Source organism: Rhinoderma darwinii, chromosome 2 (assembly GCF_050947455.1).
Source record: "Rhinoderma darwinii isolate aRhiDar2 chromosome 2, aRhiDar2.hap1, whole genome shotgun sequence".
NCBI classification, from domain to species: domain Eukaryota; kingdom Metazoa; phylum Chordata; class Amphibia; order Anura; family Rhinodermatidae; genus Rhinoderma; species Rhinoderma darwinii.
In genome coordinates, this window is record NC_134688.1 from 406,228,281 (window position 1) to 406,350,176 (window position 121,896).

The 121,896-nt window shown below is 44.0% G+C and overlaps 4 protein-coding genes across 6 annotated transcripts; 2 read left to right on the forward strand and 2 right to left on the reverse strand.

Moving 5' to 3' along the window:
• The first annotated feature begins 2,570 nt into the window (after positions 1–2,570).
• On the forward strand, positions 2,571–19,983 carry NSUN5 (NOP2/Sun RNA methyltransferase 5). The gene is made up of 10 exons (XM_075850801.1): positions 2,571–2,902; positions 5,673–5,795; positions 8,875–9,046; positions 9,131–9,239; positions 9,852–9,999; positions 10,088–10,203; positions 10,395–10,573; positions 18,526–18,736; positions 18,822–18,968; positions 19,737–19,983. Exons 1-10 carry the CDS (start codon positions 2,807–2,809, stop codon positions 19,915–19,917), a joined length of 1,482 nt encoding a protein of 493 aa, XP_075706916.1. The 5' UTR covers positions 2,571–2,806; the 3' UTR covers positions 19,918–19,983.
• Positions 19,984–23,182: 3,199 nt separating this feature from the next.
• POM121 (POM121 transmembrane nucleoporin) lies at positions 23,183–49,360 on the reverse strand. Its single transcript, XM_075854138.1, has 13 exons — positions 48,654–49,360; positions 47,397–47,609; positions 41,858–42,022; positions 41,663–41,734; positions 38,756–38,927; positions 38,575–38,666; positions 37,962–38,029; positions 32,774–32,889; positions 32,586–32,688; positions 32,107–32,271; positions 29,276–30,604; positions 26,727–26,825; positions 23,183–25,500 (listed from the first exon to the last, which is right to left on the reverse strand). The coding sequence occupies exons 1-13, from the start codon at positions 49,112–49,114 to the stop codon at positions 25,403–25,405; spliced, it is 3,153 nt and encodes a 1,050-aa protein (XP_075710253.1). The 5' UTR covers positions 49,115–49,360; the 3' UTR covers positions 23,183–25,402.
• Positions 49,361–51,547: 2,187 nt separating this feature from the next.
• LOC142743398 (tricarboxylate transport protein, mitochondrial-like) lies at positions 51,548–109,425 on the forward strand. Of its 2 annotated transcripts, none has more exons than XM_075854143.1 (9): positions 51,548–52,164; positions 93,159–93,266; positions 96,770–96,869; positions 97,073–97,211; positions 99,268–99,352; positions 100,425–100,529; positions 102,354–102,469; positions 103,636–103,709; positions 109,182–109,425. In XM_075854143.1, exons 1-9 carry the CDS (start codon positions 52,116–52,118, stop codon positions 109,294–109,296), a joined length of 891 nt encoding a protein of 296 aa, XP_075710258.1. In that variant the 5' UTR covers positions 51,548–52,115; the 3' UTR covers positions 109,297–109,425. The 2 variants fall into 2 exon arrangements, with proteins under 2 accessions (XP_075710258.1, XP_075710257.1); XM_075854142.1 differs by lacking the exon at positions 51,548–52,164 and adding an exon at positions 80,806–81,098.
• Positions 54,178–78,269, reverse strand: TEKT1 (tektin 1). 2 transcript variants are annotated; one of them, XM_075854139.1, is made up of 8 exons: positions 78,116–78,269; positions 75,111–75,326; positions 68,669–68,834; positions 67,982–68,110; positions 61,580–61,723; positions 56,642–56,864; positions 56,182–56,378; positions 54,178–54,399 (listed from the first exon to the last, which is right to left on the reverse strand). In XM_075854139.1, the coding sequence occupies exons 2-8, from the start codon at positions 75,298–75,300 to the stop codon at positions 54,240–54,242; spliced, it is 1,209 nt and encodes a 402-aa protein (XP_075710254.1). In that variant the 5' UTR covers positions 75,301–75,326; positions 78,116–78,269; the 3' UTR covers positions 54,178–54,239. The 2 variants fall into 2 exon arrangements, with proteins under 2 accessions (XP_075710254.1, XP_075710255.1); XM_075854140.1 differs by lacking the exon at positions 78,116–78,269 and adding an exon at positions 77,942–78,108.
• Positions 109,426–121,896: the final 12,471 nt, after the last annotated feature.

Genomic DNA, 121,896 nt, shown 5'->3' on the forward strand with positions numbered 1-121,896 from the left:
GTGACACTATCTGCAGGGGCTATGTGACACTATCTACAGGGTGTCTGTGTGTGGCGCTATCTACAGGGGCTGTGTGTGACACTATTTACAGGGGGCTGTGTGTGTCACTATCTACAGGGGCTGTGTGTGACACTATCTACAGGGGCAGTGTGTGGCACTATCTACAGGGGGGCTGTGTCTACAAGGGGCAGTGTGTGACACTATCTACAGGGGGCTGTGTGTGACACTATCTACAGGGGCTGTGTGTGACACTATCTACAGGGGCTGTGTGTGACACTATCTACAGGGGCTGTGTGTGACACTATCTAAAGAGGGCTGTGTGTGGCGCTATCTACAGGGGCTGTGTGTGACACTATCTACAGGGGCTGTGTGTGACACTGTCTAAAGAGGGCAGTGTGTGGCGCTATCTACAGGGGGCTGTGTCTACAAGGGGCAGTGTGTGACACTATCTACAGGGGGCTGTCTGTGACACTATCTACAGGGACTGTGTGTGACACTATCTAAAGGGGGGCTGTGTGTGACACTATCTACAGGGAGGCTGTGTGTGACACTATCTACAGGGAGGCTGTGTGTGACACTATCTACAGGGAGGCTGTGTGTGACACTATCTACCGGGAGGCTGTGTGTGACACTATCTACAGGGGAGCTGTGTGTGGAGCGATCTACAGGGGAGCTGTGTGTGACACTATCTACAGGGGCTGTGTGTGACGCTATCTACAGGGGCTGTGTGTGGCGCTATCTACAGGGGCTGTGTGTGACGCTATCTACAGGGGCTGTGTATGACACTATCTAAAGAGGGCTGTGTGTGGTGCTATCTACAGGGGCTGTGGGTGACACTATCTACAGGGGCAGTGTGTGGCGCTATCTACAGGGGGGCTGTGTCTACAAGGGGCAGTGTGTGACACTATCTACAGGGGGCTGTGTGTGACACTATCTACAGGGGGCTGTGTGTGACACTATCTAAAGGGGGGCTGTGTGTGACACTATATACAGGAGAGCTGTGTGTGGAGCGATCTACAGGGGGCTGTGTGTGACACTATTTACAGGGGCTGTGTGTGACTATCTACAGGGGCTGTGTGTGACTATCTACAGGGGCTGTGTGTGACTATCTACAGGGGCTGTGTGTGGCGCTATCTACAGGGGCTGTGTGTGGCGCTATCTACAGGGGCTGTGTGACACTATCTACAGGGTGGCTGTGTGTGGCGCTGTCTACAGGGTGGCTGTGTGTGGCGCTATCTACAGGGTGGCTGTGTGTGACTATCTACAGGGGGGCTGTGTGTGACACTATCTACAGGGGGGCTGGGTGTGACACAGTCTACAGGGGGGCTGGGTGTGACACAGTCTACAGGGGGGCTGTGTGTGACACTATCTACAGGGGCTGTGTGTTGCGCTATCTACAGGGGCTGTGTGTGACACTATCTACAGGGGGCTGTGTGTGGCGCTATCTACAGGGGCTGTGTGTGACACTATCTACAGGGGGGCTGTGTGTAACACTATCTACAGGGGGGCTGTGTATGACACTATCTACAGGGGCTGTGTGTGGAGCGATCTACAAGGGGGCTGTGTGTGGAGCGCTCTACAGGGGGCTATGTGCGGCGCTATCCACAGGGGGCTGCGTCTGGCGCTATCTACAGGGGGGCTGCTCTGGCGCTAACTACAGGGGGGCTGTGTCTACAGGGGGCAGTGTTTGACACTATCTACAGGGGGGGCTGTGTGTAGAGAGATCTACAGGGGGGCTATGTGTGGAGCGATCTACAGGGGGGCTGTGTGTGGAGCGATCTACAGGGGGGCTATGTTTGGCGCTATCTACAGTGGGCTGCGTCTGGCGCTATCTACAGGGGGCTGTGTCTGGTGATATCTACAGGGGGGCTGTTTCTACAGGGGGCAGTGTTTGACACTATCTACAGGGGGGGCTGTGTGTGTAGCGATCTACAGGGGGGCTGTGTGTGGAGCGATCTACAAGGGGGCTGTGTGTGGCGCTATCTACAAGGGGGCTGTGTCTGGCGCTATCTACAGGGGGGCTGTGTCTGGCGCTATCTACACACAGCCCCCATGTAAATATTGATAACTTTTTTGTTTTGCAGGTTCCGCTGGACTGTTTGGACTACGTCGTAGATTCGTTCGACTACTGCGATGATCTACGTTTTTTTCAAATAAAATGGTTATGGATTGTGTGGGGGAGTTATTTTAATAAAAAATTATTGAACTCCCCCACACAAAGAAGGATCTGGTCGTGATTTAATGTGTTTATGCGGGATATTGGGCGTGGTTAGGGGCGTGGCTTAAACATGTCCCTCTTTTCCCAATTCAAAAGTTGGGAGGTATGTTATCACTGCTTTCCCGCCTATTATTGGGTCACTGACTGTACCTGGCATTTGTAGAGGCATTGTGTGGGAACTATAAATGGCATTTGTGAGGTCAGTGCAGAAACATAAGAGGGCTCAGGCAGCCACTTATGAGAACTCCAGGTGAAGTACTGCGGCGCCATGATGGGGGGGGGGGGGTCAATATTTTAGATTGCACTACATTGTAGAAATACTCCCCATTATATTTTTTACCGCTTATGTTCCAGGATTATTTAAGATTGTTACATAACCACTGGAATAAATTAGATCCCTCCCTAATAAGAGCCGATCACATGTCCTATAACCGCAGCAGATGACAAGTCCGGCTCACTGTACAGCACGTCGATTACCAGCACCACCACTACTGCTGTAGCCGAAAAGCGAGCAGGCGCCGTAAAAGTGTACACAGTATATGGCAGCAGGAAGAGGAGACACGTGTGTGCCAGCGATCACCGGGGCGAATGATGACTCTTTACCAAGCTGCAGCCGGGATCCTCGATAAACTGCAGCGAAAGGAGGGGGCTGTGAAGACCCTGGTATATGACAGTGGTTTTAAGGTACACACTATATGACGGGAGGGCACATAAATACATATATACACTGCCTTGGCTTACTGGGAATTATATATGTGATACGAGACTTCTATGTATGTGAAATGTAAAATGAATGTTTGTCCCTGTATGGACATTAATCCAGGTTGGTGAGGTTCCTTGTCCTGTTAACCTAAGTGAAGTGGGTCTCAGGGCTGTGCTCAGGGCCCCATCTGTACCGTGCCCGGGGCCCCATCTGTACCGTGTCTATATGAGAGGGGCAGAGTGATCGTCTATAGAATAATAGTAACAAATCAGTACAGGTTCTCCAGGACTATAACATTGATAGTGGGACCCCCGTGTATTCGCACAATGAGGGACTACAGCACTCTCTCTTGAAAGGAATGAGTGGATTAAACATTGATGGCCTATCCTGAGATTACGCCATCAGTCTAAGGCCTTATTCACATGAACGTGTCCATTTTGCGGATGTAAAAAACAGCGTGTTTTTCTTGCGTTGCAGTTCCGTGTGACATCCGTGTAGGGTGCGCGCCTGCGTTTTTTTTTCACGGAGTGAATCACGGACACCACGCAGATGACGTCCGTGTGCTGTCTGGTTTTCACGCACCCGTTGACTTCAATGGGTGCGTGATGCGCAAAAAACGCACAAGAATAGAACATGCAGTCATTTTCACGCAGCGGCCACACACTGCATGAAAAACACTGAATGTTCCCATTGAATTACATAGGTCCGTGTGACGTCCGTTGTTTTAACGCGCGTGACACAGACCTGAAATATGCTCGTGTGAATAAGGCCTTTGTCTCAGAGAATCCTATTGGAGCATGCACCCGCCGCTCCATTCACTGTCTATAAGGGTATGTTCACACGTTGAGCCAAAAACGTCTGAAAATACGGATATGTTTTCAAGGGAAAACAGCACCTGATTTTCAGATGTTTTTTGCGCCGTTTTTTCGGCCGTTTTTGGAGCTGTTTTCGATAGAGTCTATAAGAAAACGGCTCCAAAAACGTCCCAAGAAGTGTCCTGCACTTCTTTTGACGTGGCTGTAATTTTACGCGTCGTCTTTTGACAGCTGTCAAACGACGACGCGTAAACTACAGGTCGTCGGCAAACCCATTCAAGTGAATGGGCAGATGTTTGCCGACGTATTGGAGCCGTATTTTCAGGCGTAAATCGAGGCATAATACGCCTCGTTTACGCCTGAAAATAGGTCGTGTGAACCCAGCCTAAGAGTGAAGGAAACAGACGTGCGCTGCGCTGCTTTTGTCATTCCCATTGGCTTTGAATGGAGCGGCAGCGCACATGCTTGACCGGCACTCCGTTCAATGTCCTCCTTACTGTGGTTGAGCAGTGAGGAGGATCTGGGGGTTCAGGACCCCCGTTCTCACGATCGGTTGGGCCCCCAACAATCAGAAAATGACCACCTATCCTGTGGATAGGTTATAATTTATGATATTGGGAATACTCCTTAAAGTGTGGTGTCCACATACTTTTTCCCATATAGTGTATATTCTGAGAAGATCTTAAAAGGGGTATTCCCATCTTTGACATTTATGGCATATCCATAGGATATGCCATAAATGTCTGATAAATGTGGGTCCCAGCTCTGGGACCCACACCTATACAAAGAAAAAGGGTAATCCAACCTACTTCTTGCCAGGTGCGGTGCCGCTGGCTGCAGATTCTCTGCAGGGACTTTTGGAGAGACTGCTGCGAATGCGCACGGCTTTCTCCATTCTACTCTAGGGGAGTTACAGAAACAGCTGAGCAGCGCTTGCTTGACTGTTTCCGTAATTATCGTTAAACAGAATGAAGAGAGCCGTGCGCTCGCACAGCAATCTCTCCACTAGAACCTGCCTAAAATCTGTGGCCGATGGCGCCGCGCCTGATCAAACGGAGGTTGGCTGACCTACCTTCTCGGTGTAGGTGTGGATCCCAGAGCTGGGACCCGCATCTATCGGACATTTATGGCATATCCTACGGATATGCCAAAAATGTCTTAGATGAGAATATCCCTTTAAAGTAAACCTCTCGTTTTCACAAACTTCTGACATATCCTATAGAATTCATTATATCGATGGGAGACTTGGACTTTGAACCCGCACTATTTGCTAAATTACAGTGGGCCCAGGGATACATATCATTCAAGTAGGTTGCCTGGCCATCAACGTTAGCTCAGAGATCTTTGAGCAAAAAGGGAACATTTGGTATGGACCCCCTTTGATGACAAGTCACAAATTTGTTAAAACAGGTGGACCACTTTAGCTCTAACAAGACACAAGTGATGTTATATCGCTACATGTAATATACGTGCAGGCCAAGTGTTATTGCATGGCCTCATTCACATCAGCCTCCGGTTCCGTTTTGGGTTTCTGTTCATCCATTCTGTTAGAGGAACAGATGAACGGAAACCATAGCTTCCGTTTGCATTACCAATGATTTCAGTGGGAATGCTTCCATTTAAATTGGTTTCCATTCCGTAAGGTCTCCGTTTTTTTGGCGGAAACAATAGAATAGTAGACTACGCTTTTGTTTCCGTTAAAAAAAATGGAAACTTTGCGGAAAGAATACAATCGAAACCAACTACAACAGAAGCATTACCATTGAAATCAATGGTAATGCAAACGAAAGCTATGGTTTCCGTTTGGCTTTCCGTTCCTCTGACGGAAAGGTCAAACGGAACCAATGAAAGGAACCCGACGCTGATGTGAATGAGGCCTATCCGTTATATTCTGTGATCTCTTTCTCCGCCATAATGTTTTCCCTTTTCACTTTAGAATGTGCGCCAGTTGTATGCCCTTCTCTGTGAGACGCTGCGCTACTCTTCAGTCATTGAGGATGTCATCAGTAGTTCAGAACTGCTTCGTGGACCAAAGAAATTGCCTATGAGCTTAGCTAAAGTGAGTCAAATACAATGTAAAACAAGTTCAGGCTGTGGCTGCAGGGCAAGTGAAAGAGGCCCCTATTCTTCACTGGTCGTAGTTATTTAAATGAAACAAGCAAAGTTTCATCTGAATAAATATAGGTTTGATCTAACATTCAGACAATAGTCGAGAGGCTGACGCGTTGTTACACCCGGGGGTCAGCCTCTCGACTATTGTCTTCCTTACCTGTCTGCACTACATGGCACTGATCTCATGTCTACTCGGACATGATCGTATTTAGGCAGACATGGCTAATGTCCATCATAATTACTTATGCGCCTCCATCGCTCCCCTCAAGTTCCCGTAATAAAAGCAATAATTAGCTCTGCGCGTAAGGCTGCAGCTCGACCTAGACTTTCTTGTAGTGAGTGATAAATCGCAGTCCATTGGAACGCATTAGGCTAGAGCTATTTATCCCATTACAAAAAAAATCACTGTGGTATCGCTATGATAAATCCCTGCCCATACAAATGCATTGAGCAGCTGGAAAAGCTCTTCAAAATCGCTCCAGACAAAAAAAAAACGCTAGCAAATCGTTTGACTGGAGCGATTTTGACAATTAATTTTTTTAACCCCTTCACACACCATGACGTAAGTGTGTGAGGGGAGAACTATGGAGTAGGCTCACGTGCTGAGCCCGCACCATACGCTGCGGGTGTCCGCTGTGTATTACAGCGGACACCTGGCACTAACGGCTAGGAACAGCGATCGGGCTGTTCCTGGCCGTTTAACCCCTCAAATGCAGTCAATCGCAACCACAACATCTGAGGCGTTATAAAGGGGGCGGCCCCCCTCCGACAGTGTCACCCCCCCCCACGACGCAATCGTGGGGTGCTGATGGTTGTCATATACCAGCCCAGAGGCCTAATGAAGGCCCCCAAGGCCTTGACTCTGCCTCTATAAAGCCCTGCCTGTGGCAGGGTTTAACAGAAGCCTGTAAAAATTACTATATCAGCGTCATACACTTCTCTCCATTCATGTCCATGTGATCTCGCTGTGCTGTCACATACACCCACATTAACGTCAGTAAAGTTAAAGGAACAGTGTCATCACAAATTATTTTTTTATATGTTAAAGATGTTAGTGCTTTATTAAAAACGTTTATATTCATTTGTGTGTTTGTGTTTTACTTTTTCTTATTTTTACACTTTTTCTTCCCTATGGGGGCTGCCATTTTTTTTCCATTTCTGTCTGTGTCGATTAACGACACATACAGACATGGAATACGGCAGCCACAGTCCCATAGGGACTGCGAACGGCTCCCGTCCCATTGACTTCCGTGTACGGCGTCTGTGTGGGAACTGCGCATGCGCCGCTCCCACACAGTCCAATTCGAAATTGGCGCCGTCCGGCGCCATTTTCCTGTGGACCGGAAGTCGCGGCCGGACAGTAATATTACTACTTCCGGTCGCGGCTTCCGGATTTGTGCACTTGGACCAGCGGCAGCAAACGGAGCGGACGGGCCGGAGGGAGCCGCGGCGGCAGGAGCAGGTAAGAGATTTCAATGTATGTTCGTGTTTGTGTGTGTTTACTACTGTATGTAAACCTACTACACTGTGTGTTCGCTCAAAAAATGGCGACACACAGTGTAGGAGGTTACACCGTTCAAACCCCTCGTTTATCCCGGCACTAGCCAGGATAAAGGAGGGGGGATGCTGAGAGCTCACTAGAGCGAGGGCTTTTAACCCTATGTTGCACTGCTGCAATTTTGGGAATCGCTCCATCTAGTGACCAAAAATGGGTAGTATTATAAATTTAGAATTAATTTATAATATTTCCTGACTCGTGAAAAAAATAAAAAAAATTTGAACAATGTTTAATCACCCACACACTAAATGTTTAATTTTTTAAAAAAAAAACATGTTTTTCTGGCAACACATTCCCTTTAATGTGGGTGTATGTGACAGTACAGCATGATCTCGCGAGATCACGCTGTGCTGAGTACAAATGGACATGAATGGAGAAAAGTGTATGACGCTGATTGGTCAAAAGGTAAAAAAACGCCCAGGTGTCTATTAAGAAATTAATTACCGTATCATGAATCTAAAATTGTTCATAGCTTTCTCAAAAATGATCGTTTTTCAAAATAAAAACCACTGTTATCTACATTACCGCACCGATCAGATTATATAGGAGATAGGGCACTTCTAATCTGGTGACAGAGCCTCTTTATACAAAGTTTTTAGTAAGTGGGGAAAAAAATAAATAAAAAAACATTTAAAAGTTGCGTCCGTAAAAGTCAGAACTATTACATTATTTAATGTGCACGGTGAATGTGGTAAAAATTATATATATATATATATATACTGCCAGAATCAATGTTGTTTGGTCAAATTAGCAGTGAAATTTTTTTTAATAAGTGATCAAAAAGATATATGTAGCAATAAAAACCACATCTCGTCCCGCAGAAAATAAGCCCTGACACCACTCTTTTGTAAAGGGAGTAAAATATTTTAAAAAAACTATATAAATTTGATATCGCCATAAATTGACCAGCAGAATAAAGTTAATTTGTCGTTTTTACTGCGCAGGGAAAGATGTAAAAACAAAACCCAAAGGAAAATGGAGGAATTGCATTTTTTCCATTTTCACCCCATATAGAATTTTTTTTTTTTTCTGTTTCCCAGCATTATATGGTACTTTAAATGGTGCCAATACAAACTAGAACCCCTTCCCTGCAAAAAAAACAAGCCTTCACACTAGTCTATTGACGGAAAACGAAAAAGTTATGGCTCATAGAAAGCGGGGAGTGTAAAACGAAAATGAAAAATAAAAAAATGGCTTGGACTTTGAGGGGTTAAGCTACTCAATGCATTTCTTTGGACAGCGATTTATCGTTCACTACAAAAAGAAAGCCTAGGTTTAGCCCCAACCTAAAGAAAACCGGTCACCTCTCTTGACAAGTCTATTTTAGTAAATTATTGTATTCCCAATAAAATAACAATTCTATATATTTAATATATTTTTTTAAGTCCATCTAGTTTTTAGATCTAAAGGTATCTACACTTATTTGTCCAAGCAGATGTAGTCATAGCAGTTTGTCTTTGCATCTCAGGTGCTGGTTTATGATTTGCTTTTTGGAAAAGGACTTCAGTGTGGGGGTCGTTGGAAGTCAACCATCCTAGCACAACGAGCAAGGCTGCATGCGGAGCTAGCCAAATTAAAAGTCAAGAAAAAGGTCAGCAGCAACCAGGACTTGGTGACATCAATGGGTGGCTCATCTGTTGGTATGTAGGAATAGATTAAACTAGTAAGTAGAGAAGCTTTTAATATGTCTATGGTGTCCTAGCTAAACGTTTCTCTCCTGTTAGGCCCTGCTTTGCCACGCTATGTACGTGTCAACACACTGAAGACCTCCATGGATGATGTCATCACTTGCTTCAAGCGCCAAGGTTATACGTACCTGGGCAAAGCTCGCAGGTAACACCAGCAGGGATTAGGAAATGTTTTATTTTTTTGTTGTAATGGATTTGTCTAGCTCTGGAGGACAGATTATTAAGGCCATTTTGCATGGGCACATGAACGGCCAAACGAGTGTTCATAAGAACGCTTGTTCCTGATCATTGCCCTGTGTGAACAGGGCAACGATAAACGAGCAAACGTATGTTTGTCGACTGATCTTCTCGTTTATGCAGCCAAAAAATGTTCGCTAGTCGGTAGCACATATATCCCTGTGTACAGGAAGATGTGCTGCCGACATGATGGAAATGCATGGTGATAAACGATCGTAGTAACGATCGCTCGTCCCCATACATAACCAATCATTGCTCCTTGAGAGAGTTTTCACAGACAATATTGGCTCATCTGTAAGAGACAGGTCTCTAACTCCTGGCAAAAGCTGAAAATTCAACTTCTGATTATGACATAACTTTAGTTATGGAGATTTATTTGTCTGCAAAGTAATAATGACCTGAGAGGCAATAGTCAGAAAAACTTCTGATATGCTCGACTTGGCCACAACTGATGAAATGCTGTGCTGTAACTCACAAAACAAGTATGATTAAGTGGATCTTTAAATATAATTTTCTGTAGTATGGAGGAGCTGGTTGATTTTGGCAAGAAGTCTGGGAAGAAGTTCCTTCAGGATCTTCACATCCCCAACCTGTTGGTTTTTCCACCCAGTACAGACTTTCACAAGGACTCCTTATACATAGCTGGGCATCTCATATTGCAGGATAAGGTGAGCATAACCCTTGTAGATATCCATATAAGAAACTCTTATCATCCACTCTAGACATGTTAGTAATAATAATACTATTCTTCCCTAGGCAAGTTGTCTCCCAGCATTCCTCCTGAACCCTCCTGTGGGGGCTTGTGTAATTGATGCTTGTGCTGCCCCTGGAAACAAAACAAGTCAACTGGCTGCTATAGTAAAGAATAAGGGGTAAGTTATGTCTTTAAAATTGACATTGGTATTAAATGTACAATTCTATACGGTGTAATTTAATGACTGTTCAGGTGGTTAGACCTCCAAAACTTGTACAGAAGACCGATGAGTAGTATATCAGACAACCTTGTTACCAAAAATAACATTGATACTCTTAAAAAAACAAAAACAACTTTTGATCATTCCAGAAAAGTTTTTGCCTTTGACCTGGACACCAAGCGTTTGGCAACTATGAGTACGCTGCTGTTGCGTGCTGGAGTCACATGCCAAGAATTGGCCAACCAGGACTTCCTTACAGTCAATCCATGTGAACCAAAATATCAGAAAGTCAGTCACATCTTGGTGGATCCATCATGTAGCGGATCAGGTAAGAACTGACTTTTCTACTAAAGGCTACAAAATCTGGGATCACCAGAAAGTTAAAGGGGTTGTCCCACCATTAAATATCATATTTAGTGTATAAATCATAAAAATAAAAAATGTTTGCCATTGACATGCTACTGCAAGAATGATCCAGTACAGAGTTATAACGTTTACTTAGTATGGCGTCACCTGGTGTATAGCAATGTACATGACAACCCAAGGTGCGGAGTGCTGGTGGTCACTCAGTCACTCTCCCTATCGCTAGGTCTCTGCATCGTGATCCTCTGTTCACTGCAAAGCAACCAGAAGAAATGGCTTTCTTCCCTGCTTGTCAGGGAAGGAGCAGTAGCATGGCAGTATATCTGAGGAGACTCCTCAGCTTGTTTGTTAGGACTGTAAAGCACTACATACTGACTGCACATATGAACCCAGCACATGACCACTCTGTTTTATTTTATTATATTTTCATTGGTTTCTACAGTAGTTCATTCTGTGGATGTTGCACCGTAAATCTCCTACTTTGAATCTTACATTACCTATCTGCAGGGAAAGTAAGAAGGGACCATATTGTCAGATGCCACAGTGAGGAGACCGATTCTTCTCAGGCCTCTTCCCCAGCAGCACAGATTAGCAGCAGTACCAAGGGGGACACAGAGCATCAAAAAAAAAAAAAAGGATGAGGACTGTATTTTTATATGCTAGAAACACTGCAAATTACTTTAAAACTGCTTTTAACATTTCTGGACTTTAGGTTTGAAAATGATTCACGGGAGTACCCCTTTAAAGCGAAGTCTCATACATTTAATTTAAGAAAATTAAAGATTTACACCTTTAATACAGAACTAAATGCTCTGTCTTTTTCAAAACGGAGCAGATTTATTGTTGGGGTATGTTCACACACTAAACAAAAACCGGCTGTAAAATACGGAGCGGTTTTCAAGGGAAAACAGCCTCTGATTTTCAGCTGTTTTGTAAGCATAAAGCGTTTTTTGCGGCCATTTTTGGAGCTGTTTTCCTATTGACCCAATGAAAATCTGCTCCAGAAACGGCTCAAGAAGCGACATACACTTCTTTTTACGTGACTCTGTTTCTCCCAATGAAATCAATGGGCGGATGTTTGGAGTCGTTCAGCTTCTGTATTTTCAGCCATTTTTCGGGTCGTTTACAGCTAGAAAAACTGCTGAAAATAAACCGTGTGAACATACCCTGAGGGTATGTTCACACGCTTAACCAAAAAGTCTGAAAATACGGAGTGGTTTTCAAGGAAAAACAGCTAATGATTTTCAGCCGTTTTTTAAACACACTAAGCGTTTTTGGAGCTGCTCTTCTATAGAGGCAATGAAAAATGGCTCAATAAAGTAACATGCACTTTTTCGCGGGCATTTTTTACGTGTCCGTTTTGAAAAAAAAAAAAAAGCCCCAACAGAATGCTGCAGTTCCCATTGAAATCAATAGGCAGATGTTTGGGGGCGTTCTGCCTCCTATTTTGTTGGCCCAAAATAAGCAGTGTGAACATACCCTTATTTAGCAGCTCTCGATTCATCGCTGCTCCTAGTAACATACATATGGAAAGGGGTTGTATTAGAAAGAGAACCCTTTAAAAAAAAAAAAAAAAAACAGGTTCAACTAGGGATTTTCCCCCCCCCAAAAAATAGATAATATTATTACATACCATGTCAGGCTGTGGTCACATCTGCATTATATGGTTTATTTGGAGCCTCTGGCGCTTTTGCTGGACAAAATAGCACAGCATGGATCACTGGGTTTTCTTGCAATATGACAAAACCTGTTGGTGTCCATAGGGCTGTGCAATTAATCGTAAAATAACTGAAACCAAAATTAAGCACAATTAACCGACGTCCTCCTGAGCATTTTGGTTTCTTTGAGTATTTATTTATTTTTTCCCCTAGTTTCAACTGTATCTCCATTCTCAGGATGCAAATACAGTGGAATCCAATGGTAGAGCAGGGAGCCGTAAGGTCTCTGCTCTAACATTCACTATGTATCGCCGTATGCTCATGGCAGACAGGCGCGAGGCAGTGATGTAATCGCGCCTGTCTGCGCCGAGCCATACAGACTGGGGGAACCGAGGGATCTCCTCCACTCGTCATGGGGTTAGGTATGTATTTTGTTGGGACTGTGTGGGGGCTTTATACAGGGTGGGAGCGGCTATGGGGTATTATACTGTGTGGAGGGTAGTTATGGGGGCACTATACTGTGTGGGGGGGGGGGAATATACCGCGTGAAGGGCAGCTATAGGGGCATTATACTGTGTGGGGGGGAGAGAGAATATACCGTGTGAAGGGCAGCTATAGGGGCATTATACTGTGTGGGGTCAGTGTCCAAGGGGTGTATTATACACAAGGTTATACAGCAGGCTCAGGGGATAAATATTAATTAAATGGTGAAGCATGCTAATAGGGGGTGTGGTATGCACAAAGGGGTATTGCCTAAATAGTTGTTCGTTAATCGTAATCAAAGTTACATGTTCAATTAATTGTGATTTAGGCCATAATCACCCAGCCCTAGGTGTCGTTATGTGACATCTGGCATATATTCATTCTACTCCTATGATAGTGAGACAACTAATGCAGATGTGAACAAAGCCTAACACCTTTTTAAGACATTTTTGTTCTCTGGAAGGCCGCTTTGATAGCATTCTTATGATTATTAAATACACTAAATTCTCTCTTTGAAGATGTGCGGCAACTGTTTTAACAGGTTCCCGACCGCTGGCCGTATTTATACGGCCAGCGGTCAGGGTCTCTAAAGTCCGGCGTATAGTATATATACGGCCGCACTTCAGAGACTGTGCACGCGGGATCGCGTGCACACAGCTCTATGCCCTGGCTGTTGCTAACAGCCATGGGCACTGGGCAGAATGTCAGGGGTCAATCTTTTGGCCCCTGAACATGTGATCGCTGTGACAACCAATCACAGCGATCACATGCATTTCTGCATAGAAAACAGTGTGCACGCGATCGCGTGCACACAGCCCTGTGCCCTCGCTGTTACCAACAGCTCTGGGCACTGGGCAGAGTATCAGGGACCAATCTGATGGTCCCTGAACATGTGGTCGCTGTGACAACCTATCACAGCGACCACATTTGTTTTATTTTGACTTTTCTGGCAGTAAATCTCCTGCCTCTTTTCTTCTCCTCAAACATTGTTTCAGTTTGAGGAGAAGAAGAGACTCGGGAGAATTGCTGCCAGAAGATTACAGTTACAGAAAAATACAGTTACACTCTAAAACATTCTATGTATAGATAGATTGTATAGATAGATAGAAATCTATCTATCCATCTATCTTTTTTTCTATCTATCTACCTTTCTTTCTTTTATTCTATTAGAATAGGCAGGTAGGGAGTATATAATTATATATATATCCACATATATACAATATATATAGCAATAGCGGTTTATTTTTTTGTTAGCGGTAGTGTAGATATATATATAGCAGTTAGTTTGTGTGTTTTATAAAAAAAAAAAAAAAAAATTTGTTGTGTTAGTTACGTTATGGCGAGGAAGTTGTTTAGCGCCGAGGAGGCATACGCCATGCTGTGGTCTGAGTCGGAGACCGCATCAGAGATGGCGTCCGAGATGGAACCTGTTTTAGGTAGTGACGATGACAGCGTCACTTCAGGTTCATTTTCAGGGGACGTTGTCCCTGATGCAGTCGAAACTGCAGAACATGAAAGCGCAGGGCCAAGTAGCGCTGTAGCACGGGACAGCCTGGTCCCTCCAGTCCAGGCTCTTGTATGGGCACCTGCCCCATCTTTTGGGCCTAGAATCCACGGATTTACGGCCACTCCTGGCATAACCGTGGACAATACAAATTTTGTCCAAATGGATTACTTCCATTTATTTATAACGGACGACATCCTAAATCAGATTGTCCACGAAACAAATTTATATGCCACGCAATATATAAGGCAGAAACCTTCATCCACCCATGCCAGAGATTGGACGCCCACCAATTTGCAGGAATTAAAAAAAATTTTGGGGCTCACCCTAAATATGGGTATTGTCAAAAAGCCCTCCATTAGGTCTTACTGGTCAACAAAACCACAGAAAAGGCCATACTCACAGATTAGGTGGTGGGTAAAATACCCGTTCCAAACAGGACGCAACCAGGTCAGAGAATGCTGTTGATGGGAAGTGCCCAGGTGTGTTTAAATAATGATAGCCACTCCCACTTACCTTGAGGGGAGTGGTGTGTTGGGCATGGAAGTAAATGTGTAATAATAATAAATAAATAATAAAGTACTGTGTATAGTGCACATGTGAGGTATAGGGGACATGACTAAGTGTAGTGTGTAGAAATCAGGGCTGTGAGTGAAACAAAAACGTGAGTGTAGTGTGTAAAACATGGAGGCATAGTGTTTGGATAGTGAGGCACAGCATATATCGCCGACCTGGTTGCGTCCTGTTTGGAACGGGTATTTTACCCACCACCTAATCTGTGAGTATGGCCTTTTCTGTGGTTTTAATTACATTCTATGTCCCATTTTTTTTTGTATATCTTAGATTTTGGAACGAAAAGTTCTAGGTAGGGACTCGCAAGTGTGGGGATCCGTGACGTGGATTGCGAGCTTGCGTTTTTTGGCCAAAACAACTAATACCCCATGTTTTCTCATGGTTACTTACATTGTACATACTTTTTTTCAGGACGCGCCCGGGTCTTATGATGCTGGGATAGCCTGGTGTGTGGATGTTTGGCACTGCATGCAGGGCAGCCCGCTCTCTTACAATATGGGCGTTATAAATAGGCTGCTATTCGGCGATATATGCTGTGCCTCACTATCCAAACACTATGCCTCCATGTTTTACACACTACACTCACGTTTTTGTTTCACTCACAGCCCTGATTTCTACACACTACACTTAGTCATGTCCCCTATACATCACATGTGCACTATACACAGTACTTTATTATTTATTTATTATTATTACACATTTACTTCCATGCCCAACACACCACACCCCTCAAGGTTAGTGGGAGTGGCTATCATTATTTAAACACACCTGGGCACTTCCCATCAACAGCATTCTCTGACCTGGTTGCGTCCTGTTTGGAACGGGTATTTTACCCACCACCTAATCTGTGAGTATGGCCTTTTCTGTGGTTTTAATTACATTCTATGTCCCATTTTTTTTGTATACTGGTCAACAAGACCCGCCCAAGCCACCCCAGTATATTCTGCAGTAATGCCCAGGTCTCGTTATGAGACAATAATGAGGTTCCTCCACTTCAATGACAACGCACAGGCCCCCCCAAGTACCGATGCAAACCGGGATCGGTTGTTCAAAATAAGACCGCTAATAAATTCCCTGAATAATTTATTTCTGCAACTCTACACCCCTGAGCAGAATGTAAGTGTGGACGAATCCCTCCTCAACTTCCATGGCAGACTTAGCTTTCGCCAATATCTACCTTCAAAAAGGGGCAAGATATGGCGTTAAGCTCTACAAATTGTGTGAAAGCGGGTCAGGATATACCACCGCCTTCAGGATTTATGAAGGGCGGGACCGCACAATAAATGTTCCTGGATGCCCCCCTGATCTTTCCACCAGCAGTAAGATCGTGTGGGAGATAATGCAGCCTCTACTTCACAAGGGGTACCACCTGTACTGTGATAATTTTTATTCGAGTGTGCCCCTGTTTAGGCATTTGCATGCTGCAAGGACTGGGGCATGTGGTACCATGCGCAAAAACAGAATTGGTTTTCCACAGCAATTAGTGGGGAAGCGCATGGTAAAGGGGGACTCCTGTGCTTATGCATCTGAAGAATTGCTGGCGGTCAAGTTCAGGGATCGCAAAGACGTGTATGTGCTAAGCACGATTCATACCGCAGGAACAGTGGCAGTGAGGGAAAGGGGGGCAACATCGGACAAGCACAAACCAGTGAGCGTGTCCGAATATAACAAGTACATGGGGGGGGTGGATTTAAGCGATCAGGTTTTACAGCCCTATTTAGTAAAACGTAAAACTAAAACCTGGTACAAAAAGGTGGCCATTTATTTGTTACAGGTGGCCATCCACAACTCATTTGTGCTCTACAAAAAAAAACAGAGGCAGAGACACATACCTGGATTTCCAGGAAAAAATTATTGAAGGCCTCTTTTGATGTTCAGGACACCCGAGAATGCCCCCAGTCTGAGGATGTCACGCGACTGACTGAAAGACACTTCATCAGTCGGATTCCCCCAACAGCAACCAGAAGCAACCCCCAGAAAAAGTGCCGCGTCTGCAGAAAAGACGGGCACCGCAAAGATTCCCGATATTTCTGTCCCTCACAACCAGGCCTGTGCATTGAGCCATGTTTTAAAAAATACCACACTGTTCTGAATTATTAGATTTTAGTTAATTTGTTGAAAATATATTTGCCCTACATTACGTTTTTATTTTTCCCATGATTTTACTCCAAGGGTGAGGGAGGGAATGGGTGGGGGGTGGATGTCATGTTTGATGTTTTCTAAAGTTCATCTGCTGGAGAGCTCCATTTGCATTAACCTGCAATTTCTTATTTTAGAAAACCCCAAAAAATAAATTCCCATTATACCCCTAGATGAATATTTTGGGATTTCTGCTTCAAGAGCAGATATTTTGGAAGTGTTAGGGTATGTTCACACGGCCTATTTACGGACGTAATTCAGGCGTTTTTGCCCCGAATTACGCCCGAAAATAGCGCCTCAATAGCGCTGACAAACATCTGCCCATTGAAAGCAATGGGCAGACGTTTGTCTGTTCACACGAGGCGTATATTTACGCGCCGCTGTCAAATGACGGCGCGTAAATAGACGCCCGCGTAGAAGAAGTGACCTGTCACTTCTTTGGCCGTAATTGGAGCTGCTATTCATTGACTCCAATGAATAGCAGCGCTAATTACGGCCGTAATTGACGCGGCGTTCAAGCACATGCCGGTACGGCTGAAATTACGGGGATGTTTTCAGGCTGAAACATCCCCGTAATTTCAGCCGTTACGGACCCCCGCCGTGTGAACATACCCTTATAGCAACTCTGTTGAGTTTTGTAAAACCAGCTTTGAAAAAAAGCGATATGTGAAATAATCTTCTTCTATCCTCCGCCCTCCTACATCTCTATGTGATAAATAAGGCCACATATTTGGTATCCCCGTGCACGGGAGAAGTGGCAGAATGTGAACGGAGATTAATTTTGACCATGGTCTATACCGTGTGTGAAAAATGCTGGTATAAACTGACGCATTTGCTAAAAAAGTGCTGATTTTATTTTGTTCCATCTTATTCAAGAAACTTTCAGAAGAAAACTGGACTGTCTAAAAATATGATAAACCCCTTGAAGAAAACCTTGTGGGGTCTACTTGTGTGAATGAAGTCATTTATGGGGTGTTTCTAATGTTTCAGCAGCATTACACCCCCCAGAAAACAGTATGCTGCTATAAAATCAAATGCAAAATTCCTGGACCGAAAAGGCCAAAAAGCCTCCTTTTATGCCAAGCCCTGGCACATGCCCGCACAGTGAATAAGGCACACATATTTGGTATCCCCATGCACGGGAGAAGTGGAAGAATGTGAAAGATTAATTTTGTCCGTGGTCCATACCGTGTGTGAAAAATACTAGCCTAAACTGACGCATTTGCTAAATTCTTGCATTTTTTTCCAATTTTGCCCACTCTAGAGAAAAAAATAAAAATGATATATACTAACAAATGCCACTAAAACAAAGCCCTATCTGTCCTTTAAAAAGAGTGTAAAATTCAAAGATGAACTTTATTCACCTACAGAGTTATAGTCATCTAAAGAAGCGCATAGCAAAATTGTGAAATTTGCTCTGGTCATTTAGCTGTAAAACAGCCTAGTCCTTAACCGGTTAATTTAGTCTTTCACTATGAAAAGTCTCATTTCTTGTTAACACTCAGGCAGTTTTTTTCAAATGGGGATTCTCAATGAGGTAAATTTATTTACATTTTTCAGGCATGCCAGATCGGATGAGAGTCCTCCAAGATGAGGTAGGGGCTGAGCAGCGAGGCAGGCTGCAGGCCTTGTCAGCTTTCCAAAGGCGGGCTCTGGCCCATGCTGTCAAATTCCCTTCAGTGCAGTACATAGTCTACTCCACCTGCTCTGTGCACCAGCAGGAAAATGAGGATGTGGTGAAGGACACTCTGGAGCAACACCCAGAATTCAGGTATATGAATACAGTGTTCGCTTGTAGTATACCGTGCTTATTGTACAGCAGAAAACCTATGATCTCACTTTCTTGTCTCTTACAGTTTGGTTAACGTTCTGCCTTCATGGCCAGTGCGGGGGCTGAGCACGTTCCCTGGATCAGAGTGTTGTCTACGGGCCTCTTGGTCAGAAACTGTAACAAATGGCTTTTTTGTAGCATTATTTCAGCGCAGGAGCCCAGAGAATAAAAGGTAGAAGAAAATGTTAACATTCCTGAATAGTAATGCATTTTATATTTGTAAGTATTTTACAACATATCCTGTTCTGTAAAATGAGTTTGCATAAGAGATGCAAGAACCTGAATGGCTGGCACATCGAGTGGTGCCTTTTGCTATGCCACCGGTCGGTCCATTAGTGATCCTACTTTTAGGAGCCATCATGTATTTTAGCCTAGAAAACATTTTCAATCACTTCCTGATTAAAGCAATCAATTATTCTCCAGTTTCTAAGGATTATAAATTTTCTTACTGACTTATAGAGCGGCACTTCGTACCGAGGTTTGTCTGGAATTGCAATTATAGGCAAACAGGATTAGCTCCATTTCAGAATGTAGAATGTTTCCTTGCAGAATTGCAAACTTCTATAGCAGAGGGTTGATCTTATGTGAATAGGTGCAAGCATGGATTAGTACCAGGGTGGTAAAAAAAAAGACCCCTCCGTACACCTGACCGTGGCACAGTAGTTTAGACAGTGGCCAAAGCTCCCCTCCCCCTTTTGCCAGTTACAATTGTAGGAAGATTGGTAGCCCCGTTCTCTTTGCAGCAATCTGATTGGTAATATAGAGGGAACTCTGTGGTGGTTGCTAACAGCACAGGAGGAAGGGGCTGGCCTGTAAGGTTTTAGGTTATACTGTTGTGAACACATGCTTCATTTTTGTAACTTATACTTATTACATGGTGATCATGGATATGTTTTAATAGCTTTATAAAGTAACTTGTGTGTTTCTATTGCACTCACAGCACATCTGAAGAATCAAAGCCAGCAGATCTACACCAAGGACATGCCTCAAAAGGAGAGACTATGGAGAAGTCTGATTCACTGGTCCAGTCCAAAAGGAAGTCTGAATGTATCAGCCAAGACTCAGCGAGCAGCAAAAAGAAAAAGCGGAAAAGGAAGAAATGTAAAACAGATCAGTCCTGATAGATTATGTATGCCTTGTGAATAAGTTGCAACTATTCTAAAAAAAAATAAATTTAAATCCCACAAGTTTAATTCTTATTATAAAAATAAATCAAGGGTTAATGCGTCTATGCCTCGGCTTTCAAAGTTACGACAGACTAGATGTATTGTTTGCACAAAGAACTTGACCAATTACTAGCCCACAACTGGAACCATACTTGTAAGGCCTTATTCACATCCGTGCTACGTGTGTCGCATGGACCTGTGTTAATGAATGGGGCCGTTCAGACAGTCTGATTTTTGCAGCGTGTTTGCTGCGTAAAACTCACGACATGTCCTATACATGGCCGTTTTTCACGCATCACACACCCATTTAAGTCAATGGGTGCGTGATAATTGTGCACAGCACACGGAAGCACTTCCATGTGTTGCACAACAGTAGATAAATAAAAGCATGTGCCATTTTTCACTGTCAATACAAAAATCAGCTCCAAAAACAAATCGAGCATGGGATCTTTTACATAGAGCAGCACAAGGTGGTCTTTTGGGTCTGGGTACATGCCTGAGACAAGGTGAACTACTTGACAGTTAACCAGTTCAAAACTGGGCTATTATGAGCCTTCAAGACCAGACACACATTAGTTAAATGGCTATAACTTTTGTTGGGCTAACTACGTGATTTTTGCAATGTTTTTTCTGTAGACAATGCAGGTTTTTTTTTTTGCACATCCTTTTTGCCATTTTAGAATTTTTATTCATAAAGTTTGAAAATAGCTAAAACGTAAACTTTTTTTTACTATTTTTTTGGGGGTAATAAGTTTTACCCTAAAATAGACCTTTTATTTGAGATAGTCATTGTCTACCATAAATGTTATTACATGTCTATATTAGGGTAATTGGGTCAGTATAATGAATCCACTTAATGGTATTGTAAATGTCGTTCACTGAATAGATAGATTCACTGCCTGATTAGAACGATTAAAATTGAATTTTATTAGTATAGTATAAAATATGGCTCATATAGCCCAATTGTAACATATATTCAGGCTCAGGCAAGGTAGTCAGGGATAGGAGGTGGTGAGACTCTCCTCTTATAGTATACAGCCCTGACAGCAACTTGCTGAGTGAAAATAATTCCAGCCCACCGGGCTCACAACAAGTGGTCAGAGAAAAAGCGTTAGTCCTGTTGACAGACTAATCTTGGACAATTCTCAGAACCACCGCTGCATTAAGGACAACCCTACGCGTTTCAGTGTCACTGGTAGGTGTGACACATCAGGGATTGTAAAAGTTGATGCCGGTTAAGCACAATTTTGTGCTAACATGTTTCTCCCGGCTCGTGCACGACTAATACAAATGGCCGCACACGAGCCGGCAAGACTGGGAGCATCTGAAGGGCTAGAGCCCTCCCCCTGCACTGACGAGGCTGTCAGCCACCACCAGACAAAGACGTCACAGCAGTGATGTATCCGGACTGTGGCGAGCCTCAAACAGCCCAGCCAATCAGGCTGAAGTGTGACGATAAAGCGTCCTTCGTAACCCTGGAGACCTGAAGCGGATACACACAGATTACGGGACAGACATGTAATGGGTAAAGATGCTAAAGATTCGTAATATCACGATGATCAGCAGACCATCCTCAATACTCCTGTCGGATAGACCTCATAATAGTACATACTCCGGCCAAGGCTAGAATTCTAGCCCTTTTTGGCCATCATAACTCTCAAAGAGTGTAATGCTGTCAGAAAATAGTAGGTATAATTTAGGGTCGCCATTAATTCAAATAGACACAGTTTAGGCTGTACACAGACGCCCCATATTCAATAAAACGTCATATCACATATTCAATGAATCAGTTAGAGAAGAAACCGCATATGAGCCCTCTAACAGTGTGAACAGGGGTCAACAGTAGTTTAACGTGAAAAAACGATGAGTCCCGCCGGTTTAAATGAAAAGATCTCATATGCATGCTTTGTGAGCATAATATCAAAGAAATCTATTTCTTTTTGTTTACTTTTTCCCCCCATGTGGGTGGTGGTATGTGTGGCCCAACTATGCACCTGACCTCCTCTAATAGTATTATCTGTGTGTTTTTCACATTAAACTACTGTTGACCCCTGTTAGCAAGTTGCTGTCAGGGCTGTATACTATAAGGGTATGTTCACACGGCGGGGGTCCGTAACGGCTGAAATTACGGGGATGTTTCAGCCTGAAAACATCCCCGTAATTTCAGCCGTACCGGCATGTGCAGGCGCTTGAACGCCGCGTCAATTACGGCCGTAATTAGCGCTGCTATTCATTGGAGTCAATGAATAGCGGCTCCAATTACGGCCAAAGAAGTGACAGGTCACTTCTTTGACGCGGGCGTCTAGTTACGCGCCGTCATTTGACAGCGGCGCGTAAATATACGCCTCGTGTGAACAGACAAACGTCTGCCCATTGCTTTCAATGGGCAGATGTTTGTCAGCGCTATTGAGGCGCTATTTTCGGGCGTAATTCGGGGCAAAAACGCCCGATTTACGTCCGTAAATAGGCCGTGTGAACATACCCTAAGAGGAGAGTCTCACCACCTCCTATCCCTGACTACCTTGCCTGAGCCTGAATGTTACAATTGGGCTATATGAGCCATATTTTATACTATACTAATAAAATTCAATTTTAATCATTCTAATCAGGCAGTCAATCTAATTGGGTCAGTGCTAGCATTACAACAATGATTGGCAGGGGGACTATTTTTGGGGTGGGTATTTGTGTCTTATTTTTTTTATTACGATGGTCTGTCCCTCAAGGTTAAAAAAAAACAAAAAAAAAACGACCTTTGGGGAACACTTTTACACAATGTTTTTCCACTAACTGCGGCTGCACAGCAGCCCCAGTTACAGGGAAAATCAGCCCTCTCATAGTGACGATTGTCACTAATAGGGCTGTGCTGGGTCTAGTAAGACCCAGCAGCAGTCTCAGTAACTGCACCCAGCGATCATGTGACCAGTCACATGATCACCAGGAGGAATAGAGACAGCCGGACCAGACATTCAGCTGCCCGATCACGGGCAGCAAGATAAAACCTGAGCCGTAGAAAGTCTATGGCTCGGGTTTTAAGGACCCTGACCGCTGGCCGCAAAAACACAGCCAGCGGTCGGGAACCAGTTAATCACTGAAACAGCAATTTAAAGAGACCTTGTTTTTAGGATTGTGTGACTCCAAACAGAACTCAGCTGAAGCATTTTAACATATTACCAAGAAACTTGTACGAGTCTTCTGAATTCACAATATGATCAAAGACAAGTTAAGCAATTTCATTTTATTTAAAATCAGAACTTTAAGACATAAGAATTTATAAAAAAAAAAAACCCACACACTTCTAAAAAAAAAAAAAAAATCCTCCGAACTCTAATCCAGGCAAAACCGCAAGCTTACAAAACTATATACATTCTGACATACATAAAGCCATACACGTTGTCCACAGCAGATTAGTCCTGGTAGCCTCACAGTAGTGCTTTGGGCTGTAAAGGTCTGAGGGATCCATTTGAGCTATATGACCGTTCTGGGAGATTACTGTAACTTTCCTCATCTGCATACTGAGGGGGGAGAAAATTCATAAGTGGCATGTCCACTACTCTAGTAGATTCCCTAGGCAGATACATATGTGCCAGCAGTAGTGAAGATACCCCTTTAAAGATAGCTTCAGCAAGACTCAGTTTTGCATGGAGCGTTGGGTGCCAACACAGGGCTACTTTCTATAAAAACATTGGCAAAAAGGTATATGCTTGGACCCTATAGGGGTTAAAAGCCTTCAATTGGTGTCCTCACCTTGGTGCTTCTGCAGGCCTATTCCATAGTCTGTCTCATGCTCTGCAATTTCAGAATATACATTGCAGTCAATGCCATAATTTCCCAAAACCCACAGCCAGGCCAGCTACTAACGCTTACTTAGATATATTTGCACCAAGGCGAGACGATCCAAATCACACACTGTCTAGAAAATCCAGGCAAGAGGTAAATAAAAATACTTATCGGTGATTTCACAGCCAATTTTTATCCAGTGTCTGCTCAACGTATTAAAACGCTAACACAAAAACACTGGTTTACTTATTGGACAACCCCACTGCTTTGGTGTGCTATGAAATAGTTTTGTTCAGTGACGCTACAAAACCCAATATGTATATTTAGACATTGCTCTACAGGTGTCTACATATTAACTGTTTAACATTGCGCCTGTGAAATCTGCCCCAACACTGCTGGTCTGGAAATATCATGGACATCTGAATCTTGGCCATTTAGGTGTGTGATCCTTAAATCAGACAGTCAACATTGGGAAGTTAGAAGCTGCTGGAGCCATTTTAAACATTGACAATTTGATGGTTGATGCCAAAGCAACATTTTATCATGAATTTATATGCAGGGTACTTCACTGCCCCTTTAAGCCCAGACATTACAAAGAGCTACCAGCCATTATAGTTCATTCCGTCACGCAAATTGACAGATCACTTGTGAGCAAAAACACAAATGTTAAAGCCCCCGTACCTGCTGCACAGTCATTCTAACATGCATTTCACTCTCTTCCCCTTCGAGGTAGCTTACAAATACATATTTTTCACAACACAGATAAGGTGACTGACAAATATAGGGTATGGACAGTCATAAGTTAAGATGGTGCCTGCTTGGTACTGAATTTACAATCTGCACCAGAGAGGGGAAGGAGAACTGTTTAAATCTAACAGTCCCAACACATCCAAAAGCTTTAGAAATCAGAGCAAGTAAATGGTTAACAGTTTGCAGTAATTCTGAGTTGTAGTAATCTGCCATTGTATATATCCTAGTAGGACTGGGAAAAGTTTGGAAAAAAAACAAAACAATTCCCTTGAATACAATGCACCAGGCAGCAAGTCCGTCATCTCAGATAACTTGGTCAGTTTTAAGATTGTAAAAATGTGGTGTTAAGTATTGTGAACATTGCTATTGTCATGGTACGGTGGTTCTAGGCTGTTAGCACTCCTTCCCTTACTGAGCAACTTAGCAATAGCTGGAATATAAAGTTACCTAGATCATCAAGTAAAGAGGAAGCAGGCAAAAAAAACAAAAAGGCACTGCAAATAAAACTGACTAAATTGTAAACAAAGGGGGGGGGGGGGGGGGAGAAAAAAAAAAAAAAAAGCAGGTCTACACAATACATTTATACAGAACTCGTCTAGCCTGCAGCTCCCAGCCACAGGATGGTCACTGTCCAGATGAGAAGGTGCATAAAGCAAGGTGGCAATGGTCCAACAAGAGTAAGACCAGTTGGATCTGTTTGGCAGTGTCATTATACATGTTGCAGTAGCCACACAACTCCATAAAGGAATCAGGGAAGGTTAGTGGTAATCACTAGACCTTGCCTGGAGAAAAAAAAAAATCTAATTCCTCACTCGAGTTAGAATGTAGCAGTTTTCCCATTTAAAGAAAACCAAGCAGAATGTGTACAGAGATTGTACATTTAGTTCATATGAGTGAGCGGACACAGTTCAGGCTATTTCTTCCGTGTATGCTGACGTCGTGCCATTAGTCGCTGCCGAGCTCCTGAAGCCTTAGATGTTACACCAATTGAGAAGCCAGGATTTGCTTGACCTGGGAAAGAACAAAAAAAAGTTTATATAATCAAATCATACAATCAGAAGTCCAGCATTTTTCAAGTTTTTACCTCCAGTTGACAATTCTAAGTTGTCCCTCAGATTGCTAGAATAAATGAACATTCACATTACAATCTCATCAACATTACATACAAGGCTACATTCAGACAAGCGTGTGCAACCTCGGACATGAAAAAAAAAAATACGTTTTTTTTACGTCAGAGGTTAACCCGTTTCAGGATGCGTTATCATGGATCCCTCATAAGCTAGAATCTGGAGGGATGCATGAAAATGCAATATAGAACATGACTGTTTTTTTAGTGGATCGTGTAAAGGACCTGTGGAAAAATAGGACGTGTGAACCGCCCCAATGAAATACACGTGTCCGTGTGACAGCTGTGGTTCAAACGGCAGTCACACCGACGAGTTTCACGCTTGGCTGAAAGAGTCCTAAGACTGTTAGGTGCACCCCTACCATTCAGCCACTCCATGTTTTCCCCATTGATGAAAGCTCGACATGTCAGAAGTCTTCTACTGGAGGTAGACTGAGGCTTCGTTCACATCTGCGTCAGGGCTCTGCGCCGACTGAATCGTGCCCTGACTGAAACGAAACCTGGTTGCCATTTGTGTAATCACCATTCATTTCAATGGTGAAGGATCTGGTGCCAATGGTTTCCGTTTGTCTTAGTTGTGCAGGGGTTCCATCGTTTTGACGGAATAAACAGCATAGTCAACTACACTATGGATTCTGTCAAAACGACGGAACCCCTGCACAACTAAGACAAACGGAAACCATTGGCACCGGATGCTTCACCATTAAAATCAATGGTGATTGGCACAAATGGCAACCAGGTTTAGTTTGTCAGGGCACGATTCAGTCGGAGCAGAGCCCTGACGCAGATGTGAACCAAGCCTAACATTCATTACAGCACTAAAATATTTAAAGGGTGTCCTGAGAAACCACTTATTCTATTATGTCACAGAATCTATAATTTATCCAAGATCAGTAGAGTGTCTGGGAGGAAAACAATGGAAGGCTACAGAACAGTTAGCAAGTTAAATAAAAAAAAAAAAAGAAATATCACTGGCAAGACCACTGCAGACTATACAATGGACTCTTGTTTCAGAAGAGCATATATCACCTAAATATAGCTGCTGTTTTCCAGAGTAAATTTAAGCAGAGCCACCCTGGAATCTGTATGTTATGTCAAACATGCATCTTACCAAATGAAGGGCCAGGACTGCCAAAGGAGGATGTAGGAGTCATGAAATTAATAGGTACAGGGGAGGCATTGTGACCAAATGATGGTGTAGCAGGTGTTCCTACAGAAAAAGCAAAAGTATGTGAAACAAAAAACAGAAAACTCTAAGACAGTCTACCCAGTCATTCACACTAGCATTGGAAAGCTAGATGCCAGGCTCTTGTTCAGCGGGAACAGCCAAAATAAAAAATGCAAGCAGTAACACAGGTATGTCCCCTATCCATTACCTAACTGTCAGCAGATTCCCCCCCCCCCCCCTCTACCAGACTCCCACTCATTGGTTTCATCTGGCAGATGCAGTATTTTCTGAATGACCTCTGAACCAGTCCTTTCAATTAACTATAATAGCCTTTATATTGGCACTGCATTTAAAAAGATTACAGAACAGCTTAAAGAGACTCACCACATTATAAGTGTCCCATCTCCTACATAAGGAGATGGGCGCTGTAATGTAGGTGACCGTAATTCTTTAAACCACTATGAGCAATTTTTAGCTTTATGCTAATGTTTCTTAATGCCCAAGTGGTCGTGTTTAACATTAGACCAAGTGGGCGTTGTACAGAGGTGTATGACGCTGACCAATCAGTGACCAGTCAGCGTCATACACTCCTCCATTCATTTACACTGCACTAGCGATAGTTATATCGCTATGTGCAGCTTCATACACATTACATTACTACAGTGTCCTGATAATGAATATACATCACTACCAGCCTGGACGTCATGTGTATTCAGAATCCTGACACTTCTGAATCTTTTCTATGAGATTCCAGCAAGGCAAGCGTAATCTCTTTTGAAATGACAGGTTACATCGTAATCTCGCGAGATTACGCTTGCCTTGCTGGAATCTCACAGAAGATTCAGAAGTGTCAGGATTCTGAACAAACATCATGTCCTGGCTGGTCGGGATGTATATTCATTGTCACGACACTGCAGTAATGTTAGGGTTTGTGTAAGTGACTGCACTAGCGATATAACTATATCGCTATCTGCAGTGTAAATGAATGGAGAGAAGTGTATGACGCCAATTGGTCAGCGTCATACACTCTTCTGTACAACGCCCACTTGGTCTAACGTAAAAACACGCCCACTTGGGCATTATGAGCGATTTTTTGCTTTATGCTAATGTTTCTTAAAGTGGTTTAAAATAGCAGTGCTTTGTATTTAGAAAAACTGTCACCTACATTACAGCGCCGATCTCCTTATGTAGGATATAGGGCACTTATGTGGTGACAGCCTCTTTAACACTACCTTTTTAACCTGCATAAGACAATGTTGTAGCCATACAAAAATGGCAATTCAGTCCGAGTAAACCTAACATGCACACAAGACACTTGAGTCTTGCGTCCGAGACACGGACCGTTTTTCACAGCCCGAACTCTGTCGTGTGCAAGAAGTGTAACCATTCACGGTTTACTGCTTTTTCTCCTCAGGAGACCTATCAGCTCACTGACAGGGTCAGGCTACTGCTGCCCATAGAAGTCTATGGAGTGGGGAGGAGGGAGACAGACACTGCTGCAGCTTCCTAGTAAGTGCTGTATCTCACCCCAGTGCTGGATTCACAGCTACACTGCTATATAATCTCTATATTGCTGTTTGTAGCACACCCTCACAGATGGCTGGAGACGCGCCCAAATTTAAGATGCATGCAAGTAATAAAATTAGGCGTATCTTACTCAAACGCTTTAGATTAAGCCTGGTGTATGAAATGCCAGTCTCACACCTTGTTCTGTTTTGGTTTGTGTTTTTCTCCCTAAAACACATTTAACTACCCATGCATTTTACAAAGTATTTTCAGCTGTAAGCCTATGACTAGTAAGGCTGGATTCACTCGAGCGTGATCAGTCTGTGATATACGGTCTGTATGTCAGCCGCATTTCCCAGACTGAACACACTGCAGGGAGCTGGGCTCCTAGTATCATCGTTATCTATGACGCTAGGTGTCACTGCCTCGCTGTGGGAAAACTGTCCCGTACTGTAATCATGTTTTCAGTACAGGACAGTAGTTCCGCAGAGGCAGTGACACCTAGCGTCATAGATAACGATGCTAGGAGCGCGGCTCCCTGCAGTGTGTTCAGTCTGGGAAATACGGCTGACCGTATATCAGACCAAACACGCGTGTGTGGGGCACCTAAGTTTAACAGATTAGAGTGTGAACACTTTGTAAAATCCATGGATAATACAAAAAAAAAAAAAAAAAAATGCATGCGTTTTGATACGTTTCTCCCCAACAGTTCAAAAACGTGAACCCAGCCATAAACTCCCATCAGCCTAGATTCATCCAGGCAGATACATACATTATAGCAGAACTGCTGTGTTCATCCACTCCAATGTGGCAGTGCTACACTTTCTGCAGCCCAATGAAATCGTAGTCACCCTTAGTGCTAACCTAACTATTGAATTTAACATTACAGATGCCGAGAGGCCTTATCTATAGTTCACCGTCATTTGAATGAACCCACTTTACCAGTTTGAACACAATTATCTGACAAATAAGCCATTTGCACTCACCAAAAGAAAGGTTGTTTTCAGCTGGTCCAGGGGTCCCAAAGCTCAATGACGTGCTATTCTGAGCCACAGAAGAGTTTCCAAAACTCATAGCTGGGGCAGGCACAACGCTTGTAGTTGCACCAAAGGATCCAGCAGGTTTTGCCTGCTCTCCAAAAGGGAAAGGCTTTGAAGCAGCACCAAACTGGTTTGTTGTGGGGGCACTGTTTGTTTGCGTGCTATTCATTGTGCCAAACGCTGTGGGGTTTGCTGTGGCAGAAGTAGATCCAAATGTAAAAGTTGTGTTTGAACCAAACGCTGGTTGGGAGTTTGCACCAAATGCTGTCTGAGAGCTGCTCCCAAAAGCGGGCTGAGCACCGGATCCAAATGTAGACTGACCTCCAGATGTTCCAAAGCTGGCAAGTGGATTAGTGGCCGGTTTGTTTGCTTGTACACCAGTCCCTGAGCTACTGATAAAAGTAGATGTGCCAGAGCTAGCAGGGTAGGGAGGTGGATTGGAGTTCAGCGCAACTGAAAACACAGAAGCGTTAGCCCCAAACATAGACTGTTGGGGTTGAGATGCTGGAGCAGTTTGTGTATTCCCAAACATATTCAAGCCAGGCGTTGCTTGTGAGGTAGGCGCTTGCCCAAATACAAATGTTGTCTTTGTTTGGGAATCTGAACTTGTGCCACTTCCTAAGAACGTATTTGCAGGAGCAGATCCCGCCACACTACTAGATGTTACACCCCCAGAAAAGGTTGAACTAAAACTAGTGGTGGCACTGCTGGACGTGGGTAAAGAAATTGACGGCTTTGGAGCGCTGTCCGTGCTTGGAGTTGTACTTGTCATTGCAGCACCAAACCCAGAAAATGCTGGAGGAGCAGTGGATGTAGGATTCGCCTGGAATGTGAAAGGGGCTGCAGACGTAGCGGGTTGCTGAGTTGAAGAGTCCCCAAATCTTGGTTTAAAGGTACTTGCAGGTTGATTTTGTTGCACGTTCTGCTCTCCAAATATTGGTTTAAAAGTATTTGTTGAAGATACAGAGGGCATTGATGGGCTACTTGATGAAACACTGGGTGGATTAGCACTCGCATTACTAGGAAATAGCGGCTTAAAGCTAGATTGCGACTCGTTCCCGGATGGTTGGGTCAGAAGTTGGAGCAGACTACTCTTTGATTCCGGTTTGTTCTGGACAGCACTATTCAGCTGGGATGGTAAGTTGCTGGGCACTACTGCAGCTGGTTGGGGAGTTGGTGTGAAGGAAACGATCTGACAATGACCAGAAACTTCTTTAGGAGAAGACAAACCCAATGCGGGATTGGGAAAGTCCGCAGCAACAGCTTGTACAGGTGCTAATTAAGAGGGGAAAAAATAAAATGTTAAAAAAAAAAATCTAAGTACACAAGTAAATTAAGGCCTCATGCACACGACCGTAGCCGTGTGCACGGCCGTGATTTTCGGGTCGGCCGGCTGCGGACTGTCAGCCGCAGGCCGCCCGCACATGCACATGGCCGCGGCCATTGTTTTCAATGAGCCCGGACCGCAGAACCGGGCCGTAATAAGACATGCCCGTTCTTTCTGCGGTCTGGGCTCCCGGGCCGTGCACGGACCGCAAAAACTACGGTCATGTGCACGGCCCCATAGAAAAGAATGGGGCCGCAATTCTCCCGTGGATTTTCGGGGGAATTGCGGACGCAAAAACACGGTCGTGTGCATGAGGCCTAAGACTTCAAATCAGATCTAACAAAAAAAAAACATTTCCACGTAGTGTAGTCCAGCGAGTGTTTGCATGCAAATTTTTTTTTTTTTTACGTTGCTTTTCAAAACTTATGTAAACTAGTGTAACACTATGTAATTAGCACTTTTTTAATGTAGAAGGCTTCTTTCACACTGGCGTCACTATCCGAGAGAGAATTGATGCATTAAATGTAAAGTAACGGTCCTGTTAGAATTTCAAGGGTAAATCATTTGTATCAGTTGCTTTCCGTTTGTCTCAGTTTGCTAGGTTTCCGTTTTGTTTTTTTAACGGAAACAAAAAGTTCTGTAGACTGCATTAATGTTTCCGTTCAAAAAAACAGAAACCCAGCGAACGGAAAGCAACCGATACCATGGATTTCAATGGTAATTAGTTTGCAATTCTAACGGAACCGTTGCTTTCCGTTTAATGCATCGATCCTCTCTTCCTCTGTCTGAAGACGTAAACTGATAGTAACAGTAGTGTGAACTTAGTCACACATCAGGCTCATCCTTGACTTCAGAGTGCTCAAGAGATTCCATTAGCTGTACGGACTTTGTTAAAGAGAATCTCTTGCGGTTGAGAGCCCTTTAAGGCCACAGCTTTTTCTCATTCGGGTATGTTCACACAGTTTAGAACAGATTTTGAGGCGTATTTCATGCTGATGAAATTTCCTTGTAAGAGTAGTAAAATATGGGGACATATACACATACATATATATGGCATTGCCGTAATCGTATTGACCCACAGAATAAGGTTAACCTATTTTAATTGCACAGTAAATTCTGTAAAAACAAAGCGCAAAAAAATAAAATGGAGGAATGGCTGTTTTTTTTTTTCCATTTTCTACCCCACAAATTTTTTTCACCATTTCCTAGTACATTATATGGCACAATAAATGGCGCTATGAAAAACTACAACTCATCCTGCAATCAAGCCTTCATAACTTTAATTTTTTCCGTCGATTTCAGTCCAATGAGTTTTGGAAGGTGGGGAGGAAAAAACGAAAATGAAAATTGTTTACAACGGGAAGGGGTTAAGTGTCATCCAGTGACCATGAATAAAGTAAAGATTACACAATATATCATATACGTGTTCAGACCGTGCCGGCTTCCTCACCTTGTGAACCTTCTTTGTTCTGCATTTTAGCTAGACTCTGTAGTAAGGGGTTACTGCTTGCTGTAGAGGTGTGTGATGTCAGAGCAGATGTTGTAGATAGACTAAAGACAGGTGATGCAGCAACAGTCGTGGCTGTGGATGGCGCAGAGCTGGCAGGGATGGACTCTACATATTAAAAATAAAAAAAATTGTATATCTATATACACACACAAACAGATTGTTTTAAGTACAGATTTTTCTAGCAGCAGCAACTTTCCAGCAGTCATCTTGACCACCATGCAGGTCTATTAGGCCCTGTTCACACAGTTTTTTGCAGGCAGAAAATTCTGCCTGTAAAAATCAGCTGGATTTTTTTTAAGTGGTTTTGCACCACAGGCGTTTGCCGCATTTTTTTTTACCTCTTCAACAGGCAAAGGAAACAACAATGACCATTTGACATAAAATGCGTCAAAAAACAATGGCCGTTTATGAGTTCTCACCAGCAGTTTCTTCCAGTGCCTTGTTAAGCCTCTGTAAAAATGCTTTTTTCTCAGAATCCAGATCCTTTGATGTAATATTGTATCCAACCACAGGTGGAGGAGGCTGTAAGGAGGAAATTTATTATTTTTTGGAAGACCTCCTAAAAAAAAGGACAAAGGAAGGGTTGGGAACAGACTCAAATATTTACCAGTGGGTATTGATCACGTCCTGAACAGACCAACAAAACCTTCTTCCTTCGAGGACCGCCGCTTCCATTATCAGATGAATTTAAAGCAGAAGACTTGGAGGAAGGAGTTTCATTGACTAGGGAGAAAGTTATATTAATGTTGTAAAATAAACGCATGCCTGTTCAAAACAATCCCACCATAAATGGGTACAGATGGTTAGCAGCTAAGAGACAAAATTATCCATAGACAAGTTTAAAGTGAATATCCACTTCACACATTTTTAGGTCCAAAGTGGCATGCGGATTTCTTAATATATCTTTACGCAGGGGATTTGGAGTTCTGTATAAGAAAAACAAAAAGTTACATCCAATATAAAGATACACTAAGAAATTATTCTGCGCAGAATGGAGTTTAGTAAAAAAAAATAAAATAAATAAAACACAAAGCGACATAAGTTTAGAATACTGCAAGTCTTTGTAATTCACACGGCATGTATTTGACGTGTTTTTCGTGCGATGATTTAAGCTTCCCATTGACAGTGGGAAAGCGTGCAGTTAGTGCATAGGACGAGTTTTCATGCGTGTGTTTAAAACCATGTTGCATTAAAAAAAAAAAAAAAAAAAAGTCAGGTCAATTCTCTTGAGCGAAAACATGCCTAATGCCCATAGTCAATGGGAGTCCTAATTACGTGCCAAAAGCGCACACAAAAAAAAAAAAAGCAAACGCCTGTAGTTTAAGCGCTTTACAAACAATGCTAGCGTTTGACAACTTTTTTTTAGTGCCGTGTGAACTAGCCTAAATTTCATGTGCTTCAGCTTCTGTGGCTCTGCAGTGAGGGACCCTGTCTTCCAGCAGCAGTTTAAGTATGGGATTACAGCTTCTAACTCCATATGTGCAGGAGAGGAGATTATGTAACATACTGTACTTGTATGCATAAAACACTTACTATCAGGCAGGAAAACTTTGAAAATGACTGTATAATCCTTTCAATATAAGTACACCAGCTTCATCAGGTCTAAGACTTAATAATGTATGCAGTTTATAGTGTGAATTCTGGTGAACGATCCTCTTTAACCCTCTCCTGCCGCAGTCACAGATTTTCACTTTGGTCTTTTCCTCCCCACCTTCCAAAAGCCGTGACTTTATTTTTCCATCAATATTGCCATATGAGAGCTTGTTTTTTGCAGGGCGAGCTTTAGTTTATATTGTTACCATTTTGGGGTACATGAGACTAATTTTTTGTGGGAGATGAATTGACCACAAAACAGCAATTCTGATATTTTTTATTTAACAGCGTTCACCGTGCAGACTAAAATGATATTTAACAGTTCAGACTTTTACGGTTGTGTCTACCACTTCTTAATTTTTTTGCTTTCCTTCAAGCATAATTTAAAAAAAATAAAACTAAGTTCAAACCCCCGCTTCCCAGTTTTTTTTTTATGTATTAAAAAAAAAAATTATATATATATATATATATATATATATTTATTTTTTTAATTGTTGACCTAGGGGACTTTGACCGGCGATCGTTAGATCGCTTGCACAACATACCGCAATACTAATAATGTACCGCAGTATATAGTGATTCTGACAGTCTCCTATGACCCCCTGATCTTGCCACAGGGGGGGGGGGGGGGTTAGAATGGTGCGCCCATGTTTTTAGTTGTTTAAGGGCTGCGGTCGCTACGGACTGCAGAAGTTAACGGGTTAAAACAGCGGGACCCCACTTGTTACCTTGAAGTGTCAGATGTAACACAGCCGACACGCTCGTCTTATTGGGTGGGCTCAGCCTGTGAGCCCGCTCCATACTCCCCAACCCGGCGTGCGCTATATAGAGACACAGACGGCAGATGTCGGGAAGGGGTTAACCCTTTCAGGACCAGACTAGTTTTTTGTCTTTATGCTTTTCTTTTTTCCTCCCCGCCTTCAAAGAGTCATAAGGTTTTTATTTTTTGTTGACAGCCATATGAGGGCTTATTTTTTAACGGGACAAGTCGTATCTAATGGTACCATTTAATAACGTGTGAAGTACTGAAAAACTGGGGGGAGAGATACAACTTTTTGATCACTTTATTAGTTTTTTTTTGAGAGCCAAGGTGACTGAGTATTTTTTTTAGTTTTTTTTCTTTTTAAACCAGCGATTGTTAGATCGCTGGTACAATACACTGCAATACTAATGTATTGCAGTATATTGTTTTTAAAGGCTTTTGTAACACGATCGCAGTTCCTGTCGGTTAGTCCATGGTGTCAGCTGTAATACACAGCCGACACCCACAGCGTATGGCGCGGGCTTAGCACGTGAGCCTGCTCTATTTCCCCTCCACCCGCACCACATGCTATTAAGTTGTGTTGTGTGAAGGGGTTAATGTGCAGAGTGAAAAAAAATAATAATTTTACACCGATATACCATTATAGTGCACAATATGTTGCGCCACTGAAGAGAAGTACCTAATAAAGTGTTAAATTGGGTTCTCCTGGGTATGGCGATGCCATATATGTAGACATAACCTGCTGTAGGGCTCAAAAGTGTGGCAGCGCTATTTGGCTTTTTGAGCGCAGATTTTGCTTGGTAGTTCTGTTTGAAATACCAGTAAAACCCCAGTTTAGAACGTGGGGCATATGTAATCTGGGGAGTAATGTGGCCGGTGTCGCACTGATAAATGGTGCCCAATCTTATCCGCTTTTGGACACTGCACATTTTGCGTCGCCATATTCTGAGCCAGAACTTTTTTATTTCAGTCAAAAGCTGTGCAAGGGCTTGTTTTTGGCAGGACGGGTTGTAGTTTCTTGGTACTATTTTGGGGTATGTGTGACTTTTTGATCACCCCTTGCAAAAAAAAAAAAAGTGGCGACCAAGTGTGATTCTGGCATGGCTAACTTACTTTGTGGTGTTCACCGTGTGGGGAAAAAAAATATATCGTTTGGGTCGTTACGAACGTGGTGACTTTTTTTCCTTATAATAAAAAAAAAGTTTTGTAACTTAGTATTTTTATTAAGCTTTTTTATTGCCCCACTAGAGGGACTTTTTTTAACTCGTTTTATTGAAAAGTGAGTTTGTTTTATCACAATATGAGGTATACGTGACAAAGGTAAAGGACAACAGTGTCCCGAACAATACAACAAAGCACTCGCAGGTGCTGTACAAATCTCAATATTGCCGTCCTGTTTACTTCACTACTCAAGAGGCATAATAAAATTCACAAAAGAGAAGTCCATTCACTACATTTTTAACAGTATAATGCTCATACAATGTGTTTATATGTGAGAGGTCCGGGAGATCCACTACATTATCCCACTAGAGGGACTTTAAGACCTGGAGCACCGATTGCTGCTAGAATACATTACACACCAAGGTAGTGTAATGTACAGACGATGAGAGGCTTTTACATCTGAAAAGACACTGTTTTCAGGAGAAAACAGCTGCCTCGTTTCAGATGTAAAAGCTCCTCCTCGTATTATGCCAGGCGTCTTTGACGCCTGTAATCTTGAGCTGCTCTTCATTGACTTCAATGAACGGCTCAAATTACGTTGTAAAGCAGTGTCCTGCACTTCTTTGCCGAGGCAGTCAATTTACGCGTCATAGTTTGGCAGCTGTCAAACGACGACGCGTAAATGACAGGTCGTCTGCACAGTACGTCGGCAAACCCATTCAAATGAATGGGCAGATGTTTGCTGACGTATTGTAGCCATATTTTCAGACGTAAAACGAGGCATAATACGCTTCGTTTACGTCTGAAAACAGGTCGTGTGAACCCAGCCTAACCGTCAGTCTGACACTGATGTAATAGGAAGCCTGAGGCTTCTGTAAATGACCCAGAAGCCATTGTCTGGCCTCCGGTGGCCATGCCAACCATCAGTAGCCTCAAAAAAAAAAAAAATCGCATTGTGGGGGCTGCCGATGTGCTACAACCCCAGAATTCAGCAATTGTAATCGGTCGCCGCATCTAAGGGGTTAATTATCTAAATCAGCGGCAATGGCCCGCTGATGGGCAACAGTACAGACACCCTGCAGTTAACCATTAAACTTTGGATGTAACTGCGCTAACTCACCTAGACATGCAGTTAAGTCAAGGTGCGGGAAGGGGTTAATATTTTGGGGAATGTATCACTAATTTTTTTGGGGTGTTGAAGTAGCACCAAAACTGATTTGCCCATTTTGACCTTTTCCCTGATACAGCATTCACCATATAGGGTATTTTGATAGTTTGGGCATTTTTGGACGTGGGGGATACCGAATGTGCTTATTTATTTATGTGTGATCTAGGGGAGGGGGTAATTTAATTTATTTTTTTATTACTATTCTTTAGCCCCCCCCCCCCTCCCCCTAGGGGGCTGGAACATGCAGTCATTAGCTTATGCTGTAGACTGCAAGATTACAATATTGCAGTCCAATGCAAGATTAGTGCATGGCTATTGAGACCTGCCATAGGCAGGTCACAATAGCAATCTTCCTATAGCAGGGCTGGGAGCATTCACAAGGCTACCAGCTGCTATAGGAGAACAGCGGCTCTCGCCGCGCAGGAGCCGGCGACCAGCCCCAAAGAGGAAGGGGCAGTAAAAACCCCCTCAGATGCTGGTGGTCACATCAGACACCAGCATCTGAGGAGTTAAATGATTGCGATCAGAGGTTTCTGATCGCAAGCATTGCCGCAGGGTCCCTGCTGGTTAACACAGCAGAGACCTTGCGGCTACGGCGCCCGCTCTGCTTCTTAGCAAGCGCCATGTTTAAAAACTCGACATATCACCAGTAGAGTGAGGGGACAGGGCTAAGACATGTTAAGTAATCCCTCCAAACCTTTGACTGTCAGATGTTTAGGGTTTCTAAACCCTAAACAAGTTTCATTGGATATCATTTAGGGTATGTGCGCACACACTAATTACGTCCGTAATTGACGGACGTATTTCGGCCGCAAGTACCGGACCGAACAGTGCAGGGAGCCAGGCTCCTAGCATCATACTTATGTACGATGCTAGGAGTCCCTGCCTCGCTGCAGGACAACTGTCCCGTACTGAAAACATGATTACAGTACGGGACAGTTGTCCTGCAGAGAGGCAGGGACTCCTAGCATCGTACATAACTATGATGCCAGGAGCCCGGCTCCTTGCAGTGTGTTCGGTCCGGTACTTGCGGCCGAAATACGTCCGTCAATTACGGACATAATTAGTGTGTGCGCACATACACTTAGACTACAAAATGTGTTTACTTACACTGTCCAGACTGATCCCCACTGCCGGATTTCACTGGAGTAGACTGGCTCACTTCATGCAGTTCTTCTCTGTTGGAAAGGAGGATGTAGAGGACATTCATTTACCAATCTACTTTCAAAGCTTTGGCAAGCCACAAAGCTTAAATGGCTATTCTAGCCACAAACCACTGGATCAATGATAAATGTTAAATTAATGGTTGCCACTAACGCTCACGGATAGCTGAAATGGGGGATCGCAGCCAGGGGAAACAATGGGGTAGCAGTAGAGAAAGGAGTTTGCGTAGAGTAGTATCACGCGCCCTGCTGCCATCACTTCAGGGGACTCCAACTTTGTTAAAGTATAAAATGAGGCAGAGAAATAGACCTGAACATCTAATTAGAGGCAAAACAAGCTTACTAAGCTGCATTTGTAAGTCCCGTTGCTTTGAATGGAGATACACAAGCATATACAAGGTGGCCTCTTCATTTATTCCCCATGATGTCACCAGGCCTGGCGAAAGGGTGCTAGGAAACCCCAGTTCAACTGATGTGGACATGACAAAAACTTAGTTGGGTGTCCCAACTAGGTCATAGGATGGGAACCCCCCAACATTCAGTTTTATTAAGGGTAGTACCTGGCCTTTTTGGCAGATAGGTCTGGCGTTTGACTCCGGGATGAGGGTGAGCTTGAAATTACAGATGTATTCTGGCAATTTCGCTTTCTTTTCTAAAAGGCAAAAACGTTGCATATGAACACAGTGATCGTCCCGAAAACTTGCACACAAGCGTAAGCTATCTAAAAAGCCCATACCATACCTGTAGGAGGACTCTACTGGAACTGAAGGAGCTGGTGATTGCATTATGAGTTGGCATTGTAAATCCATTCATTGTGCAGCTATTCAGTGAACTATTGGAGGAGGTACGGGAGCGTTTATGGACAGCCTCATCAAGTACCTGTGTATTCAGCGCTCTTTTCAAGGTGTCTGACCTAATTAAGATAGAGAGTGAGTGCGCAGGCAAGCAGTAATAAACATTCAAGAGTTAGTCTGGTGACAGAGCCTCTAAGTTTATAAGTGCCCTGTCTCCTACATAGTCTGATCGGTGCTGTAATGTAGATAACAGCAGTGGTTTTTATTTTGAAAAACTCTTTTGAGCAATTTTAGATTTATGCTAATTCGTTTCTTAAAGATCAACTGGGCGTGTTTTTACTTTTGACCAAGTGGGTGTTGTAAAGAAGTGTGTGAGGCCGACCAACCAGTGACATACACTTCTCATTGTTCCAGCCCATTGTTACAGTGTGACTGCAGTGACAGAAGCCGGGCTGGAACAATGAGAAGTGTATGACGCTGATTGGTCACGGATTGGTCAGCGTCATACACGTCTCTTTACAACGCCCAGTTGGTAAAAAGTAAAACAAACTCCCAGTTGTTTATTAACCTCTTAATGACCAAGCCATTTTTTACGTTTTTCTATCGTTTCATTCAAAGAGCTATAACTTTTATTTTTGCGTCGACATAGCTGTATAAGGTCTTGTTTTTTGCGGGACAAGTTGTAATTTTTAATAGCACCATTTTGGGGTACATACAATTTATTGATTAACTTTTATTAACTTTTTTGGGGGGGGAGGGACCCTGCTATTTCGCCACACTTTTTTGCATCCCAAATTTACACAGTTTACCGTGTGGTATAAATAACACAATAACTTTATACAGTGGGTTGTTGCGATTGCAACAATACCAAATTTGTATAGTTTGTATGTTTTACTACTTTTACACAGTGAAAACACTTTTCAAAATTAGTTTGTCTCCATATTTGAAGAGCCGTAACTTTTCTATTTTTTCGCCGATGCAGTTGTAGGAGGGCTTTTTTTTGCAGGACGACTTGTAGTTTTTATTTGTACCGTTTTAGAGTAGATACGACTGATCACTTATCACATTTTTTTTTTTAAGGATGGATTCAAAGAAAACAGCAATTTTTGCATAGCTTTATTTTATACGACACCGTGCGGGTTAAATAATGTAATAAGTTTATCGTTGGGGTAGTTACAGACGCAGCAATTCCAAATGTCTAACTTTTTTTACTTTATTTTGTTTAATAAAGCAGTTTGCAAGGGGGAAAAGTGAAAAAAAAAAATATATGGAAAACCCACTTTATTAAATAATTATTATTTATTTTTTTTACTAGTCCCACTAGGGGACTTCACTATGCGATTATCCGATCGCATTTATAATACACTGCAATACTTCTATATTGAAGTGTATTATGCCTGTCCGTGTAAAACGGACAGGCATCTGCTAGGTCATGCCGGAGGCATGACCTAACAGGCATTTACTACAGGCTGACCTGGGGGCCTGATTTGACAGCTCCCTGCTCGGTTTACTTATTCCGATGCAGTGCCGTAAAAAGGCTATTGCAAAGTAAAGCCTGTTAGTGGCTGCCGTGAAAACACTATGGGGCGGTCACTAACGGGTTAAGAAACTAATTAGCATAAATCTAAAATAGTTCACAACTTGGTCAAAAACTATAGTTTTTCAAAATAAAAACCACTTATCTACGTTACAGCGCTGATCAGATTATGTAGGAGATAGGGTACTTATAATCTGGTGACAGCCTCTTTAATTGTAGGTTGTGACTGATGCCCAACAGTAGCATCAGTCACCATAGAGTTAAATGTTATATGTTAAACTGATACTTCATGAAATATCATAGTCTATGGGTAATATATGTGTTGCCACGGTAAGGCATCTGTTGATCTATTAACATAGACTAACATGGAAGCTGTTTAACATCAGTCTTGAAGAGCCCATGAGGTATACATCAAACCTACACCTGTGACATGGCATACGGCACACACCGGCTGGAACGTTAAAATAAACCTATACCGCACGAGATGTTTTTGGCGAGATCCTGTGAGATGGAAAAGCAAAGTGTACTACTCTATCCAGTCCACATGGTGGGCCGAGGCAAAGATGGATTTTTATGCCATTACAAGCATCACATACATACTAGGAATCATTTAGTTTACACAAACTAGTAATACAGCGCAGAAGGACTACCGTTTACATACTGAAACAAAAAAATACAAAAACTGTACGGACAAAGAAGTTTTAACCAGCAATACTTTTAACGATTCAGTAAAAAAAGCACAAAGAACCCCCATAAAACTCACCCCGTCCCCAAACAGCTTCTATATGCCAAACTAACAATACATCAGTCTAATGCAGCAACCATAACTGTACGATTAGTTAAGGTCACATAGGTTGAAAGAAAAAAAAAAAGTCCATCAAGTTCAACCCCTCAATAAATTACCCATCATTCATTGTTTGATTAATTAGAATTTTTACCTTATATAATTATAACAAAAAAAAAAGTGGAGGCGCTCTGGCACTATATGAGCAGTTTGTCAACTACCAACGAAGCCACTACTAAATGTTGGGACCAAATAGCCGGCTTTATTGGAATCCATGTTGGAGGTATACTCTCCTAGAGGCAGTCATTCTAGTGATCTATGAAGGTTTAGCATGTCAGGTGACCCCCCCCCCCCCACCCGTGATCACACAATGCTCACCTAACCATAGGCAATGTTTCCCAGTAGACCCTGTACCACCACAATGGTCACTTTCAATGCTACAGTCAGAGGCTAAAGTGATGAGTGCAGGACCAAATCGCTAGAAGGTTTCAGGGAACATTTATTTAGGATCAGAAGACACTTCCATTACTTACTTTGAGACATACGACAAGGAACCATTTACCATTGGAGATTCAGACTCTCCACTTCCACTGCTAGCCTGTCTCCTAGAAGAAAGTTTACGGTGACCATCAGTTTACATACAGCAGAGCCGACTGTGCACTAAACACCCTGGAGTCTCGGAAACGTCCCTTTGCCTACTGAAGACTCCCAACCATTTGCATTCTTACCTTCTCTTGTTCTCCGTCCCTGCACCGATATTGTATTCTTCATCTTTGTTCATCCTCTTTCTGCTCTCGCGGATGGCATTGAGCACCGTCTCCTTCGCACATGGATCTGGAGGTGCATATATAACTGAAGGAGAGGCCGGGCCAGGTGACAGCAGACTATTCAAACTAGAGGAAAAAAAAAAAAAAAAACTAAATATCCTCTAAGGTAGATGGACTAGATCTTCTATACAAGTCTGATTGTGGTTTGACTGCCCCACAGAACCAGAGTAGGGCTGACTGGTCGCCCTCTCCAAGTCCCTTCCACATCTCCCAATGACTTTGGCCTTATTCACACGAGCGTATTTCACGTCCATGCCCTATACTTGTTTTATGCGCATCACGCACCCATTCAGGTCAATGGGTGCGTGAAGATCACGGACAGCACACAGATGCACATTCATGTGCCATGCGTTTTTCACACAGCAGTTGCTAAAGAAATGAGGGGGGGGGGGGGAAGCACCTCCTTGTTTCTTTTTCTGATGTTAAAAACGCGTGACACATACGTGTGTAAAAAAAAATGCAGACATGCACTGTACACGGAAATGCAATGCAGGAAAAATGCTGCGTCTTTTAAGCATGCAAAATGGATACATTCGTGTGAATAAGGCCTAAAAAGAATGTCACCAGGTTTATGCTTCCCCTATATGAGAGCAGCCTAAAGTAGTGCCAGAGACCTGGATATCTGTGCTGGGTCACCTAGAAATTCTTCCTGGTGTTCTAGCCGCAGGTCATGCACTTAGAGGACTACATGGTGCACCAACTAGTCAACATACACCAGCTGTGGCCAGCACTGCCCACCTACCATTGATGGGCAGAGAAAGTGCCCAAAAATGGGGGGAAAAAAATAAATCTGTCAATCAGCTGTGGGAGGAGCTAACCACAGCGCATGAATACAGATTATAGGAGAAAACCAGGAAGTATTTCAAAAGTGACAGAGCGCCATGATCAGGGACTGACACTACTTTAGGGTATGTGCACAGTGCTTTTTGACAAGCAGGAAGAAGGAAAAAAAATGAAATAAATAAAAAAAAGCTTTGGAGGACATACTTTTAATTTACCAGATTCAAAAACTGCACAAAACAGATGGTGCATTTTTTTTCCTTTTTGCACCTCCCATTGCCTTCAAATGGAGGTTCAGAGGTGACAACCACTCCAAGGGGGGGGGGGGGGGGCACGATGCTCAGAAAAAAGCCTCTCCCATTGAAGTCTGTACTCTGATAATGATCATCCATGTACTCTGCAACTAAAGCTGAGGAAGGGAAGATACATTTAAAGCTATGGGCCAGTTTACACAGAGTTTTGACACGTTTGACGCAGAAACCGTGACGGAAAACCCACCAAAAAAAACTGTTGAAAATGGCTCCCATTGATTTCAATGGGAGGCGGAGGGGTTGTTTTTCCCACAAGCGGAACAACCGGTTGTTCTGCTCGCGGGAAAAGGGACAGGACCTATCTCCGGGCGTTTACACTTCGGACAATGGGAGGTAGAAGCGTATTTCGCTGCGTTTTTTACCCACAATGGCAGCAGGTGAAAAACGCAGCGAAAACCGGCATGCAGGCAGAGCAAAATGCCTGAATGTTGAGGTAGATTTTCCTCCTGCAAAAAAAGTGTGAACCCAGCATAAGAAGGTTTTTATTCTGAGCTACAGCACCGTGTACACATTTGACAGCGCTATGTGCGGGAGAATTAGAAGATTTTTAGGATAAATATTCACTGAACTAACTTAACAGCTTTAAAAAAAAAAAAACCTACTAAATGTATCACAGCCTATGAAACCTTCATAGTAGTTTAAGAATATATGTATTTAATTGGTGATTCTAAAAATTCTAATTTACATTAAAGTTCACCAGTCACATTTTAACCCCTTTAGGACCAGCCCCATTTTTTTGTCACTTTATGTGGTAATCACTTTAGAATGCTTTTACCTATCCAAGCAATTTTTTTTTCTCATGACATATTGGACTATGATAGTGGAAAAAGGTGGTTGATAAATTCATTGCTTATTTGTGAAAAACACCAAATTGAGAATTTGCAAAAATTAAGGTTTTTCTAGATTTAAAATCTATCTAACATAGTAATACCACCCATAATAGTCACTAGTTTACATTTCCCATACGTCTACTTTATGTTTGTATCTTTTTTTTAACGTCTTCATTTTTCTAGGACGTTAGAAGGCTTAGAAATCTAGAGTATCTAGGGCTATAGTTAGTATTTTGACACCAATTTTGTCTGTAAAAAGAAAGTATTTTTTCTGACCAAAAAACAAACAAAAAAAACAGAATTTGAGTCTTTACAAGAAAGAGAAAAAGAACCCCAACATTTATAAAGCAATTTCTCCCGAGTACAGCAATACCCCATATGTGGTCATAAACTTCTGTTTGGAAACACGGCAGGGCTCAGTAGGGCAGGAGCATGCAGACTTTGCTCGACTGGTTTTTAGGCTCCGTGTCACATTAGCAGAGCCTGGGACGTACCAGTACAGTAGAAACCCCTGAGAAGTGACTATTTTGGAAACGACACCTCCCAGGGGATTCATCTAGGGGTGTAGAGAGTATTTTGACCACACCGGTTTTATAAATTTTATTAGAATTAGGCAGTGAAAATTTCTTTTTTTTTAAAAAAGAAAAAAAAATATGCAGTTTTAGCTCCCAATTTCTTTATTTTCACGAGTGGTAATAGGAGGAAAAACACCACACAATTTACTCAATTTTTCCCACTACCCCTCGTGAAAATAAGGAAATTGGGAGCTAAAAACAGCATATTTTATTTTATTTTTTTTAAAAAATAATTTTTAATTTTCACTGCTCAATTCTAATAAAATCTATAAAACACCTGTGGGGTCAAAATGCTCACTACACCCCTAGATGAATCCCCTGGGAGGTGTAGTTTCCAAAATAGTCACTCGGGGTTTCTACTATATGCGACATGGCGCCCGTACACCAATCCAGCAAAATCTAGTTTGTCAATACCCCATGTGTGGTCCTAAACTGCTGTATGGGCACATGGCAGAGTTCAAAATGGAAGGAGCGCCATTTGGTTTTTAGAGTGCAGATTTTGCTTGATTGGGGTATGGGCACCATGTTGTGTTTGCAGAGCCCCTGAGGTACCAGAGTACAGTAGAAACTACACCCCTCAAGACATTTATCATTTGCTTGGACATATGACAGGGCTCAGAATTGGAGCATCATGTGCATTTGAGGCCTATTTTGGTGATTTTCACAGCATTGACCCACAATTGCAGGACTCAGGGGTTTGTTTTACTATTTGACCTCCAAGCAATGATCTATTTTGGAAACTGCTCCCCTCAAGGCATTGTTTTAAGGGGTGTAGTGAACATAAAGACCCCACACGTATTAGAAATAAAACGCTCAGTGGATGGTGCAAAGTGAAAATTGCTGTTTCCCACTGATATGCCATTTTAGTGCCCAATATGTTGTGCTCAGTTTGTGCCACTGCAGACAAATATCTCAAACTGTTAAGGGGGTTGTATCGGGTATGGCGATCCCATATATGTGGACATAAAGTGCTGTTTTGGCACATTGTAGTGCTCAGAAGGTAGGAAGTGCCATTTGGAGCACAGATTTAGCTTGGTGGTAGTTAGGTTTGGGGTATTGCTGGTATTTTAGTTTATAATGTGTGGGCATATGTAATCTGCGCAGAGTACATCAGGATAGAATGTAGTAAATAAAGAATTATCCGCAGATGTGTGGACACTTATTTGTGTCATCTTTTTATTTTTCTATCAAAAAAAGCCGTGGGAGCTTGTTTTTGCAGGACGGGTTGTAGTTTATTGGTACAATTGGTACATGCAGCATTTATCACTTTTTATTCCATGTTTTAGTAGGGGTGGTTAACAAAAAACGGCGATTCTGGAATGTTTTTTTATGATGTTCACCGTATGGGGAAGACCACGTGGTATCTTTATAGTTTGGACACAGCGATACCAAATGTGTACTTTGCCTTTTTCCCATAAGTTTTTTTGTTATAGGGAAAAGCTAGTTTTTAACTTGAAACACCACATTTTCATTAACTTTTTTTTGTCCCACTAGGGGGCTTGAAGCGATGAAGCCCTGATCACTATTCTAATACTCTGCACTACCTACATGGTGCAGTGTATTAGAGCTGTCAGTTATTCACTGACAGCAAGCACATCAGGGCTTGCCTGCAGGCTGAGCCTAATAGGCTTTCATACTAGGCAGACCAGGAGGCCATTGTTAGGATTCTGGTTGCCATAGCGACCATTGGCACCTATGCGGGTGCCGATCGTTGCCATAGCAACCATCGGGTGTGATCGAACCACCTAGATACAGCGATTGCTTTTGATTGCTACATCTAAGGGGTTAATCGGCTGTATCGGAGGCTAGCTCCGGTCCTGGCTGTTACACAGCTGACACTCACTGGTGGCTGGCTCAGCCTCGGAGCCTGCTCCATCATGGACAGTTACGTGACTAGGCGCTGACACTTTAGCGCGGATGACGTAACTGTACGAGATTGACACAGCCTTGAATGTCAGCTTTGATTTAAAATAAGGATGTGTGTCTGCAAAACAAGAATATTTTGGAGTAGACTACACTATACGCTACAGTTATGTACTGGGGGGTGGGGCGACCTAACCATAACCTGCAGCATGTCTGTGTGTGCCTGTGTCTCATTCTGCTCCCCCCTCCCCACGGACTTCTATGGGCAGCACCTACGTCTCCTCTTTTCTCCCTCTTGTTGCCCCCCTGCCCTCTCCAAAGCAAAGTCTTCTATGGGCAGGCTGTGAAGAGAACCCCCCCCCTCCCCATGTCCTGCAGTCCATCTCGTCTGGTCTACCTAGACAGTCTTTTTCAACCTTAACAGGGGGTGAACAGTTTACAGGAAGGGAGACACCTAGTGGCAGTAACTAAACACAGAATTTGCATGTATAGAACTAAAATGAAGTAAACAAATTTGATCTATATCAGGTATACTATTCGACTAGAATAAGTGGTTTGAAAGGCTAGTGTCCATTTAACATCAGGGCACTGCTCAGAGTATTGGCAGTTTAGAGAAATATTTTAGCGCTCAAGTGGCATTTATAGAAAGCAGACCGCTTTTGAACTAAAATGGCACATTATATATATGAGCAGTAAAATAGTCTAGGCTGTATTTCTCATTTATAAACATATGGGCATCCTGCCTATGCAATACATGCAGTTGCTGTGCACTCCAGGTAAATGTACACATCCTTTACTGCGAAGTCTAAAAGAGGTAGACTTATATTTCAAGCAGACCACACAACATTCAGTCGCTCGCAAATCATGGTAAAGTCTCCACAAACAATAGTTCCCTATGGAAAAGGTTGTCCATGGCGGCTTCTGATAGGGAACATTGAGCTCTTTGTTCAAATGACAACTTTACTACAACTAGTGGGCAACCAAAAAGCGCTGTGTATCCCTGGCCTAATCCCCTCTTGGACACAGTATCACTTCAACTACATAAACCCGAATATATATCTCAAGAACGGTTATCACTTACACTGGCGAACGAGTGATATTTGGATCAGGACGTGCAATTTTCACAGTCAAAGGGCTGCGAATCTGAGAGTATTTGGGAGACAGAAGAGTTTTCCTTGGAAAGCCATCCACATACACTGTAGGAAGAGATCCTGGCATACTGTATTGGGGCTGGTGGGTAGGGTACCGCCTGCGTGGGCTCATGAAGGTCCGGTTGTATACAACAGGAGTCTCCCTGAAAAGGAAAAAAAAATATTAAAATTAAATTGGAGTATCTACACAATATGACATCAAAGGCTGAAGCTCCGAACTACCTGCAATATAAATACTCAGAACACCTAGTAAATGCTGTTTTTCCTCCTCAGAGACATGATACAACTGTAGAAGGTGTACCCCATGAGGAAATCTAAGACCCTGCCAAAATGAACCCCACATAAGGCCTTAAGGGTGTATTCCCATTTCGGGAAATTTCTGGCTTACACCCAGGAGATGCCATTGCAACCACTGGGACCTCACCCAATAACTGGGGCCCTGTTCCTCAGAACGAATGGATTGGCAGGTCATGCGTGCACTTGGCTGCTCCATTCATTCCCTATGGCACTGACAGATAGCCCAGTGTTGTACTGTTATCTCCAGCAGTCATACAGTGAATGGAGCGGCAGTGAACATTCTCAACCTGGCATTCCATTCTGAGAAACAGGACCCCCGTTCTCATGATCAGTGGGAGTCTAACCACTGGGACCACCAAACAGCAGGTGATCAACTATCCTGTAGTTAGGGGGATAACATTTAATCTGGTGACTGCCCCTTTAAGTAGATTAGGCAAAGCTAGCGAACTAAAGGTCTAACGGAGGCAAATGCCTGCAGACTCCCATGAGGAGGGCAGAATACTTTCTTTCATACAGAGCGGTTTATATTTTTTGCTGGATTCCATTGTATGGAATAACGTATTTTACTACAATATCTAACACGTGTATATGTAAACATGTGTAATTCTGGCCCTCATTGTGCTAATAGAGCCCTATAGACACTTACCAGATGTATGTTTAGTAGGGCAAAAACACATTGTGTGAACAGGGCCTTAGTCAATTACAAGCTTACAGAAAAAGGATCTAAATGAAAGGATGTCAATTAACATCACTAGTGAACAGCAGCAAACTATTGTGACATACAGGACTGCCACAGCAAAGATCTCTACTGATCAGGTCCAACCAGACTGGTGCCAGTCCTCACTACCGGCAGCGCATGACAACCACATCATGCTGGACCAGTCACCCACCTGAAGGAGAGGCGCCTGGCAGGGGTTGGCACCGCGGGATTGGGTCTTGTTAGCCTTTCTTTCAGATCCCGAGTTCCCCGACCCAGTGCCCTGGCCGGGGGCTCTTGCTTGCCCAGGTAGCTCCCCATAAGTAACAGTAAGGAGACTGGACTCCACTTGACAACCGGTTCCCGAAGTCTTCGGTATAGAACAGGCCTCGGTCTTATAAGGGCCGCTCCGCCAGCACGTTGTCCCCACTCAGGGAGTCTCCACAATAGTCCCCCTGACCGCGTATAAGCCCAGCCGGCAACCACACACAGCACAAGGGCGCTAAGCACGGGGAAGCAGTACACAAACACCAGGAGAAGCAGGGCAGCGGGCAGGAGCAAGGTGACCGGCTGCAACTCTCGATTCAAACCGTTCCTAATCAGCCGCCTCAGCCGGTCCCTGACCCCTCCTACCCGCCCTCCCGACGGACACATGATCGGCTGAGCACCCCGCCAGGCCTTAAATACCCAGCGTGCACCTCGCGTGCAGGACCCCGTCCGTCACATCCCGTGTAACCAAGCAACGTGCATTTTCTCCGCCCAGAGCTTCTTTTGAAAAGAGTTCTCGTTATCGGTGTTTTCCTATGGGAGGTGCCTTCCCGCCATATACGTCATTTCCAGTCTTTGTCTATTGGATGAAACATATTCTGTCTCCGTTGCTACTCGTATCCGGCGCCAGTAGAGTCTGACGTAGAATGTTTGGCTTTAGCCAATGACTTGTATGGACGGGATCATGTGATCTTAAAGGAGCTCTCCTGGGTATTATTTACAACGTATTGTAAGCCTTCCAAAGCCGCAAAGTAAAGACAGAGGCATACGCAGAAATCATAGGGCACCATAGTAAAACAAATCTGAGCACTGTATTTTTCAATTTTTTCATAGCGTAAAAAAATGCATAAATCTAACCTTAAAGAGGCTCTGTTACCACATTATAAGTGCCCTATCTCCTACATAAGGAGATCGGCGCTATAATGTAGGGGACAGCAGTGCTTTTTATTTAAAAAAACGATCTGTTTTCACCACTTTATTAGCGATTTTAGCTTTATGCTAATGTGTTGCGTATTTTTTTACTTTAGACCAAGTGGGCGTTGTACAGGGGAGTGTATGACGCTGACCAATCAGCATCATGCACTCCTCTCCATTCATTTACACAGCGCATAGGGATCCTGCTAGATCCTTATGTGCTGTCTTATACTAACACATTAACAATACTGAAGTGTTTAGACAGTGAATAGACATTCCACAGGATGTCTATTCACAATCTCTGCACTTCGTTACTCTGTCTGTGGTAGTTGCAGCAGAGGAAGGGTGATCTCGTTGTAACCTGTCATTTAGAGCGAGATCTCGCGAGATTACGCTTCCTCTGCTGTAACTACCACAGACAGAGTAACGAAGTGCAGAGATTGTGAATAGACATCCCGTGGAATGTCTATTCACTGTCTAAACACTTCAGTATTGTTAATGTGTTAGTATAAGGCCTCGTTTACACGAGCGTGATATACGTGCGTGCGACGCGCGTGCTTTTCACGCGTGTCGTACGCACCTATATTAGTCTATGGGGGCATGCAGACAGTCCATGAGTTTTGCTCAGCGTGAGTCCGCTGAAAAAAACGACATGTCCTATCTTTGTGCGCTGTTCGCGCATCACGCACCCATTGAAGTCAATGGGTGCGTGAAAACCACGCATGCCGCACGGAAGCACTTCCGTGTGAACAGCGTGATTCGCGCAACAGCTGTCAAACTCTGAATGTAAACAGAAAAGCACCACGTGCTTTTCTGTTTACAAACATCCAAACGGAGTGTCATAAAGATGGCGGCTGCGCGAAAATCTCGCAGCCGCGCCTCATCCGCTGATGACACACGGAGCTGTTATGTGCCTTTTGCGCGTTCGCAAAACGCCGCGTTTTTTGCGTGTGCAAAACGCACACGCTCGTGTAAATCAGGCCTAAGACAGCACATAAGGATCTAGCAGGATCCCTATGCGCTGAGTAAATGAATGGAGAGGAGTGCATGAGGCTGATTGGTCAGCGTCATACACTCCCCTGTACAACGCCCACTTGGTCTAAAGTAAAAATACGCCCACTTGAGCATTAAGCAACTCATTAGCATAAATCTAAAATCACTAATAAAGTGGTAAAAATAGATCGTTTTTTAAATAAAAAGCACTGCTGTCACCTACATTATAGCGCCCATCTCCTTATGTAGGAGATAGGCCACTTATAATGTGGTGACAGGAATTTTATATTGATGGCCTAGCCTTTTGATAAGTCATCAATATCAGATTGGTGGGAGTCTGACTCCAAGCACCCCCAACAATCAGCTGAGTGACGGGGCAGCAGCGTTCGTTGCCGCGGCCTCTTTAGTGTTTATCAGGCACAGTCCCGTACAATTCCGTAGCGGTTGTGCCTGTAAGGCTGGATTCACTACTGTCCCGTACTGAAAACATGATTATAGTACGGGATAGTTGTCCGGCAGCGAGGAAGGGACTCCTAGCATCGTACATAACTATGATGCTAGGAGCCCGGCTCCCTGCAATGTGTTCGGTCCGTGACTTGCGGCCGAAATACGTTCCGTCCATTACGGACGTAATGTGCTCGTGTGAATCCAGCCTTATTGTAGTTTAGTCCCACTCACTTGAATATATCCGGAACTGCAATCCCAGGCACAGCCGCTACGTAAGTGTACGGCGCTGTCCCTGTAAACTGGGAAAAAGCTGCTGCGATGTATGCCGCGGCCCCATCAATTAGCTGATCGGTAGGGGTGTCGGGAGTCGAACCCCCACCGATCTGATCTTGATGGCCTATCCTAAGGATAGGCCATTAATATAAAATCCCCAGACAACTACTTTAAAGAGGATCTGTCACTCGTTTATTAATGCCCTATCTCCTAACTAATCTAATATGCTGATAACTAGTGTACATTTTTTCAAAAACGTTTATAATTTGCAAAGTTATGAGATATTTTTTTAAATATGCTGTCCAATCAGTGTCATACAGTTCTCCTCTTCCCAGCCCAACAACACAGCGTGATCTTAAAGGGAACCTGTCACCAGCATTTTAGCTATAAAGCCAGCAATACCTGGTGAAAGTGGGTGAAAAATCATTGTCATCTAAGCTATAAATATGTTCTAAGTAAGCTCTGTACCTTTAGTATTCCGTTTTTCAGTGGTCCCACGCCGTATGCAAATGAGCAGAAAAGAGTCAAATCTTCATCCGAAAAGAGTCAGATTTTCATTCCTCCAGCATCTCAGAGTGGACTCCACCTCCTTCTTTTTGATTGACAGCTCCTTAGCCAGTTAGGGCCGGACAGGTGGCGGCGGTGGGCGGGGTTAAGAAGCTGCGTCCCAGAGGGAACAATAATTACCATAAAACGCGGGAAGAGTTTAAACGACGATATTTACAGACAGAGGAGGACTTCAGGAAAGAAGAGAACAGGAATGAACTCTGGACAGCTGCGGCCATTGAGGGGTCAGGCGAGTTTAACAGGTAAGATGTTGATGACAGGATCCCTTTAACCGTATATCACAAGTAATAGTACAATGAAATGCGAGGTAATAATAAGGGTCCTCTTACAGGGCCCGACATGAGTAGTGAAAACGAGTGTCGTTCAACGAGACAGCTTGTTGATCGGCGCTTGTTTGCTTCTTTCACAAGGAGCTATGTGTAACGTCCACTGCCGCGGACCGTCGGGATTACTCTCCCCCCGACGGATGCAGCCATGGGTCTCCTCCTGGGGAGGAGATGAGGGCCAGCGCTCACTGCCGCTCCGTTCTGCTGTGCCCCATAGGGTGCGTGCGCACGCTCGTGCCCAGCCTTAAAGGGCCAGCGTGCACACATGAAAATAATCATCAATTAACCTATGATCACCCCGGACTATAAAAAGAGCTCTGCCCTTTCACTCATTGCTCGAGCGTTGTGTTTACCCGTGTTAGTTTTGCAAATGGTCCCTTAGTGGTATCCTGTTCCCGTACCTGCTACCTGTATCCTGTATCCCATGCTACCGTTGTTCCTGTGCCTTGGAAAGTTGGAGTCGTGTTGTGCCATCGGTCATGCTTGCTGTGTTACACCATGCCTGGTGTCTGCTGCCAAGGTCCCATCTGAACCTAACCGTTACTACTGTCTGAACTGATACAGGTACCCTTGTGCTTGGACTATATAGACATTGACTTGGTACGCTGTTTGGCCAGCTGCTATCCCGCTACGGCGGTACGGCCCAGTGGGTCCACATACCCACAGATCGTGGCATTGAGCTTGGTTATGGTACTGTATATATGTACTGAGCTTTGTTCTGGTGCTGTATTTATGTACTGATTTGTTCTGGCGCTGTATTTATGTACTGAGCTTGATTCTGCCGCTGTATTTATGTACTGAGCTTTGTTCTGGCACTGTATATATGTACTGAGCTTTGTTCTGGCACTGTATATATGTACTGAGCTTTGTTCTGGTGCTGTATTTATGTACTGAGCTTGGTTCTAGTGTTGTATTTCTGTACTGAGCTTTGTTGTGGCGCTGTATTTATGTACTGAGCTTTGTTCTGGCACTGTATATATGTACTGAGCTTTGTTCTGGCACTGTATATATGTACTGAGCTTTGTTCTGGTGCTGTATTTATGTAATGAGCTTGGTTCTGGCACTGTATTTATGTACTGAGCTTTGTTCTGGCACTGTATATATGTACTGAGCTTGGTTCTGGCACTGTATGTATGTACTGAGCTTTGTTCTGGCACTGTATATATGTACTGAGCTTGGTTCTGGTGCTGTATTTATGTACAGAGCTTGGTTCTAGTGTTGTATTTATGTACTGAGCTTCGTTCTGGAGCTGTATTTATGTACTGAGCTTTGTTCTGGCACTGTATATATGTACTGAGCTTTGTTCTGGCACTGTATATATGTACTGAGCTTTGTTCTGGTGCTGTAATTATGTACTGAGCTTTGTTCTGGTGTTGTATGTATGTACTGAGCTTGGTTCTGGTGCTGTATATATGTACTGCTTTGTTCTGGTTCTGTATATATGAACTGAGTTTTGTTCTGGCGCTGTATATATGTACTGAGCTTGGTTCTGTACAACGCCCACTTGGTCTAACGTAAAAAACACGCCCACTTGGGCATTAAGAAACTCATTAGCATAAAGCTAAAAATCGCTCATAAAGTGGTTTAAAATAGATCGTTTTTCGAAATAAAAAGCATTACTGTCACCTACATTACAGCGCCCATCTCCTTATATATGAGATAGGGCACTTATAATGTGGTGACAGAGCCTCTATAAACATTCTGAACAGGGAATTTTTTTATTTAGAGTCCACCTAAATATAGGGTGTATTTGTAATATTGTAATTGTTTTATTTTATTATTAGAATAATTTTCCATGGCATGATACACCGCGATCCCCCCTCCCCTATGTCTTTGTCGGCAAAACGGAGAACCTGTTGTTTAAAATTTTAATCCCACTCCTGAATAAATGTATATAACACATGAAATATTTTCTTTAGATTTCTCGAGTTATTTTTTCCATTGTGAATTTATTAAAGTCACACATAAACTATTTGTTATTATAGTAGGATTTAGAAGTTGTTAATGGAGATAGCTTCTCTCATCTGCATACATATTACTTCATCAATGTACAGACTATTTTCCTTGACTTGGATCTCTTCTTCCAGAGACAGCTGGTTACGGATCAAACCTTTCAGCTCAGCTTCTGCCTGGCTCAGAGTTTCCCGCAGTCTGCAAAAGAAAAGAACATTCTTATTCAGAAAAGGGGCAATTTATTAAGACTGAGGTTTTTATATGCCCGTCTTAATAGAAAAAAAAATTGGAGTTAGGTGCGACCTATTTATTAAAAAGAGCAACAGCCTCTTAAAAAATGTGTTGCATCTTTCGGCAGGGCCATGAACCACAATTGTGGCGCAATGACTGTGGCCATGCGCCATACATTTCCCTCACGCCCCCGCCCATAAAATAAAAAGAAAAACACATAATCACCTCAGCGCTCCTCTTTTATCCCTCTGGTCCCCACATCACTTAAGCCCTTTTTATTTTTTTAGTATTATTTTTTTTATTTGTTTAACTGTCCAATGGGGAGGTGCAGTGTTAGTCTAAGGCCACATTCACACAACAGGGTTTCCCGGCCGGGTGCCGGCCGTTCATAAATCGGCCGGCACCCAGCTGCATTAGGAATAATAGACCCCTAATGGGGCTATTCACACAACCGATTTTTTGACGGCCGGGAAAACCGGCCGTCAAAAAATGGGACATGCTCTATTTTCGGCCGGGTACCCGGCCTCCCGGCTCCCATACAAGTCTATGGGGCCAGGTAATACACGGCCATCACCGGAATATACCCCGAGTGATGGCCAGGTTTTCCGTCGCTTGCGCTCTATCTCCTCCTCCTCACAGCGCAGAGTGCATGTGAGGAGGAGGAGTTTATGCCATTCGGAAGAATGGCTGTACGCTGTACACTGTGTGGCAGGGCCGGGATGTACAGCAGGCTCCCTTCCCCTGCTTGTTTTAAAAGCGCCCTGGCTCGGCGACACCTTCCATGGCGCCGCTAGCAGCTGCTGCTGCGGCTGCTACTACTGTAGCGACGCCACTATAGCAGAGCGGGGAGGTATCTCCCTGCTCTGCTATGTGCTAGCCCCACTTTTGCTCCTTGAAGGAGCGGAATCCCCGTGTTTTCGGGGATTCCGCTCCTGGACAGAGCGCTTGATGTCTCTGTCCATATCTGGGCAGTGACATCAGGGGAAACTCCTGAAGCGGAATCCCCGAACACATGGGGATTCCCCTTCAGGAGTTGCCGCTGATGTCACTGTCCAGATCTGCCCGGTCCGGAACGGATGCAAAATTTTATGCAAACCGGCCGGGCAAAATGGCCGATTTTACCGGCCGACACTCGGGCTCGGGTGGGACCTGGTCGTGTGAACCCCCGGTCGTGTGAACCCAGCCTAATTGGAGGGCAAGGTAGGAGCCCAGGTCAGGCCTCTACTTTGCTATGCCCCATAGAGTGAAATTTGCACTATAATTTACGCCAGCTTTCTGGCATAAGTTATAATGAATTTTTTGGGCCCTGGTTTTCAAGCCTTCTTTTCCTGAGGCCATGCCCCCTTTCCACAAAAATGGCGAGAGTGGCGCAAAAACATGCTACAGTTAAGACCCTTTTACACAGGCCAATTATCGGGCAAGCGAGCGTTCATATGAACGCTCGTTCCCTATCATTGCCCTGTGTAAACAAGGCAACCATTAGCCGATGTATGAGAAAACGCTCCATCATCGGCTGATCGTATAGTTTATGCAACAGGGAGATCCGCTGCCGACATGATTGAAGTGTATGGGGACGAGCGATCGTAGTAACAATCACTCGTCCACATACATAGCTACTTGCGAAAGGAGCGACGATCAACCAGCTGTCTCATTGATCGGCATTCGTTTTACTGCCAATATTGACCAGTGTAAAAGGACCCTTAGTTCAAAATTGTATACTGTAGGTGATGATCCTTATATTAGTCCCACCTGTCAAGATTTGTAGTTATTTCGTGGACTTCTCCGATAAGTCTGTATTGAACAGGGTCACGACATTGCTCAACATTAGGCCTCAGTGTTCGGGTCTCTAGACGACTCTGAGCCACTTTGATAGGTCCTTCTTTATCTGCAATGGCTTTCTTGATATTTTCTATGTTCTTTTCCTGGGAACTGATCTCATCCATAACCTTTTTGTAAGAAAGGATTAAGAATGGATATAATTAACATTTCACTGTAGACAATGAAATCAGTCTAATCACAGTCTTCATTATTGTAAATGTCGGCTAAATTAGTGCGGGTGAATATAACGCAGTCTTTAGGAAAAGTCTGGCTCAATAGAGACGTATTTGATTTTAACCTATGTTAAAGGGACACTAGTCACGCGAAAGTGACTAGTAAATATGAAAAACAAATCTATATAGGTTGCACATGACTGCACTATTTTTTTTACCTTAGCCAAGTGCACTTCCAACTTGTTTTTTGCATCCTTTGTCTCTGCTACACGTTTTTTCAAGGCAAAGTTGACTGTATCGCACTGCTTGCGCATGTCTGAGGCTGTCTCCGATAAGATGCTGTCAATCAAAGTCCGCAGTCCTACGGCATTGTTCCTCTGCTTTTCTGCTTTTTCTATGTTTGCATTGCTGAAATCTTCCCACTCTTTAGGTGCTACTGAGCTACAAATAATAAAAGAAGATAATATTGTCAGTCCTGTAGTCTAGATGTTCTTCCCTGACAAATATGCTTTATTGAATTATTATAACTGTTTAGTTCTTTGCTTTTTCTCTACATTGCCAAAAACCGAAAAAAAATTCCCATTAGAGGAACGATGCCAGTACAGGCGGTCACAACGCAAGTTCACTTATCTTTTGGAAATTTTGTGATAGTTTTAATGTTGTTTTCGAATCTTTTACCCATAGTAAAGAAGGGAAGCTGCGATTGCAAATGACTTTCTGTTGCTGTGTATTTCCAGCCGAAAAAAGCATTTTATCTAGAAGTACTGCAGTGGATATCTCAGAGGCGAATGCAATGAAGACAGGATCCATAGAGGTAAAATTAGGTTAACTGGATGGGTTACTGTGTAGCCCCAGCATTAAAGAGAAGTAGCTGTCGTATGACTATTAGGGCATGACCAGACGTGGCGGAATTGCTCTGGAATTCCGCTGCGGACAGTCCGCTGCGGAAATCCGCAGCGTACACATTTCTCCATTGCTTTCCACAGCTTTTTAGTGAGGTTTGTTTGCACGTTGCGGAAAACTCCGCTGCGGACCATAGGCTGCGGTGCGTAATTTGGTGTCCGCAGCATACACTGGTTGTTGCGGACGTATAGCGGACTTGTTACGGACTCATTGCGGAATTTCTCCTTTGACTTCAATGGAGAGTCAAAATTCCGCAATGAAGTTCGCAGATGTTATGTGTGCTGTGGAGCGTATTTGTTTTACGAACATGACATTTCTTCATTCTGGCTGGACCTATGTATTTCTAGGTCTACAGCCAGACTGAAGCCCCATGCACACTAACGTAAAAACGCCCGTAATCACGGGCCGTTATTACGGCACGGGCAGGCCCATAGAAGTCAATGGGGCTCCCGTAATTACGGGTGACTACTTGTGTGAACCCGTAATTACGGGAGCGTTGCTAGGCGACGTCAGTAAATAGTCACTGTCCAGGGTGCTGAAAGAGTTCAACTATCAGCAGTACTGTTTCTGCACCCTGGACAGTGACTTCCGTTCAAAATATACATCAACCTGTAAAAAAAATAGAAGTTCCTACTTACCGAGAACTCCCTGCTTCTTCCTCCAGTCAGGCCTCCCAGGATGACGTTTCAGTCCAAGTGACGGCTGCAGCCAATGCCAATCACAGGCTACAGCGGTCACATGGACTGCCGCGTCATCCAGGGAGGTCGGGCTGGATGTCAAGAGAGGGACGCGTCACCAAGACAACGGCCGGGTAAGTATGAATTTCTTTTACTTTTACTAGGGAAAGGGCTGTCCCTTCTCTCTATCCTGCACTGATAGAGAGAAGGGAAGTACTTTCACCTGAATACGCAACGGCTAGTCCGCATCAATTTAATGCCCATTTTAGGCAAAGCCGAAACAGAATCTGCAACGCAGATTATGTGCGGCATTGATGTGGACAGTGGCGGTAGAAATACGCCACGTCTGGTCATGCCCTTAGGGCACGTTTAGACGTGGCAAATTTGCTCTGGCATTCCACTCCAGGCAGACCCTGGTGGAAATCCACAGCAGACATTTTTTTCTAAGATTTCTATAGCTTTTTAATTAAGTTAGTGCAGACATTGCAGAAAACAACTGTGCGAAAACTAGCTTGCGGTGCAGAATTTACGTTCCGCAGCATGCACAGTCTGTTGCGGAGAAGCTGTGGATTTCCACGGCGGATTTCAGCCTTTGCAAAGGCTGAAATCTACAGCAAGTCTGCTGCAAAATCCGCCACGTCTGGCGGAAACGTCAAATATTCTAATTTTGCTACAGATTCATTGCACATTCACGTCTGAACATGCCCTTATCTTGCATGTGTTATTCCCATAATTAGTCCATGTTCACACATTGAGTATTCTGTTACGACTTACTCACGCATTCCATGCCTAAATCCTGACAGAATCTGCTAACATTCCGCCGGCAATGTATGTGAATGGGGTATTTTATACCCCATTTACATGCTTTGGAAAACTTCACGCGAAATAATAAACATGCAGTGGATTTTAAAATCCATAGCATGCGCTGAACTAGCAAGATACATGCCAAACACTGCAGAAATCCAAGTTTTGTGGTGCAGTTTTTCAGGGTGAAATTCTGATGCGGAAACTAGTGCTTGGAAAAAAAAAAATCTATAATTATCCCTGGTTGTCATAGCGATGTGTCGATCTGTTCTCCGTGCAGTCCGGCCTCCTGGGATGACTCTGCAGCCCATGTGACTGCTGAAGCCTGTGATTGGCTGCAGCAGTCATGTGAGATGAAATGTCATCCCAGGAGGCCGGCCTGGACGGAGAACAGAAGAAAGCGTCGCTATGACAACAGCCGGGGATAAGTATAAGCTTTTTCATTCATTTGAAACCAAAAAAAGGTGGTTTTTTTTATCATTTGCGATTTATGTGGCGGAATTGTAGCGTTTCTGCCGCAAAAGTTGCAACACTTGGCTATTTGTTGCAGGATTTACATTCCCATTGAATTCAATGGGGAAAACCCGCAACAGAAGAGCACTGCAATCTGCTTTGTGACATATTTATTAATTATTTGCACCATGCACATCAGGTTGTAAAAAAATGGACATGGCTTACTGCTTGGTTAGCATTAAGGCTGGATTCACACACAGCGTTTTGCTGCGTTTTTGGTAGAGTTTTTAATGGTGTTTTTCTGAGAGTTTCGTGGTGTCTTTTTTAGTACGGACAGATGTTACATTAAAGTCTATAGTAAAATATCAAATGCACTACATATAACTGCGTTTGTGGCGTTTTTTTAAAGCAATTTTGTAATCAATGGCGTTTTTCCCCAAACGCATGCTTTGGGTATGGCATTATTTTCAGGTGTTTTTCCCTTAGGCTTATCTATAGGACTTCATAAAACGCAAGAAAAATGCATGTACAAAATGACACCAAATTAAAAACGCCTTAAAACCGAATTTTAGATTTTAATAACGCAAATTTGTTTTTAGAAGCGTTTTTGAATTATAAGTGCCCTATCTCCTACATAATCTGATTGGCGCTGTAATGTAGATAACAGCAGTGGTTTTTATTTTGAAAAACGATAATTTTTTAGCAAGTTATGAGCAATTTTAGATTTATGCTAATGACTTTCTTAATAGACAACTGGGCGTGTTTTTACTTTTTACCAACTGAGCATTGTACAACGAAGTGTATGAGGCTGACCAATCAGTGACCAATCAGTGTCATACACTTCTCATTGTTCCAGCCCAGCTGCTTTCACTGCACAATCACACTGGAACAATGGGCTGGAACAATGAGAAGTGTATGACACTGATTGGTCACTGATTGGTCAGCGTCATACACACCTCTGTACAATGCTCAGTTGGTAAAAAGTAAAGACACACCCAGTTGTCTATTAAGAAACTAATTAACATAAATTTAAAATTGCTCATAACTTGCTCAAAAATTATCGTTTTTCAAAATAAAAACCACTGCTGTTATCTACATTACAGCGCCAATCAGATTATGTAGGAGATAGGACACTTATAATCTGGTGACAGAGCCTCTTTAAATAGATTTATTTTTTAAAAAGTTACAAAAAAGTTGCATCTCTACTTCACACAGACGCTGGCGTAGATAGAGTTGAGTAATTTTATCCACTGGCAGTGTTGTGACAGATTTATCAAAGGGGGCAAATGCAGCACCATATGTCCATAAAGTAGCCGAGATTTAACTTGGAAATTGGTCTAAATTATGCCTCTTAAAAAAAATAAAAAATAAATATGTTAGACTTTCCATTTATACAGTGATTTAAAGAGTACCTGTCACTAGTTCATATAAGTTGAACTGGTTTACAGACCTCAATAGCGCTGTCTCCCTGATTCCAGCGCTGTTTTTCTTTTTTATCTGGATATTTTTCCATTCCAGAGATATGGCCCACTGTTGTGTTGGCTCTCTATATGCTAGTTTGCTGTAGTAGCCAACAGGGCATACATTTCCCTCAAGTTGCCTCGTGCTGACTGGTCAGCATCATAGGCAGGGAATCTAGCTCCACCCCATTGACTAACTACAGCAAATTAGCAAATAGGGAGCCAACACAACAGTGGACCATATCTCTGGAACAAGGGGGTCCATGAAACAAAGAAAAACAGCGCTGGAATCAGGGAGACAGTGCTATCCAGGTCTGTAAACAAGTTCAACTTATATGACCTACTGACAGGTCCTCTTTAAGCATGATTTATATAGAGCCGGGAAAACTCCTTTAAATAGGTTGGCCTAACAGGAAAATACCTTTCCATATGAACTTCATAGGGGGGGATCGTCACCCCTCTATTAGAAGCGTGGAGATCTGTTCCTGATTTGAAGGACTTGGCATGACCATGTGTTACATAGTTGCCAATTTATGTGAATGGGCACCGAGTAATGCGGACCACTACATTGTTTTTTATTCATTTAAACAAATAGAACAATTTTGGCAAGTTTCAGGCGATTAAATAGCCATTTTTCCATACAAGCGGGAACTAATGATTAGAATATATATAACCAAATTTTACAAAAAATTAGATGAGGAGCATTTCCCCGAAACAAATGAAAGTATAGAGAAGTATACAAGAGATATATCCCTGTTTATAACATATTTTTCAGTGAATAGTCCTATTTTATTTCTGCATTATCAGCAATTGGCTAACAAGTGAACAACTCAACATTGTTGGCTGTGACATATCTTACTTTGCCTGAACTGTAACCACGTTGGAGGCATATGTGATGTCCAGGGAGTTGTTTGTTAATGCGCTGCAGTGATTATCCAGTTTCAATGCTACGAACTTGTCTTTTAGATCCTTCTCCAGCGCATATTTAGCTGATCGGCTCAACCTGCAAATAATGGGAATTGCTAGGACATCAATGTGCAGATAAGCATAAAAAAACCAAAGATAAGAAAAATTGTTTATATACGATAGTATATAACTGTAGTAGCCAGAGGTATACATAGAAATACTAAAATACTATAAAAATTCTAGATCTACAGATTTGATAGTGTTTTAGGCCTCATTTAGGCCTCATTTACACGAGCGTATTATACGCGCGTGCGACACGCGTGCTTTTCACGCGTGTCGTACGCACCTATAATAGTCTATGGGGCTGTTTAGACGATGCGTGAATTTTGCGCTGCGTGAGTGCGTTGCGTAAAACTCACGACATGTTCTATATTCTTGCGTTTTTCACGCAACACGCACCCATTGACTTCAATGGGTGCGTGAAAACAACGCATGCCACACTGACGGTCCTGCGTTGCATGCGCGAAAATCACGCAAGAGCTGTCAAAAGGATGAATGTAAACAGAAAAGCACCACGTGCTTTTCTGGTTACAAACATCCAAACGGAGTGTCAAATTCGAGATGAGCGCACCGAACTTTACCGGGTTCGGCCAAACTCGTTTTGACCGAAACCGGTAAAAAATGTTCGGGTACGCGACGTCAGGAGACAGTCACTGTCCACGGTGCTGAAAGCGTTAAACTGGTTCAGCACCATGGACAGTGACTTCCGCTCCGAAAATCCATGAACCTGTAAAAAAAAAAAGACGTTCTGACTTACCGATAACTCCGGTCCGAACTCCCGGGATGACAGTAAAGTCCAAGTGACAGCTGCAGCCAATCACAGGCCAAGCACAGGCTGCAGCCAATCACAGGCCAAGCACAGGCTGCAGCCAATCACAGGCTGCAGCGGTCTCATGGACTGCGGCGTCATCCTGGGAGGTGGGGCCGGATGACAAGAGAGGGACGCGTCACCAAGGCAACGGCCGGGAGCCCGGACTGGGGGAAGCAGGAAGTTCTTGGTAAGTATGAAAGTCTTTTTTTATTCACAGGTTGGTGTATATTGTGTTCGGCATTCACTGTCGAGGGTGCTGAAAGAGTTACTGCCGATCAGTTAGCTCTTTCAGCACCTTGGACAGTGACGGGCGTCGACTAGCCTCATCTCTATGATGGCGGCTGCGCGAAAATCACGCAGCCGCGCATCATACACGGATGACACACGGAGCTGCCAAGTGCCTTTTGCGCGCGCAAAACGCAGCGTTTTTTGCGCGCGCAAAACGCACACGCTCGTGTAAATCAGGCCTTAGGCCTCATTTACACGAACGTAATATACGCGCGTGCGACGCGCGTGCTTTGCACGCATGTCGTACGCACCTATATTAGTCAATGGGGCAGTTTAGACGATGCGTGAATTGCGCTCAGCGCGTGTGCGCAGAAAAAAACTCACGACATGTTCTATAATCGTGCGTTTTTCGCGCACTCACGCACCCATTGAAGTCAATGGGTGCGTGAAAACCACGCATGCCGCACGGAAGCACTTCCGTGCGAACTGCGTGATTCGCGCAAGAGCTGTCAAACTCCTGAATGTAAACAGAAAAGCACCACGTGCTTTTCTGTTTACAAACATCCAAACGGAGTGTCAAATTCGAGATGAGCGCACCGAACTTCACCGGGTTCGGCCAAACTCGTTTTGACCGAAAGCGGTAAAAAATGTTCGGGTACGCGACGTCAGGAGACAGTCACTGTCCACGGTGCTGAAAGCGTTAAACTGGTTCAGCACCATGGACAGTGACTTCCGCTCCGAAAATCCATGAACCTGTAAAAAAAAAAAAAAGTTCTGACTTACCGATAACTCCGGTCCGACCTCCCGGGATGACAGTTAAGTCCAAGTGACAGCTGCAGCCAATCACAGGCCAAGCACAGGCTGCAGCCAATCACAGGCTGCAGCGGTCTCATGGACTGCGGCGTCATCCTGGGAGGTGGGGCCGGATGACAAGAGTGGGACGCGTCACCAAGGCAACGGCCGGGAGCCCGGACTGGGGGAAGCAGGAAGTTCTTGGTAAGTATGAAAGTCTTTTTTTATTCACAGGTTGCTGTATATTGTGATCGGCATTCACTGTCGAGGGTGCTGAAAGAGTTACTGCCGATCAGTTAGCTCTTTCAGCACCTTGGACAGTGACGGGCGTCGACTAGCCTCATCTCTATGATGGCGGCTGCGCGAAAATCACGCAGCCGCGCATCATACACGGATGACACACGGAGCTGCCAAATGCCTTTTGCGCGCGCAAAACGCAGCGTTTTTTGCGCGCGCAAAACGCACACGCTCGTGTAAATGAGGCCTTAAAAAAATTAACTAAATCCAAAAATAGAAAGAGTGAAAAAGTGATGAATCATTATATCAACCCACATGGAAAAAAAGGGTCTATTCACATGGTGCGGTTAAATTGCGGTTTATTGCCGAGACTATGTCGAAATTGCGACAAAATGCAATTGTGCAGTAATTGCGGCAATAAATCATGATTTGACCGCACGATGTGAATAGACCCTAACTAGTGCAAAAGCTGGAGCTGTTGCCATAGAAAACAAAAATAAAATAGGAAAAGAAGAAATCTAGTCACAATAAAAAATAGTTCTGAATTTTGTCTACATTGGTTCCTATACCTGAAGCTTACTTTGTAATTCTTTCTCATTCTTTGTTGTATGATACCAAGCTACATGGGTGACACATGGTATAAAGCTGCCCATACACAATAGATCAATGTTCAATCTGCCAACAATCTAATGTATATGGAGGCCTCTCTACTGTCCCCCGATGGCAAATGTGACAAAGGAGGAAGAGGCTTATCTCCGTCTCGCAATCAAGCCGAGTGTGCATGTTTTTGGGGAGGTTGGGAAGATAGCGGATACCTTTACCTACATTGGGAAAGATTTTCTAAGGGTGTATTCACACGCACAAGTTTTTACCGCGATTTTGCAGTATTTTGGTGTGGTTTTCGGACGCAGAGAAAAACGCGGCAAAAAATTTGTCAAAACCGCACAGTGTGAATACACCCCTAAGGCTACATGTACGCGTTGCGGAATTTAGTGCAGAATATCCACATCAAAACCGCAGGTAAACACATGTAATTCCACAGGTTACATCTGCACCTAATAGTGCATTTTTTTCATTCGTTTTTAGGTTTGCTTTTTACATTTTGATGTGGAAATAGGTGCGTTTTTATGTTGCGGATTTTGGTAAAAAAAATTAAAACTAGTCATATACAATTCACAAGCGGAAACGCAAGATGAGTTGACATGCTGCAGATTTTAAAATACGCACCGCAGGTCTATTTACATGCAGAAAAAATCTGCAACGTGTAGATAAGATTTCTTGAAATCTCATTTACTTTAATGGTACTTGTATTATGCTGCGTATTTTCCGCACGAAAATACACGCCGCAAATCCACACATAATACTCATTGTGTGCATTTGGCCTAATACAGTAGTAAAAAGTTAGACAGCATTAAAGAGGCTCTGTCACCACATTATAAGTGCCCCATCTCCTACATAATGTGATCAGCGCTGTAATGTAGATAACAGAAGTGCTTTTTATTTTGAAAAACGATAATTTTTGACCAAGTTATAAACAATTTTAGATGTATGCTAATTAGTTTCTTAACCCCTTAATGACCAGCCTATTTTGGACCTTAATGACCAAGCTATTTTTTACGTTTTTCAATCGTCACATTCCAAGAGCTATAACCTTTTTATTTTTGCGTCGACATAGCTGTATAAGGTCTTGTTTTTTGCGGGACAAGTTGTATTTTTTAATAGCACCAGTTTTAGGTACATATTATTTATTGATTAACTTTTATAAACTTTTTTTTGGGGGGGGATTGAAAAAAATCGGAAATTGCTCCACTCTTTTTTGCGTCCTAAATCTACGCCGTTTACCGTGTGGTATAAATAACACAATAACTTTATTCAGCGGGTTGTTACGATTGCAACGATACCAAATTTGTATAGTTTTTGTATGTTTTACTACTTTTACACAGTGAAAACACTTTTTTTTCAAAATTATTTGTTTTTGTGTCTCCATATTTGAAGAGCCGTAACGTTTTTATTTTTTCGCCGATGCGGTTGAATGAGGGCTTTTTTTTTGCGGGACGACTTGTAGTTTTAATTGGTACCATTTTGGAGTAGATGCGACTTTTTGATCACGTTTTATCACATTTTTTTAAAGTCAGTATTCACAGAAAACAGCAATTTTTCCATAGTTTTTTATTATTTTTTTTACGGCGTTCACCGTGCGGGTTAAATAATGTAATAGATTTATAGTCGGGGTCGTTACGGACGCGGCGATACCAAATATGTGTAACTTTTTAACTTTATTTTGTTTTTTTAATAGTAAAGCATTTTGTAAGGGGAAAAGCTGGGTTTTTCATTTTTTTTCACATTTTTTTTTTTAATTAACTTTATTAAACTTTTTTTTCACTTTTTTACTAGTCCCACTAGGGGACTTTAATATGCGATTCTCCGATCGCTATTGTAATACACTGCAATACTTTTGTATTACTGCCTGTCCGTTTAACACGGACAGGCATCTGCTAGGTCATGCCTCCGGCATGATCTAGCAGGCATTTGCTCCAGGCAGACCTGGGGGCCTTTATTAGGCCCCCGGCTGCCATTGGAGACACAGACACTCGGCGATCGTATCGCAGGGTGTCAGTGGGATGAGAGGGAGCTCCCTCCCTCTCTCCAAAACCACTCAGATGCGGTGCTCGCTATTGCGCACCGCATCTGAGGGGTTAAACGTGTGAGATCGATACTAATATCGATCTCACACGGCAGAGCAGGGACGCTCCCAGCCCTCAGCTGCCTCTAGCAGCTGAGAGCAGGGAGATTTGACAGCTCCCTGCTCTGTAAACTTATTCCGATGCCGCGACGTAAAAAGTCTATGGCATCGGAATAAGGCCCGTTAGTGACCGACGTAGAAACACGATGGGCCGGTCACTAACGGGTTAATAGACAACTGGGCGTTGTACAGAGAAGTGTATGACGCTGACCAATCAGTGACCAATCAGCGTCATACACTTCTCATTCTTCCAGACCATTGTTACAGTGTGATTGTGCAGTGAAAGAAGCTGGGCTGGAACAATGAGAAGTGTATGATGCTGATTGGTCACTGATAGGTCACTGATTGGTCAGCATCATACACTTCTCTGTACAAAGCCCAGTTGTCTATTAAGAAACGAATTAGCATAAATCTAAAATTGTTTATAACTTGGTCAAAAATGATCGTTTTTCAAATAAAAACCACTGTTATCTACATTACAGCGGCGATCATGTAGGAGATAGGGCACTTATAATGTGGTGACAGAGCCTCTTTAAGCTAGACCAGAGGCAGAAACTTCTCCAAATTTATCACAATGGCGCACGATGTATGATAAATTTGGTGCCACTCGCTAGACATGTTAGACACTTTTCGCTTTCTTATACCACCTCATGGCTGGTATACTTTACACCAATATTTTATGATGCATTTTTTGACTCCTTTTAGCCCTCCCTTTTAATAGACACTGTTGAAGAAGGTGCCAAAAGTGTCTAAAACACATAAATAAATGAGGGTCACGCCATGTACGGTACTTTTTTTTTTACACAATTTGTGCCAGAATTCTGCCACATTTTGCTTAGTAAATCTCCACCATTGTCATTGTGACAAAATTGTTATTAGGCTGCTTTCACATACAGCGTTTTGCTGCATTTTTCCCAATACTACTGTTTATGGGCAGCCTAAAGCTACATTCAGATGAGCGTCGGCAACCTCGAACATGAAAAAACTGACGTCACATATAAAGACAGAGATCGATTGGTGATTTGTGGTTTTAAAGCTACACTTAAGATTAGGATTGGCCGCAATGTACCACATCAATCGTACGACTGATCGTTCATACAAACAATCTGACCATCAACATAGTTAAAAAAAGCATAATACAACAGAATGCGCTTGTGCAAAGTGACAAATGATCACTGGCCGATCATGCCACACACGCCTAGTTTTAGCCGGTGACGGGCGAAAAAATCAGACGTCACAGATCACTATTTGGCCAGACAGTAGTCTGCCGTCGCCCATCGCAAAGGATCTTTCACTTGTCATTTTAAAATGATGTTTTGTCAAAATCGGCTATTTCGGACAACGTTTATCTTATGTGTATGGCCAGCTTAACAACCTTCACTGACCAACTATGAATGATAAGTCATTCAGAAAACGGCCTTCTGAAATGTTAGTGTATGGCCAGCTTAAAAATGATTAGCTTGGTAAATGGTGAAATAACTTACCTGATCTGCTCAGTGATCTGCTCCAATGTCCTCTGTAGCAAAGACACCACTCCCTGGATCACTTCTACTTCTTTAATAAGCTCCCGTTCCACTTCATCATGAACCAGATCTATACCAACTCTTTTCTCTCTATAAAGTGGTGATCAATATGTTAAACGTACAGTATGCATTGGCACACTAGCCAAAGCAGAATGGTTGTAGGGAAGAATATATATCTTTTTAGATTATGTAGCCCTCGTTGAATTAGAAGATTTACAATCTAAATGATCGGATATGACACTGACACATCAGGGGATAGCATTAAAACTGGAACGCCGACCAATTCCCAGGCATAAAGATACTTTTACACAGCTAGAAAAACGAGCGCCACACAGCGAATTGAACGGCTCCTTTCACAAGGAGCGACAATCGTTAATGTATGGGGACGAACGATCATTACTATGGTCGTTCGTCCCCATGAATTTGCACCATGTTGGCAGCACATCTTACTCTATCCACAGGGAGATGTGCTGCCGACTAGCGAAAATTTCTGTTGGTTAACGAGCGTAGCCATAAACCCATCCATTCTGGGAATTGTTGGTGGCCCCAGCTTACGGATCATCACCAATGTTACTTTATGAAATTTCTCAATGACATGTCAGAAGATATGTTTATATGTAATTCCGCTTTAAACATTCCTGTTATTACCTTTCAATTAAACATTGTTGTGCTATGGACAGGGGCTCCATGCAGCTCTCCAGAGCTTTTTCCAATCGGGTCTTATATGCCAGCAACTGTTCTATATCATTAGATGTGTCTTCAAGCTTGTCGTCTAACTCTTTCTTCCAAAACTGGATTTCGTCCAACCTCTGCTCTGTGGAGATAAATGTCACAAGCCGGACGCTTATATAGAAAACTACGCTTAGTACAAGATTTTCTTCTAATTGGCACACAACTTGCTGCATGATTGTAATGCATTTCATTGGGGCCATGGATACTGCAATATAGAGATACGGCAGTAAATGGAAAAATAATTTCTTATACAAAGTAGGCAGTAAATAACTTTGGATATTGTCAGAAGTCAGATGCTGTATATCAGATCAAAAATCCCTGTGGCAGCATTGGCTGTAAAATAAATTGTCAATATATATACAAGGCCCCGTTCTAGAGATAGGTGCGGCTCAAAGAGGTGGGAGCCGCATCTATTGGACATTTATGGCATATCCTGTGGATATGCCATAAATGTCCAAGATGCGAAAACCTCTGTCTATGTTCACACAGAGTATTTTGCAGGAGGAATATCTGCCTCAAAATTCTGTTTGGAAGTTTGAGGCAGATTTTCCTCTCCCTGCACGCCGATTTTCGCTGAGTTTTTCGCGGCGTTTTTCGCCCGCGGCCATTGAGCGCCGCGGGCATAAAACACCGCGAAATACGCTTTCTCTGCCTCCCATTGAAGTCAATGGGAGGTCAGAGGCGGAAGCGCCCGAAGATAGGGCATGTCGCTTCTTTTTCCCGCGAGGCAGTTTTACTGCTCGCGGGAAAAAGACGCAGACGCCTCCCATTGAAATCAATGGGAGGCATTTTCGGGCCGTTTTTGCCGAGTTTTGCGACGTTGTTTCCGCGTCAAAAAACTCGGCAAAATACTCAGTGTGAACATAGCCTAAGGGTCATATCCCCGATACCACCGGCAATACTGTTTTTTTCCTCTAAAAACATCCAGACCTGAATTCACAATTTCTGATGGTTGTAATTGGAAACAGTAGAAAAACTTATGACAGACACAAACACAACAGCTTAGCATTTAGTGGGAAAGCTAGGTTTTCATAATCAAATTACTGTACAGACTACATTTTACAGAATGCAAATTACCAGATTAAAATCTGTGCAGATCTGTGCAGACACTAGGCCGGTGCAGCGATTGCCGATCAACAAGATATCAGTGATTCATAACTGTGACATGACTTTATTTCCAATAATGAAATAAAGCTATCGACTGTTTATAATACTATATTCTCACTTTTAGATTGTTTACAGTGACCAGTAAAGCCTTCTGTACACCTTATTTTTATTTAGGATGAAAAAAACTGACAATTTCAATTCTTCAGTCATTGGGGTGTATTATGGTATTTTTATGTGTTTTACAAGCATTGTTTTGGTTTAGATTGTAAGTGGAGTTTTTTGTATTGTTGAGGTAGTATACGCAGGTCCGCCTTAAAGAGGCTCTGTCACTACATTATAAGTGGCTTATCTCCTACATAAGGAGATGGGCGCTATAATGTAGGTGACAGCAGTGCTTTTTATTTAGAAAAACTATCTATTTTCACCACATTAGGAGCGATTTTAGCTTTATGCTAATTAGTTTCTTAATGCCCAAGTGGGCGTGTTTTTACTTTAGACCAAGTGGGCGTTGTACAGAGGAGTGCATGACTCTGACCAATCAGCGTCATGCACTTCTCTCCATTCATTTAGTCACCGCATAGTGACACTGTGTTGTTCACGATGTGCTCTCTTATACTGACATATTAACGTTACTGAAGTGTTTAGACAGTGACTAGACATTCCTTCCAGTCAGGACGGGATGTCTATTCACAATCCCTGCACTTCGTTAATGTTTGTTTGGCACTTACAGCAGAGCAAAGCGTAATCTCGCTGTAACCTGTCATTTACAGTGAGATCTCGCGAAATTACGCTTGCTCTGCTGTAAGTACCAAACAAACGTTAACAAAGTGCAGGGATTCTGAACAACGTTAACAAAGTGCAGAGATGTGCTGCCGACAATGATAATCTTTTACTTTTTTAAAACGATACGACCAGTAGATGATCGAGTGTTATATTAACGCTCGTTTGCCCGATAATCGTCCAGTGTAATACCCCCTTTAGGCTATACTGACACGACAAAAATGGCTATTAAAAACGAATTAAAAACTGATGAACTGTCAGTTTTTCATGGCCGTTTTGCCTTATGAGTCTCCAAATTTTCATCCATTTTAAGTCCGTCGGACCATTTTGAATGGCCGTTTGTCATCTGTTTTTCATGGCCATTAAAAAAAAAACAGATGGATTTAATTTTTCAGAGTTTTTTTAATACCACAGTGCTGCAATGCGCCTGTAAATAGTGCCACAGTCCCCACTGTAGATAGTGCCCCCTTAGATAGTGCCAGTGCCCACATAGATAATGCCACAATGCCCACATAGTGCCACAATGCCCAGTATAGATAGTGCTAAAGTGCCCACATAGTGCCCCTGACCTCACTGTCGATATATGGACAGTGACATCAGGCATTCTCTAGGAGCGGATTTCCCAGCCAGAGGATCAGCAACACTCTAGCCGAGGATTCCGCTCCTGGAGGGAGCCCCTGATGTCACTGTCCATATATGGACAGTGACGACAGGAACTTCTCCAAAAGCGGAATCTCCGGCCAGAGCGTCGTCAAAGCTCTTGCCGGCGATTCCGCTCCTGCAGGAAGCCCCTGACATCACTGTCCATATATGGACAGTAACGTTAGGGGCTTCGAGATGCCAAAATCCCCAGCCAGAGCATCGTCAACACTTTGGCCTGGGATTTCGCATCTGGAGGAAGCCCATGACGTCACTGTTCATATATGGACAGTGACGTTAGGGCCTTTGAGATGCCGGAATCCCCGGCCAGAGCGTTGGAAACATTCTCACCAGGGATTCCGCTCCCGGAGGGAGCCCCTGACGTCCCTGTCCATATATGGACAGTGAGGTCAAGGGCTTACCCAAGACAGCAGACCCTGGCCAGAGAGCTTGCGATGCTCTGGCTGTGGACTCCATAGTTGAAAGCCCTGATATATATATATGGATAGTGATGTCAAGGACTTCCCCGGGCTCAGCACTTATAGTAGCACTGCGCCCAGGGAGTCCTCTTGTGAGGGCCAGGATCAGTTTTTAACGGTCGTCACAAGGATTGCTTTCTGAAAAACGGCCATTAAAAACTGATCCATTGTCTTCTATGTGCACGGTCTGGCATGTTCTATTTTTTGACAGCCAGTATTCACGGGCCTTTAAAGAAATGGCTGTGTGAATACACACCTAGAACTCCAATGTTTTGAAGACGGCCGTTAAAAAAAACAAACAGCTGTCACACGGCCATTTTTCACAGTCGTGTGAATGTAGCCTTATCAAAATCTGATGCAAAGGAATCTTGAACCAGTTTCCCATAGCAACCATTCAGATTCCTGCTCTCATTTTTCATAAGCCTCTTTTTGTAAAATACTTCTTTGGGCAACTGCTTCCCAGGGCCGCCATCAGGGCAGTACTAGGGGTACTTCTGTCAGGGGGCCGGACCAAATGTAACTAAAAGAGGGACCCACTAGCTGCTGCTATCGCGTGCCACCGGCCTGCCGCTAATTATAGCCTCTCTGTCCAACCAGCTTCATATTGCAGGGGCCTGTTTTTTTTTACCACATTAAAGTCATGGGGGCCCAACTCCCCTGCACAAAAATGGGCCCGACCGCCCCGCTCCCTCCCGCACCCGCCCCACCCTCTCTCTTTTACTTACCTCCTCTACGTAATAGTATAGCTGTGTGAGGAGAGGAGGAAGAGTCAGGTCACGATTTATAATGTGGCGGCGGGAGTTCTCTGAGCCAGCTACTCTGAGCCTGGAGGACTGACTTGCTGTGCTGGATTCACCGCCTGGAGCCAATGTCTGGTCATGGGACGACGAGGCCTGGACTTGGAGCAAGCAGCTTCACTTTCCTTCTGACACAGTAAGTAAAGTGTCTGAAAGTACTGAATAAGCTGCTGCCTGTCTCTTAATAGGCAGTTGCTTTAGTAAAAATTTTAATTGTTAATTTTTTTTTTGCAGATGTCTTTCCTTCCTTTTTCTCTTGGTTCAAGATATTCAAAGATAAGTGGCACAAAATGACCAGCTTTGGAAAAAAAAATTGTGTTAGGCCTTATTCACATCTGTGTCGGGTCATTCCATTGTTCAGCTAAAGGGAATACTGGAAGCAACTGTTCCGTTGCACCACGGACACCACCGGCGGCCGATGGAACCCATTGACTTTAATAGGTTCTGTCGACTTTCCGTCATGGTGTCCATAGTTTTACCAGAAACAATAGCGCAGCATACTGCGCTATTGTTTCCAGTCATCTCTGCCAGATCTGTGACTGAGGCCCCTAGCGGAGCCTCTAACGCACATGTTAACAGGGCCTTAGGCCTCGTTCACATCTGTGTTGGAGGCTCTATTAGGGGCCTTCATCCCAGATCTGGTCGAGAATACCAGAAACAATAGTGCAGCATGCTGCGCTATTCTTTCCGGTAAAACTATGGACATCTCAACAGAAACCCGACGGAACTCATTAAAGTCAATGGGTTCTCACCGGTTTGTTTGTGGATCCTCTGTGTCGTCTGGGAGATGGTGCTTGTAACCCAGGGCAACGCTTGGCACAGCGGGTTTAGAGGCAGTCAGATAAAAAGGCTAGAAGTCAGGACAGGCAGCAGACGTCGTAATGGGTATGGATAGCAATCGGTCAAGGCAGGCGGCAGGCAAGGATAGTACAAGTTCAGGCAGAGCTCACAACGGGAAATCCAGACAAAGGCAGAAGGCAAGGTAACAGGGAAACGGGGTACAGGGAAGCTCACAGGGATAACTTGGTTGAACAAGCAAGGATCTGAGGGGGGAGGATCCATAAATAGTAAGTCTTAGGCTTTTGGCACGCGCTGGCCCTTTAAGAAGGGAAGAGTCTAGTGGCTGCAGCCGCACATCGTGGATGACGGCCGTAGAGGGAGATGAGAGATGCAGTTACCTGACGATGCCCAGAGCCTGCAGAGCGTCCGGATCGGGTGAGTGGAGCTCGGGATGAGCATGAGGGCATGGAGGGTACAGGAACCGGAGCAGAGGCTGTGGAAGCAGCAGGGAATGGCGCGGCAGCCGTTACACCGTGGTGCAACAGAACTGGCACTTCTGACGGAGCAGTACAAAAAAATCAACACAGGTGTGAACCCAGCCTTAGAAGTTGGGCATTATGAGTAAAACTTTTTTTTTAAAAGCTGTTCATCTTGCGCTACTCATCTGGGTTTATCTTGAACCAAGAGGAAAGAAAACAACGGACACATATTGTATGTCAACTGCTATTCCCCCCGCCCTTTCCCTAAAGAGTCATAATTAATAAAAAAAAAAAACTTCCGTGCCATTTTCCCTCGGCCTTAAAGGGGTTTTCCGAGAATTATAAATCACCTATCCACAGGATCACCTCTGGGATCCGATCAATCGTGAGAACGGGGGTCCTGAATCCCAAGATCCTCCTCACCCCCCCCTCTGCAGTGAGAAGGAGCTTGAATGGAGCAGTGGTCAAGCATGCGCCCACCACTCCATTCAATGTTTATGAGACTGACAGAAACAGCCGAGCGCTGTACTTGTGTGGTTTCGTCATTCTCATATACATTGAATTACTGCCGCTCAATTTATAGACATTATCGACTGCTGCTCAATTTGAGGTCCTCCTCACTGTGGTGGGGTGCAGTAAGGAGGATCTCTGTGTTTGGAAACTCCCTTCTCATGATCCCAAAACAAAAAAAACTAAATTAAAAACGGCAAAATTATTGTTCACCTCCCTGGTGGCCTATAGTTGCTTGATGTCATCAGTGTTTGTCCATCTGATGGCAGTGAAGGAGGTGGGGGCATGTCTTAGACTTGCAGACAATTCCTATATGTAGGTCTGAAACATCTTGGGTCCCGTACAATGGGGACCGAAATGAGAAAATGGAGCCAGAAGCAAGCAACTGAAGGGCATTATATGGTGCTGGATGGGGAACCGTTAATGGGCAGGGGGGCCCAGACAATTTGGCTGTATGGGGCACTGAAATTCCTGATGGCGGTCCCACTGCTTCCCATTTCCTTTCCACAAGTTTTGATAAATTTTCTCCAATGTCTGCACATATTTGTATTCCGGGAAGTATAATCACCCAGCATTCCTTAAACCAGAATGGAATGCTGGGTGATTTCTACTCTGAAGCCCGTAGAATGCAGGTCTTGACTACAATACAAGATCAGTAATTTACAAAGAATTTACAAAGTTACTTAACTGTTCACATAGATTACTTTTTCCGTAAACTGTAAAACGGTGTTCATTCAAAGGCGGAGATACACTTTACCATTGGAGTAGGTTACTACTTAAGTCATACCTAGTTTCTTGTTGACATCTTTTTGAGTTTTCTGTGTTGTCTTTTCAATCTCATCAACCAGTCTCTGACTTTCAGCAACTAGCCTTTCAGATCTTGACCTCTGAACCTCCGCACTGGCATACTGAGTCTGGTTGGCAAGGCTCCACTCTTTAGGGAGAAACTTTGATGGAAGTTGAACAAGCTTGGCCATTATCAGCTGTTAATTAGAATCTGGGACTTGAGAGAAAAGATGATGCTTTTAGAATACAAGTATATGCGGCATGATAGGTGGATAAGGCCTCATTTACACGAGCGTGTGCGTTTTGCGCACGCAAAAAAACGCTGCGTTTTGCGTGCGCAAAAGGCAATTGACAGCTCCGTGTGTCATCCGTGTATGATGCGCGGCTGCGTGATTTTCGCGCAGCCGCCATCATAGAGATGAGGTAGTCGACGCCCGTCACTGTCCAAGGTGCTGAAAGAGCTAACTGATCGGCAGTAACTCTTTCAGCACCCTCGACAGTGAATGCCGATCACAATCTACACCAACCTGTGAATAAAAAAAGACGTTCACACTTACCATGAACTGCCTGCTTCCTCCAGTCCGGTCTCCCGGCCGTTGCCTTGGTGACGCGTCCCTCTCTTGTCATCCGGCCCCACCTCCCAGGATGACGCGGCAGGCCATGAGACCGCTGCAGCCTGTGATTGGCTGCAGCCTGTGCTTGGCCTGTGATTGGCTGCAGCTGTCACTTGGCCTGAATTGTCATCCCGGGAGGTCGGACTGGAGGAAGAAGCCGGGAGTTATCGGTAAGTCAGAACTTCTTTTTTTTTTTTACACGTATATGTATATTGTGATCGAAAGTCACTGTCCATGGTGCTGAAACAGTTTAAGTCTTTCAGCACCGTGGGCAGTGACTGTCTCCTGACGTCGCGTACCCGAACATTTTTTGCCGGGTTCGGTTAAAACGAGTTCGGCCGAACCCGGTGAAGTTCGGTGCGCTCATCTCTAATTTGACACTCCGTTTGGATGTTTGTAACCAGAAAAGCACGTGGTGCTTTTCTGTTTACATTCAGGAGTTTGACAGCTCTTGCGTGATTTTCGCGCATGCAACGCAGGACCGTCAGTGTGGCATGCGTTGTTTTCACGCACCCATTGAAGTCAATGGGTGCGTGTTGCGTGAAAAACGCAAGAATATAGAACATGTCGTGAGTTTTACGCAACGCACTCACGCTGCGCAAAATTCACGCATCGTCTAAACAGCCCCATAGACTATTATAGGTGCGTACGACACGCGTGAAAAGCACGCGCGTCGCACGCGCGTATAATACGCTCGTGTAAATGAGGCCTAAGGGTGATAGGCGTCATATTATCTTTAACAACACACAAGGCATATTAATGAACAGTTCACTGATTCATGAGACAATGGTATAATGTTACCTGCTAATACATAATGCATAGACAGCCGGGTAACTTTACTAATCACCCAGTAATCTGGTGGATTTATTTAAAGAGGCTCCGTCACCACATTATAAGTGCCCTATCTCCTGCATAATCTGATTGGCGCTGTAATTTAGATAACAACAGTGTTTTTTGTTTTAAAAAACGATCATTTTTGACCAAGTTATAGGCAATTTTAGATTTATGCTAATTAGTTTCTTAATAGACAACTGGGCGTTTTTTACCTTTTTACCAAGTAGGCATTGTAAAGAGAAGTGTATGACGCTGACCAATCAGCATCATGCACTCCTCTCCATTCATTTACACAGCGCATGGGGATCCTGCTAGATCCTTATGTGCTGTCTTAGGGTATGTGCACACACACTAATTACGTCCGTAATTGACGGACGTATTTCGGCCGCAAGTCCCGGACCGAACTCAGTGCAGGGAGCCGGGCTCCTAGCATCATAGTTATGTACGATGCTAGGAGTCCCTGCCTCTCTGCAGGACAACTGTCTCGTACTGTAATCATGTTTTCAGTACGGGACAGTAGTTCCACGGAGAGGCAGGGGCTCCTAGCATCGTACATAACTATGATGCTAGGAGCCCGGCTCCCTGCACTGTGTTCGGTCTGGTACTTGCGGCCAAAATACGTCCGTCAATTACGGACGTAATTAGTGTGTGTGCACATACCCTTATACTAACACATTAACAATACTGAAGTGTTTCGACGGTGAATAGACATTCCACGGGATGTCTATTCACAATCTCTGCACTTCGTTACTGTTTCTATGGTAGTTACAGCAGAGGAAGCGTGATCTCGGTGTAACCTGTTATCTACCGTTTAATCTCGTGAGATTACGTGTCCTCTGCTGTAACTACCACAGACAGAGTAACGAAGTGCAGAGATTGTGAATAGACATCCGGTGGAATGTCTATTCACTGTCTAAACACTTCAGTATTGTTAATGTGTTAGTATAAGACAGCACATAAGGATCTAGCAGGATCCCTATGCGCTGAGTAAATGAATGGAGAGGAGTGCATGATGCTGATTGGTCAGTGTCATACACTCCCCTGTACAACGCCCACTTGGTCTAAAGTAAAAACACGCCCACGTGGGCATTCATCAACTCATTCGCATAAATCTAAAAACGCTAATAAAGTGGTAAAAATAGATAGTTTGTTTAAATAAAAAGCATTACTGTCACCTCCATTATAGCGCCCATCTATTTATATAGGAGATAGGGCACTTATAATGTGGTGACAGAGCCTCTTTAAGGTTTAAAATAGGCTGGTCCTTAAGGGGTTAACCCTTTGTGGGCACCTTAGAGATTTCCCTGCTTACAGTGTGACTTTCTCATGAGTGTCTAGCTCATTATAACATGATTACATCATTGTGACTGCACACTGTACTTACAGTTCCTTTTTACGTGTCCTGTGCCCCCTATAGCTGTGTCCCAGCACGTGCTCCACTGTATATATCTCTATTGAAGAACATTTCCAGCCCTTCTCTACATATTTCTAGCTTGATACTTTTCAAGAGATTCTGCAGCAGCTAAACGTGTTCTAACTAAAACATCAGGCTGGATACCTGGTGCGGTGATGTTCAGCTATGAGGATTTTGTGCGTTATTCCTTCTCCTGCGTCTTTGCTGGGACTGCAGAGGACCAAGGAGCCGTTCCCCGCTGCTCATTCCCTGCCATCCAAACAAGCCGGTTTCCATGGAAGCAGGACGCGTCTCCATGACAACATGGGCGTGTCTTCAGCCTGCTCTCTATCCCCTGCTCCTCCGTTGCACTTTAGAGCTGATGCACTTTGCATTGACTGAATGGTGTCGGTGAGTAAACCAGTCTCCCTGAATGTTATCTGGGTGCTGGGAGACTCCTATTGATTGTTGTCAGGTTATCACAAGTCCCCTGCAGCCTCTACCTTAGTAGTTACGTAAACAAGCAACAAATCGTGACGAGCCATGTCTAGACGACTACATGGCTGCATTGTATTATCTATCAGCTAAGCAGATAGCAGTAATGCGCTCCAGACAGGCCATAATGGCTCAGTCTAGTGATATAATAACACGTGGTTCTCTATAGGCATCTCAAATTATATTTGTTAAAAAAATAAAAACAACAATTGTAGTATTTTTCAATCCAATGCAATGATCTGGCCCCTAATCGGGTTATTTTTACAACATACTGGGAAATTTTGTGATTATTTGTTCCCTCCCTATAAAGAACTGGACCCTTGCTGTCCTGGTGACCGGAGTCCAAAATAGTGCAGCCGCTGGCCTGAGAGCGGGAGATCCGTAGGCCTTATACGCGTAGCCGTATCATGGATTCGATAAAACAGCGCCCACAGACATCTATTGGCCCCTACTGTACAGTCATGTGCCTCCGATTTTATACACAGCACACCATCAGACTCAGTGCCTATGGATCCGTGGGGACTCCGTGAGCCCAGGGGTGGGATCCGGCCGGTTCGCCCGAACTGGTTGTTAAAATTACATCCGGTTCGCAGAACCGGGGTGAAGCAGGAAACGGGAACCGGTCCCCTGCACTCAATTGTATCCGCGTCCTTAGGACAGGATGCCTCGCCATTTGGCGCTTTAGCGATGATGCAGTCAGCGAAATGACATCATCGCGCCGCTGCGTAGTTCCGTTGGAGAAAGACTTGCGTGGGAACGGGCACAGGTTAGGCTTCGTTCACATCTGCATCAGGGCTCAGTTCATGGTTTCCGTTTGCATCACCATTGATTTCAATGGTGACGGATCCGGTGCAAATTGTTTCCATTGTGCAAGGGTACCGTCGTTTTGACAAGATCAATACCGTAGTCGACTGCGCTATTCATTCCGTTAAAACAACGGAGACCTTGCACAACGGAAACAAACTGAAACCATTGGCATCAGATCCGTCACCATTGAAATCAATGGTTATGGAAACGGAAACCTTTGGTTTCAGTTTGTGTCAGTCAGGGCTCCGTTCCGACGGAAACCTCAGACAGAACGTCGGAACGGAGCCCTGACGCAGATGTGAACGAATCCTTACAAGCTAAACCAAAACAATGCTTGTAAAACACATAGATAACTATGATGCTAGGGGCCCGGCTCCCTGCAGTCTGATTGGTCCGGGAAATACTGCCGACATACGGTCCGTATATCACGGACCGAAACTGCTCGTGTGAAATCGGCCTTAGACATAAGTGCCAAATTCATCATCCAGCATGAGCCACAGTAATAAATTTAGCGCGTCTAGTGTAATTCTAAAGGTCCTATTACACGGCCTGATATGGGCCGTGAAAACGAGCGCCAATCAACGAGAAAGCTGGTTGGCGCTCGTTTGTTCCTTTCACAAGTAGCATTGATTGGTTATGTATGGGGACGAGCTATCATTGCTGCGATCATTTGTCCCCATACATTTCCATCATGGTGGCGGCAGATAGCCCTGTTTACACATGGATATGTGCTGCAGACAACGACAATATTTAACGCTGCATAACCAGCAGATCAAACGGATTTTTGAGGCAAACGGCATGTTTATTTTTTTGCCTCACATTGATTACAATGGAGGTTCAGAAGCGGAAACCGATTCAAGATTGGGCATGACACTTTTATTTTCTGTGAGCGGAAAATATAAACGCCAAGGAAAAAAATGCATCTACCTCCCATTGTGATCAATGTAAAGAGATTTGGGGTGTTTTTTGGCGCTGATTCCCGCGTTTTCGCGTCAAAATTAGCAACAAAAATAGGTTGAACCTGTTATAAAGAATACTATGAATGGTTGCCCGCGTCTGCCACGAGGGGCACATATATTTCTTTGTGCAATCTTTATTATCTGTTGTATGTAGAACACACGTAAATATCTGCACATGTGTCCACCATTTCTAGGGTTATGGCGGGTTTAGCACTTGGTGACCACGCAATCCCATCAGCATCACCAGATGAGGTCAAGTCTATGAGGTGATGATACACAGCAGGCGATTCACTATCAATCACACAGCCCCTTTCATCTTCTCGTCTCGCCTTATCTGATACCAGCCAATCAGGAAATCGCCATAGTACTCGTCCAGCCAATCAGATGACAGAGCCCGCCCCTTTCCCTTCAGTCTACAATTTTTTACGTAGACGCAGAATTCTCTAACGAACCAATAAGCGTGTTCCGCCTACTGTTTTATTACTGAGCCGCGTGTCTATGAGCAGCTACCGTAGTATCTGTGGGGGGCGTGGTGTTTAGACTCATGATCTACTTAATATTCATAAGCTCCTCTTAGTGGGCGTGAATCTACCGCAATGAATCCCTGTTGTGAGGCGTAGTCAGCGTATGGAATATTAATGACGTGGGTGTGGCTACGCGCAGGGTCTTTACTCTTCGGTGGGCTCTCTACCTTTATTCTAGCACTTCTTCCTCCTCAGCTGCCATGTCTTCCATCTTGCAGCCGTTCATCGTCACCGAGGGAAGCTGCGAGTTATCGCGGGCGGCAGTGAATGGGAACAAGCGGGTGGTCCCCAGGTCCCTGGCTGCTGCTGCTCCAGGAGGAGGGCGAGGAAAAATCACACACCCTGGCAAAGCCATACTGGCTGGTGAGTAACCTTCCTTCAAGTCTTATGACTGTGAGGTCAATCTAGTCATGATCGTCTATGTATTCACCCTGTATGGCACATGATGCTCCGGTGTATGCACTGTCCCCACAGTCTCGGATCTTGTTATTTCATCTAAATATCACTTGTCCCTAAAATCAGGAACTTACTAGTAAATATTAGTCCATGGTTTGTCCCTTCTATTTAGCAATTTCTTTATTATTTTGGAAAAGTTAGGTGGAAATGTATATTGCTCCCATTACAGCTCCATCCTGCTTTCTCAGAATCCTGAAAGGCAATGCAGAAGAGGATGAATCTGATGTAAGTCAGATCTGTGAAAGCTGGGTGACATCTCCTATAGGATCTATAAAGGTGTCATCCAGCTTTTACAAAAACCGCTGAATAGAAATTTTAGCATTTGACATGAAGGAAAACTCATGGGGGAGATATGTCAAAACTGGTGCAAAGGAAAAGTGGAGTAGATGTCCATCGCAACCAACCAGGTCACTGCTTTCATTTTCCAAACGGCCTCTAAAAAATAAAAGCTGGAATTTGATTGGTTGCTATGGGTAACAGCTCCATTTTTCCTTTGCACCAGTTCTGATCAATCTCCCCAAATGATTGATAATTTAGGAAAGTAAATCAAGACCCGATGTGTCTGTGCATCGCGCTGACACATCATGTACCCCACAGAATGATCCTATCAAAACAACTGAATTCTGTATGTCCATGGGTGTGATGTAAAGAGATAGTTGCATATGTAAAGGGTACAAAATACCAAAATGTAAGCCTTTAAATTTGTCCCCATATGACAGATGAGTCCTGTGAATCCCTGTGTGCTCGCTGACTGATGTATGTGACATATAGTTATACTGCCGCAGGAATTTGTGTTGGGTGTAACACGTCTGACACAATGAGATTCATCCTGTTCTAGCGCTGAGGTGTCGGAGCCAGACTTGTCACGCAGATCACCCTCTTATGTCTTGGAGGCAGTGGGGGTGGGGTTGGATTGATCGCCACCTCCAGGCAAAACAAGTTTATTAGCCTCGCCTCTATGATGTAATTTTGTCCCCAAATCTGTTATACGTGTAACAGAACAAGATATAGCGCGCGTCACTTGCTCCATTTTTGTAACACTTTTTTTTTATGAACCGAGTCAAAGGGGGAGGTTTATCAGGACGTATGCAAGGGAAAAGTTAAACAGCTGACCATAGCAGCCAATCAGCTTCAAGATCACATTTTTGAGGCCGATCGCTGTGGTGCCTGAGATGAGCGCATCAATAAACTTTATTCGTAGTTTCTCATGGAATCCCTTTAAATAGCAATTCCACTACTGATGGCCCTTTTCATACCTTGTATAAGGTCACTATTGGTACTACAACCGACAATGTAGCCCGCAGCCGGCTGACTGGTCAGGTTGCCCGGTTCTAGTCCAATTTAGTAATAAAATGTTTACATCATCTAGGACATTTATCTTGTCCTTCAAACGTAAGCTCAAATGATCAAAACGTATACATTAACGCTAGATTCAGACGGACGTTGCGCATCTCGGACGTGAAAAACAGGCATTTTCACGTCCGAGGTGCATACGTTCCCTGCGCTGCGGGACGCAATGTCACGCATCCCCCATAGACTAGAGTCTATGGAGGAATGCGTGCAGCGTGAAAAAATAGAACATGTCCTGTTTTCTCACGGACCCTTCACACGTTCCGTTGAAACAATGGCCGTTTGAACGGCCACATTAAATAATATAAGTCCATGTGACGGCCGTTTAACACGTTTGTCTGAATAAGGCCTTAGGCGGGATTCACACGAACGGGTCGCGCCCGAGCCCGAGTGCCGGCCGGTAAAATCGGCCATTCTGCCCGGCCGGTTTGCATAAAGTTTTGCATCCGTGCCGGGCCGGGCAGATCCGGACAGTGACATCATCGGCAACTCCTGAAGGGGAATCCCCATGTGTTCGGGGATTCCGCTTCAGGAGTTTCCCCTGATGTCACTGCCCAGATATGGACAGACATCAAGCGCTCTGTCCAGGAGCGGAATCCCCGAAAACACGGGGATTCCGCTCCTTCAAGGAGCTAAAGTGCGGCTAGCACATAGCAGAGCAGGGAGATACCTCCCCGCTCTGCTATAGTGGCGTCGCTACAGTAGTAGCAGCCGCAGCAGCTGCTGCTACTAGCGGCGCCATCGAAGGTGTCGCCGGGCCAGGAAAACAAGCAGGGGACGGGAGCCAGCGCAGCGCTTCCTTCCACCTGCTGTACACCCCGGCCCTGCCACACCGTGTACAGCGATGCCATTCGTCAGAATGGCATCAACTCCTCCTCCTCACATGCACTCTGCGCTGTGAGGAGGAGGAGATAGAGCGCAAGCGCCGGGAAACTCGGCCATCACTCGGAACACGAGCCGGGCGGCCGGGTACCCGGGCGAAGATAGAGCATGTCCTATTTTTTGACGGCCGGATTTCCCGGCCGTCAAAAAATCGGTCGTGTGAATAGCCCCATTAGGGGTCTATTATTCCTAATGCAGCTGGGTGCCGGCCGATTTATGAACGGCCGGCACCCGGCCGGGAAACCCTGCCGTGTGAATGAGGCCTAAGGGTCAGTTCACATGTTGCGTAAATATTGAGGTTTTTTTCCGCAATAGAATTCGCTGCGGAAAATCCGCAGCAAAGTGGATGAGATGAAACAAATCTCATCCACACGCTTCGTAAATACTGAGCGGAAAAAAACGCTCAGAAATGTACCTGCGGTGCAGAATATTTTTCCGCAGCATGTCCATTGTATTTGTGTAAACGCTGCTTATTTTAAGGTAAAACCTGCAACAAATATCAGTTGTTCGCAGCGATTCCGCCACAAAAAGCGCAAAATCTCATTCTTACCCAGAAGCCTGTGTTCCTTCTTCCAGCGCGGCCTCCTGGGATGACGCTTCATCCCATGTGACCGCTGCAGCCAATCACAGGCTGTAGAAGCGGTCACATGGGATGAAACGTCGTCCCAAGAGGTCGGCCTGGATGACGTGAGAGGGCCGGCCTCTAGGGCGGATATGCTGCGTGCTTTTACGCAGCGTATTCCTCCCCTTGTGAACTCAGCCAAGGGTGTACTCACACAGGGCGGATACGCCGCGTATAATGTGACCGCTGCAGCGGTCACATGGGATGAAACGTCATCCTAGGAGGCCTGTCAGAGGGACGCGTCGCAATCACTACGGGTATGTATGAAACTTTTTTTCTTTTCTCCGTGCAGTTTTCCGCACCAGACATTCCGGCCGACAAACTGCACCACAATTTGGGGCGATTTTTCGGCCAGAATTGCCTGCGGTGTCCAGGGCGGATACGCTGTTTACTTTTACGTGGCATATCTGCCCTGCGTGAACAGCTATAGGGTCATTATACTGTGTGTGTGGGGGGCACTAATGGGTTATTATGTTGCGTGGGGGCAGTTATAGGGGCATTATACTGTGCGGGGGCAACTTTACAGGCATTATACTGTGTAGGGAGGCACCATAGGGGCATTGTATTGTTTGGGGGCAGCTATAGGGGCATTAAACTGTGTGGCAGGCCCACCGGGTTGGGGCCCACTCAAATGTGTTTCACCCTCCTGTTCTAAACCCCTAGCTATGCCTCTGTTGGGCACGAATGGTTGGGTCACATGACGCACCATCATCAGCAGGATACCTTGAGACCACCCCATCCCCCACCCCCACAATTGTCGCTGGTTTCGATGTTGCAGGGACTTCGTTTTCGAATGGAGCTAAGTACCGGCATCTAACTACGAATGATGTTGACGTACATCAGACGAAATGGGGCTAAGTACGGTAGTGGGGAGTTCCAAACAAAAGTCTCGGCCAAAAGTGGGTCCCGGTTTCGAAAGTTTGGGAACCACTGATCCAGGAGGTAAGAAATTTCTTGAACTGACTTGTTGCCACGGTGGCATCCTATTACTGCGCCACGCTGGAATTCAGTGATCTCTTTACAACTACCCATTCTTTCACAAATGTTTGTACGGCAGACTACATGGCGAGGTGCTGGATGTTATACACACGTTGCAATGGGACTGAATGAAACACCTGAATTAAGTGATTAAGAGGTGTGTCCCATATGGTGTATATTAGAAAAACTAGAAGGAAGCCTCACCCTAGTAATTTCAATATGACGTGGGTGCCAGCGTATCCGACCTTGATCCAGTGTCCAAGTCACACAAAATAGAAGAAAAGATCGCAGCGATCCAGGAATTTGAATACATATGATGTGATTTATTCTCCCATGTAGATAAATACAACGTTTCATCCTTTTCAAAGGTACTTTCTCGATTCCTGGAGTTCTGTGATATTTTCTTCTAATATATATTTTATATTATGTGTTTTGCTCTTTAAATTTCATGTGTAGGAATCCCCCTCCACCCCCCCCCCCCCGTATTATTTTAACCCCCTCCTTGAAGAACTGAGGCACTTTTGATCGTAGTAATTTTTTTCTTTTTGGAACACTGTATTCAGTGTTTTTATTATTTTACGTCTACGTAGTTAGGGCCCATGCACACAAACGTATTTTTTCCTCCCGTAAATACGGGTACTTTGTGACACGTATTCGACCCGTATGCCACCAGTATTTACGGACCCGTCTTTTCTGCACTAATTGGCAGCCCCCTCTCTCTCGATCAGTGCTGGATAGAGAGAAGGGGCAGCCCTTTCGGTCAGAGTTTCCCCAGCGTCTTGGTGACGCGTCCCTCTTTTGACATCCAGTCCGACCTCCCTGGATGAAGCGGCAGTCCATGTGACCGCTGAAGCCTGTGATTGGCTGCAGCGGTCACATGGGATGAAACGTCATACCGGGAGGCCAAACTGGAGGAAAAAGCAGGGAGTTTTGGGTAAGTTAAATTTTAATACGATTAACTCCAGTGGTAGTCACTGTCCCGGGTGCTGAAAGAGTTACTGCCGATCAGTTAACTTTTTAAACACCCTGGACAGTGAGTATCCCCTGACGTCGCCTAGCAACGCTCCCGTAATTACGGGTGCACACACGTAGCCACCCGTAATTACGGGAGCCCCATAGACGGCTATGGGCCTGCCCGTGCCGTAATTATGTTCCATATTTTTCAACCTTCCCGTAAGCAAACCGGAATGTACCCGTGGCCAATAGAAGTCTATGGGCCCGTAATTACGGGCGTTTTTACGTTCGTGTGCATGGGGCCTTAATTGAGGTTTTCATTTTTTGCAAGACTTGGTGTAGATCTTTTAGGTTTCATTTTGGGGTACATATAAGTTAGCATTTAGTTTCCTATAATGGCAAACACATGAAAAAATGGTATAGAATGGAATTAATAATGGTAAATTGTAATTATTCATTATTTAAAAAAAATGTTTAGGTCACTTAGGAATATAGGAAGGTTCCCTTCCGTGACATAGGTGTATGAGAAGGGGTTAAAAACCAAATAGGAATGAAAGAATACATTTATTTTTTTTTCATGGCTCAACAGTTTTATTGACGTCAGGTGAATTTAGACTGATTTTTTTTTGCTATAAATCTGAAGGTTGTCATTGTATTTCATGGATAACAAGCACGCTGCGTCATCCATACATAATTCATTTACTGACTGCGCATCAATATCGTTGACATTCAGCCTTAAAAAAAAAATAATGTTTTTTTTTTTCTTGCCGTAAACAAATAACGGATGTCATATCTGGGCAGCTTCTCTGCCAGCCTGAAAACATGGACCTTGAGGTATCTGAAAGAGATTGTAATTTTCCTTATATATTCTGGGACAAGATTAAATTCATTAGAGCAAAGGCACTTAGACATTATTGACTGGGTTTTAGTTGAGGTTTGCTTTAGCCATTGATTACTTTGCTTTTAGCTTGCTCCTTTTAAATGTGCAAAATGTATTTACTTAATTTTATATACCATTAGATATTAGTAGTTTTTACATTATCCATTGTATATTATATATAATAATGTTCAGAAGGCTTCTGTATATTGCACCTCTTTACAGAGGACTCACATTGGTCCTGTCCCTATCAGGTGTACTTGCAAGTGCCAGTGTAAAGCTGGGTTCACACGACCAGGTTACGTCCATAAAGGACGGAACGTATTTCGGCCGCAAGTCCCGGACCGAACACAGTGCAGGGAGCCGGGCTCCTAGCATCATAGTGATGTATGACGCTAGGAGTCCCTGCCTCGCTGCAGGACAACTGTCCCGTACTATAATCATGTTTTCTATGGGGGTTTTGGAAAGTGCCGAGCAAGCGCTCTGCCATAATGTGCAAAATGGGAATACCCCTTTAATTAAAGTTTATATTTGGATGTGAAGTGGAGCCAAGATCTCGCAGACACGGATAAACGTACAGACTCAATACGGGTCTACAAGTCAATGTTGAGAATAAAGGAAGTTCAGAGGGGTATATGAGCAACCCATTTTGGGAGTGTTAGGCCCTGTTCACACAGTTTTTTTGTTTTTTTTGCAGGCAGAAAATTCTGCCTGGAAAATTCCGCTCCAGATTTTTTTAAGTGGTTTTGCACCACAGGCGTTTTTTGACGCAAATTTTGCAGTGTTGTTTTGTCCCGTGTTTTTTTTTTTTTTTTACCTCTTTAACACGTCAAAAAACGACACGGCCGTTTGCAGCGTTTTTTCCTGTCTCCCATTGATTTCAATGGGGTTTTTAAGGCGGAAAACGCTTCAAGATTGGGCATGTCGCTTATTTTTTCCGCGAGCATTTTTTCCGCTCGCAGGAAACAAAACGCCTCCACCTCCCATTGAAATCAATTGGAGACAATTTCGGCCATTTTTTGCAGTGGTTTCCGCAGCAGAAACAGTGTAAAATAAACTCTGTGTGAACAAGATCTTACAGTGGGTGATTTCTGCTCTGAATCCTGCAGAATTGTAAATGTTGCTTCGGATTATAATACAGGCTGTAACTCGGGAACAGTACAAAAGGAGTAATATATCAAAGGGGAGAGAATAGACATGGACCGCACATCCACTGTATACTATGATCAATTGCGGCTAGGCAAAATATTTAAATATGAACGAGAGGTTCTTTGTAACATTTTGATCAAATTGTATGCAAGCCCACTTGCCACTTCACGGCGACCTCTAAAAGTGGGTCCCTACTCTAGCGGTTGCAGCACCGCATGGCGGCTACCGCCACCGCAGCACCGCTCCTGCAGAGGGAGCAACCCAGGGGCCCAAAAGCACCCATGCCATCAGACCGTGCCAAGATCTCTCGAGAACACGCTGTGTCTGTGCACTGCCAGAAGCTGAGTGTTAACGAAGAGAAGTGGATGATGCTGATTCGTCAGCATCATACACTTCTAGTCACAACGCCCAGCTAGTAAAACAAGTAAAAACGCCCAGATGTACACACACAATACACGCCCACTTGTACTTTTACTTTAAACACGCCCAGTTGTACTTAAGAAAGCCTCATTTGCATAAATATAAAAATGGTCATAACTTGGCCAAAAATGTTCGTTTTTGAAAAAAACAAACGTTACTCTTATCTACATTGCAGCGCCGATCTGCTGCAACAGGAGATAGGGGTTACAAAATCTGGTGACAGAGCCTCCTTTAAATTTGTTGCCACACACAGCCCTTTGTAGGTAATGCCACCCAGCCCCCTGGTAGGTAATGCCACCCAGCCCCATGGTAGGTAATGCCACCCTGCCCCCTGTATGTAATGCCACCAAATCCCCTGTAGGTAATGCCACCCTGCCCCCTGCAGGCGATGCCACCCTGCCACCTATAGGCGATGCCACCCTGCCCCCTGTAGGCGATTTGGACCCGATTTGCATCAGTTTTTTTCCCTGACTGTTTTTTAATCGGATGAATTTCATTTAAATTTGTTGCCACACACAGCCCTTTGTAGGTAATGCCACCCAGCCCCCTGTTTGTAATGCCACCCAGCCTCCTGTTGGTAATGCCACCCAGCCCCCTGTAGGTATTGCCACCCAGCCCCCTGCAGGTGATGCCACCAAAGCCCCCTGCAGGTGATGCCACCAAAGCCCCCTGCAGGTGATGCCACCAAAGCCCCCTGCAGGTGATGCCACCAAAGCCCCCTGCAGGTGATGCCACCAAAGCCCCCTGCAGGTGATGCCACCAAAGCCCCCTGCAGGTGATGCCACCAAAGCCCCCTGCAGGTGATGCCACCAAAGCCCCCTGTAGGCGATGCCACCAAAGCCCCCTGTAGGCGATGCCACCAAAGCCCCCTGTAGGCGATGCCACCAAAGCCCCCTGTAGGCGATGCCACCAAAGCCCCCTGTAGGCGATGCCACCAAAGCCCCCTGTAGGCGATGCCACCAAAGCCCCCTGTAGGCGATGCCACCAAAGCCTCCTGTAGGCGATGCCACCCAGCCCCCTGTATGTAATGTCACCAAATCCCCTGTAGGTGATGCCACCCTGCCCCCTGCAGGTGATGCCACCCTGCCCCCTGCAGGCGATGCCCCCTGTAGGTTGCAACCATACCCCCCTCTTCCAGGAGAAGTCACTGACTTCAATGTCCATATATGGACAGTATAGTCACAGACTTCTCCTGGAGAGGAATTCCCTGCCACAGGTCGGGAATGCCGCTTCAGGAGTGAGTGATGTCACTGTGTCCATATATGGACAGTGTAGTCACGCACTTCTCCTGTAGCGGAATCCCCAATCCCCGGCCGGGGATTGGGGATTCCGACTCCTACAGGGAGCAAAAAAAGACCCTCCTCCTCTTCCTCACATGCACTCTGCACTAGGAGGAGGAGGAGAGAGAGAGTGCGCGAGCGACGGTAGACCCGCCCATCACTCAGGACACATTCCGGTGATGGCCGTGTATTACCCGGCCCCATAGACTTCTATGGGGGCCGGGCACCCGGCCGAAAATAGGGCATGTCCCGGCCCGTCAAAAAATCGGTCGTGTGAATAGCCCTATTAGGGGTCTATTGTTCCTAATGCGTCCGGATGACGGCCGATTTATGAACGGCCGTCACCCGGCCGGGAAACCCTGTCTTGTGAATTCCGCCTTATCCCCGACCCTGTGACCGGGAATTCCTCTCCAGGATAAGTCAGTGACTACACTGTCCATATGTAAAGGATCTGCCAGACACAGCTTCTGTGTCGACGCCCGTGGTTAATCAGTCTGCATCTGCTCCTAGGTCTGATAGTGACTCGATCTGCTACCACTCAGGCTGGTAGGCTGAGGAGTGGGAGAACCTATCACAGCCTGGCCAGACGGTTCTAGCTCCCGCCCTCGGTCTATGTATACCTTCATTTGCTTCTTGTGTTTGCCTGTGATTCTCTCTTGTTTCCTGGCTCTGCTGTTGCAGCTATTACTATTGACCTCCGCTTCATATTGATCCTGGCTTTACTGACTACGCTCCTGCTCTGCGTTTGGTACCTCGTACACTCCTGGTTTGACTCGGCTCGTACACTACTCTTGTTGCTCACGGTGTTGCCGTGGGCAACTGACCCTTTTCCCTTAGCTTCTGTGTTCCCTTGTCTGTTTGTCTGTCGGGCACATATTGAGCGTAGGGACCGTTGCCCAGTTGTACGCCGTCGCCTATGACGGGTCGTGCAAGTAGGCAGGGACTGAGTGGCGGGTAGATTAGGGCTCACCTGTCTGTCTCCCTACCCCGTTTAGTACACCATATATGGACATTGAAATCAGTGACTTCTCCTGGAAGGGGGGGGGGGGTGCAACCAACCGGGGGCTGGGTGGCATCACCTGCCGGGGGCTGGGTGGCATCACCTGCAGGGGGCTGGGTGGCAATGCATACATATAGGGGGCTGGGTGGCATTACCTGCCGGGGGCTGGGTGGCATTATCTGCCGGGGGCTGGGTGGCATTATCTACAGAGGGCTGTGTGTGGCAACAAATTTAAATGAAATTCATCCGATTTTAAAACGGACAGGGAAAAAAACGGATGCAAAACGGGTCAAAATCGGCCGTTAAAAACGGCAACACGGCCCGGAACGGAAGCAAAACGGCCAGGAAAAACGGCCCAAAACTGAAGTTTTTATCGGCCGACACTCGGACCCTGTCGTGTGAATAAGGCCCTTAATGTTACATGGCCTAAACGTGCTAGTATGGCCAGTATCGTCTCTGGACTTGTCTCCCATTTAGCACATCTGATACATCATTGGTCGGAAATTGCAAAGGGAGCTGCCAGTAGCCAATCTTGATGATTTGTGTGCCCAAGTGCATTCAGCGTGGCATAACATTCATGACAACCATTAATAACCTCATTGATAGCATGTCAAGGCGTGTAAGTGTGTGTATTTCTGCGCATGGTGCTCATACTCTATACTGAATTAATCTTGTTGTTTGGAATACGCCATATTTTTATCATTAACATGTCTGTCGATCCTGTGAATTCCACAATTCCAAAACTTTTCCTTCTTGGTGTTGCAATTTCAATGTTGAGGAGTGTATGAGAAAACTGGGTAACCCCATTGGAACAATCAAGCTGTGTCAATATTTGAACCTTGGACCTCAGTGCTGTGGGACTGTATTGCCAACCACTGTGCAGTTGTTCTGCAGTCTGTTTGCCCTCGTTCCAGTATGAGGTTCATATCACTATAAGTTCGGGCTGAGCAATTGACAGTCGTTCTCTTGCGCAGTTTTGGTTTTTTAAATTTCTTTTCCCAGTTTACACTGTGTCTGCATATTTAGGACGCAGAATCCAATGGTAGAGCAGGGAGCCGTAAGTTCCCTGCTCTACCATTCACTATGTATTGCCAGACGTGAGGCAGTGACGTCATCTGTGTGGAGGGCAGCAATGGGGGCATTATACTGTGTGGAGGTAGTAATAGGGGCATTATACTGTGTGGGGGCAGTGTCAGGGGGTACATTATATACAGTATTGTACAGCAGACTCAGGGGATAAATATGAATTCAGTGGCCTAGAATCCAAATAGGGGGTGTGGCATACAAAAAGGGGTGGGGCCTAAATCTGTCATTAATCGTAATCGAGGTTACCCGTTAAATGAATCGTGATTTAGGTCATAATCGCCCAGCCTTACTATAAGTGCACACATATTAAGAATTTTTTTTCTAGGGCATTTGCTTAAACCCAGCTGTTTACTGCTGTCATGAATGAGCGGTGATTACACATGATCAGCGGTGATGTCCATACGTCCTATGGCTTTTTATCATTCAGCTTCTTAAGAAAACAAATTTGGACCACAACAGCCAGCTGCAACAATAACTGTGACTAGATACAGTAATGACATGTGGCAGGACATGCCAGTGTAAATCAGTACCAGCTGTCATGTAATCCTGTAAAAAACAAATATCAATTACACACTGCAGTCTTCCATTCATGTTTACAGTCGTATTTTCAGTGCCTATCACAAAAAACGTGGGTGATGCCATTTTTAATTCACTGGTACAGGCTCTGCAGGAACAGCACTTGGCTATCCAGCTTCCAGCTCTGCCAGTCCATTCATGTGATGTGTGAATATCTGTATGTGCCATAGAAAATACTGGAGAGTGACCATTCATGCTAGGCAGCTCTCCTAGGTAAACCGGGCACTTTGGAACTTTAGAATGGCATATCCTCTCCATATCAAGCTGTTATTGATCAGATCTAAGTTTATAACTTTGATGTGATCGATAACGGGTGGATCCTGCGTGTCAGACACGCTGAACCCATCAGTCCTGATGACCTGACGGATTTAGCTCATGGCACACGGTACAGCTGCTCTGTATACAGGATACAAAGTAGCTGTAACTGAAAAAGTAAAAATAATTATTTCATAAAAGTAAAAATAACTTTTAATAAAATGTAATTAAAAAGCCTTTAAATCTTTAAGGTGTTAAAACCCCTTTAAGGTTCTTTAACCCAATCACACTATTTTCATCCACTGAGGGCTCTAATAAGGCATATTGAATTGTATGTTTTGTGATTATATTATTATGTTCTGTTATACTGTACTATTTTATACTCTATTTAGGTGTTCACATTGAGCCCTTTGTTCATATGGCCATTGCTATTTACATGTTAATTAAGTTGTCTTATCCACAATTATATATACTAGTATATATGACATTGTCAAAAAAGATGTTGTTACTGATCTAAAACTTGATTTGTGTCTGTCAGGTGGAATTGCTGGGGGTATTGAAATCTGCATCACCTTCCCGACAGAATATGTCAAGACCCAACTTCAACTGGATGAAAGGGCCAATCCTCCTCGGTATCGGGGAATAGGTAAGGATCTATTAAAATGACTTTTTCCCCCCTGCTTTGCATTGCTCCATCCTGCGGCCTTGGTCAATTTATAAAAATGAATTTTATGTGGTTGTCTACTACTTTTAGGCCACGCCTCCTTTTTGCATGTCACGCCATTGAATTAATATAGATCCCCCTAAGCCTGCTGTATACTACTGTATATAAATGTACCCCCTGACACTGCCCCCACACAGTATAATGTCCCTATAGCTGCCTCCACACAGTATAATGCCCCAATAGTGCATAATAAAATGCATACTCCCCTAACCCCATTCCAACGACAAGTGAAGGAGATTTCTCTGCTCCTCTGGTCTGTATGGCTCGGCGTATATTTTCAGACTCCGCTGGACTTATGGTATATACTGGCGTTTCAGGAATCCTATTGGTGCATGGTGTCCTCAATGCCCACCCCATTTACTTCTTGTTTAGCCTCAATACCCACGTGCCACGGCAAGCGGACCGTGCCAGTCTGAATGATATATACACGGATGATGGGGGTTATATATACAGGGATGATGGCGAGCTGGATGATGGGGGGTCCCTGTATATAACCCTCATCATTCCTGTATATAACTCCCATCATTCCTGTATACAGGGATGATGGGGGTTATATACACATGAATGATGGCTGCTATATACAGGGATGATGGGGGTAATATACGGGGACCCCCATAGTCCTTGTATATTACTACATCATCCCTGTATATAACCCCTTATCATCCCTGTATAACTCCCATCATGCCTGTATACTCGGTTGCTGGGGTTATATACAGGAATAATGACTGCTACATACAGGGATGATGGGGTAATATACAGGGACGATGGGGTAATATACAGGGACGATGGGTGTCCCTGTATATTACCCCCATCATCCCTGTATATAACCCTCATCATTCGTGTATATACAATTGGGGCAGGCACGGAGGCTAGACATCGTGGATCAATAAGATGACTAAAATGACTGTATATGGCAGAAATCCAGCAGACTCTGAAAATATTCGTACTGAGCTCAGCGCAGACAGGTGCAAGGCAGTGACATTATCGCGCCTGTCTGCGCTGTGCTGTGAGCTGCCAGCGTTATACAGTGAATAGTAGAGCAGGGAACTGACCCCACCCCCCGCTCTGTCGGATTCAACTGTATCTGTGTCCTGAGGCTGCAGATACAGTTGACACCGGAAAAAAAACGAAGAAAATACTAAATGCATAAGATGACATCGGTTATATTCGCTGAATTTCGGTTTTGTTTCTTTTCCAATGAATTGCCCACCCATTTACAAAGTTTATTATCTACGCTTGAACTCATTAATTTCTGCAGGCAACGGGCCGTAGAAATGATCCGCAAAATATAGAACATGTCCTATTCTTGTCCGCAATTGCGGCACGGACTCCAACTCTAGACCGCTGCGGAAGTGCATCCGTATTTGCGGACAGTACAAACCCTTACGGTTGTGTGCATGAGGCCTTCCATACATACACACTTTTTTTTATACTTAAAGTGTAGCTAAATGTTCAACAAACTTCTGACATATAAGTTTGTATTGGTGGGGGTCCGAGTACGGGGACCCCCACCAATCGCTAGAATGAAGCAGCTGAAGTGTTCGTGTGAGCGCTCAGCTGCTTCGTTTCGGATCGGCAATAAATGTATCGGTGTACGGGCTCATAGGCTTTCTATTGCGTCCGTACACCGATACATTTATTTCCGGAAAAAGCCAAACAGACACGAAGCAGCTGAGCGCTCACACGAACGCTTCAGCTGCTTCGTTTTAGCGATTGGTGGGGGGTCTCAGTGCTCGGACCCCCACCAATCCAAACTTGTGACTATGACATGTCAGAAGTTTGTCGAACGTTTAGCTACACTTTAATGTACGTACTGTATGTGTTTCACATCAATATATCAGACTGTATGGTGACCCTTTTAAGCTCGCATACCTCCAGCTCTTAATTCGATCTTCTACGCAGAGACACTGTTGGTGTCATGATAAAACCGGTAATGTAAAAAACACAGAAAACCAACGCTTAAGATAAAAGTTTTTTTTAAGCTTTAACTTTAATGTCATATGTCTACATGATATTACATTATCTGTTAGGGCATAATAATAATATCTTAATAGTGCCAAGATATTCAGCACTTTACAATTCAGAGGGTACGTGTGCAGACAAAATCAGTCATTACGCAGTAACAACTTTTATTAAATTAACAATTTAAACGAGTTGTGGGGGTCCTGCCCGCAAGAGCTCACAATCTATGAGAATACCTAAAAGTATGCCCTAATGGGGGCTAACACTGGACTGCTCTGGGAACCTTTGTTTTATACCGACAGCCTGGTGCTGTCAGCTACAGCGATCGCAATGTCGGTCGCTGGCAATGTGGGGTCAAAGGGAGCCCCCTCCCTTTGTCAGCAGTGTGATCTGTATTGATCGATGTGCAGAAAGAGTTAAGCGTCCAGGATCAGAGTTTTTGCTGATCCAGACCATTAATGCTAGAGGGCGGCTGTCAGACATAGCCATCTTCCAGCGGGTGATCACGTAGACATAGCTCATGTGCCCCGTGCCATCATTATCACGCACATATACATGTGAATGCTGGAAGGGTCTCCCTTCCAGTGACGTACATTTATGTGATAACGCGGGAAGCGGTTAAAATTTGTAGCAGACGAGAACCTCAAGTCTATGGCAACCAGCACACTGCCCCCCCCTCCCCCGATAAGAGGGATCAAACCGCTTGGATTTCAGCCAGCCCGATCCTGTTGTTTTCCCCAGATAAGCAGCACCAGAGGCGTCTTGGGCTGCTTATCTCTGCTCCCGTCATAGAATTATGTGCCTTTTTGGCCAAACTAACAGACTTGTTGGTGAGTCAGGGGAGAAAGCTGGCGGCTGAACGATTGGTGCACATCATGCCATGTCTATCGCCAGCTTTCGTCATTGTAAACATTGCAGGAACACAGCAGATTATAAACAAAATTGAGCAAGAAAATGAACACCAGTACAGCGCAGGGGATAATAAATCGCATGAATCTCTCCACACTGAACATGCTTCAAATAACACCTGTGACGAATATTTGCGACGCTATTATTTTGCGTGGATATAAATACAACCTATCACTATAAAGGGGCTATACATCACATCTGTGTATTTATCCGGATATACCTGGGTACACTCTTCTGTGTTACCTATAAGAGAAGCGTTTTGTTTTTGATCATGCATTTGGCAGTAATGTGCTTCCCATGATATAACGCCTTTTAGAGGGGCTTTCCCCCAATTAGAAATGCCATAAATCCACTAATCTTGAGAATGGGGGTTCCCTGACGTCCATTCCCGTTGAAGTGGCACATGGTCACATACAGGAGATAAGGAACAGCCGTTCTCTGGATCGGTGGGATAAATCTATATGCCATAAATGTCTCCGATGAGAAAACCCTTTCAAGCGTCTGATATGGAATAAATCTACAGCTTCTCTGTGACCTCTTGTCTCTCACCACAGGGCACTGTGTCACGCTCACTGTACAGAATCATGGCGTCAGAGGTTTATATCGAGGTCTTAGCTCATTGCTCTATGGATCCATCCCTAAGTCTGCAGTGAGGTAAGGGGTCAGTAATACACTCCAAATAGACTACAATCTTGTACCTCTCATCCGCTCCCCTCATGCGACGATGTCCCGATCTTTATAAAAAGGCTAATTTATTCAAAAATATTTTTCTAGTACTTGACCAGCGTAATGAGGGGCATAACTAGGAGGAAACGCAGGTTGTAATTCATGCTTCTTCCATGACGTATTATTTTCAGATTCGGCACATTTGAGTTCCTCAGTAACTTTGCTAGGAGTTCCTCAGGGAAATTGGATGGAAAGTCCAGTTTGTTATGCGGCTTAGGAGCTGGTGTTGCAGAGGCTATTCTGATCGTATGTCCAATGGAAACTATCAAGGTATGTGTTTTTATTTACTGCGTGCGTCACAGTGCTTCCATATCCAAATAATAATGCTTTACATGTACCCGTGAATTCCTGCTCTTTTGGTGCGCACTGTATTCCACTTTGATTGTGCTCCAGAGCTGCGCTTCCTACTGTAATCAAGGGCAGGCATTAAGTAACCATAATCATCGAGTCACCTATCAGTTTACACATACACTCTCCTTGAGTCTTGTATATTTTACTCCCATAGTCTCATCCAGGTGCTCTCTGTGCCTACTTGGATTAGTACATAAGGGGAAGGAACCCCCACACTGCTGTAGGAACACCCAAATAACAAGCCCACATGCATTTTGGGAGTTAGTTATATATGTGATGGGGTATATGGAGTAATATTACCTGTTGCCTTCCATTTGTCCCGCTCTGCTGTGGAGCCGCTGTTTTAAGAACCCCCCTATGTTGTCTCAAAATGGCTGCAGCACTTCTCAGACTGAGTCTAAGACACCCCTCTGTTCATGGATTGGACAGAACTACTCATGTGAGCAGCTCTGGCCAATCCGAGAACAGTGGGAGTGTCAGCCTCGTAGTCTAAGAAGCGCAGCAACCATTTTGGGACTGCACAGAGGGGTTCCTAAAACGGCAGATGAACAGCAGAGGGGCAAAACTGGAGGGCATCTGATATTATTACTTCATATACCCTATCATATTTAAAATGTTGTCACAGTACCGGAGTGTCACTAAGATATAGGTGTTACCAGCAGCCCACTACAATTGCTTTCTGTGTGGACTTTCTCCCTTTTGACACTCCTTTTTTTTTTTTTGTACTTTTGTGTCATTTTGTTTTGTTTTTAACGTGTGTGTTTTATTTGCTCATTTATTTTGGTCGCTTTACAAATTCTTCTTTGGTGTTTATTTAGCGCTCTGTGTAGACCCCCTACACCTCAGGGCAGCCTCTTTGTTGTTTATTTTCTTATATTGTACATTAAAGGGGTTGGATGAAATTAGAAAAAGGGGATCGACTTATTTATTTTTTTTCCCCAAAAACAGTCACACTATTGTTCATGGGCTGTATCTCGTATTGCCGCTTAGCCCCATTCAAGCAAATATGAGTTGCAATACCAGACACCGTCTAGCGAGAAGAATCGCACATACAGCACCCAGAACATAAGTCTGTATCCCAACCATTCATTTAAAGCGTATTTCCAATTATACAGACATTAGTTAGAAAAACAGTGCAGGAGTGTGCACAATAATCATTTTTGCTAAATTACTTGTATTAGCGATTTATTCTTGTGTAAATTCTGTGCTGTCGGTGGGTCATCGTTCTGCATTAGGAGACCGAGCATACAGCTCTGTAGGATCACGTTACAATCTATAGTGCTGGAGGGCCTTCTGGAGACGAGCAGGACGTTCTGTCTTCTATGGAGTTATGAGCCGCCGGCAGTCCGCGCTACTCTTGTAAGAAAAGTCGCTATTGCAAGTTATTTAGAAAAACTATTATTGGGCACACTCCTGCACTATAATTTTCTAAATGTCTGCATAATTGGAAATACGCCTTAAAGAGCCACGTAACATAAAAACATGCTGCATTATGAAGAAGCTATTGAGACTATAGGCCGTTGTAAGGATCAGATCTGATGAAAAGTGATGTAAACATGCATAGATAGTGAAAACTTTTTATCATTCTCCTACATTTTAATCACTTCCTCTACACCAAATAGATTTTCGGACAATAGAAACTTCGAAGTGCAAAATAAAATTCCATTGAAATCCATGGGATTCAATGTGGCATCCACTTCCATATATTTTTTTTTTTGTGGTTACCTAAATTGTATGGAAATAATAATAGTAAATAAAAACCCCATAATTGTCTTGAGGATTGCGCCTTATAAGCAGGATGTTCTAACCCTACATTTTATGGAAAATGTTTTTGGGTGAGAATTGTGCAGTTTACCTCAGAAAATGACATCTAAATACATATTGGTTTCCTCGGACCACTAGGGTGAGCATTGAACTTTGTATATAACCGCAGATCATTGTTATTTAACTTGAAATGTTTCCTCGGCAATGACAGGTGAAGTTCATCCATGACCAGGCTTCCTCTGCACCCCGGTATCGTGGCTTCTTTCATGGAGTGCGGGAAATTATCAGAGCGCAAGGTGGGTCCAAGTTCCTGCCATTTCCATTACTTGAAAACACAATCTCTGTTTTGAAGTACTAAAAATATCGTAAGTACAAATGGAAAAGTCTTAAAACTACATTATTCGTAATAATCCTTAGAGCATACCTAACTTTTCAGAATCAGAATAAGCTGTCATATGTGTGTACATGCGGAATAACACTGTTTCTGGTCAATTTATGACTTGTATATGGTAGTTTTCCCTGAGCTAGGGGGTGGAGCCTAACTGCTATCATGTCTTCTATACACTGCACACATAGGAGAGCAGAATGTTCTCTTCTCTATCTCTTTGTAGCACACACATAGAAGCTGCAGCAGCACTGAGATCGTCATACAGCAGTAATGAGCAGTGTAGCCGTGAATCCAGCACTGGGGTGAGATATAACACTTAATAGTAGCTGCCGCAGCCTCTATGTGTGTCTCTCTGACTCTCTATAAGGCATCATGCATACGACCATTACTGTTTTGAAGACTGCGAAACACAGATCCTAGGTTTCTTCCGTGTGCTGTTCGTTTTTTTTTGTTTTTTTTAAGACCCATACGCTAGAATGGGTGAGTTGGACCGCAAATACAGACCGGAATAGGAGCTCTTCTATAATTTGCAGAATGGACACACTGATCCGCAAAAAAACAAAACGGATGTGTGCATGGCCCTATAGAAATGAATGGTTCAGAATGCTATGCGCCCAAAAAAAATGGATAGGACACGGAAGTAAGCAACGGTTGTGTGCATGAGCCCTTACTCTCCTCCCCTGTACTTCTATGGGCAGCCTGATCTCTCAGTGAGCTCATAATCCATCTAGTCTCTCAAGACCAATTTTAGCCTTGAATTGAGAGTGATGAGGAGGCAGGGGGAGGGGGAGAAGTGCCTGACAACTGGAGAAAGAGGCATTTTCTCTTCTAAGTTATAATACAAAGTTTCTTCTATTCGCTTGTACTTGCAATTTGTTGAAAAGTTAGTGACCATTAATTCTCAATGGAATTTTTCTGTATTTTTTGTATTCTATAACATACATTGATTGTAAATATTAATGTATCTTTATCTCCCTCAGGGCTCCGTGGGACGTATCAAGGATTGACCCCCACCATTTTAAAGCAGGGCTCCAACCAGGCAATCCGGTTCTACGTCATGACCTCCCTACGTAACTGGTACTTGGGTGAGTGGGATCTCCGTTACAGATTTAGTTTAGATAAATATTGTATACAATGTACTGTGCTTATTAGCCACATAGCATGACTAGGATTTGAACTAAAACCAGATGGGTAAAATATTGGGTGAAAGCTATTTGATGACAGGAGACTGCTGAAAATGGATGAGGTATGTTAGATATTTTTGGCATTTACATGGAGGTTTATGGGGTTGGAGGGCAAGTGACAAATGACTGGTTGTCAAACTAAAACCGGTTAGAGAATCTTACATCTTGCCAAAAATTCTTTAAGTAAATTAGCGTACGCGGTGTCATTTGCTGTGTTCACATCTGCGTTTGGAAACTCCATTGGCAATTCTGTCAGATTTACACGCAGCGCTATTCCTGACATCAAAACGATGTAAAGCAGGATGAAACCCTGACAGACCCTATTATAAGTCAGTGGGTTTCTTTGATATTTGCCTGTTTTTATAATTTTCTTGTGAAAAAACTCTCTTTTGACCAAGCCACAATAATTGGCCTCCATGGATAGATTCAGTTTGACTGGTCCACTATTGATACAATCCCATATAATCATGTTTCCATGTTCCGATTGTCTGGGATGAAGTACATATTCTCTGTAGAAAGTGCGTTTTTGGATGCATCATGGTCTTGATCCATTGTCCTGATAAAGCATGATGAAGTGATTGTAGCTTATTGTCCTTTGGATGGACTAGTGGCTTCTGTTGTAATGCATCACATTCGTTCTTGCATGTCGTCAGTGACTCTCTATGGTGCGGATTTGTCCTAGGCAAATGCATCCTAGATTGTCAAGATAATCCAGAGCAGAAATCCACAGTTGAAACTCGGCCGGGCCGAGTGTGCGTGTTTATGGGGGAGTCTTGAGAAATAACTACCAGCTGAATGAGCGTTCGGCCATCAGTTCTTTAATGTGTAATGCCACCCTAATGCATAACTGTACCACAGAACTTCCACTAATAATCAGAATAGTTGGTCTATGTGAACGCTTCTTCTGCTATAGTCTTATTCCCATTTCAGGGAATAAGACTATAGGGAGATCGTGCAAGATGAAAATATCATGCAAAAAGAGCACACAAGCTTTATTTAGTTCAAAATTCATAAAAAGATAATAAAATTAGAGACCTATAGACAACCAAAGAACAAGTGGGTGAATCAGGATTGAGTAGTTCGATGGCATATAAATACATGCAAAAAATTATATATAAAAATAGATATATCTTTCATACATATATCTGCCAGAGGTTACCAAAGTACAAAAGTGCAAGTGTATATATAAACATTACCAGACTTGTAAAAGACATGGGACACTATAAAATGCTCATAGATCACATTATATTACAGAATGTATGTAAAAATAGAAGCCACAATTAGATATAAATGTTTAAACCTGTATGACACAGTGCATATCACCCACCACACCTGACGCACGTTTCGCCAACGGCTTCGTCTGGGATGGTTGATTCAAAAACCCCTGGCTTACATAGCCAAAGTAACCAGTCCTGGAGCAGTACTGATAAATGGTGGGACCTGGATATATCTACCTCCGGCAGATGCGTGCTAGGTATTTCTTAGGTCTGGCGTGCGGAGACACCAGCCCATGCTCCCTTGGACGTTATTATCAATCAGTTTTTATATTCTGAGTCTTTTAGTAGTGAAGGGAACCACATTGACCGATACATCAAGTAGTGCCCGGCCGGTCGTCCATTATCAGATGTAATAAACACCTTTTTTTTTTTTTTCTTTTTTGCTTTTCTTCAATAAGGATGTCCTCCTTTTTCAAAATATTGTATGTACCTACTGTTCTGATTTCAGGTGATGATCCCCAAAGACAGATTCATCCTATTCTCACAGGAGTATTTGGTGCCGTTGCTGGGGCTGCGAGTGTCTTTGGTAATACACCTCTCGATGTTATCAAGACCAGGATGCAGGTAATGTGTTTATTTTCAGTGCAGATTTATTTGAATACTATGTAAAATTATAACGGTATTGGGCAGTTTCCAAGGGCTATAGATATGACATGTAGCTCCACCGAATGGCATTGATCTTGTATCCTTGAAACTATGCAGGGAGAGTGATGTCTGCAGGACCACTGGTCATGTGATGAGCACCTGTGATCACATGACCAGGACAGATTTTCATCCTCTGCAATTAAACAGTGAAGTTTCCCATTCAATGATGACAAGCAGAGATCTCGATGCACAAAGCATATTAGAAGATTGCAGAACTTTCATTATACAATGAGCAAGGTGTATTTGAAATTAGAGATCCCCTTTGCGGTACGAGCCACACAAAGCTTTACTTGTAAGTAGATCAGACCCATATCAAAACCTTAATTCAGCCAATGCGAAACTCCTTTTATCACCACTTGCAACACTATTAATGTGGAACAATATAGCTCACTCGTTGGAAACATATCCGTCTGTTTGAACCTGTATGCTGTACATTTAAGGCTCTTTTCACATTAGCATCATGGCTTCCCTTCACAACATAGCCATGAATGCTGTTAAAACCGGCCCCAAATGAATCCTGAAAAGTCTGAGTCTATGAAAAACGGCTCCAAAGACGGCTGAAGAAGTGACATGCACTTCTTTTTTGTGGCTGTTTTTTCACATGGCCGTTTTGAAAAACGGCCGCATAAAAAACGCCCCGTCGGAACAGAACGCAGTTTTTCCCATTGAAATCAATGGGCAGATGTTTGGAGGCGTTCTGCTTCCGATTTTACGGACGTTTACGGCCCGAAAAACGGCTGAAAACACTCCGTTGCACTACCCTAATAGTGTTGAGAAAGGCTCTAGTGTGTGGTGCCGAAACGTGGCACCAGGGCTAATAAAAGCTCTTCATTTTTTCACCTGAACTGGGAGTGCTGTATTTTTCTGACATAGTATATTGAGTTGGGGACTACGGTGAAGTCCCTGGGACATGCTCCCCCCTTTGTTATCTGTATTTGTGTGTGTGTGTGTGTGTGTGTGTGTGTGTGTGTGTGTGTGTGTGTATATATATATATATATATATATATACACACACACACACACCTGCATTTGATTTATATTCTGTTCTTCTCTAATGTATTATATCAATATGTTCTGATTACCAGGGCTTGGAGGCTCACAAATATAAGAGCACTTTAGACTGTGCAAGCCAGATACTTCGCAATGAGGGTGCCTTGGCGTAAGTAATTTTATTCTTTCTTCCTGATTAGTGCATAATAAAATGTAATTAACCCCTTCATGACTGCCATACGACTATACGTTCCAACTGCCCACGCTCAGTTTTCACGTATATAAACGTTGTCCGCCTGGAACGGGGTTTAATCCGTGCATTGTTTGTGTAAGCAGCACTGCACTTTCATGCCTGCTGGGGTTTTGAAACACCTGGAATACACCCCCTAGGAGCAGAATCCCTCTCAGAGCACTCTGGCCGGGGATTCCCCTCCTAGAGGGAGCCCCCGACGTCTCTCCACCCTCCTGTAGATAGTGCCACCCTGCACCATCGCCCCCTCTGTAGATAGCGTCACCTAAGCTTGCTCTAGGAGCGGAATCCAGGACAGATCGCTCTGGCCGGGGATTCTGCTCCTAGAGGGAGCCCCTGTGTCTCTGTCCTCGTCGGCAACACTCTGGCTGGGGACTCCGCTCCTAGAGGGAGCTTATGTGGTGCTATCTACAGTGGGGGTGGCGCTATCTACTGGGGCAAGGGTGCTGTCTACAGTGGGGGGCTGGCGCTATCTGCAGTGGGGGTGGTGCTAGCTACTGGGGCAGGGGTGCTGTCTACAGTGGGGGGCTGGCGCTAACTGCAGTGGGGGTGGTGCTATCTACTGGGGCAGGGGGGCGGCTGGTGCTATGTACACTGGGGGCTGGCGCTATCTACCATAGCACTATCAACAGTGGGAACTGTGGCGTTTATGTGGGCACTGGCACTATCTACAGCATTTATCTATTGCAGTACTATCTACATGGGCACTGTGGTGTTTTCAGGGGGCTGGGACAGCAAAAACCCAAACAAATAAAATTCATCCATTTTTTTTATTTTATTTATTTATTTTTTAGAACGGCCATAAAAAACATGGCAAATGGCAGTTAAAAACGGTCAGACGGCCGGGAGATGGATATAAATTTTGAGACCCACTGATACAAAATAGCCATAAAAAACTTAGTTAATGCGTTAACTGCCTTTCTTTCTTTTTTTTTTACGTCGTGTGAATATAGCCTTATTGCCCTCTTCACTCTCTCCCCTCACAGCGATCCAAGGTGATGGAGAGAGAAAAAGACTAAGGGCTTGTTTAGACGAACGTGTAATATGTCCGTGCAATGCGTGTGATTTTCACGCGTGTCGTACGGACCTATGTTAGTCTATGGGTCCGTGCAGACAGTCCGTGATTTTTGTGCAACGTGAGTTCGCTGCGTAAATGTCCTCACGACATGTCCTATATTTGTGCGTTGTTCACGCAACACGCACCCATTGAAGTCAATGGGTGCGTGAAAATCACGCATGCCACACGGAAGCCCTTCAGTGGGACGAGCGTGATTCGCACAACAGCAGTCAAACTCTGAATGTAAACAGAAAAGCACCACGTGCTTTTCTGTTTACAAACATCCAAACGCAGTGTCATAATGATGGCGGCTGCGCGAAAATCATGCAGCCGCGCATCATACGGGGCTGACACACGGAGCTGTTAAGTGCCTTTTGCGCACGCAAAACGCTGCATTTTTTGCGTGCGCAAAAAGCACACGCTCGTGTAGACCCGGCCTAATTGTTACAGAGCTGTACATCGTGTGTGTGTATATGTATATATATATATGTGTGTGTGTATATATATATATATATATATATATATATATATATACACACATAGAAAATTAAGTGGGTTTTTTTCACATTTTTTGTGATTTGTCTGCTCATAATAAAAATTAAAAACATGGAATTAATTAAACTAATCTAGAAAATGAAAGCCTCAGATGTCTTGTAAAAAAAAAAAAAAAAAAATCCGATATTCAAAGCGGTTGCAAAGATATTCTCGTTTAAAGAAGTTCACATCAGAAATGGAAAATTGACCTGGACACACGGGCATCAACCCTTGGTCATGAAAGGGTTAACAATATATTTTGTGCCATTTTCTCATTACCTTAATGTAATTTTACCTGTACAGTAGATTTCATCAGTGTCTATTATGTCAGGTGACACATTACAATCATTATTTTATTAAAAGATGAGGCATGACCGAAAACTAGACCAATAACACACCTGCATCGTCAATACTAAACCTAATCTGTCTCTAATATCCAATCTCGACTTCTGTATCCCATCACATTTTATATGAACAGCATGTCCAAGGCAGTATATCCCAAATATCTCTTAGCAGGAGCGGACTAACCTATTGTACATTAGGGCAATGTCTGAGGGCCCATGGCCAGTGGGGGGCCCACAAATGCTTAATTCTACAACTTCTAAAAGGGCCATCATCCCCTATGATATGACTTAGGGTATGTGCACACACACTAATTACGTCTGTAATTGACGGACGTATTTCGGCCGCAAGTACCGGACCGAACACAGTGCAGGGAGCCGGCTCCTAGCATCATAGTTATGTACGATGCTAGGAGTCCCTGACTCGCTGCAGGACAACTGTCCCGTACTGTAATCATGTTTTCAGTACGGGACAGCAGTTCCACGGAGAGGCAGGGACTCCTAGCATCGTACATAAGTATGATGCTAGGAGCCCGGCTCCCTGCACTGTGTTCGGTCCGGTACTTGCGGCCGAAATACGTCCGTCAATTACGGACGTAATTAGTGTGTGTGCACATACCCTTAAATTCCTGATCGGTATAAGTCCCAGCGGTGGTACCATGAACTATCGGAAAATGCAACACCATTGAGTCTTTTGGGTTCAGCAGAACCAAGCCCAGGAGGAGCAGAACAGCAGGAGGGGAGATGACGGGTCATGGGTGAGGTACTCTCCATTATTGGAGTATTTAATACAATTCAATTTGTAAACCCAACCCATGTTCTCCATGGCTCTGGTATTTGGTAAGGGGCTAGTGACCATAAATGCTTAGAGTCCCAGACCACATATGGACACCTAAAACCACTAATGTGAACAGCGCCTCAACGACTACTGTACAACCAGCCCAAGCTTTATTTCCCTTCATTACCTACAAGCAGATGACTACATTAGCACAATGTTACCATTTCTCTTATCCTGTACAATCCCTTAACCATTTCCCTCCATTGTCCTGAACCCAATCACCTGCACGGTCCAGATAACTAGACACTACACCTACTACAAAGTCTAAGCCAACGTCAACAAATGGACCAGGGCATTCTATACCATACTTCTTCCATTATACCACCCCTCATTGGTCAAGCTAATACAATTTACCCTCAGCACACTATATGGAAATGCTTCTAAATAAAATATGCGCCAAATATTATCCTGGATATAAAATGGGCATTAGACATAACCACTCGCTGTAAATGCAAAACAATAAACGCGAAGGTCGAAAAGTCCAAAGGCCGTCACTCAATCCTACAAACATAGAAGCGAACACCACCTTCTAAACTGTGCAAGAGAGATTAATAGGTGGCCCCATAAATATGTCATAGCACTCTATTTGAGGTGGTGGAGACGCATGCATGGTCTTATGGTCATTTACTCACTGACATTGGGCTTTTTTTTTTTTTTTGACTTTAACAGTGAAGCATGACGGCAAAAGTTGTTGACTTCTAGTTAGTTCAAAGGTGTTGTCCGGTTTCAGCAAATTAATGTTATTTTTTGTATAATTAAAGGGAATGTGTTGCCAGAAAAACATGTTTTGTTTTTTTTAAAATTAAACATTTAGTGTGTGGGTGATTAAACATTGTTCAAATTTTTTTTATTTTTTTCACGAGTCAGGAAATATAAATTAATTCTAATTTATAATACTACCCATTTTTGGTCACTAGATGGAGCTATTCCCAAAATTGCAGCACTGCAACATTGGGTTAAAAGCCCTCGCTCTAGTGAGCTCTCAGCATCCCCCCCTCCTTTATCCTGGCTAGTGCCGGGATAAACGAGGGGTTTGAACGGTGTAACCTCCTACACTGTGTGTCGCCATTTTTTGAGCTAACACACAGTGTAGTAGGTTTACATACAGTAGTAAACACACACAAACACGAACATACATTGAAATCTCTTACCTGCTCCTGCCGCCGCGGCTCCCTCCGGCCCGTCCGCTCCGTTTGCTGCCGCTGGTCCAAGTGCACAAATCCGGAAGCCGCGACCGGAAGTAGTAATATTACTGTCCGGCCGCGACTTCCGGTCCACAGGAAAATGGCGCCGGACGGCGCCAATTTCGAATTGGACTGTGTGGGAGCGGCGCATGCGCAGTTCCCACACAGACGCCGTACACTGAAGTCAATGGGACGGGAGCCGTTCGCAGTCCCTATGGGACTGTGGCTGCCGTATTCCATGTCTGTATGTGTCGTTAATCGACACAGAAAGAAATGGAACAAAAAATGGCAGCCCCCATAGGGAAGAAAAAGTGTAAAAATAAGAAAAAGTAAAACACAAACACACAAATGAATATAAACGTTTTTAATAAAGCACTAACATCTTTAACATATAAAAAAATAATTTGTGATGACACTGTTCCTTTAAAAGTTATACAATTTTCCAATATACTTTCTGTAATAATTTGTCACAGTTTTCAAGATCTCTTCTTGTTGTTGTTGAGTAAGAACATTCATCGTTTACTTCCAGTGGATAAAATTCTGTCCATGGTCATGTGATGGACACACAGGTGCACGGCTCGTTACAGTTCCAGTATGTGTATCAGAACTGTGTCTTCTAACGAGCCGTGCACCTGTGTGTCCATCACATGACCATGGACAGAATTATATCCACTGGAAACAAACAATGAATGTTCCTACTGAGCAGATTTTGAAAATCGTGATGAATTATTACAGAAAGTATATTGGAAAATTTGACAGCTTTTAATTATACAAAAAATAATTAATTTGCAGACACTGGACAACCCCTTTAAGGCAAGGGCTCCTGCAAATTGTGGTAAAATCACAACATTACTTCACCTCGTTTCACTTCAGTGGGAACCTATGCGAAAGAAAGTTAGTATGGATGCATTTTTTTTTTTGCAATGGTTGGAGGGTTTCTTGCAAATTTTTTCCCCACATGGAAATACTAAAGTTGTGGAAAATTGTGGGTGACTGTCGCCATGGAGTCCTACCCTAATTGTTTCATTTTAGACTGAAAAATGTATTTTAGTATATCCATACTGTTGTAAGCTGTATCTGTGCCAATCTCTATTATTTGGGGCTTATCATAACCCTGGATCACTCATTTACACCTTTTTGCTTCAATAAAACCGTTTATAATTGACATAAATGAGAGGATTATTCCAATCATAGAAAGGGATGGCATATCGCTAGGATATGCCATCACTTTCTGATGGGTGGGGTCAGAAGGGTTCTCTTCACTCTCTTTTTTTCTGCAAGTGAATGGGGTCCATAGCCGGTGGTCGTAGCGAATGCAGCGCTAGCAAGACTGGATGGGTTGGGGTCCTGACAGTCAGACCCCCACCTATCCGAAAGTGATCCTTTTCTGTGATGGGAAAAACACTTCAATCAAACTACAATATCTTTCCTCCCCAGGTTCTACAAGGGGACGGTCCCACGTTTGGGCAGAGTGTGCCTGGATGTTGCCATTGTCTTTGTCATCTATGAAGAAGTAGTTAAAGTTCTGAACAGAGTTTGGATAACCTCATAACACCACTTACCCTTAAAACGCCGCTCTCAGCCTTGTGGAGGGACATGTTTTCTATCCGAATTTTACCCCCAACTTGAATTAATTGTGCTTGTTGGAAATATTGTAAAATATCACAATATTTAATTTTTATTTTTTTTTACGTTTTTCTTATGTTATGGTATATGTGTGATACAGTCGTGATTTGCCTTAAATCTGCCAAATACCTTGACGACATTGATTGTCAGATCCCTTCTTGTGGAGTTATTTCTGCTCTATTTGCCTGAATTCACTTCAAAACCAGAATTGAAATGATGTGTATGTGATCCATTAAATGGAGTGGAGGGGATACAGCGAGAAACTCGACATGAATAAAACTTCCTTTCCAGGGTGTTGCTTTCAGACAGAGCGCCAACATAGGTATGCTTATACTTGTCACCCCTCCCCCTATCTGGTGGTGTAAGGCTGGCCATAAATTTCAGATCGCTATTCTTCCCTACTATCCCTTACACATGCACGCTTGGCTCGGCTTGGAGAGTCGGGACACCGCCATACATATTAAATAATCGTCTGGCTTCTGCTGAAATCGGTAGGTTCGGCCGACATATATTTAAGGCCTTATTTACACTAATGTGTTTCACGTCTGTGATACGCGCATGAAAATCACGCGCGTCGCACGGACCTATGTTAGTCAATGGAGCCATTCAGACATTCCGTGTTTTTCATGCAGCGCTTGTCCCCTGCGTGAAACTCACAGCATGTCCTATAATTTAGCGTTTTTTTGCGCATCACGCACCCATTGAAGTCAATGGGTGCGTGAACATCACATGCAGCAGACGGACGCAATTCCGTGTGCTGCACGTGATTCGCGCAACAGTTAAAGAAATGAAGGGAAAAATAAAACCACCTATTTCATTTTCTAAACCTCAAAACCGCGTGTCATAAGGATGCCATATGCGCGAAAATCACGCAGCCACGCACCAAACACTGATGACACACGGAACTGCAACGCGCAAAAAACGCTGTGTTTTTGCACGCGCAAAACGCACACGTTCGTGTAAATAAGGCCTAATGGGTATGGCCATACTTGACATTGGCCCACCCTCACTGCTATGACAGACTGCCTTAAAGGGAATGTGTTGCCAGAAAAACATGTTTTGTTTTTTTTAATTAAACATTTAGTGTGTAGGTGATTAAACATTGTTCAAATTTTTTTTATTTTTTTCACGAGTCAGGAAATATTATAAATTAGATTCTAATTTATAATATTTCCCATTGCTGGTCACTAGATGGAGCTATTCCCAAAATTGCAGCATTGCATGTGGTAAAGCAACCACATTGCTTTATGCTGCAAAATTGGGTAAAAAGCCCTCGCTCTAGTGAGCTCTCAGCATCCCCCCCCTCCTTTATCCTGGCTAGTGCCGGGATAAACGAGGGGTTTGAACGGTCTAACCTCCTACACTGTGTGTCGCCATTTTTTGAGCTAACACACAGTGTAGTAGGTTTACATACAGTAGTAAACATACACAAACACGAACATACATTGAAATCTCTTACTTGCTCCTGCCGCCGCGGCTCCCTCCGGCCCGTCCGCTCCGTCTGCTGCCGCTGGTCCAAGTGCACAAGTCCGGAAGCCGCGACCGGAAGTAGTAATCTTACTGTCCGGCCGCGACTTCCGGTCCACAGGAAAATGGCGCCAGACGGCGCCAATTTCAAATTGGACTGTGTGGGAGCGGCGCATGCGCAGTTCCCACACAGACGGCGTACACAGAAGTGGATGGGACGGGAGCCGTTCGCAGTCCCTATGGGACTGTGGCTGCCGTATTCCATGTCTGTATGTGTCGTTAATCGACACATACAGAAATGGAACATAAAATGGCAGCCCCCATAGGGAAGAAAAAGTGTAAAAATAAGAAAAAGTAAAACACAAACACAAATAAATATAAACGTTTTTAATAAAGCACTAACATCTTTAACATATGAAAAAAAAAATTGTGATGACACTGTTCCTTTAAACACCAACAAAGCAGGCATCCTGGGGGTTATCAGGTGCCACCTATCAACCCATATCACCAAGGCAGGGAAAGCATTACACCGTGCCCAGCTGAATCGCCCACTATAAGAAACAGATAGCTGTGAAGCTGCCCCCTCACATTAGGTGTATACCTGCGGAGCCGTTTGATTTGGTGGGATCTGCCAACAATCTATTGTGTATGGGACCTCTGGATGAGATGTTGGGGGACACAATAATGTGGGGGTGGATATATACTCACATATGATTCATGGATATTACACACATGACCACATGAATGTACTTCTGTATTCCATGTTGAAGCAAACATACATGAAACATGATGTAAATGAACCCCTAATATTGGAGCTACTCCGATGTTAAACAGTAAGAGGCGGCAGATAATGCTCCATGTGTTCTTTATTATACTCAACTGCAGCAAATATTGAGGAATTCTGGATAGGTTCACATCAATTCAATGTGTCTTTATAAATCATCTGCAATTTTTTTATACTTTGATATGTTTTATTACATTATTTTTATCATGTAAATATCTATATCTTTTATATGTGACCATTTATAATAGCTCAACATGTAACACTAACTAAACAATTAGGCCCCGCGACTTCCAGAAATTAAAAAATGTTTGAATTGGACGAGTACCACTACAAAAAGCCTGCCATATACTTCATTACAGACGAAATCTATCTCAAATCATGTTCTGACATGTTCAGCTGAATTTCCTCTTTAATACATAGAGTTCTTCTTTGGTGATCTTCCTGGTCCCGAGCTGCACCTTCTCGCAGCGCCTCTTCTGCCTCCATAGTCAGTATGATTACTTCTTACAAAAAGCATGCTATTAAAAACGAAAAAAGTAAGGCTCTGTTAAAAGCGGAAACCACAAAGCGGTGCCGGATCCGTCCCATGATGGACACCAACCACTCCAGACAAACCACCGAACCTCTTTGACGTAATAATAATGGGGTCCGTCATGGTACATGTCGTTTTGACGGTAAGAATAACGCTGCATACTGTGCTATTCTTCCTGTCAAATATGATGGAATTTGTGACAGGATTCTGACGGAGCCCCCAATGAAGATGTGAACATAGTCTTACTGATGTCAGTCCAAGAACACTCGGAGTGAATATGGAAACCATAAAGGCAGAACAGACCCTGTGAGAACCATTGTACAGACAACCACAACCACGTGGATCGACCAGCGGAAAGTAAAGAATGACTTAAAAGATTAAATACACTTTGAGCAAATCTAATAGACTGTGGTATTCCTCCTGAAGGGGCGGAGCTTAACATGGATTGGGAGATCACCAAAGAGAATCCCTGTGTCATGCTCCGCCCCTGCACTAGGCCTATCTCAGTGAAGTGTTCATAAAGGAGTGTTCCTTTCCTTACTCTTGTTTGTCTTGTCTTTCCTAAGTCTTTGTGCCAACCATAGACCTATGTAACGTCGTGTGATTTTGTGCCTGTTATTTGTGAGTGCTCCTAAACTGACAGATGTCCTCACACTCCATTCTGATATTAATATCTAATCTGTGTAAATAAACCGACCCCATGATCTATGTGGGGTGATAAAAAATGTTCTGGTGTGTATTTTTTTGTTTTCATTGGTACCAAAGTGAGACATTTATTTCAGCATTCAAAGCTATTATTAATACATCCTTATTTTTACACTACTTTGCCACTTTCTCTGTTCCATTTTAATGAAAGTGGTGGATAATATTCATCCAGGAAACAGTCCTAGACTTCCGGCCTTAGCTGAATATGTAGGTGAAAAAATAACACATATGTTAGCACTGACAATAATAGAAGAGAATATTTTTGTAGTGTTTTTTTTTTCATGAGATTTCAATGTGGCTCCAGAATAAGTCACAAGCTGCAGTTCATCCTTTCGGCCACTAGATGGCAGAATCTGTTCATAAATGAAAAATTGTATACATCATTTTACACGGTCTCTTCTGACTTTCTAAGGACTCGTGTATATTTTGGCCTGTAGTAGGATGGACAAAACTGAACGGTATTGCAGGCTGCACATTCTGTTTCATGGATCGAGTTTTAACGTCAGATGCTATCAATAATATATAAATCTGTATAGTGGGGGTAAAGTTTAATAGTGCGGATTATGGGAACGACTGTCCGTACACAGGTCCATGTTCGCTGTCTGCTCTCGCATATATACACTGCTCTGTGAGACATTATTATGTAGTGCATGTATGTGGGATACACAGAGCTCTGTACAGTATGTAGATGGAAGAGTGGAATCACTGGCTGCGGGGTGAGCACCATAGGGACACCAGTTGCCTAACACTGGTCCAAAGTCTTAGGTTATTTTGTGTGATGTCAAATATTACATCTCTGATGTATCACCAGTAGATTATGCCACTGTCCAAACTTTAATGGATTGCTGATAATCTCTCACTGTCCTGGGATCCCTACACCTGTCCTGGCACACTGAGGGACTGGAGCAGCTGTCATTAGAACACTGCTCCATTCTCTACTTTACATGTGGCTTTCCAGCTGCCAGTGGAAGAAGAGGGATCACCATAATGGCATACAATAAGTAAGTTCGGTAAGAGCATGTTTTTTTTCTAAAACAGAGCTGCAAATGCCTTGCAGGGTCAAAACTTTAAAATAAAACATACTGCCTGCCTTCAGCCACCACTAGAGGGAGCTTACTGCATACTGTTTTATTATTTAATTCAATGTACAGTATGCAGCATTCTAGTGGGACAAAGGGTGTCTTTTTCTTGTTTATCCACTTGAATGTTTTTGTTTTGGGTACCTCTGAATAAAAGTGGATTTAATAATTTAATTAGACCGTAATTTTGTTGTTGTTGATCGATTAAAGACTTTTCAAAGTAAAAGTGAAAATAAATCTCTTGTTTAGTGTGTAAATAATGTTTAGATGGGTATATACAACACCTCTCTATAGAATGCCACTGCTCCCTGCTCTCCCCCCCCCCCCTCCCTGTCTCTGGAGGGATTGTGTTTCACATGCTAGGCAGCAGATAATGCAGAGTCAGTGAGCAGCAGAAGAGCAAAACATACCTTTTGTAATTACAGCACTGCCTTACACCTTGTAATAGAAGGGCATGCAGGCAGCTGTAAATAGAGGCAATGTCTGTGAGAGGAATCATGGGAGCTGTTGTCCTTCACATTGGTAATCCAGCCACAGCAAGCCCTGGCAGCATCAAATAAAAGATGCTATACAGAGCTGTAAAAGATAATGGAAATAAAAAATATCTAATACTGGGCTATGGTGTCATCTGGTGAGCATTCAGATGCATTTAGTACTTTTTTGTATTTTTTTTTTATAAGCTCGGAAAATCCCTTTACTACCTCCATACAGTACTTGTGTTTCCCCGAAAGTAAGACAGTGTCTTACTTTCTTTTTATCCCCAAAAGCCCCACTATGTCTTACTTTCGGGGTATGTCTTATATTGGAAAAAAATTGTCAAAAGATAAAGTTCCTACTTACCGAGAACTTCCCGGCCGTTGCCTTGGTGACGCGTCCTTGGTGACGCGTCCTTGGTGACGCGCCTCTCTTGACATCGAGCCCCACCTCCCTGGATGACGCGGCAGTCCAAGTAGCCGCTGCAGCCTGTGATTGGCTGCAGCCTGTGCTTGGCCTGTGATTGGCTGGAGCTGTCACTTGAACCGAAGTGTCATCCCGGGAGGTCGGACTGCAGGAAGGAGACAGGAGTAATCGGTAAGTTAGAACTTCGATTTTTTTTTTACAGGGATTTTGGGATCGCAAGTCACTGTCCATGGTGCTGAAACAGTTTAACTCTTTCAGCACCATGCACAGTGCATGTCTTCCGACGTCGCGGACCGGAAATTTTTTGGCCGGGTTCGGCCAAAATGAGTTTGGCCGAACCCGGTGAAGTTAGCTACGGTTGTCGGGGTTCGCTCCTCGCAAAGACACTCCGTTTGGATGCTTGGAAACAGAAAAGCACGTGGTGCTTTTCTGTTTCCATTCATCCTTTTGACAGCTGTTGCGCAAACACGCAGTTCGCACGGAAGAGCTTCCGTGCGACCTGCCTGGTTTTCACGCACCCATTGACTTCAATGGGTGCGTGATGCGTGAAATACGCAGAGTTATTGAACCTGTCGCGTATTTTGCGCAGCGAACAAACGCTGCGCAAAATACATGGACTGTGTGTACTGCCCCATAGACTTCTATAGGGCATTGCGTGCCGCGCGAAAACCACGCGGTCTACACGCTGCCAAATCACGCTCGTGTGAATCCCCCCTAATACTGTGTGCATTACCGTATTTTAAGCAGGAGGCGGCATTGACAAGTGCAGGGGACGGCGCGGTGACGTATGGAGAGGGGGGCGGCGCGGAAGTGGGCAGGAGGCGGCAATACCCCCGTGTTTCCCCGAAAGTAAGACATATGTCTTACTTTCGGGGTACGGCTTATATTAGCCGACCCCCCTGAAACCCCCGATACGTCTTACAATCGGGGGTGTCTTACTATCGGGGAAACACGGTAGGTCTGACTGTCCATCCCACACCCGTATAGACATGGATGTGCACCTTTATTCCGAATTACAGACACCCAGGTGATCCGCCTATTTTCTCTCTGAGGCTGGGTTCACACGACCTATTTTCAGACGTAAACGAGGCGTATTATGCCTCGTTTTACGTCTGAAAATAGGGCTACAATACGTCGGCAAACATCTGCCCATTCATTTGAATGGGTTTGCCGACGTACTGTGCAGACGACCTGTCATTTACGCGTCGTAGTTTGACAGCTGTCAAACGACGACGCGTAAAAATACAGCCTCGTCAAAAGAAGTGCAGGACACTTCTTTCAGACGTAATTTGAGCCGTTCTTCATTGAACTCAATGAAGCACAGCTCAAAATTTACGGCTGTCAGAGAAGCCTCGCAAAATGCGAGGAGGAGCATTTACGTCTGAAACAAGGCAGCTGTTTTCTCCTGAAAACAGTCTGCCATTTCAGACGTAAAAGCCTGCTACCGTGTGCACATACCCTTAGGGTATGTTCACACGCAGAGTCAAAAACGTCTCAAAATACAGAGCTGTTTTCAACAGAAAACAGCTCCTGATTTTCAGACGTTTTTTTGTGCCGCTCGCGATTTTTACGGCCGTTTTTGGAGCTTTTTTCAATAGAGTCTATGGAAAACTGCTCCAAAAACGTCCCAAGAAGTGTCCTGCACTTCTTTTTCGCCGGCGTTTTTTTATGAGTAAAAAAACGCTCCGTCGGAACGGAACGCCGTTTTCCCATTGAAACCAATGGCCAGATGTTTGGAGGCGTTCTGCTTCTGATTTTTTGGGCATTTATGGCCCGAAAAACAGCCTAAAATAGGCTGTGTGAACATACCCTTACTCTACCTCTTCTACTTCAACGTTTACCCAATTTTCTAGGTTTTAAGGCCCCATGCACACACCCGTAAAAATAGTCTGTAATTGCGGACCGGAATTACGGACCCGTTCACTTCTATTGACCACGGATACCTTCCCGTATATTTATCGCAAATTATGGAACATGTCCATTCTTTTGCTTTTTACGGGCCGTATGTAAAGGATCTGCCAGGCACAACTTCTGTGGATACGCCCATAGGTAATCAGTCTGCACCTGAGTCTTTGTCTCTGAGACTGACTCCAATTTCCAACACTCAGGATGGCAGGCTTAGGAGTGGGAGAGCCTATCGCAGCCTGGCCAGACGGAGCTAGCTCCCGCCCTCTGTCTATTTATACCTGCCTTTCCTGTTCCTCCTTTGCTTGTGATTCTTCTCGTGTGGTTTCCAGGCCCAGCTACAGCTTCTGACTATTTGATCCTGCTCCATACTGACCCCGGCTTACTGACTACTCTCCTGCTCTGCGTTTGGTACGTCGTGCACTCCTGGTTTTGACTCGGCTCGTTCACCATTCTTGTTGCTCACGGTGTTGCCGTGGGCAACTGCCCCTTTCCCTTTGCTTTGTGTTCCCTTGTCTGTTTGGTTTCAACTGTGTTTTTATTGAACATTTTTCAAAAATATACATATAACTTAGAGCAGCATGAAGGGCCATGCAATTCACATAGTAAGACAGTAACTTTCAATAGACAGACAAAACATCTGGGAAAAAACACAGGGGTTTAAGGGGGTGAGGGGGGGGGATAGTCGGAGCTCCACCTACCACCTAATCTTGAGTTCCCTGTATCCAATACTTGTCCCACGGGTCCCACACCACTTTGAACCTGTCCAGTTCATTGTCAATAGAGGCCGTCATATGCTCCATTGTACGTATTTCCCTAATTCTAGTTACTAAGTCGATGTGGGAGGGAGGGGTTGTCTGTCTCCATTTCCACGCTATCAACGTCTTAGCGGCTGTGAGAAAGTGTCGAAAGAGTCGAGCTGGTGATTTCCCCAAAGACCTAGGGGGAACATTTAGGAGGTAATGAAGAGGGTCTAAGGGAATATCCTGCTGCAACACCGCCAATGCCAAGTTCTTAACTTCCAACCAATACTGTTGTACCAGTGAACAGCTCCAGAAAATATGGAACAGATCACCTCTCTGACCTCTACATCGCCAGCAATCCGACGGAATACCCGGATTGAAGCTATGCAAAAAGGCAGGGGTATGGTACCAAAACATAAGGATTTTATATTGGTTTTCCTTATATGCAGTGCAGATGGAGGTTTTAGCTGCTTGCGACCAAATAATCTGCCACAATGAGAGCGGGATGGATTTATTCAGTAAGGCCTCCCACTTCAACATGTATCTATGCCCAGGCGGAGGGGAACCCTCCGGGGATAGCAATAATGCATAAATGGCTGAGATAAGCCCCCTAGTGGTGGTAGCATACCGACATAACCTTTCGAAGCTTGTAGGTGCAGTAACCCGCGTGGATCTAAAAGTTTGCTGCATGTAATGTCTAACCTGAAGATAGTGAAAGAACGCAGCGGAGGGAATATTATGATGTTTTTGAAAGTATGAAAACGGGTGAAGCTCTTGCGTGTGGGGATCAACCATATCAGCCAGGTGAAATACCTCAATTCCCGTCCACAATCGGACTATTCGGGAGGTAGTGCCCCCCGGAATAGTGGGAGTGTAGAGTACCGAAGTCAAGGGCGGGCAACCCGATGCCAAATGGAAGCGGTTTTTACAGGTTTCCCACACCTCCCTTTGAAATCTCATGGGACCCAATAAAGATGCAGTCGGCATTACCAGTGGGTCACCCCATAACAGGGAGTTTGGGTGGACCGGGGCCATCCATAGCTTCTCTATTTCGGTCCATTTATTGTACGCCCTTAAAGACACCCAGCTGGGTATGCGACGGAGGTGTGCCGCCCAGTAGTACTTCACCACATCAGGGACCGATAGCCCACCCGCAGATCGACCCGATAATAAAACTGATTTCGGAATTCGATGTCTGCCGGAATGCCATATGAACCTGAGGATAGAAGACTGCATGGCCCGCAATTCCTTCATAGGTACTGCTACCGGCAAAGTCTCAAAGTAGTACAGTAATTTAGGGAGCAAGGTCATTTTGACCGCTGCTATGCGCCCAAAAAATGACATGGGAAGAGGATCCCACCTGGCCATTAGCTGACGTAGCTCTACAAACAGAGAGGGGAAATTAGCCTTGTAAACCGACGTATAGGAGGGAGTGAGTTGAACTCCTAAATAAGTCAGGGAGGTTTCCTTCCAGTTGTAGGTGTAGTTGTGTTTGAGTAGCTGGAGCTCCTGGTGTGGGACATTAAGAGGGAGCGCTTCCGTTTTAGATGTATTAGTTTTATATCCTGACAGCCTCCCATACCTACGGAGAACTGTAGTAAGGTTAGGGAGGGAGGTATGAGGTTTAGTGATAGTCAAGAGGACGTCATCTGCAAACAGGGAAACCTTAAACTCTTTATCTTGTATCTGGACCCCCGCTATATCCCTGGATTTCCGTATTTGAGCTGCTAAAGGTTCTATGCATAGCACAAATAAAAGTGGGGATAGGGGACACCCCTGACGTGTACCATTCCAGATTTGAAACGGAGGGGAGGTGGAGTGTGGGAGTTTAATTGCCGCTGTCGGTTTGGAGTAGAGACCACGCAGTGCTGTCAAATAAGGGCCCGAAATCCCAAATGAATTTAGAGTTTCGAACATAAATGGCCATCCCAAGCGGTCAAACGCCTTCTCTGCATCTAGACTAAGAAGGATCGCCGATTCCTTTTGCTTTTGGAGGGCATCAATGAGGTCAAGGGCCCTTCGTGTGTTGTCTCCTCCTTGCCTAAGAGGCACAAAGCCCACTTGGTCTTTGTGAATCAAAGAAGGGAGCCAAACATTGAGTCTATTAGCTAGAAGACGGGTGAAAATTTTTAGATCCGAATTCAGAAGGGCTATGGGTCTGTAATTGGAGCACTCTGCGTGGTCTTTACCCGGTTTAGGGATCAGCGTGATATGAGAATGCAGGAATGTTTGAGGGATGGGAGAACCCTGTAGAAATTCATTAAATAACGAAGCCATCCGTGGAACCAAGATCTCTGCAAAGGTCTTATAATACCCATATGTAAAGCCATCTGGTCCAGGGGCCTTACCACTAGGGAGGTCCTTCAATATATCAAACAATTCCTCCGCAGAGATCGGGGCATTCAGGGATGAAAGCTCCTCATCTTTCAGTTTAGGGAGAGCACAGGAAGAGAGATATGCTTGCAGCGTTTCCCTCCGACGAGCCGGATCAGGTGGTAAGGTATTTGGCAGGTGGTATAAGGATTTATAATAGTCATGAAAAAGTGTGGCTATCGTGTCTGGGTGATGCTGGAGTATGCCCGCCTTATCCCGAACCGCCTGTGGAGTACGAACAGTCGCCTGATCCCGCAATAGTCTGGCCAGAAGCGAGTGCGCCTTATTACCTTTGTCGTAATATTTCCTTTTTGTGTATAGTAATGACTTTTCTACCCCCTTCATAGCTAAGTCCTTGAGTTGTGCTCTAGCCTCTATCAATTTCCGTAGTGTCGGGACCGCCGGTTTAATCCCCATTTCTCTCTCCAACTTAGTAATTGTCCGATGGAGAGCCACCCGCTTGGCCCGAGAGTCTCTTTTCAATCTAGATCCCATTACTATGCATTGCCCTCTCATCACCGCCTTATGCGCCTCCCAAAGAGTGGATACTGAAGGAACCGATCCCTCATTAAGTGCATAAAATTCCCGCATATGTCCGGCCAGGCTGTCCCTAAGAGAAGGGGACTTAATCAAAGTTTCGTTTAAGCGCCAATGACATACTCTCGTATTTGGTTTCCCTATCTGTAGGGACACAGAAACTGGTGCGTGATCTGACCAAGAGATGGGGTCTATATTCGCCCCCTGGAGCGCACGGAGGGCAGGGACATTACCAAAAAAGTAATCTAAGCGTGTATGAGTGCTGTGCGTATGGGAGAAGAAGGTATAGGACCTATCACCTGGGTGATCCACTCGCCACAAATCATAGAGCTGGTGCTCTCTAATTAGTTGCCTAAAACGTGTAGAAAGTCCTGTAAGGGTGGGCGTCGGAGTAGCGTGTGTAAGAGAGACCCTATCCATGGACGTGGAGAACGGGACATTAAAATCTCCTCCCACCAGCCATGCCCCCCTAGGAAGCTTCTGGAGTTTAGAAAGGAGTCTACGTAGGAATGGAATCTGTGCGGTATTAGGAGAGTAACCGTTACATAAAACAATGGGCTGTCCAAGCAAAGTCCCCTCTATTATAACATATCTGCCTTTCGGATCTAGATGTGAGGTGTGAACTTGTATGGGGCAGGAAGCTGCTATCAAAATGGCCACCCCCTCCCTTTTGCGACCTGACGAGGCAGAGTACACAGCAGGATACGCCCCTCGGGCAAATTGGAAAGTTCCGGATGAATCTAAGTGTGTTTCCTGCAGAAAAGCAACTTCCGCTCCAAGCGATTTCAACTCCCTGAGAAGCAAGCGTCTCTTCACATTGGAGTTGAGACCCTTGACATTAAGTGTGACAAATTTAACCATGGTCAAAGATGTATGAAAGAGCAAAGAATGATGTGGAAAGTGCGGATGTATACAGCTCACAGTTATGTCGGGGCCAGTCCCATGTCGGTTTCAAAGCAAGCAGTGTTCTACGGCGTCCTTCTACCTTGGAGGTTCTTGGAGGATTCACTGTCGTCTCAAGTGTTATTTCGGATGAAAGTAGGAGGGGAGGGAAAGACACTGGGGTAAAGACGTACCAGGGAGACAATACACATATCTGCAGTGAGAACAAAGAGAAATGCATGAGATCAATGAATTTCAAACACACTCAGAAAATACTACCAGGGAGAATACTATACCCTGGGGCGGGTGATATTAAAGCAAAAGAAAACTGGTAATACAATATTACCCTTTGCAACTCTCTCTAAAAACAGAGGGAGAACTGCAAAACAAATTACCCCTATCAAAAAAGGAGGTCGGGTCTCAACAGTCGAGGAACCTAGTACAAAAGTACGTATAAATACGTACAGGCCGAGAAAAAACAAAAAGGGGGTGAAAGAGCCAAGTGTATCCCGGGCAATCGCGCCCTGCCACAATTTACGTTAACGAATTAAAGAGAAGCAACATAAAATCAGAAATATAATCCTAAATGCATTTTTAGCCTAGGATAGTGCAACTGGCG

Coding starts and splice junctions, on each gene's coding strand:
- TEKT1 (XM_075854139.1), bottom strand. CDS start 75,300: ATGGCCAAGCTTGTTCAACTTCCATCAAAGTTTCTCCCTAAAGAGTGG. Junction 68,835..75,110: donor AGATGTCAACAAGAAACTAG/GTATGACTTAAG, acceptor TTATCTCCACAG/AGCAGAGGTTGGACGAAATC. Junction 56,865..61,579: donor GTGGTTACAGTTCAGGCAAA/GTAAGATATGTC, acceptor TATTATTTGTAG/CTCAGTAGCACCTAAAGAGT.
- NSUN5 (XM_075850801.1), top strand. CDS start 2,807: ATGATGACTCTTTACCAAGCTGCAGCCGGGATCCTCGATAAACTGCAG. Junction 9,047..9,130: donor AATGGGTGGCTCATCTGTTG/GTATGTAGGAAT, acceptor CTCTCCTGTTAG/GCCCTGCTTTGCCACGCTAT. Junction 18,737..18,821: donor GAGCAACACCCAGAATTCAG/GTATATGAATAC, acceptor TGTCTCTTACAG/TTTGGTTAACGTTCTGCCTT.
- LOC142743398 (XM_075854142.1), top strand. CDS start 80,936: ATGTCTTCCATCTTGCAGCCGTTCATCGTCACCGAGGGAAGCTGCGAG. Junction 96,870..97,072: donor ATCCCTAAGTCTGCAGTGAG/GTAAGGGGTCAG, acceptor TATTATTTTCAG/ATTCGGCACATTTGAGTTCC. Junction 103,710..109,181: donor CGCAATGAGGGTGCCTTGGC/GTAAGTAATTTT, acceptor TTTCCTCCCCAG/GTTCTACAAGGGGACGGTCC.
- POM121 (XM_075854138.1), bottom strand. CDS start 49,114: ATGTGTCCGTCGGGAGGGCGGGTAGGAGGGGTCAGGGACCGGCTGAGG. Junction 38,030..38,574: donor CTATCTGCCAAAAAGGCCAG/GTACTACCCTTA, acceptor CCTTTCCAACAG/AGAAGAACTGCATGAAGTGA. Junction 32,689..32,773: donor GACGTGATCAATACCCACTG/GTAAATATTTGA, acceptor TCCTCCTTACAG/CCTCCTCCACCTGTGGTTGG.